General features: G+C 41.0%; 2 protein-coding genes across 5 annotated transcripts; both read right to left on the reverse strand.

Annotated features, from left to right (window-relative positions):
- Positions 1–27873: 27873 nt before the first annotated feature.
- CEP135 (centrosomal protein 135) lies at positions 27874–69271 on the reverse strand. The gene is given in 30 exon segments (XM_032223658.1): positions 27874–28783; positions 29167–29307; positions 31594–31698; positions 32621–32657; positions 32660–32822; positions 33049–33274; positions 33577–33640; positions 33643–33741; positions 33744–33762; positions 35166–35273; positions 37632–37800; positions 39521–39619; positions 42431–42584; positions 43969–43983; positions 43986–44083; positions 45643–45794; positions 46077–46154; positions 46718–46861; positions 48423–48566; positions 50823–51016; positions 52025–52175; positions 54407–54472; positions 57028–57243; positions 58625–58753; positions 59890–59974; positions 60872–61013; positions 63347–63514; positions 65976–66166; positions 66479–66603; positions 69006–69271. Coding segments are annotated over 29 exon segments (3492 nt in total). The 5' UTR covers positions 66592–66603; positions 69006–69271; the 3' UTR covers positions 27874–28761.
- A 6127-nt stretch (positions 69272–75398) lies between these two features.
- EXOC1 (exocyst complex component 1) lies at positions 75399–121517 on the reverse strand. 4 transcript variants are annotated; one of them, XM_032223872.1, is made up of 20 exons: positions 121414–121517; positions 119588–119721; positions 118576–118706; positions 116820–116979; positions 111149–111336; positions 110222–110449; positions 109385–109517; positions 105343–105452; positions 102421–102474; positions 99915–100064; positions 96617–96722; positions 92573–92617; positions 89335–89498; positions 88301–88411; positions 88134–88210; positions 86208–86436; positions 85188–85371; positions 83133–83332; positions 79016–79210; positions 75399–77627 (listed from the first exon to the last, which is right to left on the reverse strand). In XM_032223872.1, exons 2-20 carry the CDS (start codon positions 119709–119711, stop codon positions 77475–77477), a joined length of 2742 nt encoding a protein of 913 aa, XP_032079763.1. In that variant the 5' UTR covers positions 119712–119721; positions 121414–121517; the 3' UTR covers positions 75399–77474. The 4 variants fall into 4 exon arrangements, with proteins under 4 accessions (XP_032079763.1, XP_032079765.1, XP_032079764.1 ...); XM_032223874.1 differs by lacking the exon at positions 102421–102474; XM_032223873.1 differs by lacking the exon at positions 92573–92617.
- Positions 121518–121896: the final 379 nt, after the last annotated feature.

The following is a 121896-nucleotide window of genomic DNA, read 5'->3' on the forward strand; positions in this document are numbered from 1 at the left end:
CCGTCGCAGCCGAAAACGGTGTTCAGGAGGCCATTGTTACCGGCAGAGCACTTGGGCCACCACAGGCACCCCCAACACAAGTGACGTTGAGCTGGCCATGCCCCCTGGCCATCCCCCCACCCCCAAAGACAAACACAGTCCTGATTTCTGCCCTCAATAAAATCACGTTTGACACCCCTGTCGTGGAATAAAAAAATATTGAGTGGTATAAAAATCACATGTGGTATGGCGATGTTCCGCAACGCTAGAATCTGAGGAAAAATGACTGGAAATAAACTTAAGCCCAAGAAAGCATTTCTTCACCACACATATCATTAAATTGTGAAATTCGTTACCCCGAGAAGTGGCGACGGCTCCTTTACCTCGGGTTTAAAAGGAGAGTGAGTAAATTCACGGAGGACAGTTCTAACAGGAGCAGCCGATCTACAGGTAGTCCTCGACTTATAACTTTTGATTTAGCGAACGTTAGAAAGTTACAACGGCATTGGAAAAAGTGACTTATGACTGGTTTTCACACCGACAACCATTGCAACATGTGCTCAAAATGCTGATGCTTGGCAACTGACACATATATACGATGGTTGCGGGGTCCCGGGGTCATGTGCAGAGGTGGTATTCTACCAGTTTGGACCCGTTCACCTGAACCGGTAGTGGAAATCGCAGGAGGATCTGCCCACCCACCCCTAGCTCTATGGCATCCCATTTAGGACCTTTTTAAGCCAAAAACGCATGCGCGGAAGGCTTAGTGCATGCACGGAGATCACATTTGCGAACCAGTAAGGAAGATAAGTAAATACGATCACTTCCTTGTTACGTGACCATCTTTTGTGACATTCTGACGGTCATATGTCACTTTTCCAGTGCCGTTGTGACTTTGAAGTATCACTAAATGAACTCTGGGTATTTCACAACGCCTACTGTATTTTCCAGAGTATAAGACGCACCATTTTCCCTCAAAAAGAGGCTGAAAATCTGGGTGCATCTTATACACTGAATACATCATTTTTTGCCTCCTGCAACCCTGCCCCTTCACCAAAATGGCCGTGCGTAGCTTGTAGGAGGCTTTCAGAGAGGTCCTGAGGGGTGGGGAAGGCAGAAATGAGCAAAAAATGGACCGTTTTTTACTCAATTTTGCCCCCCCTCAGCCCCCAGGAGCATTCTATAAGCTTCCTAATGCCCCCCTTTTTTTGACAAAAAATGGGTCTGTTTTCTAAAAAAATGGGCCATTTTCTGCTCGTTTTTGCCCCACCCCACTCCCCCCAGGAACACTCTACAAGTCTCCAATGGGCTATTCATGCCCTTTTTGGGGGGGGGGAACCAGGCCCATTTTCATGAAAAACGGGCCATTTTTGGGAGGTTTGCAGAGTGCAAAAACTTTTTTTAAAATTTGCCTCTTCAAAACCTTGATGCGTCTTATACTTGGGTGCATCTTATACTCCAAAAAATACGGTAATTGCCAAATGTTAATGGCCAAATCAACTCCTGAAGAACAACTTGCAACTTTTTCCTTCTCTCCTTCATTTTCTCCCAGATTTTTTTCATGCACCACATCAGACCAAAACCCCATCCTTGCTGCCTCAACTCTTATTTTGATTGACATGCTAATGCGATTTTTAATTGTCCAAAAGAATTCAGGTTTTAGAGGAATTGATCCGACAGAGCAGAAGAAGAGCCTGTTAATCCACGATGAATCTTCTGAGCCAATATTGCTTCTAAAGAAAGTATTGTAGGACGTTAGCACTCACCCCTCTTGTAGGAAAATGAGATATTTTAGGAATTATTAAAAGGACAGAATATTTCCCCTAAAAGGGAGGCAGAAACCCAACCCCCAATCCCAACCTTTGAAAAGGGGCCATTAAGGCCTGGGCCAGTCTATTGTACATAACAAAGATCTACCTCCTTCAGGCAGAGCCATAATAGGAATGCCAAAGCCCCTTCATTACATCATCACCCAGTAAGGCTCAACCAAGCTTGGGACTCAGGACAGCCTACAGAGTTGTCCCTGCATGGCTCTATGGGAGTCTGACAACCAATCAGAATACAAGCTCAAATTCAAAAGCCCAGAGAGGGCATAAACCCAGGCATTCTCAGCATCTCTGCCCCTCAAACCATGTGGTCCTGTCCACCATTAAAAACCATTTTTCCAAGCAACTTCCATGAATCCCGTGTCTTTTTCCCCACTGAAACCAGATGGACATTTATTTATTCCACCAGTAACTAGAAACTAGAAATGTGAACTACAACTATCAACAAATGGGTAGCAATTGTATGTTTTCCATCTGGATTGATATTTCAAAAGCTGGAGCATAACAGGCATAGTAATTCTCTGATGTTACAGCCCTCTACAAATTGAGAAGCTGTTATTACTTCAAGACAATAGCCGCAGGATAGCAATATCATCATAGTTATCCCCCAAAGATGGGAGGTTCTACAAATGAAAAACAGAGATCACACACAGTAGTAATTGTTTCACTTCACCCATGTTAATTTAAAATTCCCAGCACTTGGCAAGCATTCCTTTCTAATCTTGTTTTACCAATGTGCAATCTTCTAGTGGCTAATGCTTGCAAAAAAAAAAGGTTAAAATATTTGACTTAACATTTGCCCCTTATGGGAAATCAAATTTCCACCACTGGAAAGGTACTTTTAAGGGGGTCAAAGTATTTTATGCTCAACTTCATTTGCTAGAGTTTGATTATTCTTATAAGCAGTTTTCCAAAGGTATGAACCGCAGGGGGTCACGGTGCTTCAGCCATAGAGTTTGCCATGTAAATTTCAATTAAAGGGAAAAAAATGGGTTAAGAAGAATTGATGTGAGCAGAATTAGCCAGACATTCCTCCACCTCACCCAAATAAAGTTCTGTTTTTACTCCAATCGTGGCATTAATGAAGCAGTGTGAATCTCCTATAAGTATATAAGGAGATTACATTGACGGAGATAGTACTTGTACTGGCAAAATTAAATGGTTTATTATAACAAGTAGTCCTCAACCTATGACTCAAGGTGTTGGTTATTACCTTTAAAGCCCTACATGGCTTAGGACCAGCCTATCTGCGAGACCGCCTACTGCCATACACCTCCCAACGGCCGATAAGATCCCACAGGGTGGGCCTCCTTCGGATATCGTCAGCCGGACAGTGTTGGCTGGCGGGCCCCCGGAGGAGAGCCTTCTCTGTGGCTGCTCCGACCCTGTGGAATCAGCTACCCCCAGAGGTCTGGACCTTACCCACTCTCATAGCCTTCAGGAAAGCCGTTAAAACCTAGCTGTTCCGGCAGGCCTGGGGCTGTTGACCTTAGTGTTAAGGTCCAGCCCCGATTAGAACGTATGTGTGTTGTGAATTTTAAACTATTTTTTTTTTTTACTTATTTTGCTTTTCTTTTTTTCTTCTTTCGTTATAAGCCGCCCGGAATCCTCCGGGATTGGGCAGCCTATAAATTTAATAAATGTTAACTTTCCCCATTTTAAGTCCCTGCTGTTCTCCTAGTCGCCCACATATACCATAGGTTCCAGCTAAGATAATGTTCTGTTTCTCCTTTGTCCCTCAGCCAACCCGTCATTCTGTCCATTTCTGCACATTCGTAGATCTTTTTAATTAAAGCATCTTCCGGCGGTATAGTGGTGGATTTCCAAAATTATGCATAGGTTATTCTTGCGGCCACAATTATATGCAGGCTCAAATGCCATATTGAACTGCTTATGTTATCTGGTTTGATGCTTAGTAACAGGTTCTCAGGTCTCCATTCAATGTTTGCCCCGGTAACCTCTTTTAACCATTTTTTAATCCTTTTCCAATATTTCGTGGCCTCAGTACAGGACCACCAAATATGGTAGAATGTGCCATCCTTTCTTCCACATTTCCAACACAATGGAGATAACCCAGGAAACATCTTAGCTAACCTCGTTGGGGGGAAGTGCCACCTATAAACCATCTTGTATATGTTTTCTTTGAATGCAGTAGATGTTGTAAGTTTAATGGTCTTACTCCATAAATCCCACCATTTACCCATTTCAATTTCATAACCTAGGTTTCTCTCCCATACTGTTAGAAGGCTTTTGTCCATCTCTTCATTAGTATCTTGGCAGGTCAAAAATTGGTAGATCTTCGATAACATTTTTTTGTCTCCACCAAACAAGATCTTATCTAGCCCCTGAGGGTTTGGGTAGATCCCGAAACGTGCCTTATCACTTTTAAACCTGTTTCTAACCTGTAAATATTCCCACCATTCCAAATTCCTGCCCTGTTGCTCTAATTCCATCTTTGTTTTTATGTTGCCCTCTTCTGTCATGATATCTTTATATGTTATGTTTCTTGTCCAATTAAATAAACTCGGATGCGTTAAGGCCTCTAATGGTGCCAACCAACACGGAACCCTAAGATAATATTTTTTCCTCATTTTTTCCCAGACCCCCATCAAAATCTTCCGAATATAATGTCCCATGAAGTACCTATGGGGGGTGTCTCTTTCTTGCCAGAGAGAGGCATGCCATCCCTGGGGGAGGTCATGTCCCTCTATAGCCAATAGGTGCCTTCTATTCAACATCACCCAATCTTTCACCCATGTCATGATTGCTGCGTTATAGTATGCTTCCCAGTTGGGTACTCCGAAGCCTCCCAGTTCTCTGCGTTTTTGCAAAGTTTGGGCTTTGATTCGTGCTTTCTTGCCTTGCCATATAAACTGTGTCACTATTGTCTCCAAGGATTTAAAAAAATTTTTGTCCAATTTAGTTGGTGCCGTTTGAAACAAAAACAAAAATTTTGGTAATACATATGTCTTGACTGTCGCGATCCTGCCCATCAGAGACAATTGTTTGCTACTCCAATTAGTCATATCTTTGGATACCTGTTGTAGCAATTTCATATAGTTATCTACCTTGATAGAGGAACATCTCTCCGTCAGCCAAATTCCCAAATATTGTACTTTATGGGCCATGTTGATCTAAAACGGCATTTGTATCTGTATGTTTTACTTTATATTGTTATGTATGATTCGTCTTGCTTATGTCGTTGTATTTATGTCGCTGTATTGTTTTTTCTGTTTTTTAAAGGTAATAATGTTTAATAAAAATAATATTTAAAAAAAAATTTAATAAATGAAATGAAATGACTGCAATTTTTGTTGCTAAGTGAAACAGTTGTTAAGTGAGTTTTCCCCGCTTTATGATCTTCCTTGCCACAGTTGCTAAGTAAATCACTTCAGTTGTTAAGTTAGTAGCATGCGTTGTTAAGTGAATCTGGATTCCCCATTGGCTTTGCTTGTTGGAAGGTCGCAAAAGGTGATCACAGGACCCCGGACACTGAAGCCATCATAAATATGGACCCGTTGCCAAGCATCTAAATTCTGAACATGTGAGCATAGAGATGCTGCAACTGTTGTAAGCAGAGGTGAGTGGCACATGAATTAACAACCGGTTCGCCCAGCACTGAAAATGTGACCACATGTGCCATCCGCGCACGCGCCCAGTCTCTTGCACATGCGCTTCACATACGGGACCCTTGTGCGCATAGTGCGGCATTAAAAAAAGGCTAAATAGGACAGCATAGCACTGAGGGGCATGGGGGGCAACCCACAAGTTGCAACTACCAGTTCGCCCAAACCAGTCCGAACCGGCAGTAGCCCACCACTGGTTGTAAGTATGGAAAATGGTCATAAGTCCCTTTTTTTCAGTGCTGTTGTAACTTCAAACAAATCTGTTGTAAATTGAGGATTACCTATACTGCGTAATGGAAATACAGAACATTGCCGAGAACGCTGACGAAATAGCCTTGAGAAATTGAGGGTTATTGGAAAGGGCTGAGCTATCTCCAAAACTGCCACCCACATGGTTGAGTTCCCAAAGCAGATGTCAAACACGCGGAGACAGAAGATGCTTCCTATCAGGGCTGGAGGTACCTGACTCCTCAACTCAAAAGGTTCTTCCATTGTTTTCGGCCAGCAAAACAACAAGAACATCAGTAGAACATGCTAATTACATGCTACTTCCTTGAGTTTTCAAACATATTTCCATGTTGGCCACTCAGAAGCAAACCAAGGAAGAGAGGGGTATTCTGTTTTCTTGTTCAGCTGCTTGGCATTTTCAAATAAAGTTTTGCATCCATGGGACGTGGGGAGTTCTCCGTTTGATTATTTGCTGTCTCAGACATTTCATTACCCAGCCTGGTAGTACCATCAGGGAAAAATCCACACTCAGATCAATGATGTTACCTAGTTAGGTAACGAAATATCTGCACGAAAAAAAAGCAAGCACAGAGAGCACCATGAATTCCACATTTCAACCCTGAGCTATGTGTATTCCACATCTCTTCGACGTGATTATACCTTACTGCCTCACTAAATCAAGCAAGCACCAGTGGTTACACTTTATTTTTATACTCTTACACAAAACGGATAACAATTCATGCAGTGCAGGCCTCTGCTTTCCAACAGTTACAGTCTAATCAGGTAATGGGAAATATGAGTAAACGCCACTACAATACAGCCAATACACTTGAAAAGGGTAAATCCAAAGGCATGACATCAAATCTTCAAGAAATACTTTACAGAAAATAGGAAGGGGTGTGTAAATCAGTGGTAGGATCCTCCCAGTTTAACAACCGGTTTGGTGATTGTGCAATTTGCGCTGAGCGTGCAAATTTGAAGAAATCTTCACTTCTGGGTTCCTTTGGAGGAATATCACAGCTGATTTGTGCAGCAATCCATTCTGCTACATAAATCAGCTGAGAAGATAAAAGTAGGAGAGTAGCACGGGGGGCGGCTGGGCCCAGCTGATCGATGGGCCGAACGGGTTCCCTCCCAGCTGATCATCAGAGCTACCAGTTTGCCCAAACCTGTCTGAACTGGTAGAATCTCACCCCTGGACTGTAAATATCCAGAAAACAGGCCAAAGAATACAATGCTCTTTTGAGTATTTTATATGTTAACAGCAACCATTAAATAGTAAAGAACATACATACGTTTGTGAGAGGATATAACTCATTGCAGCCAATGACAGTTACAATTTATAAATGTATACACCAAGTGTTAAGATCAGACAACTTGTGTCCCATTGAGTGTAGGAAGTTATCACCCAGCCCTCTCCCAGAAAAATGAAATATCCTACGAAATATTGAAAAGGCAGAATATTTCTCTGGATGTGGAAAAGGAAGAAACATGATTTAAAAGACAGAATAGCTGCCTGCAGCTTCCTGCCCATCCCCCTTTGTCAATGAGCCATTAAAGCCTGAGCTAGTCCACTTTACATAATAAAGAGTTCTCCCGTTCAGCTCCAGAGTGATGGGATTAAGGCATGATAACATTGGCCCTTTTACCCAACTCGCCTCATGGCATCTGAGAACTCAACTAAACCTGGATTCAAAACACAGCCTAGAGAGTTGCCCCTGCATGGCCTCATGGGAGTCTGACAACCAATCAGAATACAAGCTCAAGATCAAAGGCCAGAGAGGGCATAAAACCAGGGATTCAGCTTCTCTTCCTCCCTTCCCTTCTCTTCTCCATCAACATTGAAGCATGTGATCACTTTTTCTTTTCAGGACTCAAGCCACGTGGTCCTGTCCGCCATTAAAACCATCTTTCCAAGCAGCCTCCATGTCTCCAGTATTTCCCCACTTGGAGCCGAACCCAGAAGGACATTTCTTCCAACAGTTGTTTCAGAGATTCCGTACTTGCTTACCAAAACTGTGAAACAGAATGATGATGGGTGGGCAAAAAAGCAGTGGGATAGGAGTGACGTCTGACTTCCTGCCAGCTTCCCATTAAGTTCCACATGGGAATCTGGCAGGGATTATTAAAAATCCTTCCTTCCTTCCTTCCTTCCTTCCTTCCTTCCTTCCTTCCTTCCTTCCTTCCTTCCTTCCTTCCTTTCCTTCCTCTAACTGTCAGGAAATTTTGAGCAATTAATCAGTGGGATGACTTGCCTCCAGAAGTTGTGGGTGTTCCAACACTGGAAGCTTTTTAAGAAGAGATTGGATAGCGATCTGCCTGAAATGGTATAGGTTTCCTACCTGAGCCGGGGCTTGGACTAGAAGACTTCCAAAGTCCCTTCCAACTCTGTTATTCTATTATTCCTTCTTTTCTTCTTCCTTCCCTTCCTGAAACTCTGCTCCTTCCTTCCTCCCTCGCTCCTCCCTCCTTTTCTTCCTCCTTCCCTTCTTGTAACTCTGCTCCTTCCTTACTCCCTTTCTCCTTCCTTCACTTCCTGTAACTGTGCTCCTTCCTTCCTTCCTTCCTTCCTTCCTTCCTTCCTTCCTTCCTTCCTTCCTTCCTTCCTTCCTGGGTGTTTGGCGTGTACAAGGAAAACTATCCAGGTCAGAGAAGGCATGTGGAAGACTGACATAGGCTAAGGGGGATGCATGAATCAGGAAAGGCACACAGAGGGGTGGCACAGATCAGAAGAACTCATGGAGGATGGCGTGAGCCAGAGAGAGTGCATGACAGTTCCTTCCTTCCTTCCTTCCCTCCCTCCCTCCCTCCTTCCAGCCCTGCCCTGCCCTGCCCTGCCCTGCCCTGCCCTGCCCTGCCCTGCCCTGCCCTGCCCTGCCCTGCTGCAGGCAGGCAGAGGAAGGATTGCAAAACTGGCTGGGAAATTTTCACAGATTGCTGAGGATGCTGAAGATATTGTGAAAAGTATCATTGAAATAGTCAAAACCTTCCCAAATCTCATTTTCTTTGGAGTCATGGGTCCAGGATTTTGGACCCATCTGAAGTACCTTGATTCAAAAAATGTTGCTCTACGATGCGCCTTTTCACCCAGCGAAAGATCCCAACAAGGAAGCTTTAATGGTATATGGACTGCCAGGCTTCAGAGCCAGCCTCCATTAACAAGACATGCTGTAGATATCCCGCTCAGACCATGAAAGCTCTCTACAAATTTTATTCTCTTTAGCAAAACATTTTCATCTGTTTGTGGTTTGATATACAGGGCTCTAGATAGGAACATCAAAATGCAAATTGCTTGGAGCGGTGGAACTATTCTCCATACAATCTGCAATGAAATGATATATTCCTGAAGCTGCCATATAGCCCATCTAATCTCCATAAGAGAGAGCCCTGGGCCTTTATTAACAAACACACAGTTATCCTGACTGTAGTTATGATTAAGCAGTTTGTTAGAACCAAAATCTCAAGATACAAAGTCTGCAGTCATTAAACACCAAGTGTGTGTGTATGTTCTGGATAGTGATTATCTCCAAGCTGCTGGACTTCAGTTATACATGGATGAAACATTCTACAAAATGCAATCTTAAAAGCTTTGGAAGCCATCAGATTTGAGAAAGAAAGGCAGGGAAATAGATTTGCACCCAACGTATAAGAAATGCACGCAGAGCTTTGACAATCTTATTTCTCGGTAATGCTAGTCCTGTTCATTTGATCCCCTGCCAGCAGCTGCAGTATCATTATATTGCATTCCAAAAAGCATTTAAAATCACTGATAAGAAAGTTGTGACTTACGTGAAGAGCATCAAACAAACCAACTTTCCCACCCTTGTATGTTTCATTGTAACTATACATCCTAAGACACCACTTTGATTTGACTATTCTTCTTAGAGAGTGGGGGGGGGTTTAATAATTGTTAAAGGTAAAGGTTCCCCTCGCACATATGTGCTAGTCGTTCCCGACTCTAGGGGGTGGTGCTCATCTCTGTTTCAAAGCCCAAGAGCCAGCACTGTCCGAAGACGTCTCCGTGGTCATGTGGCCGGCATGACTAAACGCTGAAGGCGCACGGAACGCTGTTACCTTCCCACCAAAGGTGGTTCTTATTTTTCTACTTGCATACTTTTTTTTTCAAACAAAAAAAATCAACTGAATGCATCTTCAAAGCCAAAATGCAGCTGGGTAGGATTTGCATATACCTGCAGCTCCATGTTAAACTTCCTACGCAAAGGTCAAACAGATAATTAACCTGGATTATTAAACACAAATGGTGAGCATTTATAAAGGTATTCCTGGAGTGCCAATATTTTCTGCTCGCTTCTGCTGCAGCGGGTGCAGCTCTCCCTGGCTACAAATGAGGAACCATTGTAGAAAACTAAATATGGTTTTGCAAATTACTGGATCCCGGAGCTCATGTTTCCAGAAAAGAAACATGGGGAAAAAATCCAAGAGTTGCATTCTTAAAAATATTTGAGGCAAAACATACGATATATCGCACTTAAACTCATATCTATCGGTTAATGAGAATTTCATATTTACAAGTTCAGTGAAACATCTCAAGATACCATTCTGGTGGGTCAAGTAGAAAAAGAATGACCTGCAACATAAAGTTAACAAAATACTACTCCAAAAGTTGGTGTGCTCCATATTTCTCCTGCCCTGGTTTCCCTACCCACGAATGCGCTCATTTAAATATCTAAGATTCATAAGTTATACCATCCGGGCAGTAGTGGGATTCAGCCAGTTTGCACCTATTCGGGAGAACCGGTTGTTAACTTTCTAAGCAGTTCGGAGAACCGGTTGTTGGAAGAAATATCATTTTTTTTTCCCCACTTTACAGGGCTAATCCTATAAGGAAGGCAGGAAGGAAACATTCTGGTGTTGTTTCTAGCCTAATCTTTATTGCCCTGCTTACAGAAACTCCGGTTAACCCTTATTACATTGTAACAGCTAAAGCGAAGCGCCCATCGATGTGAGTGACATTGAGTTGTCCACACCCACCCAGTCACATGACCACCGAGCCACACCTACCCAGCTGGTCATTAGGTCAGAGAACCAGTTGTTAAATTATTTGAATCCCACCACTGCATCCGGGCAACTATCCCATAATAATCCTGCTATCATCTTCTCCTTTTAAAGACCCTCCCTAATCCCTTGCGGGGTGGATTCTGGGCAACTGAATGGAGCTGAATGTTTACTGGCCAGATGCCCTTCCTGTCACCAATGCAGAGTTATATCCAGCAGATATATTCTCAACGTGCCCTGAGACAGACATATCTGCCTCAACCTGGGATCGAACTCTCAGCACTCCTGATTGTGAGGCGAGAGACCTCCACCTAGAGACCATTGTAACCCTCCATAATAATCCTGCTATCATAGTAGCTTTTCCGTAATTGTTTTCCTCTTCCCAAGACATGTCCGACCTCAGCAAGCAGAGTCTCCTGAACCCTCCCCGTCTCCCTGCTCCCCATCAGGCTAGATCACCATCACTTCTTCCAACAGGTCCGGTGCAAAAGAGCAGAACAGGTGTAATGGCAGGCTGGTTGAACCCAGTCGGTCTTCATGCCGACTTGCCTGGGCCACTTCCTGTATAAGCATTCCTCACCTAGCCTGATTCCTTTCGTAATCTGCAACAATACATTCAAACCAGGTCACACGGACCTTCTGGCAGCTGGAAAACAAGTGGATGATTGTGCCTTTTCCTGAAGGAGCCAGCTAAACTTGGCTTCCAGCTAAAGAGACCTGCATGTACATCTGACTAAAAAATTTATGGCACTCAAAATACACAAAGGCAAAAGCTAAAAAAGAAAGAAAAACGTCGCAATCTGTCGTCAGTCATCACTGCTATCAAAACTCTTTTTTTTTTTTTAAGATGAACTTCAACCCCGGTGTCTCTTAAAGTTTTGACGGACTAATTCTTTTTGAACATCTTGTTGACAAAAATCCTCCTTTAGGAAATTTCAAAAGGTGGCACAGAATGGAACAGCCAGATGTAGTAAATACATTTTTTAAAAGCTTGGAGAGGCGGGGTGGGGGGGAATGTCCCAAATTCCAACCGAATGGGACAAGCCATAATAAACGTTACTTGTTACTGCTGAAATTCTTGGGTTTCTCCCCTCCCTCCCAAGATTAAAGGTAAAGATTCCCCTCGCACGTATGTGCTAGTCGTTCCCGACTCTAGAAGGCAGTGCTCATCTTCATTTCAAAGCTGAAGAGCCAGCGCTGTCCGAAGATGTCTCCATGGTCATGTGGCCAGCATGACTAAATGCCAAAGGTGCACGGAACACTGTTACCTTCCCACCAAAGGTGTTCCCTATTTTTCTACCTGCATTTTTACATGCTTTCGAACTGCTACGTTGGCAGAAGCTGGGACAAATAACGGGAGCTCACTCCGTTATGCGGCGCTAGGGATTCCAACCGCCAAACTGCCGACCTTTCTGATCGACAAGCTCAGCGTCTTTGCCACTGAGCCACCTTGTCCCTTCCCCTAAGATTACCATGATATAAAATACAAATGATAATAAAAATAATAGGGAAAGAGGGAAGGGAAAAGGGGTGAAAGAAACATTTAAGGCAAAAAGGGAAAGAAGAAAAAAGCATGCACTGCCAACTTTTTTCAGCGCAGTAAAGCACAAAATAGAAGTACATGCTCAACTTTTTACTCTATCAACAAGTACTGCCCATTTCTATGACACAAAACTAGATTAATCAGCAAAGCCCAAGTCAAAAGTTCATTTTTATTACCTTGAGCACAAAGTCCAGAAAGGATTCCCAAGTCGAAACAAAACTGAGATATATTCTTTTCTCTAATTAAAATAGTCGATTTTGCCATCTCTATTAGCAATATTGCTTTTTCAATCGATTATTCTGTTATGGGGCTTGATACATATTTCCATTTCTGTGCATATAGCATTCTTGCTGCAAGCAACATATACAATAACAACGTTCCAAATCCTTTTTCCCAATTCCTTATCCAAACGATCCTAAAAGAAAAACTTCAGGTTTCAATTTTATGTTAATTTTAAGAATCTTACAATAACATGGGTCTTGGCCTGAAATGCTTGGGATTTCTAACAGGTATTTGACTGATACATTATTATTATTATTATTATTATTATTATTATTATTATTATTATACCTAATTACCTAACTCTTGTATGATTACCATGCATTTTGGACAAATTCACGTACTAGCTGGAAGATAAACTTTCAAGTATAGGAACAAGTAAACACGTAAGACCTTTAAAAAGCAAATAAAGTCAAAAGGAAAAAGGAGGAATTTTGTTTGAGAACATCATCAAATCTCAAAGCTGAGATATCAGGAAACGAAGACATTGTTTTTAGAGAATAAATATGATGAAAGACTGGGAGAGGAATCAGAAAGATAAAAGTTATATGTTTCAGATGCATCTATTTTTAGAAGTTTGTTCTGGCATATTGTTCTTTGATGGTACCCCACAGCTGTGCTCATGCAATATATTGAACTACTGGGTTAACTCAAACCCTACTTGCCATATTCATACAGCATACTAAGCTTGGGTTCAGCCCAGTGGTGGGATTCAGCCAGTCTGCACCCACTCGGGAGAACCGGTTATTAACTTTCTAAATTGTTTAGAGAACCGATTGTTGGAAGAAATCCCATTTTGTTTTTTTCCGCTTTACAGGGCTAATCCTGTAAGGAAGGCAAGGAGGAAACATTCTGGTATTGTTTCTAGCCTAATCTTTATTGACCTGCTTACAGAAACTGCCTCTCCGGTTAACCCTTATTACATTGTAACAGCTAAGGCAAAGCGCCCATCGATGTGAGTGACATTGAGTTGGCCACACCCACCCAGGCACACCATGTGTGTGCATTGACATTATCACATAAATATCTGCATTATATTTTTATTATGTACTAACTGACAACCCAGCGCTGCCCAGGTATTTATTTATCCCAACCCTCCTTTCATGAATGTGCTGCAATTTCTAATGTTGGATTTTCCCCCTTACCAGAGGGAGCCCCCTTGTGGAGTATTGTGAAGCTGTTACCATGGCAACTCCACAGTGCTGTACAGTAGAATCCATTTTAAGGTGGTACAGTAGAAGCCGTTTAAGGCACAACAGGCTGTATCCTAACAGAACACATACACTACACCCGAGGGGTGTTAGGGGTGTCTTACCCCCACAGTATTTATTTCCAGAGAGTAAGTCATCTGTGTACCAAGTTTGGTTCTATTGCTATACTGCTATTGCTATTTTAAGGTGGTACAGTAGAAGCTGTTTAAGGCACAACAAGCTGTATCCTAACAAAACACACATACCCGAGGGGTGTTAGGGGTGTCTTACCCCCACAGTATTTGTTTCCAAAAAGTAAGTCATCTGTGTACCAAGTTTTTTTCAAATTGCTTGAGGCATTCCAGAGTTATGCTGGAACATACACACAGCCATTTTTTATTATATAAATTTAATATAACATAGGTATGTGGATTTTATGGATTAAAGGTATTACATTTGCCTGGTTATGCATGTTTGGTAATTTATCCCCCTATAAACACTTAACCCTCATGGACATCCATATACATTGACATGAGTAGAAAGGGGGGGGGGGGTAAGTGATGAAAAATTTGTCCTTTCATCACCATACTGATTTTGCCCTAACATACTTAAGTACAATGTAAGAACAAAATGGCAGTGCTTAAAGTGTGACTTTCCAATGCACCTTTAATTGTTTTAGCATCATAGTAGCTAATTAGATGCCCTTGGAGTTTCATTGTTATTTTCCATGTAACTTAGTTCATAATTATGTGATTTATTCACACATCTTAGGACGGTAGCCTTTATCAACACTAATTTCACGAATGATGATGATAGATTGAAAGCATGGCTGAGGTCGTTTTTTTAAATGAAAGGTGAGGTTTGTAGTTCACTACATCTTGCTGAATTACAACCTCTAGCACCTCAGACAACATGGCCCATTGTAAGTTTTGAGAGGCTCAGTTCAATAATATCTGGGAGGCCAAAAGGTAATATTTCTGTTAAAGGTCCCCTTGTACATACCCTAACCCTGAAAATAAGTCCTACCCGGATAATAAGCCCAATCGGGCTTTTGAGCGCATGCACTAAAATAAGCCCTCCCAAAAAATAAGCCCTCCCCAAAAATACTGCAACACAGCAGCAGCCATGAGGTGACCACGCTCACCACCTCCTGCACCTCAAAAATAATAAGATTTTCCCGAAAATAAGACCAAGTGCTTATTTCAGGAGTCATAAGACCCTGTCTTATTTTTGGGGAATAACACGGTATGTGTTAGTCGTTCCCGACTCTAGGGAGCAGTGCCCATCTCTGTTTTCAAAGCTGAAGAGCCAGCGCTGTCTGAAAACGTCTCCATGGTTGTGTGGCCGGCATGACTAAACGCCGAAGGCGCATGGAACGCTGTTACCTTCCCACCAAAGGTGGTCCTTCTACTTGCATTTTTGCATGCTTTCAAACTGCTAGGTTGGCAGAAGCTGAGACAAGTAACGGGAGCTCACTCCATTACGCGGTGCTAGGGATTCGAACTGCCAAACTGCCAACCTTTCTGATTGACAAGCTCAGCATTTTAGTCATTGAGCCACCGCATTCTTAATATTTCTGTTCCTACTGGTCAAAACAAATAAATTGCAGTATAAATAAGTTGAGCTTTTTTTGAATAAAAATGTTATAATCTTCCCACAGCCATTCTGATTTCTAGATTGTCTTCTAATTTTCTTTAGCTACTTGGCTTAGTTTTTGTTTTTTGAAATTAGAATCTCCATCCAACTTAGTTTAATGCTTGAACTAAGAGCTGAGGTGATGCAGTGGTTAGGGTGCAGTACTGCAGGCCACTTCAGCTGACTGTTATCTGCAGTTCAGCGGTTCAAATCTCACCGGCTCAAGGTTGACTCAGCCTTCCATCCTTCTGAGGTGGGTGAAATGAGGACCCAGACTGTGGGGGCGATATGCTGACTCTGTAAACCGCTTAGAGAGGGCTGAAAGCCCTATGAAGCGGTATATAAGTCTAACTGCTATTGCTATTGCTATTGACTTGTCTTATTACCTATCCAATCACAAATTTTGAAATTTGGCTCCCGAGAATACCATGAGAACAAACAAAGGAGTCATTGAACAAATCAATCAAGCTGATGCACACATGAGCAGCCTCAAATTATCCCATTTCAGAAACATTAAGCAAAGGTCTTCTTCTCTCTAGAGAAAAGCCTAGTGCTAGGAAAGGTGGAAGAAAATAGAAAAAGAGAATGACCAGCAAGTGATGATGGGTACATCATTGGAAGACCTAAAATGATCAGGTGAGATTCTCTTCTAACAATCCATTACTTCTTCCTTCTTTGCCTCTTTTACTTCTGGGCTGCAGATAGTAGATAGTATCTTATGAGATTGGCTCTTCTGAAAAAAAACAACTACCCAAATTAATGTCTAGTTAGTACTTGGATGAAAAATCTCAAGGCTGTGGTCTAGATAAGCACAACCATTTCCATATGCCATTGGCCAATGTCGACAGCCCTAATTAGCCACCAACTGTCCAACTCAGCTCAGGAGAGTTTTAATAAGGGTTTAGTAACACAACCCGGCTATTGAAATAATCCAACTTCTGGTTTACATTTTTATCTTGCCTTTATTACTCTATAAGTAACTGAATGCAGCAAACATAAATAATACTCTTTCCACTTCCTGTCCTTTCCCCCCCCCCCCCCCAAATAGCTCTGTGAGTTGGACTGAGAGGGACTGTTTTAAAGGCACCCAGGTGGCTTTCATGCCTAAGGCAGGACTAGAATTCACAGTCTCCTGGTTTCTATGCAGCACCCTAACCACTGCATCAAACTGGCTTATCAAGTGCTAAGTACACAATGCACTAATCCTTGTTTCCTAATGAGTTGTACCGTTGCAGCCCTATTCCCTTCTGTTGCTGCCACCAAAGTGAATACAAAGACTTAAAATGACATCTTTGACTAATAGTCCTCTTAGTTTCATAAATCAGCACAATAATTTCCTCAAATCTTCATTCATAGACATCATCATCTCTAGGTGAATCTATTTTTTCTCCCATTAAATACATTTCATGTTCCTCTCGAGGGTCTAAGTTAGATTTAATAGTAAGAATTCTTTACTATTAAAACAGGATTTTTTAACCATTGTTCATTAAACAAGGCTCAAAAGTCTAAACCAAATTTTATAAATCCTAGGGGCCGGCTTCCCAAATTATGCTAAACCAGAAACAAGCACCTTACGTTAATTTTTTACATTCATCTAAAACACTTATTTAAAGTATTCACCACTTTGAGCTCTAAAACATGTCTCTTTAATCATTTATTCTTCAAACTTGAAATGACTAGGCATTGCTAAGCAGTGCATGAGATTTAAGGGGCGCAAACCTAAAGGGATCTAAACCAACTGCTAGTAACTCAACAAGAATTTTTGAGCTTGTGGGACGACCATCACAAACTATCAGCTGATGGACATAATAACTGATGAGAAGAATTTTAGCGAGCAGGGACTTCTAAACTTTAAAAAATGTCCATACGCCATTTTTCAGAGTTGGAATGCAGAGATGTTCAATTCTTTGTACACAGGGCGTTATGTTTAACCAGCTGGCAAGCTGTTTAAACCAGGCTGTCGAACTGGTGGCCCGCAGGCCGGATGCATCACGCGCAGGCCACGCCCACCTCAACTCCGCAAAAGGAAAAAAAAAACCCGTCACAATACATCACATGATGCGGTCGGGTTTGACCCCTGTGGTTTAAACTAAAAACCACCAACCATTACAGGATGTCTCTGATCTATTTCCCCCCCGTTACCAATAATACAATAATACAATAGCAGAGTTGGAAGGGACCTTGGAGATCTTCTAGTCCACCCCCCCTGCCTAGGCAGGAAACCCTATACCGTTTGAGACCAGGTTTTGCAGAGGTCAAAAACAATTCCCAAGGCAAATTTGTGATCATAGGACAGGGGTGTCCAACTCAAGGCCCTGGGGCTGGATCCGACCCATGGGGTGTTTAGATGTGGCCTGGAGGACCACCCTGGAAACAGTGAAGGAGTGGCCTGCAGTGTCTCTGCCAGGGAAAACAGAGCTCGGGGAACCATTTTCTCTGGCAAAGCACTCAGGCGGCCATAGATGCCTCCCGACATGAGTGACATTGAGCTGATAACGCCCACCCTGGCCACGCCCACCCCAGTCCCCCCAAGGTCAAACACAACCATGATGCGGCCCTCAATGAAATCGAGTTTGACACCCCTGTCACAGGAGATTTAAAAATATCTTAAATACGCACAATTTGATACATGGCTAAAAGACCATTACATGCACAATTGCTAAGCTTGAAACTACTAAACTAAGTCCATGCAGAGCAAGATACTGAAGGTTACACCACTTCTAACACTCCCCGCCCCCTTTTTTTAGTCTAATCCTGAAACGAAATCATCTTTTAAAACGACTTCCTAGCTCTTCCTCTGCTTGGGAAGTACTTCCAGCTGCTTAGCACCTCATTTATATAGCAGTCTTTAATCCTGTATTGATTTTGGGTGATTTGATCGGCTGCTTTTAGTAGCTAAATATTGGGCAAAAACTGTTAACGTTTTCTGCTTTTAGCCACAGAATATAATTCTTACTATGTGAAAGGGGGAAAATACTTTTGACCACTAGCTTCTTTCCTTTCTAATTCCTTTTTAAAGGGGAAAGAGCAAAAGAGGGTCAAAAAAGTCAAGATGGCAGTTACAACTAACAGTGCCAAAGCTTCATCTATTTTGCGTGTATCGTGTACAAAATGAGTGAGGACAGAGAGATGGAGCTCTCACCTGGCAATCAAGAGTCTGTGAGTTTGATCCTAGGTAACAGCAACTATTCCTCTCTCTTGGTGCACAGAGATAATATCTGCTATGAATTCCACATAGGCATTCAGTTGCCCTGAGTCTATCTTGATGCAAGGAATTACAGCACAGGGTGTCAAACTCAATTGTATCATGTGACGGTTCACCAACAAATGCGCGCTCGACAAAAGCACGCCCGACGAAACCGCAGCGAAAAAACCGCGAGTTCTAAATCGCGCCGATGAATGAGCGCAGAAGTGCACCGACAACAGAGCGCCGACAGAAGCGTGCTCTAAACCTAACCCTAAACTTAAACCTAACCCTAAACCTAACCCTAACCCTGAGCCTAACCCTGAACCTAACCCTTACCTTAACTTAAATCGCGCTTCTGTCAGCGCACTGTTGTTGGCGCGCTGTTGTCGGCACGTTGATGATGTTGCAGTTTTCACGCTGCAGTTTCGTCGGCGCGCTTTTGTCGTGCGCGCATTTGTCGGGTCACGCCATGTGACATGGTGTGACTTTTTTTTGCTTTTGTGGAGCCGGTGTGGGCGTGGCCTACAAGTGAAGCACCCGGCCCGTGGGCCGCCAGTTTGACAGTCCTGGATTATAGGATTGTTAAAGGGAGAAAAAATGTAGAAAAATGAGTGGACTTGGATCACACCGTTGTAGCTGCCCTTTTGACCCTCTTCCCTGTGCACAGCATACATCCGGGGATGACAATCCAACTGTGACAGGAAGACAGCAGCAGATAAAAATCATTGCACAGCCAGTTTCTGCTGGGGAAAAAAAAATCAGCACGTGATTTCTGATAGGTTCCTGATGATTTCCCACAGAACCTACGCTGGATTTATTCAAACATGCACCTCTGCATTTCACACAACCTGTTTTTCAGTAGCTTCAGGTAGTCTCCTGTCATGGAAGGCTATGCCTCCTGAAAAGCAGGATATAAATAAGGGTAAAATATAAACAAAAGGTCACCGGAAAAAAAGACATATCACGTTTTCCCAAAAATAAGACAGGGTCTCATTTTTTTTGAGTGCTTGGCCTTATTTTCGGGGAGGTCTTATTATTTCTGAGGTGCAGGAGGCGAGGAGCGTGGTCACCTCATGGCTGCTGCTGTGTTGCAATATTTTTTGGGGAGGGCTTATTTTCAGGGGAGGGCGTATTTCCGTGCATGTGGTCTTATTATCCGGGGAGGTCTTATTTTCGGGGAAACGAGAGATTTGTTTATTGGTTCTACCAGAGAGGGTAATTACCTCCTGACTGCCTTCACTGAGCAAGTTGCTTCGGCTACAATTCGGCTATTTATTTTGTGGCCAGGTTGAAATGTCGCCTCGTCATCGCCCGGGTCTCTCCGTTTGGCGGAAGCCAACGCCACATCCCAATCCCAACCCCATGGGCAAGGGGCTTTTACTCCTCCTGAGTGGCAAAGGGCACTTCCTTCTCCCTGCTAACATCATCTCCTCCTCCTCCTCCTCCTCCCTTAAGCAGCTCAGGTTCAAGCAGCGCTATTGTGAACCCTATTAAAATTGCAAGAGGGACACTTGCGGTTTCCAATTTTCTTTCGACCCGCAAAGCAGAGGGGGGGGGAGGCGGGGTGCCAAGCGACACCTTCTCTCCCTTTCACCGGTTCTCCTGGTTCTCCTCTCCCCCCCCCCTTCTCGTTTTTGGAAACCTCCCCTCCTGCTTCAGGGTCCCTCCGGAGGCCAAAACAGCAGCAGCAGCAGCGAGATTCCTTGCAGGTGAGCCTTTCCAGGTTTGGGGGAGAGGGAGGGGGGCGCTCCTCTGACACACGCGTGTGGCAGTGCACAAGCTTTCGTTCCCGCTGTGCAAAGCGGGGCAGGGCGAGGTGGCAGAGAGAAAGGGAAGGGTCTCGACCGCCAGCAGATCCCCCAGCCCCCGCTTTTACACGAGGCACCCAGCCTCGGTGCCTTTCGGGGGAGGGAGGGGTGTTCAGACAAAGCAATGCAGCTCCAGAGGCGGGGAGGGGTTGGGAGACCAAGCGAGAAAAGTCGCCCCTTCTTTTTTTCTTTTTATCTCCCACCCGCCTCGACGCTGCTCGAGTCAGCCGGGGAAATGAACAAGGGGAAACGATGGAGGGGAAGCGGGGTGGGAATAGGGGAGACGTCAGCGGGTCTCTCCAAGGCATGACAGTACAGGCACAGAGAGGGGAAGGATCCCCCCACCCCACCCGCTCCGCCAGCCTCCGCAAGGCTGGCTCTCTTTAATCCTGTCGGGAGCAGCGCTGTCACTACTACTACAGTCTTACTACAGCCTTCCCCACCCCCGTCTCCATCACGGACGCCGACGCCTTTCTCCCGGGATGCAGAACGAGGGTCTTTCCCCCCCCCCCCAGCAGCCCCCATATCCATCCATCCCTTCTCAGCTTGGCTTCCCCGGGCAAAAGTCGGGCGGAAAAAACACCCCTTCCTCGGAAGGCGGAGGAGGTCGGGCGACGCGGAGCGCCCGGCTGGCAAACTTCTGCTTCCCCCCCCCCCGGCGGCGAAGGGGGCTTGGGGCAAAGCGAGGGCAGGCGGGGTGGATCCTTGGCCAAAGCTCGGGTCCCCCCGCGGTTAGCTTACCTGGTTGGAGAGCCTTGGCTTGGCGGACGGGAAATCGCTTGCCGGGCTTGCGATGGATCCAATGAGCAGCGGAGGAGGAGGAGCAGCCGCCCAGCCCGCTCTTCTCAAGCAGCCTCCATTGAGCTCCGCGCTGCTGCCACACCATGGCAAGGCGAGCGAATTCGAGACCCGCCAGCGATCACATGCTCCCTTCCTGCAACCGGGCAGCCTCGAGTCGGGGAGGGAGGGAGGAGGAGGAGGAGGGAGGGAGAAGGAAAACGGGAGAAGCCTCGCCAGGGGTCCAATCCAGCGGCCTGCGGGGTTTGAAAAAGGTCCTCCTCCTCCTCCTCTCCCCCCCCCCCCCCGTCCCATAACTTTCATTCAAGATTCACCTGGCACAGCCGATGGGAATAAAATAAGCCAATGTGGCATCCTCATTGACTTCCTTACATCCATTCATTCATTCATCCATCTATTCATTCATTCACATATTTTGTTTGTCAAACACCTGCGAGATAAGTATAAAGATGGACATGAACACAGGAAATGGGGACAGCAGGACAAGGACGGGGACAGCAGGACAAGGACGGTGGGTAGGCACGTTGGTGGGCTTATGCACACCCCCTTTACGGACCTCTTAGGAATGGGGTGAGGTCCACGCTAGAGAGTTTGAGGTTGAAGCCGTGGGGTCTTGAGGATGTAACAACGGAGGCTGGTAGAGCACGTTGGTGGGCTTATGCACACCCCCTTTACGGACCTCTTAGGAATGGGGTGAGGTCCATGCTAGAGAGTTTGAGGTTGAAGCCGTAGGGTCTTGAGGATGTAACAACGGAGCCTGGTAGAGCAGTCCAGGCGTTGACCACTCTGTTGCTGAAGCCATATTTTCCACAATCGAGTTTGGAGTGGCTTACCTTGAGTTTGTATCTATTGTTTGCCCGTCTATTATTGAGTTCGAAGCTGAAATAGTCGTTGACAGGTAGGACGTTGTAGCAGACAACTGTAGGCAGCGTAGTTGTCCAATGCCAAAATTTCAAGCCTGGTGGCATAAGGTATTGTGAGCAGAGCAATAGCAATAGCAATAGCAGTAGACTTATATACCGCTTCATAGGGCTTTCAGCCCTCTCTAAGCGGTTTACAGAGTCAGCATATTGCCCCCAACAATCTGGGTCCTCATTTTACCCACCTCGGAAGGATGGAAGGCTGAGTCAACCCTGAGCCGGTGAGATTTGAACCGCTGACCTGCTGATCTAGCAGTAGCCTGCAGTGCTGCATTTAACCACTGCGCCACCTTGGCTCAGAGGAGTGGAGGATTCTTCTCGTGAAATACCTCTGCACTCACTCAATTGTATTAATATCCGATATACAATTTGGGTGAAAGGGGGCTTCACTACTTAAGGCCCTATGAAGATCAGAGCCTGGTGGGAACAGGCGGTGTCTTCCCTCCCAAAGTGACCTGACTTTAATAGAAGTATTCCCTAGCATCCTAAATTAGGTTGCAGTATTCCCAAAGGGTTTTTCCCGCTGTGCCTTCTGCTCCCTCTGGAGTTTAAAGATGAGCATAGATCTGTCTATGGAGATTCTCCGTCATCCAGGTCGGGGTTGTCTCAAAGGTGTTGTTTATTTTTTTCAAAAGGCAACTGGATTTTGTTTTTCCTAGAAGACGTTTTTTGCGTCTCATCCAAGAAGCTTCTTCAGTTCTGGTGGTGGTCTGCAAAGAATATAAATCCTTCCATCCTCCACCATTCAGTCGGAACCGAAGAAGCTTCTTGGATGAGAAGCAAAAAAGTCTTCAAGGAAAATCAGTGAGGACCTGGATGCTGGCTAGAAGTTCAACAATCCTACTGCAACATCCACCAAGCCATGAAAGTAGTATGGAAAGTTAGGCAAAGGAGAGTCACGGATAGATCCAAGTTCCAATTCAAGAAAATGAAAGCAAAATCAAAGGAACAGAAAACAAAAGGATATACAAATCTAAAACGGCAGAATGCAAAACAGTAGATTATACAACCAGTGAGTAAACCTTGTTTGTGTCTGACAGAATAGATCACAAGTTAAAATAGGCAGTAAATATTTCAAACTAAATTGAGCAAAAGAGCTTCAAGATATAAGAATTTAGCAATAAAAACAAAAAATGTTCTTTGTACAGAAATCTTTATTGGGTAATACTGCCTTTTGAAAAAAAAGCACCTTTAGGATTATCCCATGAGCTGAATGACTGAGAATCTCCGTAGACACCTTTGGGATTAGCATAAACCCAGTCCTACAGTTTGGTATCAAACACAATTCTAAAGAGGCATTTGGGGGAGTCAATTCCACTTGATGTTCATCAGCTACTTTGCAGGTTTTGGAGGCTTAAATGAGCTTGCATGGCAATGCTGGGCAGCTTTACTAGCTTCTGAATCAAATGTAACTTGTGGGAATGGGCTCTCTGGTATTTTGGAAGTAGTGTCAGCGGGAAACGGTCTACAGGAAAAAGTACCACATTTTAAATGGGTTAAAACAACCTCATTAAAAATTATTTAGCAACTTAGGTAAAGCCATGGAGATCTGAGAAAATGAGATACAATATGGAGAGAAGTAAAATTTCTGCCTAGGCGAAATAGTTCCGAGAAAATGAATTCGCCATGAAAGAAAACAATAAATCAATTGGGAAAATATTTTCTGCACAACCTCTTATTTTCCAAAAAGCAAGCTTGTTATTTGTACTAATTCTAGAATATTATGGGTTTAAGGTGGGAGCTTTGCATAAGATAAGATTTTGACAAAATTACCTTTGAAGATATAAGACAGATGTGATGTTGGGTTCCACCACAAATGCGCGCACAACAAAAGCGCGCCTGACTAAACCGCGGTGTTTAAGCGCGGTGACAAAACCGTGCGACGAATGAGTGACTAATTAGCCCTAAAGCGCGCCGACAGAAGCGCGCTGTAACGTAACCCTCAACCTAACCCTCAACCTAACCCTAAACCTAACTGTAAATCTTACCTTAAATGAAATCGCACTTCTGTCGGCGCGCTTTTGAAATCGCGGTTTTAGCGCCGCGGTGTTGTCGGCGCGCTTATGACGTTCGCGCTTTTGACGGGTCACGGTGATGTTGATGCAAATGTACAAAACAAATTAAACTGAATGTATTCCAAATAGAACCACACGGCACAATTATGGATAGAATCATGGCACATATAAAACAGAGGAAGCTCAGTGGTCCAACGTAGCACATATTGTGAAAGTTAATTAAATATTTAAAACTAACTAGAGGTATAGTACCTCAATAGCTAACATATAAGATGTTCTTCTCGGGAAGAAGAAATGGCAAATTAAAGATGGCTCTGCCAGCAAAGCTGACAATCACCGCAAAGAAGGAAGAGCCAGTGGGAGGACAGGTTCTTTGAAGTTTGGAAAAGGTGGAGGAAAAGGTGGGAGGTCAACCACATATGCTCCAAACACATTTCTTCTTTACCAAGAAACTGCAAGGCAGCAGATCCTGGCAGGTTTTGAGAATTGGGAGACGATGGGAATAGTTGCCTTTGTCACAACTGTGGTTGGCATCTTTTAAAGGGTGCGGCGCTCTCAAACTTCCTTTTATAATGACATTCAGAAATATCACTCCACATGATTCATTAGGGCTCACACAACAGTTTTAATCCACATTAATAAAGTAATGGAAAAGTACAAAGATAATGAAAATGTAAAACTGATTTCATTGATGCCAGATGCCTTGCTTGTTGTCTTCTGTGTGAAGGCAAAGCCACATACCTAATCCGTTCTGTTGTCTAACTCTCCAAAACCTTCAAAAACATTTTTTTTTCTTCTTCAGCAACCAAGACACAATGAACAGTAGCATTTTGGTTATCTTTCATCAACCTCCACTCTACAGAGGAACTCCCAACATTAAACAGAAGTATTATATCTAGGCTATACAAAGCCCTGACACACCAATGCATGATATTTATGCATGATAGTCATATTTATCAATGACTATTAGTCATAATATATAAGAGTGTCTATACTGAACTTATATAAATTGCCAGGCCATTCTGTCTTTTATAAGGTCCTTTGAAGGGAAGCTTTTCCAAGGAAAGGATCCAGTCTTCCATACTCCTTTATCTTAGTGACAGCAATACTCAGGATTTTCACTGAGCTCCAGATAAATCAGCAATTTAGAACATGAAATTATTTTCTTTTCTTAAATACTTCCTCATCCGCTGGATTTGGTCAGACAGGAATATTCACAGCGTGGGAGTTCAATTTGTCCAAACTTCCAGAATACCATGGAAGCCCTTCTGTCAGACCTCACCTGGTATGTGACCTTGCCTTTGCACAGAACTTGCAATTTCTTTCAACAATCTTCCTTTCACACGACTTCTGAAACCACAGACCAGACTCGAGCAGAGTTTAAAGTGGCTCAGCAGTTGTGCCTGCCATTCAGGAATGGTACTTTAGAAGGAAATACCACCACAGATCTGAAATGGTATAGACCAGGGGTAGTCAACCTTTTTATACCTACCGCCCACTTTTGTAACTCTCTTAGTAGTAAAATTTTCTAACCGCCCCCCAGTTCCACAATAATGGTGATTTATAACGTAGGGAAGTCAATAAAATTCAAAAAAAGGAAAGTGCTTCAGAATCGGACAAAACCCCTACCACCCACCATGAAAGCTGGAACGCCCACAAGTGGGCAGTAGGGACCAGGTTGACTACCACTGGTATAGATAATCATTTATCTGAACTGGCATAAGGTTTCCTGCTCAAGGAGAGGGTTGGACTAGAAGACCTCCAAGGTCCCTTCCAACTTTATTATTCTATGTTCTGTGTTCTATCAAAGGAAGGAGTCTTCAAAGAATTGCTGGTAAACTCCCTCAGAGTCAATCCAATCAGTGGCTACTGCTAATGCGCTTAAACATGTCATTCCTTGAAAGATAAGAGGTGGCACAGAGTCAAAAGAGTATCAACAATTAAAAATTACCTAACCATCAAATTGTTTAACTCCAAGGACCTGAATCAGTGGTGGGATTCAAAAAATTTTACTACCGATTCTGTGGATGTGGCTTGGTGGGCGTGGCTTAGTGGGCATGGCAGGGGAAGGATACTGTAAAATCCCCATTCCCTCCCGATCAGCTGGGACTCAGGAGGCAGAGAATAGATGGGGACGGGCCCAGTCAGAGGTGGTATTTACTGGTTCTCCCAACTACTCAAAATTTCCGCTACCGGTTCTCCCGAACTGGTCAGAACCTGCTGAATAGCACCTCATTTTAAAGATTACATTAACAGAATCTTGCAAGGCTGAAAGTGTTTTTCTCTCTCTTCTCCCATCCCACTTGCAGAGCAAACCAGGGTCTCTTCTGAGCCTATTGCCCCACCCACATTCTTAGAATAGAATAACAAGAGTAGGAAGGGACATTGGAGGTCTTCTAGTCCAACCCCCTGCCTAGACAGGAAACCCACAGCACTTCAGACAAATGGTTATCCAACATCATCTTAGAAACTTCCAGTGTTGGGGCAGTCACAACTTCTGGAGGCAAGTTGTTCCACTGATTAATTGTTCTGTCAGGAAATTTCTTCTCAGTTCTAAGTTGCTTCTCTCCTTGATTAGTTTCCACCCATTGCTTCTTGTCCTGCCTTCAGGTGCTTTGGAGAATAGCTTGACTCCCTCTTCTTTGTGGCAACCCCTGAGATATTGGAAGACTGCTATCATATCTCCTCTAGTCCTTCTTTTCATTAAACTAGACATACCCAGTTCCTGTAACCGTTCTTCATGTTTTAGCCTCCAGTCCCCTAATCATCTTTGCTGCTCTTCTCTGCACTTTCTTTTTTACACCGTGGCAATCAAAGCTGGATGCAGCATTTCAAGTGTGGCCTTACCAAGGCATTATAAAGTGGTATTAACATTTGTCTTGGGCTAAGTTGTCTTTTATTTGACCTTGGTTTTATCTCATTGTCCTGTCTCCCAAAGTCATTCCCATATTATACAGTAGGCGGTAGGTAATCTTTTTTTAAAAGAGAGAGAGATAACGCTTAATTATTTTGATGAACAAGGCCAGAGGAAACTAGAAACATCTGGTTGGTGAGACCAATTTCAAGGGTTTTTTTCTTAATGGGAAAAAGTAGACGTAAAAAATTATGTTAGTTTTATATGGGATAGTTCCTCCTATTTTAACATTAGCAAAGATCACCGCTCTGCAATCATGACACAGAATGCTTTAATATGGGCCTGGATGTAGAGTTTGCCCTATAATTTGTATGGCATATTAAAAACAGTAATGATCCTTTTTTTTAAAGTTTTAAGAACAGGAGGGATGTCAAAATGATACCATGTGAATTATCAATCAGTACTCAAAACTGTATGTTTGAATTCTTCTACCAACACTGTTGTTCCAGTTTATGTATATACTTTATTATAATAAGCTTTCACTACATTTAGGAATTGAGTTGTCGTTCTCAGTTGAATGGCCTTTTCGTTCTTCTTGCCAGTGTCTATAAGGAGAACCGGAAAATATTTTTTTCTTCCAAGGATATAAATCAACCTGCAACTATTCCTTGAAAACGGAAATTGCTTTATTTAATCATAATATCATTAGTATCGTCTTCTTTAGTGATATCAAGTACATTAGTAACAACACAATCCAAAAGTAATGCTTTAAAGACAGCTATTATTATGGCATATACAGCCCAATCCAAAATTCCATGTACTTTTGGTTACAATTTATGCCCAAGAATGTTCCTCCTACTTTAATTCATGGATTTTCTTCAGTAATTAAAAATGTCTTCTTTTAATAAAATATCCAGAAACAGTCAAGTTATGCCCAAAATAGCTCTGGAGTTAAATGTTTTAGTGCTCGGTGCACATTGCTTGTTGAGGATAATATCAAGATGATACAAAGCTCTGTCAATTAAGGAATGTGCTGTATCTGGCAACTTGTTACTACATTGTGACAATAACTACAACATCATTAGTTTCCTTGCAATAAAGTTCATTCTTACCTAATTAGTTTTGTATTTTAAACTGCCTCATTTTGTCCTTAAAAGCTGGAACTCAGGTGTATCAATTCCTCAAACTTTACTTCAAAACTTTAAAGAAAGGAACAACATTGCTAAATGACTCTAAGACGACATGATATTAACATTATTTATACTATCATATTAATGTATATAAATTTGCTTTTTAATATAAAATCATTTTTAAAATTCAGAGATACTTCATTTTAGAGATACATTTAAAAGGCACCTTTTAACTAATGATGTAACATTTTACTCAGTTTAAAGGACATTATTAAATTAAACGTTTCATTATTATACATACATACACACATTTTATAAATTACTGGTATGAAAACAATCTGAATAATAGATATTAAGTCATGATTAAAGGACTTTTCTTCTTCTATATTTGTCTGCTTTGCAGTCAATAGCAACTATAGACTATAGCTGATCTAACTGAAACCAAATAATCTTGAAAGAAGAGATAACAAACCACACTATGACCACCAATTCAGATGTTTAGTCTTAATCTGCAGGGCAAACCTATCAGAATTATTAAAAACCATCCTAGCCTATGTGTGATAGCAAAATGTTGCAAAGTTTGATTTACACACTAAGTGCTCCCACACAGCTTGTTGTTGTTTCAAGTGTTAATGATTTAACATTTTAGAGGTAGAATTCATGTCAACGCTGACAGTGAGTCCAAACATGGAAACATCCCATTATTGTTCTGCTTTAAAGTAACTGATTAATCCTTGAAGCCCACATTTCTAAGAAGAAAGAAAATGGAATGATTATATTGAAAACATGCCGATTTAAGAATTAATAATCTTAGAATATTGTGTTTTTTAGAATGTATACTATGTGCCTCAAATTAGAACATGTCAGATTAGAAGTATCTTCAAAATAGCCCATACTCACATGATTTTAATTATACAAAAGCACCCGCTAGGTATTAATTATCTACCTGCCCTCATCTCTCCCACATTAAAAATGGTAACTATAAGATTCAGAGCTTAACTTTCTAAAAGTACATTGTCTCTGGGGAAAAACCCAAAATACAGATCGAAGGTCACATTTAATTTTGAAATATTATTGTAAATTAAGCATATGCCTAAAACCAAAGGACTAAGCTACTGATTTAATTACTTACTTTTCTGTTCGTTCTGTTGTTATTGAAAATGCCCCCTCTGGAGAAGGTGATGGGGATCGCAAAGTTGAGCTAAGTGGTGATGAAGCAGGAAAAGTAGTGGTGGTGTAGCCAAGCCTTCGCATCTCTTGAATGGCCCGTTCCCTACCAAGTAGAAAATTACAACTGAACTCAAGTTGCACTTCCAAATACACTATATTGCCAAAAGTATTCGCTCACCTGCCTTTACTCGCATATGAACTTACTGTGACCTCCAATTCCTAATCCATAGGGTTCAATATGATGTCGGTCCACCCTTTGCAGCTATAACAGCTTCAACTCTTCTGGGAAGGCTGTCCACAAAGTTCAGGAATGTGTTTATGGGAATTTTTGACCATTCTTCCAGAAGCGCATTTGTGAGGTCACACACTGATGTTGGACAAGTTTACGTGGCCTACCACTTCGTGGCTGAGTTGCTGTCGTTCCCAAACACTTCCACATTCTTATAATACAGCTGACAGTTGACTGTGGAATATTTAGGAGTGAGGAAATTTCAAGTCTGGATTTGTTGCACAGGTGGCATCCTATCACAGTTCCACGCTGGAAGTCACTGAGCTCCTGAGAGCGACCCATTCTTTCACAAATGTTTGTAAAAACAGTCTGCATGCCTAGGTACTTGATTTTATACACCTGTGGCCATGGAAGTGATTGGAACACCTGATTCTGATTATTTGGATGGATGAGCAAATACTTTTGTCAATATAGTGTATTTTCTCATGCAGAAAATGATTCACCATTTTTCTAGACAATAAATTGGAATCACTTTTTTAAAAAATTTTCTTTGCTAGCTGTTAAGAATTTTGTTTAGTCAGAATTTGCTTTCCAGTAACTCTAGATCACGGATGTCAAACTCGCGGTGTCACATTGCTGTCACATGACGCTTTGTGAGTTTTCCCCTTCACGGAGCTGGGGTGGGCATGGCCTGTTACGTAACGCATCTAGCCAGCGAGCCGCCTGTTCAGTGACAGTTTGAAGTTACAACTGCTCTGAAACAAATGACAACTTTTCACACTTACGACCATCTCAATGGTCACATGATCAAAATTCAGAAGCTTGGCAACTGGTTCATATTTATGATGACGCAGTGTTGCCGGGTCATGTGATCTCCTTATGCGACCTTCTGACCAGCAAAATCAAGCGGGAAGCCACAGTCATTGGTGTTGCTAACTTAACAAATGCAGTGATTCACTTAACAACTGTGTCAAGAAAGGTTGTAAAATGAGACAAAGTGCACTTAACAACTGTCTTGCTTAGCAATGGAAATTTTGGACTTAACTGTCATAACTTGAGAACTACCTGTTGATTTTAGGTGGTACAGATATTAGTTGAAGAGAGCTTAGTAAGGAAAATCTGGTTTCCAGTCAACATTTTTAATTGAATTATAAAATACAAAATGCAGAGTAAATAAAAAAGCAGGGGGGGGAGGAAAGGAGAAATGAGGAAAGATAAGAAAGAGAAGCATTGACTTCTGACTCTCTGTTACACTAAAATAAGGCATTAACATCAAATCACAACTTTTTGCTTTTTCATAATAATATGAACAAGCCATTTCTATAAAGGTCTATCAGTCTAATTGGTAAAACCCAAAGTCAAATTTTCATTCTTTTCCACATCAAGCACCAAGTTTCCATGTGGAAACAAAAGTACTTATGTTAATTTTTTAAATCAAAGTAGTCAATTTTGCCATTTCAGCCAACTCCATCAACTTCCAGGATAGATCTGATTTCAAAGTGAAGTGATTTTTTCCCCCTCCTGGCTACGACAACAGGATTGTTATAAAGGCGTTGTAAGCAGAAAGCTGGTAAACTTTAGCTCTCCTATATTCATTGCTTGGCTGGGGGATGTGCCTAAATGTCTTTTAAATGTCCCTGTCTTTCTCCTTCCTTGTGAACCTGAAAAATACTAAATGAAGGGAGGAGGAAGCAACAAGCATCATTCCTTGCAGTAAATCTAAAAACGATCCTCAGCAGATAGCCCTAAAAGTGCCCTCCTGCCAGCCTGTTAATCAGCTACGTGCAGAAAACCAGCAAATAGTTGGTTTTCGGATGCTATTTGCCCTGGCAAACTATTTGATTACTGTGAGGAAGCCTTGTTCAATCTAAGCAACAAATAATTGATCACAGGTTTTTTTTCCCATTTTAAGGGCTTTTTTTTAAAAAAAACATATCATTTCCACAGATGCTTAACTGAAAGGTCTTGTGGTATTTACTGATAGACATTAGTTTATTTTAATGGTAATATTTAATGTAACAATTTTGAAATGTGAAAATGAAAATGAATTATTAAACTAGTTTTAAAATTTCTGTGCAACACTATAAAGCATGCTTTTCTGATTTCCTCCTTAAATGGGAGTCAGAACAGTTGCCTTTTTAATAAAGCTAATTCACATACCGTTCAAATTGCTCTGTTGTCAGCTGTCTTCTCACAATATCATAATCAGTCTGCAGCTGTGCAAGTTTATTTCGCAGTACAGAAACTTCTCTAGTAAGACTTGTTCTAAAAATATTTTAAGACAAAGAGAAAAATATCTATTACACGTTCACAGATGGCATTGTACCAAAACTTTAAAAATAGCTGCAAACAGATAAACAGAGACCTAGAAATTAAGAAAATATACCTATATTTGTGCATACACATACAAAAAGTTCTTAAAATAAAGAAACCAACAATTTACCACAAAACAATCTACTTAAGATGTGTATATTTGGAAATGCATTCACCTAAAACTTAAAACAATGCATCCACTTGACATATGGCTGACAGAATTTCTTCGGTATTGCAATCTTTGAATTTCCAAGGGGCCATAATGAATGAGATACTTGCATATGAATAGGCAGGACTATATGTATTTGTAGTGACAATTGTAATAATCTAAAACAGTATTTTTCAAACTTGGCAACTTTAAGGTGTGTGGACTTCTGCTCCCAGAATTCACAAGTCATCCTGACTAAGGAATTCTGGGAGTTGAAGTTCACACATTGTCAAGTTGCTAAATTTCAAAAACACTGATTTAAATGGTTTTCCACCACTGCAGCCTGAAGAATACAGATTGACGTATGTTGCTTTTAGCATATTATACTTTATATCTTATAAAGGGCACATGCAAGATAAGACATTAACCATACTTTCATGAAAGAAACACATAAACCAGAAATGAGTAATTTCATCTTTCAATGCAAGTTAGGCAAATTGCAATTCCAGGGGAAATATTTGAAGCCCGTTGTTCTTACAAAACCCTTCACACATTGCTAATTAGAAAATCTGGATTTCATTATGTAAAAATATTATTATTATTATTATTATTATTATTATTATTATTTATTAATATTTTCAAGAATGGAGACATTTTTTGCGTTAAATTACAAACAGCTGAAAGAAAAATATTGTAAAACGGGTCATTTTATACTTTTCAACATACAATTTACTCTCCGAGAGCGATAACTTGTCTTTGAGCATTGTATCTCTGAATCTTTTTCATGGGTTATCAAATGGTTCTGAAAATCGTTGTCTCTGCTGGTAGACAAGAGGGTTTCCAGGTTTTGTATTGTAACTCGTTCACTTGACAGTTGCTTTTTCAACAGCTCCGTTTCTGACTTTGAATTTTCAAATTCGGACACAATCTAGAGCATAAAAAGAATTGATTTAATAAATAACCTCACAGTAGCTAAGTTAGCCCACAGTTTCTATCCTCCTCTCCATTAAGCCCCTTCCGTATTCCACCTGCTTCTTCTCCCATCTCTCCAGGGAAGCTTTTCAAGCCACAGTGGCTTGAAGATTTTTTTTTTTAACTTTAGAGTATATATCTATTTATTTTACTGTCAACATGTTACCATTTTTCTCTTTTACCCTCTCTAATTCCAGAGATTTGGATGTTAATTGACGTGAGAGCAGATCTTTGCCAGATTCCAGTTTGAGACATAAATCTCTAACGGCAGCCACATCGTGATTCATTGAAGATTTTTCTTCTTTTTCACGCCTGAGAATTTCTTCCAGCTTGGCCATATTTTTTGCCATTGAAGAAATTTGCGACTCATACGTTGATGTGCAATGATGTGCTGCGTGAAAGACAAAAGTAACTCTTTTACAAGCACGGACTTCTATTATATTTTCCTATTTGCACTCAGTTATTCCGAAACAAAACAAACAAAATCCATATCAACTTGAAGTATTTTTTTCCTTCCAAAATACATTTACAACTATTTGCAAGACTTAACAAGTAGTGGGAAAGAGCGGGCATAAATCTGGAATTAGTTTTCCCCTTGAGACCATACAGATGATTAATGCATCTGCTCCTTGTACAAATTTCTAATTAATGTCAAGGTATTTGATTAAGAAAAGCACAATAAAATGGTCTAGGAAGCTATAATTTATAATTACCTCTTGAATTTCTTTTCCAATAATTCTACTCTTTCTCTAAGGTGTCTTCGTTCAGTATCATTGAAAGGAGCTCTAATCGCACAGAGCTGTTTTGTCCCTCCGCTTGATGGGCCTTTACTTCCCATTCTTCGGCTTGGCTGTGAAGCATCTGGAACTTCTCCCTAATTCTTTATTTTCTCTTTCCTAGTTTAAGAGAAAATATATCCACTGAGCAATAAAGCACTGAAACAAAAGTCTCAGCTACTATTGGCCTCTCTTCTGTTTAGACATGGTCAGCAACTTGTTCCACTGAAGAAACCTGAATAGCATATTTTCAATATGAGATAACTTCAAGATTAAAGGATTATACTGTTACATGTAACACTTTAAAGATTTGAGGCAGATATGATATCAATTGATCATTACATGTAAAATGTAACACCTTGTATCAATTTTTCTATACTGATTTTACAATAAATAATTTGGATTTTTCAATGTTGTCTAGGTGTATGTATAAAAAGCAAGGAGATCAGCCTGGCAATCAAATGTAATTTAGTCAACTCTTTGTGTTTCCCTATGGTTGTGAAAGTTGGAGCTAAAAAAAGCAAGACAGGAAGAAAATTGACTTGTCTGAACTGTGGGTGCTAGAGAAGGATCTTGTCTATCCAGCAAAGATGACTAACAAGCAAGTCCTGGAGCACATAATACATGTCCTGGAAGGCACAAATCACAAACAGTGTCTCATTTATTTTGGCCATGTCTTGTGGGGAAATTCACTGACAAGCAATTATGTTGGAAGAGTTCATGGTAAAAGGAAACCAGGCCACCAAAGAACATGGTAACTGGACACCATCAAAGCTGACACCAGCCAGAGCAGAGAACAACTCAAAGAAGTGCAAGATCAGAAGATATGGAGAAACCTGGCTCATAGAATCACCAAGGATCGGACACAACTGAATGGATAACATCATCATCATCTGTATGTATGTACACTATTCACATACTGAAGGTTCTAAATACAACAAATCTCGACATCTACATATCTAGATATATCTACCTGTACGTGTGTATCAATGACTCAATAATAGTTGTGCATTTGTGACAAAGTCCCAATTGTTTTAAATCTAATGATAATTCTAATAATACCCCTCCTAACTTTCATAGTAATGTAGAACCCGGTGAAATGTAGCTTAAATGTTATAGGGCTAAGAAAGGACACTTCCCTCAATGTTACTCTTTTCTCTTAAGAATAGATTGAAGAATTTTTCTTGTGTACTAACTTGATTACTTTTCTTCAGCTTACTTATAACATTTAAATAAGATATATTTATGTGTTGAATTTATATAGTAGTTAAAGGCACTAGGCTAGAAACCAGAAGGCCATAATTCTAGTCCTACGTTCGACATGAAGCCATGGGTGACGTTGGGCCAGGTCAGCTCTCTCAGCCATATGAAGAAAGCAATGGTAAAACACTTCCAAAAATGTTGTCAAGAAACCTGCATGGACCTTTCCATGTAGTGGCCAGGAGTCTGCAGTGGCCAATAATGACTTGAAACTCAAAACCAAATTGATTTATTAAATAATAATATTTTCATTAATTGCTCACCTTTAAGGCCATTAAACTTTCTATATGGAGACTTCAGTAATATATATGAACTCTAACTTTCAGATCTTCTTTTTCATGCAAAGTTTCTTCCAATTCAGATGAGATTATCTGTTTATATTACATACTGTTAGACATATAATTCACAAAATAAATAACCACCTGATGAAAAGCAGTACAATTAAATATGATCCCTTCCATATCAAAACTGAACTACAGAGAGACAGCTTGTAACAGCGTATAACAGTGTTATTAGTTCCTCATATTCAGATTTAAAAAAAAAAAAAAAAAGCAGCGTTCTGTCTTGTGATTTCCAACCTATGGGTAAATAATTTTCCTATGGAAGATTTGGGACAATGCCTATTTTGGCATTGATACTTGGCACTGGCAATGCCCATATTGGTATTAGCACTTGGCACTTCAAAAAATGTAATTGATACCTAATTAAATATTTCAAATGATATAATTATTCAATGTTTGTAGTACTCAGATTAAACTAGAACAGTTACTACACCATTAAAAAAAACAACCCATAAATGGGATATACATACAAGCAGGCCATTAGAGAACTTTTTCTGGAAAATTGTGAAATATGTAGCCATAATGGATTTATCTTTACCAGTACATACAAAGAACAATAACTATGAGTCTCTGATGTTTTAACTATGATAGGATAAATATTGTCGTTTGGAATAACAGTTGAAAACAATTGGGGGGAAAAACTGGAAAGGAGAATTTCCAGTCTAGCTATCACGGTTAGCTACCAAGAATACATGTTCAAGCTGGAATGCTAGTAAAAGAATGGTCAGAAGCAAAAGGCGAGGAAGGAACATGAATTCACTACAGTCACTTGATATGAGTTGTTAAGGAGATAGTCCTTGATCTATGATGTAATTGAGCCCAGAATTATAGTCTTAAGTCAAGGTGATTGTTAAGTGGGTCATTATATGATTGTTCTTGCTTTTGCAAGCTTTTTGTGGTTGTTAATGATGGCTGTGATAGTGAACACTGCAGTCATTAACTGAATCCATTAAACTCAATGGGTGTTGTTGTTTTTTTTGCTGGAAAGCATAAGTAAACATTAGAAACTAGCAAAAAAATAATAATGCTGAAAACCTGCGGTCAAGTGACCACAAGATGCTGCAAATGATTGTAAATACAAGCCAGTTTCCAAGGGCCCAAAATGTGATCATGTGACCATGAGAATCGTCTATACTGGTCTCTATTCTTCTTTATTGTGAAAGAACTAAATATCTGATCAACACTAGATACACAGTCCATAACTGCTAGGTGAAAATATGAAGAATCTTTCATTTTTTTTAAAAAAAAAAATCATTTAATCTTCAAGTTTGCTATTAAATGTTAGGAAAACCTTTTTTTAAAAATGGACTATTATTACAAACACACACCATTCCCATTGGTGTAATTTATTTGATATTTCATAATCAAATCACAAGATTGTCTCTAAATGCACCCTTTAAATATCTGGCACTCAAGCTGTAAGTAGCTTATGTAGCGTGATGTCGAACCTATGGCACGCGTGCCAGTGGTGGCACGCAGAGCCCCTTCTGTGGGCACACGCAACATCGCCAGTGCTCTTCTGGTTTTCGGTGCGCGCATGGCAGTGGCCAGCTGATCTTTGTGCGTGTTGGAGTCCCGTAAACGGAACACCAGCTGGCTGGTGTGCATGCTGGTCTTTGAGTTTTGGGGTTCCGGTGAGCGCATGCGCATGTTCCAGTTTGGGCGCTTGGTGTCGAAAAGCTTCGCCATCACTGGATATAGGCTTTACAAACTCATAAATTTAGAAACCTACAAGCAAAATACGTTTTTTTAGGAAGGTAACTGGGATATTATGTATAGTTCTATTAAAGAGCATGATATGGAATCTATAACGAAAAAAACAGGACTACGAGCAAGTAAAATGCTTACAAAAACGCTTCCCGCTCCAAAATATGGTAACAGATAGTTGTAGCTGAACAACCATAGCAAGCATTCAGTTGTTACAAGGGTGCTGAACCCAAGGGACTTATGACAATCTTCCTAGTTATGGTGTGTTCCGACCTGATCTTGATTCGGACACGTGGCAACCAGCTTGCAATTATAACATAGCAGTGTATCACAGTCACGTGATCGCCATTTGCGACCTTCAACTGCTGGCTTCCACAAGCTGGTACAAAGTAACAAATGATGACATAATCACACAGGAATAGCCTAATCACAGCAACTGAGTCTGCCACAACTGCCCTCATAGGTTGGTGTGGTCACATGAGGTCACATTTTATGACATCACCTTAGCAATGGAATTGTAAATCTCAATGATCATTAAGTGAGGACTAACCTATATTTTATTTATTTAAAAACAATGTTGACCTTGTTTGATGTTCTGAAGAGGTACATCACATCTTTTGTACATATAGTTTTTACTGGTACAAAATCAATCACAATGTGCACTATTGAATTATTTCATACCTGGTTTTCTTTCGTCATTGTGGCTAGATCATCCTGTAATCTTCTGTTTTCCTTCAGAGCCATGTCTTTCACTCTGACGGTTTCTCCAAGCTCTGAGTGTACCGCATCAAACTGGCGGTGGAGACTGGCAAGTTCACGGTCTTTCCCATTTAAGGCATCCTTTAATTGGCTAAAAAATGCGGGATTTAGAAAATCTGAATTCATCTTTTTGCAATACATATATATATACATGATGGTCATAATTTAAAAATTATAGCAATTAACTAAAATTTATGTTTGTACTGAATAGTACTAAAGATAGTTTGCATATTACCAACAAGTACAGAGCCGTTTATACCTGAATTTCTTCCGCTATGGTACAATGGCAGCATTGATAGAAGACAGATATGATGCTAAGCCTTTATTAATTTTAACCGAGTTTGTAAAATAAGCTAGCTTTGGTTCATAGTCAAGAAAGCACGGGTACTTCCCAATTAAAATGAGTCATTGTTGCTTCTTGTGACCCGACAATTGTGCGATGGACATATCCGCGCTGATGAAAGAGCGCCAATTTAAACGCGACGTCATAATCGCGACGACAAAAAAGCGACGATAAAATCGCGACATAAACGCGATGATGACAACCACAAGAGAACCTCAGCCTGGAGCCTCCTTGCCCAGGGAGAAGGTCTCACCTTGAAGACACCTGAATGTTCCCTGTGCCACGCAAGCCCTCTTAGGCACAGCCAGGGGCTCTGCTGCCTCTCTCCCCAGTTGTCTGCCCGTCCTCCAGCTTCATCCCTGTCCCTTTCAATGCCCACTGAGTCCAGAGACACAACCTGGAGCCCTTTTGGCCCTCTCCGGTGGTCAGTCCGGAGCAAAGACCCCAAAAAGTTTCTCCCCCTCTGCTTCCAAGCTCACAGCAGCCCCCATCTCCCCTTCGTCTCCAGGAGAGGCAGCTAAATCTTAATTCAAATGTTCATTGAGCATTAAAACGGGAGGAGAATCAATTCCATCACCTGTCTCTGCAAACCCAGCTGGGGGGGAGGGGCATATACACGTTCCACTGTGTTAAAGGCACAGCACATTCACCTCGCGATTTTGTCATCACGCATTTGTCGTTGCACTATTGTCGAAATCAATTAGCGATTTTGATGGCGCTCATTTGTCCGTCACGGTTTTGTCAGCGTGCTTATGTCTATCACGCATTTGTTGGTGACCCGTTGCTTCTAGCTATGCTACCCATGAAACTATGAAGCACTTTCTGGAGCCTGAAGAGTGGTAGTGTATATTCCCTGCAACTAACCAGTAGTACAAGGGGCAAGTAACAAGGATATTTTCTTTTCAGATCTTTTGACAAGAGGAAAATTGACACTCTCAAGAATGCCTCCCATACCTTGCCCTTATTTTTAAAACTGTTAATTTTCATTGAAAAAGTCTGAAAGTGAATACTTTAATTAAAGTTTTCAGAAATCTAATTAGATACCATACTAAATTAACAGTGGTTTAGCAGAATTAGAAAACAATTCAGAAAAGCTAGGAATAGCTTTACAGTGAAATGTTATATCTTCAGTGAGATTAAAGTGAATGATTATTAAAGTGGTTTGAATAAAGAAAGTATAATTGTTTCAGAAGGTAACCAGACATTTTTTAAAAAGATATAGTATAAAGTATTTTGGGTTCCCATCATCTTATCTTAAATAAGCATTACATTTAATAACTTCCCTGATATATAACACAATTGTCTAAAATAAATTAGCTAAACTACACATTTCAATTTTTTCTTTCTTATATTTTACCTCACGAAGTATGCAGTAGCTCAGTTAATTCTATAATCTTATTAAATTACCCCTGACTTTGATTTTAAAATCAATTTCAGAATAACCAAAAGTTATAATTTTATTACTTACGCTAAAGACAACTCCAACTGAGCAACTGTTTTTTGTAAGCTGAAGATAGTTTTTTCCTGTTTAAGAGATGGAGTTATGCATGTTGTGTATTTTCTTTTCCTGTAATTTTAAATCTAACATAACATTAATGAAACAAAGTAATTTGACAAACCATCCTCTCTCTATCCTAATCAAATATTTATTTCAAACTCCTACAACAAGCACACGACACTTATACATAGCATTATATAGACATATTAATAGAACTTTAATATATATTTATAGTTCTCTGCCATCCACTTATAAGCAATTTAATTCATGATTTTACAGGCAATGTAAGTGGCAAAGTTGTTAATTGTAATACTCCTAAACATTTACTACATATAATTATTGTCTTTCAAATATTCTTTTGCTTGTTTAATTTTTAATTTTCACCAATTTTCTAACAAATTGCAGAAGCCAAATTATGTCTTCAAATCTTTTGAGTGTATAGAAGCATGTATTAATAATAATCATAATTACAATGATCCAAGAAAAATGAATAAAGTTCAAAGTAAAACATGAAAATATTTGTCAAGTAGCTAGGGGAGAATGGAAGAGGGGGGAGAATGCCCTTTTTATATTATTTTTAAATAAGTTCTTGTTACCAAAGGTAATTTACATCTAACCACTTGTTATATGCGTGACCCGTCAAAACCGCGCTCAACTAAGCCACGCCCGATTAAACCGCATCGCTGACGTCTTCAACAGGGCGACAACAGCCAGCGCGGAGAAAGAAGGGCGCTTTAAATAGCGCTTTGAAAACAAGCCGATTCAACTTAAGGTAAGGGTTAGCTTTAGGGTTAGCTTTAGGGTTAGCTTTAGGGTTAGGTTAAGGGTTAGGGTTAGGATTAGGTTTAGGGTTAGGTTAAGGGTTAGATTTAGGGTTAGGTTTAGGATTAGGTTTAGGGGGGTTAGGTTTGGGTTTAGGGGTTAATTTTAGGTTTAGGTTTACAGCGTGCTTCTGTCTCCGCGCTGTTGTCGCCCTGTTGATGACGTCAGCGGCGCGGTTTAGTCCGGGCGCGGTTTAGTCGGGCGCGGTTTTGTGGTGGAACCGTTATATGTTATTTCTCACTACCTTCAAGCTAGGAAGCAAGGCATAATATCAATTGGGCAAAATTACTATGTATCTGCATCTGGGAGGACATGATAATTCTTGGCTAACTTTTTCATGTTTTGTGTCCGTATTTTCCCATGAAAGTATGGAGGTTTCTCTGCTACTTAGAACCTCTACACAGAGCTTAAAATATCCTATATAACAGAGTTCCCCCAACCTTTCCAGGTTGATGGATTGGTGCAGCCTGCGGCGGCAACAGTGGGGTGGGGTTGAGAGAATGGTTTCGCACATGGCACCACGCTTTCACAAATGCAGTTGCATGCCAACCACACGCTCACTTGCCCACCATTTTCGTGGACCGGTTCCAAATGAGCTGCACCTTTGCTCCATGGGAAGAATGGAACAGAAAGAATTTCTATTAGCCTTCCGTAAAGACTATCCTTTTACTGAGAGCTGGGAACACCCATCTATCCTCAAAGTGGGTAATTGCTGAATTCTGCTTGATATTCTCATCAATTTTATTGCTACATCAGGTGGTTCCAGCACCAAAGCTGAGATCAGATGCCATCTACTAACCAGCACCTTATCTCTGCATCAGCCATTGTAGTCATATAAGGCTACAAAGCTAACTTATGTCGTGCATGCTTTTCTTTATCAGGCAAATACAACTACCGTATTTTTCAGAGTATAAGATGCACCTTTTTCCCTCAAAGAGGGTGAAAATCTGGGTGCATCTTATACACTGAATACAGCATTTTTGACCCCCCCAAAAACCTGCCCCCCCTTTGCAAAAATGGCCGTGCATAGCCTTTAGGAGGCTTCCAGAGTGCTGCTGGGGGCTGGGGAGGAAAAAAAATGAGTTGAAAAAACAGGCCTTTTTTGCTCATTTTTGCCCCCCAGCCCCCAGGAGCACTCTATAAGCCTCCTAAGGCTACGTATACCCTTTTTTTGACAAAACCATGCCCATTTTCATGAAAAACAGGCCATTTTAGGGAGGTCTGAGAGTGCAAAAACTTTTTTTTTAATTTGCCTCTTTAAAATTTTGATGCATCTTATACTCGGAAAAATACGGCAAGTTTTTAAGAGTCCCACATAACACCTTGGGGCTAGCTTTCTCAGATTAGATGGTTGTCTTGTTCCTCTTTTTCTGTAATCCTCCTTAATATTTTTTTTTTTTTAAAGGTTGTTAAAAGAAGAGGGAGAAATTAACAGAAAAAGAGCTATAGGAAAACAAAGCGAAAAAGGCCTGTAAGCCTTTTTGAGTTAAGCAAAATGCAACTGAGAACAAACTACTCCCATAGGACAAGGGTCCCCAACCCCCAGGCGGTGGCCCACTACCAGGCAGTGGCCCATTTAGAAGCAGGCCACACAAGGCAGGCAAGCGTGCATGTGTGCAGCTCCATTTGCGGGAGCTATGCATGCTCAAGCACATACCTGCCGCGTGCATGGAACCATCCCTCTCCCTCCCTCCCTCCACCAGGCTGCCAAGCCAGAAAGATTGAGGACTGCTGCCCTAGGAGAAAGGGCAGCTAAAGTCTAATTTGCAAAATGCCTGTCTTTTGGGAAGAAATGGCCCATTCAATAAGATGTTTCTACATTGCAATAAAACTGCCATATTTGAAGGGAATCATACACGAGGAACAGTTGTTTTCTATATAAACCGTGAATTTGCTGTAGAAACAATCCCTTTGCCATTCTAGTTATCAATCATTTTACCTTAAATATCCCAAATTCTTCCTTAGTTGCATATCTAGCAAATAACATTCTTCCCTTGATACAAAAAAATACTAAGATAAAATGGTTGGGATAATCCATTTCCTATTTTGCATAAATACCTGTTAGATAAATTGTCTTCTAGATATGCAATTTTTTCAGTTTTTTCATCTATACTCTCCTGAAGGCTGTCTTTTTCCTTATCCAAGGCATTAACGGTACTTCTGAGCAGAAGAAGAGACTCATTTTGTGATGTGCTCTTAGTTTGGAGTGTAACTGAAAAGAGCAAAAAATGTTAGTTAGTTCACCTGCTTTGACCATGCAAAACTCTAAGCCCTGTAAACACACCAATATTGGTGTTATTTGTTCTGGATTCCTCTGTTCTGGATTATGAGATTGTTGTTGGTAAATTCTTTTGTTACACTCAACAAATGATTGAGGGAAGAACGGTCATCCCAATTTAACTTAAAAGTGCATTGCTTTTTACAAAACCTGAAAGCCTGAAATCAGCTATGTGACCTTGTTAAGTTAAAATCCTGGTGAAGTTTGTAAATATCTGACAGAATGACTACCATTTTTAATTTTGACCCCCCCCCCAAAAAAGTTCTATTTATTTATTTTTTACATGTATAAATGTGCCAGCTCTATGATCACTCTGGGCAATGTAAAATAAAAATACCAAGAAAATATAGGTTGTTTTTTTTTATAATCTATATAGAAAGAATTATAAAAACATAAAAACATAGATTATACAAATGGGAAGCCTCAAAATCTAGAAAAGCAATAAACACACACACACACCCCATTATATTTCAGTAACTTGTAATCTACACTGTATAATTATTAATGGCATGCTCTCTCTTTGATTAAGTGTATTAGGAGGTAGTGAAACAAATGGAATTTTTTTTTTGCTTTTTCCTTAATTAAGCTTTGGAATCTGTAATGCACATAATTAAAATTTCTGAAAATGCTAATGGAAATAGAGCAGAGGGCAGAGCAAAACAATGTATGCAACGCAGATTATATTTTGTAGATAAAGGGCACATTTCTAATCCTGATTTTATTTCATTCATACATGAGTATGGTATTCTATACAATTATTGTATGAATTGGAGCAAACTAAGCTTGATGTCATCAGTCAAATCAATAATTTTGACATGTATGAGAAACAATATTTCATGTTGTATTCTAGCTTTTTGTTTGGTATAAGAACTCCCAGAACTTTTATCCCATCCTTTATTCAAAGATAAAAACACAATAGTGTCTATAATTCCTTTGAGTATTTTGGATGTCAGCATTTGAATATTTTTTCTGATAAAGGGGCAAAAATGACATTCAAGGACTATGTTCACACTTGTAGTTGTTATACAGAGGCTTTTATATTTTATTTTGAATCATTTTTCATAATGTTTGCATGTATATTTTTCACCGTTAATTAATTGAATAACATAAAGTTTAAAAATACCCGTAGAGAAAGAAAGGCCAGAAACTAGAATAAATTCATCTTGAATGCTTAAGTATTCAGCCTCAAGTTTGAACTGGACATTTATTATTTATCTTATGTTTACTCCTGTTAAAAACCTGACTGTGAATGATTTTGTATAGAACTGAACTAGATTTCTACTTTTTTTCCTTAATAATACAGTACAGTCTCATTCACCTATTTTGTCCTCTATATCTCAATCTCCTCTTGAGCTGATTGAAGTTCATTTCCTTTAAGAGTTAGTTGATGCTGTAGCTCATCTAAGGATTTCTGAATCTGTTCATTTAATAGTCTGTAAAATCAAGAAAGTTAAGTTAAATACAATATTGGGCACAGGATATGAATCCATTTTACTGTATCTTCAGTGGGTATTTATAATCTATAAAAATAGTGAGTTAGATTGAGTAAAAGACCAATGAGTGCTATAACTGTTGGTTCGGATTTTCAAGAATTAAAAATCCAGTTTTCTAATGAAGGTCCAAAATTGTCATTTTAATTTTTATAAGTATGGATATCACCAGACATAATTACACATTGAAACTGAATGGCATTCCTTTTAAGAAATACACCCACCCCCAACTTTCCAACAAAATGGAATTTTGCAGAGACCAAGGACTGTTACCAACTAGGAACATCATCAATGCGAGGAATGTGGGATTTGCTGCCTGTTTATATACACTAGCTTGCCCTGCCACTTAATATTAATCCCTGCATATCTGGGCATATAAACCCTAAAATTTCTGCTAATCACTATCTAGGAACTCACATATAATAAGAAATATCTGTGATATTAATCACTGGATTAATATTAATCTCTAGCATTGTCTCATTTCTCATCTTTCCCATTTTCTCATCTTTTCTACTTTCTTCTATGATACCTTATGATTATCAATTGTTTTTTAACTATGATTAATGATTGTAACTATGAGTATGACCTATTACTTATTATTATTATATGTACACTGTGAGTTATACACTGGAGACAAATTCTTTGCTGGTCCAATCACACTTGGCCAATAAAGAATTCAATTCAATTCAATTCCTTATTATTTCTATTCCTATTCTATATTCCATTCATTCCATGTGTGTAAATTAATATAAACTTTTTCTAAACAAATTCGGCATAGATTTTTCTTACTACTCTGTTCTGGCCCCCCTCCGTCCGGTAATGAATGCAGACACAGGCTTAGCTGTTTGCCATTCTTTATTCACAGCAATTACAATCCTGTTGGCTGAAAGCCCAAACACGACTCACTGGCAAGAAGTTGGCAGCAACCCAGACGCCAACAGACACAGGAACACAAGGCAGACCAGAAAAGGAGTTCTCCAGATTACTACGAACGGTTGTATTCTGCAAAAGAACTCCCTTCCAAAGTCTCTTCTATATACTCTCTTGGGAGGGGCCAAGCCACAACCACCTGAGCTTAATTATCTCTATGAGTCTGTCTCTGTAACTGCTGCCTCCGTTCTCTGTCCTATGTTGCCTGGCGTCAGGAACAAACTCCTTTTGATCTTCCCCACTGCTCCATGTCTCAGGCAGCTCCTGGTGGCCAACCAGCCTCTCTGGTCCCTGCTCTGAATCGGAACCCTGCCCAGGGTCCTCCACATCTTCCATAGCAGACTCATAGGTTTCCTCGCTATCGGAGTCCATCAGCAGGTCCAACGGCTCCTGCTGGGCCACAACATTACTCAATTATCAGATTAGCCATATTATTACTTCCAGTTTGATTATCAGGCAAATGCAAATCGGAGACTTCTTTTTAGGGCCGTGTCACTGAAGCCACAGCATCATAGAATGACACAAATTACAAATATGCCTTTACTAATTATAAAATGCACAGATGAGCTTACTTTAGTGAAGTCATTTCTGTCTTGCACTGTGCAGAATCTTCAGAAGTATTTAAGAGCTGATGAGTCTTCATGCTTAGCTCATCTTCCAAAGAGCTTATTTTGTCTTTTAACAATGACACTGAAGATACTTGATCAAGACGTTCTGTTTCCAACTGCAGAGCAAAAGAAATTCCAAACCTATGTGACATTTTTAAACCTAACGTATTTTAATAACCACAAGATAAAGCAGCCTTTCAAGATATCTTCCACTAAAATGATAGAAAGGATCAATGGCAGTGAAATTGCCTTGTAGTAACAAGAATTATTCCATTACATATTCCATTATATGTGGCCCCTATGATATTGTCCCTTTTTCTTTCCATATAATCATGAAATAGTGACTACATAAAAGTTATAGCTCCAAATCCGATCAGAATGTTTGGGCAAAATACTACTCTTTTAACAGTGTTTTCCAATCTTGATACGTCCTGTTCCAATTTTAATTTATCTAAAGCATATTCTTCCTTTAGGATCTAACCAAAGAAAGTAGACAGATCAGTAGTGAGCCTTTTCATTAATAATATTGAAATATCCCAAATTACCCTAAATTTTCTTTACAATGAAATTACCCAACAGTAAATGCATATCAGAAGGAAATGGCATCTATTTTGTTTAATAAATATATAAATATCTATAATAAATGTTTATTTGATTTATATGCCACTATCTCACTCTGCATAGCAACTCTCAACTCAATGTTGACAATGTACTGTATATCAACAATTACTGTAAATCAGCTGTAAATTTCTTATTCCAATGTTGCCTAATATTTAACAAAGCCCCAAACCAAAAATTACAACATATTTTTTGCCATTTTAATAATTTATGCTAAATTAACATTACTGTTCATTACTAGTTTAGCAATACTCTTAACAGAATGATTATGAAAGAAAATCCAAAATGCACTTTTTGAAATCCTTATGGTGTTATCAGTAATAGTCTGAAGTGTTACAGGCCCCGGAGATAGCCACTCTAAATAAAAAACTGGACAAAAATTAATTCATTACTGAAAACTACAGCAATATTAAAAACTGACCTTTAATTGCTCCCTTAGTCCTTCTTTCTCTGATGCTGCTCTTCTGAAATCAGCCAATGCATTATTTCTTTCTTCTTCTGCATGATTCTTTGTTAGAAAAGAGGTTTTTCTCTCTCTCCGTAGATGGTTCAATTCATTCTGTGACTAAAAATACAAAAACATTTTTTTTACCCTACCAGTATTAATTTAAATAAACAACTCAAGGTGTGAGCTTCTGCTGTTTTCCTCTTCCTATTTTCCCTACAACCATGTGAGGTGAGATAGGTTGTCTGTCCCAAAGTCACTTAGCCAATGTTGTGTGTGAAGCAGGATTAGAACTCAGTGTCCTGATTCCAACTCTGGTGCCTTAACCATTAGACCAAACTGGCTCTCTAATTTTGAAGCAGTTATTAAATACATTATAATTGTATTGCAATTTTTTAAAAGGAAGCACCAAAGGAAAGCATACAATGATAAATTAAAGAAAACAATACCCACTGCTACTACTTGTGAAATGTATAATACTAAACTGAACAAAAATAAAAAAAATTAACTAGAAAAACTAAAAATATTAAACATTGACATTTAATAATATAATTAAAACTTATAAAACTAAAATATATATTTATGTAAAATATTGCAAAGTGTCTCCAAAGTCAGATGTATTATTTTTTTTTCATTAGGAAATGTAACCTCTTCAAAAATGGGTTCAATCTTTGATAATTGAAGTAATAGTACTTTCCAATTTCTCAATATAAATTTCTTAAGTATTCCCCATATAAGATAGAACCAATACACTTGAAAAACTCTCCGTTTCCACAATTTTGGAATATTACTGAAAATAACTTTGACATTTCAACTTGAAAAATTTACAGACACATATATGCTACATATTTTTTAAAAAACTGGACGACCAAATTAGCTAAATATACCTTCAAATACATTGCAAACCAGGAAAATCTTATTCCTAAATGTAACATTACCAAATAATAATTTAAAGTAACTATTCCAGATTTTGTCTTATCTATGTTAAAGTATTTTTTTCCTTCATGGAAAAAATTAAAATGAAATATTAAATATTACACATTATAGTTTCATCTATGTATCTATCTATGTATCTACCTCTCTATCAATCATAATATTAATGAGTTGATATTAATATAAATATAGTAATTTTGATAAATATTAATGTGTATTAGCATTAATATTGAATATTATTAATAATATTAAATATCCATGAGACTTAGCATCAAAACTCAACAGGCTTCCAATAAACATCAAATGTCTAGTTGCACTAGCCCAGGAAATGAATAATTTATTAAACTTATATGCCACCTGACTCTCAATAGCTCTGGGCAGCTCACACAAATCAAAGTAATTACAATATGCTCTGCCGAGTAATTACTAGACTTTTAACAGAGATACATAATAAGTATATGTGTTTTTCATGCATATACTTATGCTCATGCATTCACAAACTGCAATACATGAAATTATGTTGGGTGGAATCTCAGGTTATAACTACTCCTTTCATAGATAGCAAAATATGTGTCATAGGATAAATCATTAGTCAATATCTATACAAGTATTTTGTTCTGCATTCACATTCTTCTTTTCTCATTCTAAACCAGAGTTTGCAATAGTTCAATACATCTAGCTTCTTCCTGATGAGACTGCGGATTTTCATTGTTATATATTGCTCTGGATCAAGGTTATATTTATTTACCTGTTCATAAAGGACACTCAATTTGTCTTTTTCTACAGTTAATAGTTTGACATTAGACTGAATTTCTATCATATGCTTTTCAAATCTGTCTAGCATAGACTGTAGCTCATCTCTCTCTCGTGTAACTAACCTAAGGTCTTCACTCTGCAAAACAAAGGGGAAAAAATAAAAAGTGAGAACATGCTTTATACATCTATATATGTATTCACCCATATTACTACACAGGTTAGTAAAATACACATTACTAATGACAGGATTACAGTCCAAAAACAATAACCATTCCATGCTTTAAAAATCTTGGTTTATGTAGCAACGAATCATACAAAATTGGCCCTGGATTATATTGTTAACATTGCCCAGAACTGGAGAATTTTGATTTTATGTCAGCTGTCTAGCCAAGACCTCAACATTCAAACACAACACAGAAACTCCGTTGAATATATTCTGAACCTTCAGCCCGCAGATCCGTCTCACCTGAACAAGTAGGACCATGAAATCCCCTATTAATATATTTATTATGGTTAGTCAAAACAAGTCAATTTCTAATCATTTGCTGCCCAGATTCAAATGCAAATTGCAATTAAGCTAAAAGAGTTTCCATCTTCTCCTGTGGCCATGTTAGAGAGGGAGGAGAAAAAATACAGACTTGGTGTTCATATATATTGGTTAACTATAGGGAAATTATTAGATGTCTTTACAAATGATAAATGTTTTTCTATAATAAAATCGCTTTGAGGAAATAGTAGCATTTTAAATCATGGCTTAGAGCCGGGATGGAGAACCTATGGCACACCTCCCACAGGTGCAATAGTTAGACTTATATACCGCTTCATAGGGCTTTCAGCCCTCTCTAAGCGGTTTACAGAGTCAGCATATTGCCCCCAACAACAATCCGGGTCCTCATTTTACCCACCTCGGAAGGATGGAAGGCTGAGTCAACCTTGAGCCTGGTGGGATTTGAACAGCCGAACTGCTGAACTGCAGTCAGCTGAAGTAGCCTGCAATGCTGCATTTAACCACTGTGCCACCTTGGCACGTAGATCCCTCTCTGCGAGCCCGCAAGCCATTGCCCCAGCTCAGTTCCGCTGCGCATGGGCACGTGCCTCCCACCAACCAGCTGCACGTGTATGCGGTGGGGTCATGGGGGGAAGCACGTGCATTGCATTACGGATGTGCACGTGTGCGCATGCACTTTCGACACACAGCGCCAAGAAGGTTAGTCATCCCTGGCTAACCTTAATACATCTACCTAATAAACAAGGAGCCTGGGTTCGAATCCCAGAAAGGTATGGCTACCTGATGACAGCTATAGTTTGAAATAAATCTATCTATACTAGTCTCCTTTTATTTGTCAGTAAAACATAAATTCAACACAGTAGCATTTTCTATTTTACTTTGACTGAAAACTTTTAGGAATTTCATTAAAAATGTCAAGAAAAATAAGTAAATACAGAGCTACAAATAATTTCTAACATATTTACAGGAAGTCCTTGACTTATGACCATAATTGAGCCCAAACTTTCTGTTGCTGACGAGGTATCTGTTAAGTGAGTTTTGCCCCATTTTATGACATGGTTACATGGTTAAGTGAATCTGGCTTCCCCATTGACTTTGCTTGTCCAGAAGGTCACAGGCAATGATGTAAATATGATTCAGTTGCAAAGGGCCTGAATTTTGATCACGTGACTATGGGGATGCTGCACGGTCGTAAGTGTGAAAAACATTTATCAGACACTTTCAGTGCCCTTGTAACTTCGAACGATAACTAAACAAACCGTTGTAAGTCAAGGACTACCTGTCGCTGAAATAGATTAATCATGCTTATTAAGAAGGAAATATCACTGAATCCAATAAAGTTGGGGATCAAAGCATGCTAATATTTTGATACTAACAATGCTACATTACCTCGTATTTAATGTTAACTGGAGAAAACTAATTTTTTCCCTTATTAAAGAGCGCATTATTATTATTATTATTATTATTATTATTATTATTTCATTATAAATGTAAATAGTTGAGGATGCTGTCTGACTACATCATTTCTACCATAATCTTTTCACTTTATTGGCTGTTGGCAGCTGTTCGTGAAGTAATAGGCAGCTGTGATCTGGATCTCCTATTTGACCTCTTAGTCAGGAATGACAAGAAGTTGAATGCAGGTGAGTGCAGAGGAGGAGACCTCTAAAAGAAATTAGCCAAGAAATGAAACCCAGCACACTCACTGCCAATTTATGAAAGCAGCCCTCCTCCTAGTAAATAAATCAGTCTGCTACAAACGGAATTATCTGACCCATATCTGATGGCTGAGACCACGCTTTATAAAGCTAAGAATTGAAAAGATAATTTGATGAGTAATTGGACTTTATTGAAGTATGATAGATTAAGCACAGTAAGCCTTACCTTTTCTGGAGATTTGAGTAACGGGCTAGATTTTCTTTTAAATATCTTTTGGAGGCACTCTAGTTCTCGCTTATAATAGTCCCTGTCTTCTTCTATGGTCTTTACAAATGCATCTAGGCGAGAAGGGGACTTGTCTCCAAGCACTATGCCACCTTCCAGCCTCATTCTCTCTAGCTCTATGACAAGTTCACGATCTGCAACAGACCACAATCAGCAAGGATGAAATTTCCATGAACAAGAAGTCTTCACCTAAAGCAAGGTGTCAAACTCAAGGCCGGGGGGCTGGATCAGGCTTGCAGGATGTTTAGATCTGGGCCACGGGGCTGCCTTGGAAGCAGCAAAGGGCTGGCCCGCGGTGCCTCTGCCAGTGAAAGCGGAGCTCAGGAGGGTCGCGCACAGCTGTCCCAGGCTCCACATTTGGTCACGATAGCCTCCTACAGCCCTCTGCCAGCATAAATAATGCTGGGAGGAGCGAGCTGCATTTTTACTGGCAGAGGGCTGCAGGAGGCTGTTTTAGCCTAAAACGGGGCCCAGGAGCCCATATTTGCTGGCAGAGTGCTCGGGCCAACTAAACTGCCCCTGTCAACGAGTGATGTCATGCTGGGCATGCCCATCCTGACCATACTCCCCGAGGTTAAACACAACCCTGATGCGGCCCTCAATGAAATCAAGTTTGACACTCCTGAGCTAAAGCATTTGTTATGAACATGAAAAAGAAAAACACTTTCAAAAGTTTTCTATTTCTAATGAAAGAGGGGAAGGGAAGGGAAAGTTTTTCTACAAGTAAACTCAATGGGAAAACTGGCAGGAAGTTTGAAATCACACACCCTGCATTTCTGTCTGTCCTGAATCATTCTGTTTCTCTATTTAGGGTTACGATTAGGACAAGGGGTAGGGTTAGAGTTTATTTCATATTTGTCAGTTGTAGAATACAATGATTATATTATTTTAATATACAGTAACCAAATATTTACATTTGCAAAATAACACCACACTTTACACAACACTAATACGTTGTATAAAGACCTCTGCTCTCCCCAGGAAAGGAACCCAAATCTGAAAGAATTAAATATTTAATAAACAATTCAGCAATGAATTATGTAAAGTTCCTGACTACCCTCCTTAGATTCCCCCCGCCCTCCAAGATTTCACTTGGGACTGAAAATCCATCTCTAACAGCCTGTGAGAATGTAAATACTTACTTATAATTTCAAGGTTTTCAACTTTTTTGGACAATCTGTGGTTTTCTGCTTGAGTCTGGCTTAACAGTATCTCAAGATTTTGTTTTTCCTCTGATTTTCCAAAGAGTTCTTCACTCAATTTTTCTTTTTCTCTGCGATAGGATGATAACTCCTAAGGTGACATAAATATTGCAAATCTTACAATTGTGGCTACAATAAAAATAATTTTTTTTAAAAAAAACTATTTTTTAATTGTATAACATTTCCATATACAGATAGTCCTTGAGTTATGATCATGATTGAGCCTAGAATTTTATGCTGTTATGTGAGACATTTGTTAAATAAGTTTTGCCCCGCTTTACGACTTTTCTTGCCACAGTTGCTAAGTGAATTAGTCCAGTTGTTAGTAATGCAGTTGTTAAATGAATCTGGCTTCCCCATTGACTTCCCTTATCAGATCGTCACAAAAAAGGACCACATGACCCCGGGACATTGCAACCATCATAAATATGAACTAGTTGTCAAGCATCCGAATGTAAATCACTTGGGGATGCGACAACTGTCATAAGGCTGAAAAATGGCCATAAGTCACTTTTTTCAGTGCTGTTGTAACTTTGAATGGTTACTAAATGAACTGCTGTAAGTTGAGGACTGCCTGTATTCAAGTTAGATGCACCAAGCATTCATTGTATTTCAGGGAATTTGACTTAGATACAATTTATTTTATGGATGTATTATTTATAAGTTGGCAATTAGTCAATTTATATTATTTATAGCCTATCAAATACCCAGAAGATCTCAATGGTGGAAAACCATCTATAAGAACAAGATAAAACAGTAAAGACAAACAAAATAAAAACTTAATAGTTAAAATATACCGTGTAAAATAAAGATTATTAATAGAAAAGTGATTAAGAGATCAAAGCAAGGCTGCGCTAAATCTCACGTAAGCAAAAAAAAAACCAATTTCTTAATCTTATGCAAAGGGAAATCTATAATTAGAATTTGCCTAGTCTCTGGGAAGAGGCATTCCTAAATGCTCTCCGACATTCCCAAAGAATGCATTCATCCCAGTCATGAAACAAGGAAGAGCTCCTGCACTGCAGATCATAGGCAGGTATAGACCTTAAGTATTGCAATCTTAAACATTAAAGCATTTAAATGGGGTAAGGAGATGCAGTTGGTAACAACTGCTCTCCCAGCGCAGTTCTTTGAGAATTGGTGCTATTTAGTAGAGCAAATATAACAATAACTTTGTCATAAAGCCCATATTCTGCACCAGAAGGCTTGAAGTGTGACCCGTCAAAACCGCGCTCAACTAAGCCGCACCCGATTAAACCGCGTCGCTGACGTCATCAACAGAGCGACAACAGCCAGCGCGGAGAAAGAAGGGCGCTTTAAATAGTGCTTTGAAAGCAAGCCGATTCAACTTAAGGTAAGGGTTAGGTTTAGGGTTAGGTTTAGGGTTAGGTTAAGGGTTAGGTTTAGGGTTAGGTTAAGGGTTAGGGTTAGGTTTAGGTTAAGGGTTAGGGTTAGGGTTAGGTTAAGGGTTAGGATTAGGTTTAGGGTTAGGTTAAGTGTTAGGTTTAGGGTTAGGTTAAGGGTTAGGATTAGGTTTAGGGTTAGGTTAAGGGTTAGGTTTAGGGTTAGGTTTAGGATTAGGTTTAGGGGGGTTAGGTTTAGGGGTTAATTTTAGGTTTAGGGTTTACAGCGTGCTTCTGTCTCCGCGCTGTTGTCACCCTGTTGATGACGTCAGCGGCGCGGTTTAGTCGGGCGCGGTTTTGTGGTGGAACCGGCTTGAAGGGCAGGCTCATTATGCAGTAGGACACAATGCAGCTAGCCAGATGACAATTCAAGTGACAAAATGGATCCAGGAGTCAAACAGGGTTGCCAAGGATTTTTCACAGAAAATGCAACCCCATCGAAATGGAGACTCATAACAGTATTTTTAATTCTAGGATTGAGAAAGAGTGAAGAATCTTACTCTAGCGCAGCATTATCATTTCTCTTTTGTTATCTCATCTGTTGCTACTTTAAAAAAATTCAAATAACAATAGGCCAATTTTTGTCCTCAGTGAAAAACCAGATACACAAATCCAATCAATACAATACTAAAAGTTTTCATTTAAATACTGCAACATATTCTAACCCTACCAGTTTTATTATAAGCAATCTTCAGGAGGATGGATATTTAAAATATTTCTATTGGACCTATAAAACTTACTAATAAAAATCTACTATAATATTGTCAATATAAAAAAGCAGAATTTTTATAAATATATTATTGATTTTCTTTCTTACGCTATTAATAATTGTCTTAATCAAACATGCATTAAATTCAAGCCTAAAGATATAAAGGTTTATTAAGTAAGTTAAATTCAGTTCAATAGGCATGTTACTTACTAACTTCAGTCTTGCTATGGTCTCTTCGCGATCTTGTATTTCACTGTGTTTTTTTTTAATTTCTTTCTGTTTACATAAAATATATGTAAATATTATTTTTTAAGTAAAACTTATTATAAAACCTGAGAAGTAAAAAAAAATTCTATATAAATTGTTGCATGGGTATTAAGGCAGTCACTGCAATTAATATCAGTCACCAAAATATTCTTGTTATCTCCTGCCCATGTATAGTTGCTATATTTTTAAAATAAGATTTGACTGTATTTTTTCTGGTTTTTCTGATTTTATTTTATTTTGCATTACTTCTGGGATAAAAAAACTAATATGGAAACTACTGTAAATAAACCGATTGGTTCCTACATAATTGTGAACAGTTTGAAATTGAAGGGAGGGAGGGAAAAATAACCAAACTATCTGGAATATATTATGGAGTTTTATATCTTGAGAAACCAGCTGTTGAAGTAAAATAGGAGAAATATTACAGCAATAAATCAGGAAATCAGCTTTAAATTGAATTCTATCTGCGTTCCCTAGCAGGTCTCAACTAATTTCAAAATTTCATCTGCAATATGGAATAATTAGACTACTTTACAGAACTGGTGAAGGATTGCAAATATATATTGGAATTGGGAGAGCCCTTCCTCTCTCTCTCTCTCTCTCTCTCTCTCTCTCTCTCTCTCTCTCTCTCTCACACACACACACACACACACACACACACACAATCAGGAAGGGCTCTCCCAATTCCAATATATATTTGCAATCCTTCACCAGTTCTGTAAAGTAGTCTAATTATTCCATATTGCAGATCAGGTGAATGTCAAAGTCATTTTCTGGGAAACAATCCAGAGCATCCTGAATTACATCAATAAGCTGGCACCCAAAAATGAGCTGCTGAGAGAACGCCTGAGGTGGCAGCGGACATAGAAGGAAGATCAAGCAGAGGAAGTGCCATGCAAGGCAAGACCCCGCATGAGATGTACAACAGATAGCTGAGGGGGCTGACATTGGAAAAGCTTATTAATGGCTAGAAAGAGCTGGGCAGCACTGAGGCACTGATCATAGATGCACAAGAATAGGAACTCAGCACCAGATCCATAGAAACAGGACAGGACCCAAAGTGCTGACTATGCAGAGAGGTCTGAGACCATCCAACACATAGTGGCAGAATGTAAGATGCAGGCAGGAAAAGGTTCAGGTTCAGGTTCAGGTTCATTTTATTTATATGCCGCCCTATTCCCAGTGGGACTCAGGGCGGCGCACAAACCCAAGGAAGGGAAGGGAAACACAAAAACTACAAGAAAAAGTACAGGGCATTTAAAACAACCAACAGCCACACGATTCGAGAGGGGAAGGGAACTCATCGACCCCAGGCCTGCTGACACAGCCAGGTTTTAATGGCTTTTCGGAAGGCCTGGAGAGAGGTGAGGGTCCGAATCTCTGCGGGGAGCTCGTTCCAAAGGGCCGGAGCCACCACAGAGAAGACCCTCCCCCGGGTAGTGGCCAGATGACATTGGCTAGTAGACGGAACCTGGAGGAGGCCTAATCTGTGTGATCTAATGGGTCTTTGGCATATACTTGGCACAACCAAATAGCTGGAATGGGCCCTATCCAAGAAGAGGCCGTTCAGTAGTAAGAAAAGCAAAGTCCTGCACTTAGTCTGGAAAAAACAAATGCACACAGGTATAGAATAGGCAGTACCTGGCTCAACAATAGATTGAATGCAATTTTCTGGGCAACATTTTGGAAGTGGCTTATCACTGCCTTCTCCCAGGATATATTTTTTTCCAATTTCCCAGTCTATCCTGACATCCCTGGTAATCTTCCCCATTCAAGTGCTGCTTCATGTTCAATATTATTTTAATAAAATGTTCCAAAAGAATTTTGATGGCTGTGTAGGTATTCCTTATTTAGCAACTGCCTTGGACAGCAAGATTTATAACCTGTGCCGCATCTTTGTCTCTTGTTCACATATTCATCATTACAGTCAGCTAATAGCTATCCCATATGCTCCTGCCACCCCAGAACAGAAAGATTGACTAAACCAGCTCTCTCTTCCTGTACTGCTTTTCTCCACTGCCCAATGCTTCCCTGAAAAGTCCTAACTGCAAATTAAAAACCTAAGCTCTATGACCTTAACTGAATGCTGGGCCACTGGCAGCTGCTGCCTGAAAGTGAAAAGCTCTTAATCAGTTGCATACGAAAGACTTGCTGCTTTCTTTTGGTTGAATATTCCCACAGTTCTATTAAGTAATCTGTATGTAGCTTTTATGAAATGCTAATGCTATTCCATATTTTAAGAAACTCTTAATTAGTTTTTTGGCTAACTTCAGAGCTTTTCCACTTATCAAATCTAGAAAGATGTTATATACATTCCAATCAACAGCAAAATATAAAAATTCTTATTCATGTATGCAGAACAACTGCACAAAACCATTAAAACTAACATTATTGATTTCATTTAATTAATTAAAATATAAGAAAACTTCTTCAGCATAAAACTTCATAGTATGTAAGATTTAAAACAAAAAAAATGAATTGTGATAGAAAATGAACCATGGAACATTTTCTCAAGGAATTGGAACATATTCTTGATGTTCTAGTAATTCCCGAAATTTTCCTACCTTAGCCTCTCCAATTTCTTTATCTGCAGTTTCAAGCACAATTTCTTTATGCCTCTCCAACTGTTGGGCCAAGTGATCAATTTCAGTCAATTCTTGACACAGTTCTTCATTTTTGTTGCTTAAATGAGCCACCTCACTGGTCATATTTTGTCTGCTATCCAAAAGATCTTCTATGCGCTTTTCAAGGTCTTTGTTTGTTTGCTGTAGAAATTCAACCTATAAATATTGACACCATGTATCCAGTTAAATTCACCTCAACAAAATTTAGACATACCTTCAAGGATCTTCCCTAATGAACAAACACAGTACTTTCTGCCCTTAGAATACAAATTAATACATTAAATCTGTGAATGATTTAAAAAAACTCTCCTAACTTATACATAATTGCATAAGTTATATATTAGACCCCAGACATTTCAAAAGAAAACTGGAAAGGCATAAAAAACCTAATTAAGATAACCTTAATTGCAATCTGCATACATTCATCAAGCCAAGATACCAAAAGTAGTTCTTCAGGAAATGACAATAATTAAAGTGAAATCTCATTTGAATGGACTAATTGTCTGATATTCATTTGTATGAAGATGCCATTATCAGGCAAAATTACATAAATTGACACCTGGCCTTTTGCATTGTTTATGTAATGCTATCATTATGCCAAATGGCACTTGAGCATTTTACCCATTTGGATGGGAAATCCATTTAATCAAGGTGTAGAAAACGGAAATTTCACTGTATTTTGGCTAACGTTAAGAGGATCCATATTTTAAAGTTTTAGATTATGTTTAGATCGGGGGTCACCAACCTTTTGGCCCTCAGGGACTACTAAATTCATAATTTTAAAGCTCATGGACCACTAATATGATCTGCCTAATGAGAGGCTGGGTGGGCATGACTAGGTGGTCATGTGATTGGGTGGGCGTGGCCAATTTGATGTCACTCACATCGAGGGGCACTTCGCCGGCCTCTACTCGCCCCTCCCCTCCCAGCCACTCCTTGCCTTCCCACCCTGTCTCCTTAGGGCCCCAACAGGAAGCAGTTGTTGGAGGTAAGCAGCCACCACAAGAAAGAGTTGGCAAAACTGCTCAGTTCAAATTGGATCTGACAAGTAGGAGGCTCAGCAGAAGCACCTCACTCTGAGAACTATGGGCATAGGCTTTCCAAGCAGAGGGAAGACCTGCGGGAGCGCAAAGCCAGGTACCGGTACCTGAAGGCTCAGCAGGCTAAGATGGTCAGCCAGTTCCAGGCCATAATGCAATCCCACTGGAACAAGGCCTTCTAGCTCTTCTCCACCAGGAGCATTTCCCTCCAGCCTTCGGCCAAAGCCCCGCACCAGGAGTTTGAAGCAGACCCCAAGTCAGAATTTCTTCCCCCCTGTGACCCACACAAAAAGACCACGAAGGGAGGGACTCTCTGCAACAATACAAACACTCATTGTACGTATCCAGCCCAGGGGCCGTAGTTTGAGGACCCCTAATTTAGTGCAATATAAAAAGTGCAAATAATTTTTCTGCAGACCACCAAAATTTTCTCGTGAACCACCAGTTGGTGACCGCTGCTTTAGATGTAGAAGCTGAAAGACAGTCAACAGTGTTACCTGCAAATTCAAGTGATCAATAATTTTTTCATTACTTCTGCTTTTGGCTTCCAGAGATATTACATCATGAGAACGGCCGCCATCTAGTGCGAGTCCTAAACGTTCAATCTCATTGTCTCGGAGCTCAACCTTCAAAGAAAAAAATAACTGCATTAATACAGTCAGTGCTGTAAGTCATTCCCTACGATATAACCACATACATGCACTGCTTGAGTAGCAATAGCACTTAGACTTATACACCACTTCATAGTGCTTTACATCCCTCTCTAAGTGGCTTACAGAGTCAGCATATCTCTCCCCCCCGGGCCAAAAAAAATCTGGGTCCTTGTTTTAACGACCTCAGAAGGATGGAAGGCTGAGTCAACCTTGAGCCTGGTGTGTATTGAAGTTGACAGTCACCAGGGTTAGCCTGCAATAATGTATTCTAACTATTGAGCCTGAAGCCAAGAACATTGGAAGTAGTAGCTATCCAACCAATTCACCCACACTCATTTCCCAGGGTTTTCCTTTCTCTCTGCCTCCCCTTTGCTGCTGTCAATGTCCTTGACCTCAAGTACAGCATTTTTTAAAATAAGGACTGTAGAAGGTCAGGAAAGAAGTTGAATATGGTGCACCTGAACCCAAGGATATTTGCCATCCCATCCCAGCCTTTCCAGCCCCAGCGACACAACTCTTTTCTTTCCATATCTCCCCCAATTGTAGCCAATATTTCATTTTCCTGCTGTCCCTTCAACTCTCTTGCCCTTTCTGTCCAGGAATTGTATATTTCAGTTCAGACATAGAAATTGGAATTATTTTAATCTGGACACAAACCATGAGCAACTGGGTGCTCTGTGCAAACAATGATTTGTGAATGGATTGCACATCTCTATTAAGAGATGAAATTCAGTGGCCTAGAAACTGGGAGACTGTGAATTTTGGCCTCTCTTAAGCACGAAAGCTAGCTGTGTGACTTAGGGCCAGTCAATCTCTTTCTACCCAAACCACCTCTTAGGGTTGTTGTGGAAAAATACTGTAGGAGGCAGGGGTATTAGATATGTTTGCCATCATGAGTTGATGGTGTATGCAATATGTGTAGATACAAATGTATGTATGTATGTATGTATGTATGTATGTATGTATGTATGTATGTATGTATATTATAGCGCTAGATATATGTATATATAGAGATGGGACAATAATAATAAAATACTCACTTCTTCAATATTACAGAAACTATAGATATTAGCAAATCAATAGGCAAAACTATAACAAGCTTAATATACCTGTTTGCTGTAATTTTTCATTTCACGTTCAGCTATCTCTAGTTTTTCCTGCAAGTCATCTACTTCAATCTGCAGCTCATGAATTCTGAAAGATTCAATATGTACATAAACCACCTTCATCTTGCCTCTGTCATACAGTCAAACTTCCAGTTTTAAATACATTTATGAAAAAAAAGGTTTCCTTAGAAATTTTGTAGACATCCTTCCCTGGTAAGGAGATTCACAATTAAGATATAGGCTTGCACTGTCATGTTTGTATATATTATAGTATGAGAAGTTTCCACAATTTATGGCCAAAGTTTACAATTTATGGTAGAAGATTGAGAAAAACATGGTTTCACAAAACCCAAAACCCCCTTTCTCTTAAACAAGACCTCCAAGTATGAAAGAAAATATATCACTTTTAGATCTCCTATATAAAAGGGGGGAAAACAAGCAGATGAGCTATTATAAGATCTCCACTATACTCTTCAAATCTAATCTACATAACTGATAACTAAATAAATATCACTGAGGAAATGTTCAGTTTCTCAGTCAAGGATCAGGTAATATAAATAAATGTATTAACTGTGCATTTCTTCTAAAACTGCACACACACACACCATCCAGGGGTGGGCTGCTACAGGTTCGCAAGAACCCATAGCAAATGTTATGGCCGATTTGGAGAACCTCCAAATCCCACCCCTGGCTGGCCCCTCCTAGGAGTCTCCACGTGGCCCGTTTTAGATGCGAGGTAAGTGCAGGGCCCGTGCCAGGGCTCAGGGAGGGGGAGAAACAGGCCTTCCAAAAGGCCTCCAGAGCCCGGGGGAGGTGAAAATCCCACCCACCCGCCGTGGTGTAAGAGGCCAACTAGGCCACACCCACCCAGCAACCGGGCAGAGAACTCATTGCTGAAATTGTTGAAGCCCACCCCTGACCCCAGCCACCCCTAATACTCCTAATGACTGAAATGACCCTTGAAATATTGCTAAAGTTTAATCACCTGTTGTCAGCCACTTGAAGAAGATCTGCAACGTATGGGTCATCTGGTTGAGGAACTGGATAGGCGCCAATCCCTGAAGGAGGAACTGGCTGATCTATTTGCATTCGCTGACGTCGAAATGGAATATTTCGTTTCTTACCACCTTCAAAGATAAATGCGTTTTACTAGAACTTTGGATTAATCATGTCTTTTCATACATAATTCATATATAAAGTGGAAATTATATTTTTGAAGTAAAACTATTTATCAGCAACACTTTAAATAAGATCTTTTTGTGATGATGTGAACAGTAAATAATACATTTATTCATGTGCTAATTAAAAATCTGTAACATAAATAATCTTTGCGTTGCAATAAAAAACTATGCATGATTTAAGAAACACCGAGGGCATACAAATACATAAAATAGTGACAAAGCAAACTGCCGTCTTGATGGGACTCCTAGGACCTGTTCTGAAGACATCAGAATTCTTTTCTGTACTTTTTCAGAGGGATGAAGCCCTGCTTTTGATTCATCCTGGGTGGTGGTGAAGGGTGATTTTAAAGAGTAAAGTGAGTATCTTAAACCTTGCTAGTGGTTAAGGCATCATTTCATCATTTAAACATCCCGATCTTGGGAGAATTTTAAGTACAAGACCTAAAGCACCACTTTACCCCGTAAATCACCCCCTCCCAAAGACTCAAATTTTGCCCCTACCTTTTCATGCTGCAATAGAGTTTTTGTGCATCGTGCAGACTGGAGGCCACAGGGCAGGGGTGAAATAAACTTATCTCCACTACCGGTTCACAAATGTGAACACATGCACCACCTCCACGCATGCGCAGAGTGTCAAAAACGGAACGTGATGATGTCTAGGCAGGTTGGCGGAGCCTCTCGCCGCCACCGCTACTGGTTTGCCCAAACCGGATAGAACCAGCTGAATTGCACCACTGCCACAGGGGGTGGGGCAGGCCCTGGAAGGCCCAGTGAAAATCAAGACCTAACTGCCAAAGTCTTCCCCATCCTCTGAAGCATCCTGGGTTCTGATTCCCTCCCCTAAGAGTCTGTGCATGCCTCGAACCTGTTTTTACACCACCACCCCTAGTCCCCATGGTCTTGGGCCTACTTCGTATTTCACCCGTATTTCTCCTCCTACTCAACTGCCAATTGTGCTCACTGCAGCCACTCCGGAAATGGCGCTTGCTTCCTGGATGGAGATACACGACCTAAAGACAACCGAAGGGCAGCCTGCTTTCCTTCCCACTGCAAGCTCCAGAGCTCTTCCAATGGTAAGTGTGTGATCGGTGATAAGAGTTGGGAAGAAGGATTTGAAATCCGGTGGGATAGGAAGCAAGTCCCAGGCGTGCAGGGGACCCAATTGGGGGAGCGGGAAGCAGATCCCAGGCCTGTGGACATCGGTGGGGCAGGATGGGGAAGATAAGTCGGAGTGCACTGAAGCATCCCTTTGGTCAGTTGTAAGGGCAAATAATCACAAATTTCATGTACCTGGCCAGGGGGATCCTGCAGCAGTTATAACTTTGAAACCAGGTTGTAAATAGCTTTTTTTTTTTTGGGGGGGGGGGTGTTTCCCATCGTAATCTCAAATGATTGCTAAACAACCAGTGATAAATCTATTACCCTAGGATTTCCTGATACCCTCATCCAAGTACTAATCAGTCCCAACCATGCTTAGTATTTTTGAGATCCACCAAAATAGGTTAGAGGTTATTCCCTGACATTTTCAAGCAAATTAGTAACTATGAGTCACTAAAATAGATTTAAACAGTAAAACTAAGAATTGAAGAAAGCATAAAAATAGGAAGACGGAATTTGTACCTCGTATTCCAAGAATAAAGAAACTTTACACCTTTTTTGAAGCCTACATTGGAAATCTACTGAAGTTTTTAGAAAAACAGTACAATAGTCCATTGAAATACTCATTTATTTGTTTTGCCCATGCTCTTTACCTCCCAGAGACCAATAAGATCTCACAGATTAGGCCTCCTCCGGATTCCATCTGCTGGTCAATGTCGGCTGGCGACTCCCTGGGGGAGGGTCTTCTCTGTAGCTGTTCCGGCCCTATGGAACGATCTCCCCATGGAGATCCGGACCCTCACTACTCTTCCGGGCTTCCGCAAAGTGATTAAGACATGGCTGTTCCGGCAGGCCTGGGGCTGTTGAGTTTATCCAGCCCCACCCTAAGCTGTATGTATGTTGTGAAATTTTAATGTTTGTTCTTTTAATTTTCATATGTCCCATCCCCCCCTCCCGTTTTATCTGTAAGCCGCCCAGAGTCTCTAGGGAGTGGGCGGCATACAAATCCTAATAAAACCTAAAACCTAAACCTCTTCAGGATTAAGTGCTTAAACTGACACCTTGTTTCTGGAGCTAAAGGATCCAGAAATAAGCTAAAGTTACTTCAATAGTAGTAAAAGTGCACAGAATTACAGTCCAATAAAAGAATCATCAGATGAGCACACAGGTTGTCACTGTACCTGGCGTCTGTACCACAGCTTGTAGATTTTTCTCTTGAAGCTGTTGAATTTTGTCAGTCTTGGCTTTGTTTTCTTTTTCTAATGACCTCATTTTATGTATATACTGATTATTCAAAAATTTCATATCCGAATTCTCATGTTCAAATTTCCTCAAAGTAGATTTCAAATCTGTAAGGAGGAAAACAATTGGATTCCATGCTTCTGTTTTAACTGCACAAGGCTAACCGTAAGAAACGCTTCCAAAACTATTTTCTTGTACCTAGAATTATTATAAAGCTGCCAAAAAACATGGCATCTGGACATGATAAAAGCCAACACCAGGAAGAGCATCGAACAACTGAAAAAAGTCATGCAAGATCAGAAAATGTTTAGGAGAGAAAGAGAGCAAGAGAGAGGTGGTTGACAGAATCACCAAGAATTGGACATAACAGAAAGCAGCATCAGCGGCCTCAAAATTATTACATTAATATATTTATGATTATTGATCATAATCATAGGCAACAGTATGCTGACAGAGTTCATGTATACACTCATCACCCTTTATAACCACCAAATTCTTTGTTCCATCTGAATTTTTTTAAAAAATAAAAAATGCCTAGGAAGGTAGCATATCGAACAACAAAATGTCTGTATGCATCTTTATTTCCAAGAACGGCAGTAGAGCAGCACTGTTAAGAAATAAGAATGTATTTGAAACAGTCCACTTGATGAGGAAGAAAGGAAGGAAAAGTAGAGAACATTCACAGAGCTGTAGACCAGGTCTGTGGACCAGCTTTGGGCCACAGCATGCGAGAAACTGGTTGGTTCATGCCAGTGGTGGGATTCAAATAATTTAACAACCGATTCTCTGTCCTAGTGACCAGGTAGGTAGGCGGGGCTTAGTGGTCATGTGACCGTGTGGGCGTGTCCAACTCAACATTACTCAGGTCGATGGGCACTTTGCCTTAGCTGTTACAATGTAATAAGGGTTAACCGGAGATGCAGTTTCTGTAAGTAGGGCAATAAAGATTAAGCTAGAAACAACACCAGAATGTTTCCTTCCCGCCTTTCTTACAGGATTAGCCCTGTAAAGTGGAAAAAAGCAAAAGGAGATTTCTTCCAACAACTGGTTCTCTGAACCTCTTAGAAAGTCAACATCCGGTTCTCCCGAATAGGTGCGAACCGGCTGAATCCCACCACTGGTTCATGCAAACAAGCGAAGCATCCATGGAATGCAGGCAGCACGCAAAACCACGCCCCCTCCTGTCCATTGAAAAAACTCTCTCCACAGGAACCTGGTGCCCAAAAGGTTGGGGGGCCACTGCTGTAGACAATATAGAAAAAAGCAAAGGAATATTGCACGACCTGCTGCCATCATTTTAGCAGACCAGACTACTATAGCAGTCATTCAATGAGCCTCTCATAGAATGACTGTGATTAAGTGTATCAGTGATTCAGTGTACATGCTCAGGACTCCAAAAATATTGCCTGCATTATGATGACAACATTGTTAAGCAAGAATTAAATCACTGGCATTATCAATGGTTTAACGGCAGGTATTCCTCAACTTAGTACCCATTAGAAGTTATGGCAGACCCCCTCAAAAGGGACTTATGACTTGGTTTCAAAGTTCTGACATCGCCTCCCCTTCCTCGTCTTCTGATTGCATTTTGGACACTAGGCAACCAGCTCACATTTATGGTTGTTTGCAATGCTCCACAGTCACATGAGTACAATTTATGACTTTCTTTTCTTTTTTTTTGCCAGAAAGCAACGTTTACTTCCGGCTTCCAGTCAAAACAGGGAATGCTATTAATAACCATAGCATTCGCTTAATGCCCAGGAGTTTGCTTTACAACCAACCGCAAAGAAGATCATAAAACCGGATCAAATCAAGTGAATGTCAACTTAAGACCTGGAATTGTTTCTATGGCTGTCTTGTTTAACTTCCATCCATTTAGCCACCATTTGAAGTTTCAACGGTCAGTTTGGTGACTGGCTTGCAATGACATTGCCGCATCCCATGGTCACATAATCACCACACGAAAACTTGACTGCCAGCTTTCAACAGGCAAAATCAATGAGGAAGCCAGCAAATGGAGGTGCGACTACCTGCAAGTTGCTTGCTTAACAGCAGCAACGTAAATGGCTAGAATGGCCATCATAATTCGCCACAGTCACATAACATCGTGACATATGACATCAGTCAGCAATGGAGTTTCTGGTCCAATTATTGTTGGTAAATGAGGACTACCTGTTATTCACAGATACCCAATTAATGTTTAGCTCAAAAGTAGTTTCTTAAAAACTTTTTCCAGATTCCTGGTCTGAATCTGCTTGCACCAAAAAATTTCAGTGGTTTCCTGCTCTTTTAAATAAAACTTAATTGTATCACCAGAATTTAGCCTCTACTTTCATATTCTTCCCAAATTAATTGAAAATTGAAAAAGTAAGTGTGGTTCTACTCTTTCCCCTTTGAGCTTGAAAATATAGAAGAGGGGAATAGAGATGTTATTTATCTTTAACAAAACCCTTAGGTATAGCATCGAGATAGAAAATTTGCAGATTTAGGGACAATACTCAGTTAAAAACAGATAGCAAAGACAAACTGCAAAATCTAAGGTAGATATTTTTTAAAAAATTGTATTACCTTTGACCTTTTCCTCCAATTGCTCTTTCAATTTCAGAACTTCTAAGTGCAATTCATTATTTTCACGTGTGAGCCTAGCATTTTCTTCTCGATAAGGTTCCAGAACAACATCAAAGTTACTGCATTCTTTTTCAATTTTTCCAGCAGATAACTTCGTACTCCGGAGGCTCTCAGTTGTATGAACAAGGTCACTAAAATTAATAAAACAAATAATCAAAATATGGAATATTGAAACTGTATAATTTCCTGTATTTTATTGAATCATCATAATAAACATAATAAATAATAACCATATATTTTGATTACTAATCAATTTTAACATTTTCTTTCTCAATATGCATGCAAAACAATAGATTCACATTAATTTAGCTCTAAAAAAGATACACAAGAAAAATCTTACATCCTTCCTGCAAAAGGGAATAATACATGTTGCTAAATTGGGTCCTTTTCCATAAAGAATTGCACTGATCCAAGTATTTTTTTTTCCATTCCCTTTTTAATACCTGAAAAGTTTTTCCACCAAAGGCAAACTTTCTACTCCCAGTGGTTGTCGATATCCCAACTGATCCAATCGTTTCCTTAAATTAACAAACTTCCGTTCTACCACTGCAGTCATTGTGAAGATTCTCTAAACAGAAAAATGGGTTCAAAAGGGGGACCAGTAAATAATTAAACCTATACAAATTACCATGCACTCACATAGGATCAAATTACATGCTTGCCAGCACTGAGTGAACTCATTGCACAGATGGGAATGGTATTCCGGTGATTCAAATAAGTAAATGAAGTCAACAGGGGAACATGTGGATCCAAACAGAACCCAGATATAATGAAACGACAGTCACACCTGGCTATAGTAATAGAATAGAATAGAATAGAATAGAATTCTTTATTGGCCAAGTGTGGTTGGACACACAAGGAATTTGTCTTTGGTGCATATGCTCTCAGTTTACATAAAAAGACAAGATACATTCGATAGATAATACTAATATCATACAGTATTATTAGCAACGATATCATCATTCTGTTATCGTTTATTATACATAACTCAAGGCATGAACATGCCTCTACCTCCTATTTTCCCACAACAACAATCCTGTGAGTTCAGTTGGGTTCAGAGAGCAACTGGCTGAAAGTCATCCAACAGCTTTCATGGCTAAAGGAGGTCTAGAACTTGCAGTCTTCTGGTTTCTAGGCCAGCACCTTAACCACTACAAATAAACCTTGATGTACAGAAGAAATTCATATTAGTTCATCCCAAAGTCTAAATGTCTATATGGAGATTCTCAATCATCACAGTCATAGTTGTCCCAAAGGTGCTTTTTCAAGAGGCAACTGGGCTTTCTGGTTTTCCTTTTTTTTTTAAAGATCTTTTGCTTCTCATCCAAGAAGTTTCTGAAGACATTTCACTTCTCATCCAAGAAACTTCTTTGAAGACCTTTCACTTCTCATCTAAGAAGTTTCTGAAGGTGTTTCGCTTCTCAATCAAGAAGTTTCTTTGAAGACGTTTCGCTTCTCATCCAAGAAGCTCCTGAAGACATTTCACTTCTCATCCAAGAAGCTTCTTTGAAGACCTTTCACTTCTCATCTAAGAAGTTTCTGAAGGTGTTTTGCTTCTCAATGAAGAAGTTTCTTTGAAGACGTTTCGCTTCTCATCCAAGAAGTTTCTGAAGACATTTCGCTTCTCATCCAAGAAGCTCCTGAAGACATTTCACTTCTCATCCAAGAAGCTTCTTTGAAGACCTTTCACTTCTCATCTAAGAAGTTTCTGAAGGTGTTTCACTTCTCAATCAAGAAGTTTCTTTGAAGACGTTTCACTTCCAATCTAAGAAGTTTCTGATGGCGTTTCGCTTCTCATCCAAGAAGCTTCTTTGAAGCCGTTTCGCTTCTCATCTATGAAGTTTCTGAAGCCGTTTCGCTTCTCATCCAAGAAGCTCCTGAAGACCTTTCACTTCTCATCCAAGAAGCTTCTTTGAAGACCTTTCACTTCTCATCTAAGAAGTTTCTGAAGGTGTTTCGCTTCTCAATGAAGAAGTTTCTTTGAAGACGTTTCGCTTCTCATCCAAGAAGTTTCTGAAGACATTTCGCTTCTCATCCAAGAAGCTCCTGAAGACCTTTCACTTCTCATCCAAGAAGCTTCTTTGAAGACCTTTCATTTCTCATCTAAGAAGTTTCTGAAGGTGTTTCGCTTCTCAATCAACAAGTTTCTTTGAAGACGTTTCGCTTCTCATCCAAGAGGTTTCTGAAGACGTTTCGCTTCTCAATCAAGAAGCTTCTTTGGAAGATGTTTCGCTTCTCATCCAACAAGTTTCTGAAGACATTTCGCTTCTCATCCAAGAAACTTCCTTGAAGATGTTTCGCTTCTCATCCAAGTTTCTGAAGGCGTTTCGCTTCTCAATGAAGACGTTTCTTTGAAGACGTTTCGCTTTTCATCCAAGAAGTTTCTGAAGGAGTTTCGCTTCTCAATCAAGAAGCTTTTTTGAAGGCGTTTCGCTTCTCATCCAAGAAACTTCTGAAGAAGCTTCTTGGATGAGATGTGAAAAAGTCTTCAAAGAAAAAGTAAAACCAGAAAGTCCAGTTGCTTCTTGAAAAAAGCACCTTTGGGACATTCATGCTAGTTACTAAAAAGAAAGAAAAGAAGCCATTTGGCAAAACCACACATTCAAATGCTATTCAGCTCTTGCAAGGGAAAATAGGAGGCAGGTCCTTTCCGGTTTGGATTAAGGACCAGAGCGAATAGATAACATTGCCCAAGCAAGGGACTTGCCATCCTGAGCAGCCCTGACTGCTTTTAGAAATTACATGCCCAAAGTTGTTGGAAAGCACATTATGCCATAAAGGGATTAATAGAGAAGAGAAGGGGGTTAGGGTAGAAAGGAAGAGGGGAGGTGAAAGGCATGAGGACTGGATAAGGAGGTTATAGGGACGTCCTGGAGGCGGGGGTTTACAAGGGTGGGTGGGTTTGAAACACCTGGCAGCCCATTTGGCTGGGGAGGGTCCCTGGGGACGCTGGGCCACAACCGCACGAACCTGCTGGCGTCTCCTCAGGCGCCCCGCTCTCAAGGCCTAACTAGCTTGGCTTGACGCCCCCCTTCGGGCGCTACTCCCAGCCGGGTGACGTCATCTTTCCGCCGTCATCTACGTCGTCATGGAAACGGGGGCCGCGCGGCCTCGTTCGGAAGCGGGAGGGCCTTGGCTGCTGTTTCCCGCGCCTCGCGCCTCATCAAGTCTCGGAGGTACGGCCGGCCTTGAGTCGAGCTTCTGCCCCTTTTCTTTCCTCCTCCTCCTCCTCCGCCTCCGCCAAACCAGCGGACGGACCCAAGGAACCGTTTGAAAATGGCGCGCGGAGGATGGGCGACTTCCTCTTCGGGTCGCCCCAGCAACCAGCGGAGCGCAAGCGTTGGAAAGCAACGGACTAAGGAAGAGGCCCGCGTCCGCACAGCGGCCCCTACTGGAGTTTGGTGGGAATGGCGCATGTCTACGGAGCTTCTCAGTCAGCCAAGGGGCTTTTTGCAAGAGGCGGATTTTCAAATTTCTTGGATGAGAAGCGAAATGTCTTCACAAAGAAAAAACCGAAAAAAGCCCAGTTGCCTCTTGGAAAAAGCACCTTTGGGAAAACCATGACCTCCATAAACATTTAGCTATGCACTTTAAAATGAACGCCCTTTGAATAGTGCGGGAGTAACAGAGGTGAAGAAGAAGCTTCTTGGACTAGAAGCAAAACGTCTTTGAACAAAAACCAGAAATCTCAGTTGCCTCTTGAAAAAGCACCTTTGTGTGGGAATTGGAACCTTTTTCATTGGAAGGAATACGAGACTTTTGGTCTTCAACTCTATTGGATTGCTGGCACAGCTGGATTTTTAAAAAAAATAATAATCATGCTTTATTTGAAGTGTTTGAATAGAATAGAATCAGGGGTGGGTTTCTCGCCCCGTTCCAACCGGTTCGGTTGGAACGGGGCCGGCGGCGTCCTCGTGCACAGGCGCGGTGCACGCATGCGTACTAGCGTCTGCGCGACGCTCCAGCTGCTCCTGGACGATCGTGCAGGCGCTGTATGCGTCCTGTGCATGTGTGGAAGCGCAGAACTCGTCAAAACCGGGTAAGGACCGCGGGCGTGGCGGGCGGGCCCTTCGCCGTTCCCGGAAGTTACTTACTTCCGGGTTCGGCGACCAACCGGTTCGCAGGGACCGCCGCGAACCGGTTGAAACCCACCCCTGAATAGAATGGTGGACCCACAAGGAATTTGTCTTTGGTGCATATGCTCTCAGTGTGCATGAAAAGACAAGATACGTTCGTCAAGTATCATAAGGTACAACACTTAATGATAGTCACAGCAGGGTACAAATAAGCAATCAGGAAACAATATGAAAATAAATCATAAGAATACAGGCAAAAAAGTTATTTCTTGCCTAGGAAATGTTACTTGCATCTAAATGTTATTTGCATATAAATCTACATATCCAGTAGTAGAGGATGCATTCCTTCATTTGTTAGCTTTTCTAATTGGTTCACTGTCTCCTGTTAAAACTTCATGCAGCTTTAAAGGGAAGCAGATGATATGACAAGTGGATTTTATCACCAAGGATATGAAAAGAACCATCAAAGGGGGGGGGTGTTGTTTGTTTTTGTTAGCCATTTCTCTTCATCTGATCATGGAATGACTAGACTTCTCATTACCTTTGAAAACATTAAGCAATTCAGTGCTGTTCTGTGGAGGAAGCATTGTGTCTGACCAGTATCATCCAGTCTTGCTCATTTGGGGCTCTCCTAGTTTTCACTTCCCCATTCTGCGCTCCTATGCTGAAAAGGGCTGGCTCCATGGCCTTCAGCAGTTCATGGGAAACCCAAGTGTTTTGTCCAGATTCTGCATGCACTGCAACCACCTTGGTGAACAGGTAGCTGGCCTTGGCTGATTTGGGAACCAGCTCATTGCCCGGAGATGTGTTGTCCTGGAGGGGGATAAAGGAAGAAGGGAGTGTTGTCATTTTTCATCAATGATGTGGATTCGGACAATCACTTCTGAGCTCAGGGAAGGCAAAAAACTCCATCAGATGCTCTCACAGTAACACTGCTCATAGTCCAGGGATCGGAGGGCATACATGTTTTCAGTTTCAGAGTTGAGATGAAAGTGGGCACGAGGCCATCACCTTTCCCAGGCAAAAAAAAAGTGTGAAAGTCACTTTACCTACCATTCAGTTTTGTGTCCAGATCCACATCATGGACCGAGCCAGTGAGCAAGCCTGGTGTTAAGGCAATGATGATTTAATAGCTGACCAGCTGCTGTAAGGCTGTAAACCGAGATGATGAAATGAGAATGAGTCAACAGGTTTTATGACACTTTAAGAAGCTGTCTATTATAAGGGAGGCCATGTGAAGGCGTCTGTCTCTCTGTGTGTGCTTCCGTGTTATAGTGAAGATTGATTGATTGCCTGGTTTTGCATAATACCTGTATGTATGTGTATATATATATGTATGTATGTGTATATATGTATGTGTGTATGTATGTATGTATTAGAAAAAATTCTAATAGGTATGTATGTATGTGTATATATTATGTCACAACCCCTGATATGCCCAAATATGGGAGGAAGCATACTGCTTCCTTTCTCTATCCGCTCACCCCAGGAGACCATCCAGACAGAAAGCCATTATTTTTAATGTTGCCTTTGTTACATTTGTATTGCATTTGTGCTGATAAATAAATAAAGGGAGACTAGTATAAATCTATTTCAAGCTATTTAGCTCTCATCAGCTAGCCATATCCTTACTGGGATTTGAACCTGTGCTGTATTACATATTAGGTAGTTGTATTAGCCACATTTATCAGCACAAATGCAACACATATATATATGTGTGTGTGTGTGTGTATGTGAGTGTATATAGTCTTATATATAAACCACTGCTTAAATGACAATGCTACCTGCTCCTGGGTTGTCTCAAAATAGTAGACACACTGCACACTCTGACACCTGGAATACTATTTGGCCTGAAATCTTGGCTTCAGTACATGTCCTAATAGAAAACATAGGCACCCAGAATTCCAAATGCACCTAAAATCAAAATTATTTTGTAAATATTTTGTAGATGATAGCAATATTTAATGCTGTCTTGACGGATTCTATTGCACCGAAATCATGGACCGAGGCTTATATAACCCTTTTGCCTAAAGTTGGAGCTGACCGTACCCAAATTAAAAACTATAGGCCCATTTCACTTTTGAATGTGGATTATAAAATCTTTGCAGCTATATTGGCAGATAGACTCAAATTTTTCCTTAACAAATTTATACACCCTGATCAGAACGGCTTCCTGCCGTCAAGGCATTTGAAAGACAATGTCAGAATTATTTTGGATGCCTTAGAATATTATGAAGCTCGGCCAGATAAACAAGTGGCCTTTATGTTTCTTGACGCACAAAAGGCTTTTGATCGGGTAAATTGGAATTTTATGTTGTCACAACTAGAAAACATGAAGTTTGGAGAAAGTTTTTGAAATGCAATTCGGGCAATTTATGTACGACAAACCGCGACAATATTGGTAAACGGAGAAGAGGCGGGTGACATTGTGATTGGTAAAGGCACAAGACAAGGATGCCCGCTATCCCCCCTACTGTTTATCCTCACATTAGAACCCCTTCTTAGAATAGTGAGAAGCGATACACAAATTAAAGGGTTACGAGTTAAAGCTCAGGAATTCAAGGTCCAGGCTTTCGCTGATGACCTTGTTTTTATCCTGGAGGACCCTATGGCATCTGGGATACAACTTTTATGTAAAATAGAGGAGTACGGTAGGATAGCGGGGCTACGTATAAACAAAGAGAAGACAAAACTGTTAATTAAAAATATGACTCTGAACCAGAAAAGGGAAGTACAAAGCCTGTTAGGGATCAACATGGCCCACAAAGTACAATATTTGGGAATTTGGCTGACGGAGAGATGTTCCTCTATCAAGGTAGATAACTATATGAAATTGCTACAACAGGTATCCAAAGATATGACTAATTGGAGTAGCAAACAATTGTCTCTGATGGGCAGGATCGCGACAGTCAAGACATATGTATTACCAAAATTTTTGTTTTTGTTTCAAACGGCACCAACTAAATTGGACAAAAAATTTTTTAAATCCTTGGAGACAATAGTGACACAGTTTATATGGCAAGGCAAGAAAGCACGAATTAAAGCCCAAACTTTACAAAAACGCAGAGAACTGGGAGGCTTCGGAGTACCCAACTGGGAAGCATACTATAACGCAGCAATCATGACATGGGTGAAAGATTGGGTGATGTTGAATAGAAGGCGCCTATTGGCTATAGAGGGACATGACCTCCCCCAGGGATGGCATGCCTCCCTCTGGCAAGAAAGAGACACCCCCCATAGGTACTTCATGGGACATTATATTCGGAAGATTTTGATGGGGGTCTGGGAAAAAATGAGGAAAAATTATTATCTTAGGGTTCCGTGTTGGTTGGCACCATTAGAGGCCTTAACGCATCCGAGTTTATTTAATTGGACAAGAAACATAACATATAAAGATATCATGACAGAAGAGGGCAACATGAAAACAAAGATGGAATTAGAGCAACAGGGCAGGAATTTGGAATGGTGGGAATATTTACAGGTTAGAAACAGGTTTAAAAGTGATGAGGCACGTTTCGGGATCTACCCAAACCCTCAGGGGCTAGATAAGATCTTGTTTGGTGGAGACAAAAAAATGTTATCGAAGATCTACCAATTTTTGACCTGCCAAGATACTAATGAAGAGATGGACAAAAGCCTTCTAACAGTATGGGAGAGAAACCTAGGTTATGAAATTGAAATGGGCAAATGGTGGGATCTATGGAGTAAGACCATTAAACTTACAACTTCTACTGCATTCAAAGAAAACATATACAAGATGGTTTATAGGTGGCACTTCCCCCCAACGAGATTAGCTAAGATGTTTCCTGGGTTATCTCCATTGTGTTGGAAATGTGGAAGAAAGGATGGCACATTCTACCATATTTGGTGGTCCTGTACTGAGGCCACGAAATATTGGAAAAGGATTAAAAAATGGTTAAAAGAGGTTACCGGGGCAAACATTGAATGGAGACCTGAGAACCTGTTACTAAGCATCAAACCAGATAACATAAGCAGTTCAATATGGCATTTGAGCCTGCATATAATTGTGGCCGCAAGAATAACCTATGCACAACTTTGGAAATCCACCACTATACCGCCGGAAGATGTTTTAATTAAAAAGATCTACGAATGTGCAGAAATGGACAGAATGACGGGTTGGCTGAGGGACAAAGGAGAAACAGAACATTATCTTAGCTGGAACCTATGGTATATGTGGGCGACTAGGAGAACAGCAGGGACTTAAAATGGGGAAAGTTAACATAGGTACCGTAATAGATCCCTGAATCTTGCAATGAGAAGTTGTGGCTTAGAGACCTAATAATGAGGAAAGAAAGAAAAACCGGGCTGTGAATGACTGTCACCGTGGGGGGGGGGAGGGGGGTTGTATGTTTAAAACGGCATTTGTATCTGTATGTTCTACTTTATATTGTTATGTATGATTTGTCTTGTTTATGTCGTTGTATCTATGTCGCTGTATTGTTTTTTCCGTTTTTTTAAAGGTAATAATGTTTAATAAAAATTATATTTTTAAAAAAAACAAAAAAAACACCCACCTCCCTTCTGTGCTGCCTTCTTGACCTTTCAGGTAGAGTTAGAAATTTGAGGGTATCTTTTTGACAACATGGCCAGTCTCGAGATTCCCATTGAATCAACCATCTATCCTTGCAATACAGCAGACCCAATTGTGATTGTTTCTAATTTCCTAAGAATGCTTCAGGGGTACCTATGCAGAATCCAGAACAGAAGCCATCTGGACTTTATTTGAGTCAGACTCTCCTCTGATATGTTGAAAATCAGGATCATTAGTGTTTGAAGACTGTGCCTACTCCTTTCCAGTAGGCTAACCTCTTTTTAAAAAGATATGTAAAAAGATATGTAAAAAGATATTTGACAAATGTGACACTTTAAAGTTTGGCAAGTGCCAAGATTCTGGATAGTTAGACATCACAGAATTTCCTGATGGGTATCAGGATCTTCCCAATCATGTAAGAAATTGTCTTGTTAAGCTGACTGACACACACTATTGCTTCTTTTGATTCCCAAGCTGAAATATCAAGGAAATGAAATTTCTTAAGATTCTCCTTTGTTTCTATTGATTACCAATATTGGATTGTATGTATTAAAAATAAATATGAGAAATCCCTTCATTCTACATCAGTTTAACACAAACTGGAGGGTTGTGGTTGGTTTTTTGGGGGGCAAATGCAATTGCTTTTTATTATACTTTAATGGCCTAAAAACATGTGCTAATTAGCATATTAAATATATCAACAATTTTGTAAAGGCAGGACAAATAGATACAGTGTCATCGGTATGGTAAACATTTATTCACATTTCATTCTCCAACACACTTTCTCCTTTTCACTTGAATCAGGAAAGGCTGTACAAGTATTTGACATTTGCCTGGATACAGAATGGTTTGAGGACCAACAAACTGAAGTTACACAACTAAAATAAAATATAAACAAATGGTTCTTAGGCCTAAGAATGAGAAAAGTACATATTGAGTTCCTCGGGGGGAGTGGGGGCAATGGCATATGGGCTCTTCGAAAGCAAAGTACACCTTATCATTTGTGTTTGTAGTGTGGTCAAATAGCATGACAACTGTTGCCATCACGATACACTCTATTGCCAAAAGTATTCGCTCACCTGCCTTTACTCGCATATGAACTTACATTGGCTCCCAATAGATGTTCAGGTGCAATTCAAGTTTCTGCTTATTGCCTTTAAAGCTTTAGATACCATAGAACCGAGCTATTTGCAGGAGTTACCTGCTCCCCTCAACCTCTGCCTGCCCCATGCATTCCCATCTGGACATGCCCCGTGCTCCAGATCTCTGCTGACTGATGTCTAATAGATATTGTTACAAATTCTCTACCCAATACTCATATTAATACAGAGCAGATAAATGAAAATCAGTCTGATAAAATCCAGACTAACTATAATTATCACAAAGAATAATGAAAAAAGTCATTAATTTGGAGAAGTCACGTTATAACTGATATGCATCTGTAGGATAATAAAAATGAATGAAGCATGGAGAAGACTAAGGAAATATCTAGCCACATTATGGACACTAATGCAGTGTCAGTGACTCAACAATGAATCCAAAGGGGGGGGAAAATACTAACAGCAATTCAGTCGGGAAGACATAATCACAGGTTAAATACTGTAAGTTCACATGCGAGTAAACGCAGGTGAGTGAATACTTTTGGCAATATAGCGTAGCGTAGGTTGCTTTTTTTATATGCTCATTGTAAAGTAGTGAAAAAACAGCTTTGTGGGAAGGAACAAGTCAAACATTTCTACAATTTCCTTTCTTGCTACTAAAATAGAAAGAAGTTCTGCAAAGAGGTAGTCCCGTTTCCAGACCATTTCCACCAGTAATAAATATAAAACCAGTAGGTGAGAAAACATAATTTCCACAGTGACTGGAATCCTCATCTACTATATATAAAGTAGCTTGAGCGAAAACAGTGCAGTGAGGAAGAAACTGAGCTAGATAAATACATTGGCAAGTGCGTTCTGTGTCACGTGAGTTAAAGATTGCAATACTACGTAGGACATAACCTAAAAAAAGACATGTTGAGTTTCAACAGTCCTTTCACAGAAGAGTAGTTATCTTGCATTTTTGTTTCTAATTACAGCCATTCAAACAGGTTTACAATTATGATGCTTAAAACTTAAAAAAATCAGAGTTGCCAAGGAAACCTCGATCAATGCACTGAACATTACTTCATGTACAATCACTGGCTGTTTCTTCTGGAGAAATAAAGCATTTTTTTTTTCCTTTGGGCCATTCTGAGGCACCACTAATAATCTCCCTCAGGAAATAAATATTTTCTTTGTAAAGAACTTTTTAATATACTTCAAATCAAAAGAACTGCCATTGCATAATCTTGTAAATTCTCAGAAACTCAGCCATTATTAATCTATATATATTAACATGCACTTTCAATGGAAAAGAATACACCGGATTTTGATATAATATCTATACTTATTAATTTCTAAAAGTAAAGGATTAGGAAAGCAGATGAACTTAGTATAATAAATATACATTTGGCATGCCACTTACATGTGAAAATGTATGTAGTTCAACACATTTTATCCAGCAATAAGGCAGTACTTCACCTAGGCCAACTTTCCAACTGAGTGGACTAGAATTCTCAGAATTCTTAGCCAGCAGGGCCAAGGAAAACCCAGCTGTGAATTCTCAGAGCTGTAATCCAATTTTATATAGGACAGCAGTTAAATTGAGGAAAGCTGGCCTGCTGCTATGTATGAAGGTAATTAAGAACATTTGTCCATTCCTCAAAATGATGACTTCCAATTATCAACGATGCTTTTCCAGCAACTTCACTTGCTTTGCGCTGGGCAAATTTCAATGTGACTGTGCAATACTGGAGAAGTAATCTAAAATATCCTGAATAGTAAATTCCATAGTAATTCCAGAACCAGGGTAACAACGTGCTATTAGGCCTTCAAAATGCTTGTACTGCCGTATGAATTCGTCTTGCATGGAATGCCACACCACCTACCAAAAGGGGGGGAAAAAGAGAATCTTTAATAAAAAGGAAGCTTTAATAAATAAATGAAAAGCTCCAGTCAAAAACTCCACAGGTGAAATCACATTAAATATTTTCAGTGTTATGTTCCAGAAGTACCTGGGGAACGTGAATTTAATTTCATGCACTAATGCCTGAAGCATCAATGAGTTTCCACTCAGGTGCTAACCTATATTTGAGTTGCGTGACTTAAATGACCTCACAGTCCTTCCTACAAACATCTCAGCATAAACTATTCATGTAGAAAGAAGAATAGTTCTCCTCCTCAGCATGCTAAAAATAGTGTTGTACTACTATTTATTCAAATTGTCAGGATTCCAAGTAACACCTCCAATGAAAGAAGACCGAGGCCTGAGTTTCCTCAAAGTTCCATTTAATGAGAGATGTCATATTGGCACATCTGGGAAAACCTGAATCTGAAAGCTTCCAGGTTTTCCCCAACCAAGTGAAAGTTCAAGTCCCTACTCAGCATCCACATGTCCATCACATGGCCCAATCAGGCCCCATCCCAACTGGAGATGCCTCCCAGTCCCCCCACTCCAGCTGCAGGGCAAGATGTCCTTGACTCTCTGAGAAAGGAATGTTATTTAGACTATATATACCTCCCATACTCCATACAATCCTCCCCCCTCCCATTTTCCCACAGCATTAAGTGTGGCAGGCCTGAAGGCCCAAGGCAAAAGATGGCTTCCAAGCCTGGCACAAGTCCTATCACTACATACTCCGTACTAATCCAAACTAGCATAATTCAAATTTCATTCTTGTGATACGTCATTCAGATTAAAAGATGAATTATGGAAAGTGTTGTGGCCCAACAGGAGCCTTGGAGCTGCAAACAGACTCCGGAAGATGTGGAGGATCCTGGATAGGGTTCAGACTCCGAGCAGGGACCAGAGAGACTGGTTGGCCACCAGGAGGTGCCTGAGGCATGGAGCAGCAGTGAAAGTCAAAGGGAATTGGTCCCTGACGTCAGGCCCTGGAGCAGTGGGGAGGAGCTAAGGGTGTTGGTCCCGGACACCAGGCAAAGACGGGCAGATAAGCGCCGACAGCAACTACGGAGATATAGAAGATAATTGGGGCCAGGTGGTTGTGATTAGGCTCCTCCCAAGAGAGTATACAAGAAGAGGCTTTGGGAGGAGGCTGTTTGCAGGACTCAACTATTATACTAAAACTGGAGAAGCTCTTGTGTGTATTTCTTATCTGTGGAAGTCTGGGCTGCTTGTCGGTGTGTTAATTTACTGTGAATAAATTGTCTAGCAATAATCTGGTGTCGCCGTGACTCACCGTACGGAGGGGGAGGGGTCAGAACAGGAAAGCATGATAGGTTTCCTTCTTTTAGCCTGCCTTCTTACATTACCTGAAGTAGGTTTTCCTCTTCACACAGATGTTTGTCCACCTTCCTGTAAAGATTGTCCAATCCCTTTTTGACTTCTTTGCCAGGATACTCCTTAATAACTTTCCTTAGCTCTTGTTTACTGAAGGCCAGCTGGTAGCTCACTTCCTCTTCTCGCACGCCCTGAGCCACACGGGCTTCAACACCCTCGAAGAAGTGCTGCAATGAGATGCAATCCAGATCACTCCCACGTTGACACCGCTTCCACGCCCCAACGCTTCCAAAACTATTGCAAGGCAATTCACCTCATCTTCCAACCTTGTACAGGTAGGCCTCAACTTACAACCTTAGTGACCTTTCACTTAGTGACCTTTCGAACTTAAAAGCAGCGCTAAAAAATGAGACTTGTCACCATTTTTCACCACTTAGGCCCACAGTAGGGTCCTCGTGGTCACATGATTCGAACACTTGGCAGCTGACTCAGATTTATGACGGTTGCAGTGTCACAGGGTCACGGGATCGCCTTTTGAGACCTTCACTTAACAACCGTGTTACTAATTTAACAACTTCAGTGATCCACTTAACAAACGGGGCAAGGATACCTGCGAGACCGTCTTCTGCCGCATACCTCCCTTAGACCAATAAGATCGCACAGGATGGGCCTTCTCCGGGTGCCTTCAGCGGGACAATGCCGGCTGGCGACGCCTCAGAGCAGGGCCTTCTCTGTTGCCGCTCCGGCCCTATGGAATGAGCTGCCCCCAGAGATCCGGGCCCTACCCACTCTCTTGGCCTTCTGTAAAGCTATTAAAACCTGGCTTTTCCGGCAGGCCTGGGGCTGTTGACCTCTTGATTGAGGTCCAGCCCCCCTTTGATTGGGTGTATGTTGTGCTTCTTTTTAACTTTGTTGTTTCTTATTGTTTTAATTCTTTTTAATATTTTTAATTTCTGTAAGCCGCCCGGAGTCCTTCGGGATTGGGCGGCCTAGAAATTCAATAAATGAAATGAAATGAAATGAAGAAAAGTCATAAAATGGGGCCAAACTCACTTAGGAAATTTCTCACAGCAAACATAAATTTGGGGTTCGATTGTGGTCATAAGTTGAGGACTACCTGTAGTATCCAGAGGAGTCTCCTGTGGATTTTACTCCTCTAATCATTGCCCACTCTAGGGGGCAGGGGCTCGTCTCTGTTTCAAGACCTTAGAGCAGTGTTTCTCAACCTTGGCAACTTGAAGATGTCTGGACTTCAACTCCCAGAATTCCCCAGCCAGCTGGCTGGGGAATTCTGGGAGTTGAAGTCCGGACATCTTCAAGTTGCCAAGGTTGAGAAACACTGCCCTAGAGCCAGTGTTGTCAGAAGACATTTCTGCAAATATGTGGCCAGCATGACATCACAGAGTGCTGTTACCTTTTCACAAAAGTGGTACCTATTTCTCTATTTGCACTTGCATGCTTTCAAAACTGCTAGGTTGGCAGAAGCTGGGGCGAGGATGGGAACTCACCCCGTCACATGACACTTGGATCTCGAACCTGGGCTGTTGGCTTTCCCAGCCAATAAGCCCAGCATCGTACCCACTGAGCCACCATGCCACCTCTAGTGTCCAGAACTAGGAGTAAAAATTCACTCCTCCGTCCTGAGCTTCCACAGATTCTCTAGTAACAAAAATTCCGTCATTACACTCCATGAAATAAAGTACATTTTATATTTCCTAAATGCCTAAAGTATATTTATTTAGATATTTCCAATACCTAAGTCCAATCCAATCAATTTCTATAAGGTGAAGCTGAACAGATGTCTAGCTGTACTTTCCCATGAAAGATCTGAAGCCTAAAAGATAAGCAAATTGGGAAGGAAGTTACGGTGCTCATAAATTTTATAGAGGTTTGATTTCTGTTTCTTTTTTAATAATAAAAAGCTAGATTTTCTGCAATTTCATCCAAGCAAGAAATATATTAGTTCTCAAAAAGAGCCAATATCATAGGACCACACATATGATGCAAATTTGTTCTTTAAAACTCACATTCACAAACGCAGAACAGTTCTTTCGTCTTCAGTATCCAAAAGGAAACCAATAACTGTCATAACATTAAAGTAAAGGTTTGCTTTCTGTTTCTGGCATAGCCTTTATTTTATCTTTGAATGGAGAGTGGGAGCCCTACTTCAGAAAGTAAATTTGATTGGCTTTAAATTACAGAGAAACTTAATTTAAAATTACATTTTTTTAAAAAACCAAATGTAGTTAATATGCCACAACTTAACAAATTTCCCTGTACTTCTTAAACATACAATTTGTGGCCTGTGCATTTTTGTGGCATGATACAAACCACTCAAGGTCACCAGAAGGTCATCAAGTATGAGGAAAACCCGGCAGTTTTTTGAACACTTAAAAGAAAATTTGAAAATATTCAATTTGTTATCAACATTCATTTAACAATCTAGAGCCGTGATGGCAAACCTATGGCACACGTGCCAGAGGTGGCACACAGCGCCCTCTCTCATGGCATGCGGGCCATCCCCTCAGTTCAGCTCTGCCGCGCATGCGCATCAGAGATGGGTTCCTCCCAGTCCTGTCCGGTACGCCAGAAGTGATAGTGAAAATCTGGCGTACCAGACTGGACCGATAGCAATGGTGGCTAGGCCATGCACCCGAACCTTCGACAGAAGCTTTTTTTTAAAGCCCTTTTTCCCTACCAGTTCAGGCAAGGGAAAAGTGGTTTCAAAAACTAAAAGACGGTGGGGGGAGAGGGAGGAAGGAAGGGAGAAAGAAAAAGAAAGAAGGAATCTCATTTTTTAACTGGGATTCACCAAAGTAGAAAAAAAAATGCTATTGCTTTAAATTGGAACTGAGCATGCCTGGCTGTGGAATTCTGGGAGTTGAAGTCCGCAAGTCTTAATGCTGCAAACTTTAAATTCCAACCTGCTTTAAATTGAAAAAGGAAGTTTGCAAAGTGACATTCAGGTTTGTTTCTGGGTCAACTGAACAACAAACTGGATAAAAGGTAGGATTCTTATACGGTTCTATGTTTTTGAACTTTTGGGGTTTGTGCAATATAGGCTTTGTGTTTCTAAAAAGGTTTGGATCATTCCCTGCTTGTGAATGGAGCCAAACTTTCTATAGGCTCATTATCTCATTATTTATCTGGCAGGCATGTGGAACGAGCATTTCTGAGAGCAATATTTTATTTTTGGGGGGAGGAGAGGTTGATTGCTTCCCACAGAGGGGAGGGAAAAAGAAAGACAGGGGGGAAGGAGGGAGGGAGGGAGGGAGGAAGGAAGGAGGAAGGAAGAAAGGAAGGAAGGAAGACAACACAGCAATTTAGGGCTAGGCGTCTACTTAGAGGTCATCTAGTCCAACCCCCTGCTACAGCAGGAAACCTTACATTGTCTGGATTATTTTGGTGTCTCTAACAGAGAGGAAAATTGCCAGAAAGGAGAGGGAGTTTACTAAGACAAGGCTGCCATGCAGAGGAAAGCAGAGGTAGTCCTTGATTTATGACTACAATTGAGCCCCAAATTTTGGTTGCTAAGCAAGAGTGTTGTTAAGTGAGCTTCACCACATTTTACCCAATCCGTGACATCTCCTGGTGAGTGACATCAAGTTGGCCATGCCCATCCAGTCACATGACCGCTAAGCCACACCCACAAAATAGGCCACGCCCACATAATAGGTAGTAAAAAAATTTGCAACCCACCACTGATGCACATGTGTCTCCCGCCAGCCAGCTGGTCTTTGGGTCTCTGCTGTGCATGTGCACTGGGTGGGACAAGTGCGAGGGGGGGGTGTCACATGCACATGTATGGGGGGTGCATGTAGGGGGATTGCACGCATGTGCGGGGACAGGGCATGTGCAGAGGCCATGCACCGGGGGAATGCACGCATTTAATTTTGGGGGTTTGAGCCTAAGCTTTGGGCATTCAGTCTGGAAAAGGTTAGCCATGCCTGATTTAGAGTTATTCAGAAGGAATATTTTATCATTTCTTCCCACTCTAAGAAACCTGCTCTTAGAAATTAGTTTCACATTATCAGAATGATTTGAAAATTGAATATTTAATGAAGGAGAGAAAACTATATCCGTATTTTATAAATGTATGTATTTTTGGTTTTAACCCAGAATTAAAGAATTAAAAAAAAAAAGTCTTACATTTAATTTCTCAAGTGGCTGTCCCAAAGAGTAAATCACGTATGACTGCAGGTAATCTGTGTACTGCTGTTTGCCTTCCTTTTTTTCAGCCTCCAGGCAGGAGATCTTCAAACGAGAGAGCGTTGCAAAGATATGGTGAAAGTTCTCCATCATAACAACATCCCGAGGAGTCTTTTGGCTTTCGTTTGCTACTTTCTCAACTACAGAAATAAAAAGAACACATCCCACGTAGTGAAATATCAAAGAGCAATGCTTACTTTCTAAAGTCAGAAGATTATTGTGATACATTTGAAAACACAAGCAAGGAGTTCGCTGTAAAGGTATAGTGGACAACAAATTAAAAAGGTCTTAACTAGTAGTTATAAAACAGAAAAAAAGATGACAGCGAAAGAAAACTAGTAAGAGAGAAAGTAACATTATAATATTATTTTAATGTACTAGGGTGTACTTAAAATCAGTTCTCTCATTGTTATCATCATTACATTATTTGAATCAGAAGAGACTATTCTGTCTCTTCACACTAACCCATGCTTTGTTTAACTATTATCGGCTTTTAATGACCCCATAATCTCTTGCAGTGGTGGATTCCGCCTCCTGCCAATTACCTCCCATAGACCGATCAGATCGCACAGACTAGGCCTCCTCCGGATCCCATCTGCCAGCCAATGTCGGCTGGCAACTCCCCAGGGGAGAGCCTTCTCTGTTGCAGCTCCAGCCCTCGGAACAAGCTCCCCGTCGAGATCCAGACCCTTACTACTCTCCCGGCCTTCCGCAAAGCCACGAAGATCTGGCTGCTCCGGCAGGCAGGGGGGGCTGTTGAAATAGCCAGCCCCACGGGAACTATGAATGTTGTGTATTTTAAATTGTTGTTTGTCTATTTGTCTATTTATCCCCTTCCTTTGTTTATTGTAAGCCGCCCGGAGTCCTTCGGGAGTGGGCGGCATACAAGACCAATAAATTCAATTCAATTCAATTCAATTCTGGGCAGCTGAATGGAGTGGAGTGTTTACTGGCCGGATGCCCTTCCCTGTCACCAATGCGGAGTTACATTCAGCAGATATATTCTCATCATGCCCAGAGAGAGAAATATCTGTCTCTACCTAGGATCGAACTAACAACCTCCTGATTGTGAAGCGAGAGTTCCACCTGTAGGCCACCACTCATGCTTTGTTAAACTATAATTGGTGAGAATCAACTAATTTACTAAGCGATAGGTCAGGATTTGGCCTGAACAGCATATAAAGTCAAAATCAAGCAAACTGCATTTATAACTTAAAGAGTTCCACACAGCCATAGCATTTGGTGGGCATGCCCAAATCATAATCCCTTGAAATTCCCCAGATTCAGCTAGATTATGTCTTAGTTTTGCTTACTGACTGTACCTATGTTTTGTTAATATTAATTGGGTTTGTTTTGGGATACTCTAACTAATTTCCTTTTTAACTTTTGTAATATGTATTTTTTTTTAATGTTGTACGCCGCCCTGAATCCTTTGGGAGAAGGGCGGCATATAAATCCAATAAACAACAACAATTACCTCTAAATCAGAATCTGGGAATTGACAACAGAGTTGCAAAGAAATGGGATGAAATAGTAAAACACTTCATGCATGATTGATAGATACAAACCAAAAGTGGCATTCAGCAGATTCGGACCAGTTCTGGAGAACTGGTAGCAGAAATTTTGAGTAGTTCGGACAACCGGTAAATACCACCTCTGGCTGGCCACGCCCCATCTATTCTCTGCCTCCCAAGTCCCAGCTGATCGGAGGAAATGGGGATTTTGCAGTAACCTTCCCCTGGAGTGGGGTGGGAATGAAGATTTTACAGTATCCTTCCCCTGCCCTGCCTACCAAGCCATGCCCACCAAGCAACGCCGACAGAACCGGTAGTAAAAAACTTTGAATCCCACCAGTGATACAAACTCTCAAGTGACAAAAATGATTTGGAAGTGACTTGTAGTGCAATAATGCCGAACACGATTCGGCAATATCAGTTCAATTCTTCAACAAAATGAGATAACTGTTTATGACATAGCAGATCAAAGAGAATTTACCATTAGCAAAAACCCCGTGAATAAGTTTCAGGTAAGCTTTATCTAGATCTCCTCTGCGTTCAGCATTTCTGAAGATAGATTCAGCCAAGGCTGCAAACTCTTCAAATTCAGCAACAAAAGGAAGAATTCCAACTTTGCTCTTCTTGGATATCTTTACATCTTCCATCTGCTTTATCTGATTACTCTAAAATATTAAAAAGAAAAGATTAGCCATGTTTTTAAACTTAAAACTTTTATTTCCATGCAGGTAACTGATTCCTGATAAATAAGGGTATCTCCGATCTAACGATAAAACAAAGGGAATCTAGTTACATTCGGGGGAAATAAGATTGTCAAGGCATGTTAGTATTCCTCTGCATTTGCTACACAGAAATATGAATGCACAAGATCAGTGTGGGCCCATGTGTGGGTGTGTATTCATTCTACAGGTTTCATCTTTCTTCAACTTCTAGTCCACATGAAATGGAGGGGAAGGGGCTCCATTTAAAGGGCTAAATATTTATACAATACTGTTACACACTATGCTAATTGAGGCCCTTGAACTACGGTGCTGAAGAAGACTCTTGAGAGTCCCTTGGACTGCAAGGCGATCCAACTGGTCAGTCCTAGAGGAGATCAACCCTGACTGCTCTTTAGAAGGCCAGATCCTGAAGAGGAAACTCAAGTACTTTGGCCACCTAATGAGAAGGAAGGACTCACTGGAGAAGAACCTGGGAAAGACGGAGGGCAAAAGAAGAAGGGGACAACAGAGAATGAGGTGGCTGGATGGAGTCACTGAAGCAGTCGGCGTGAGCTTAAATGGACTCCAGAGGATGGTAGAGGACAGGAAGGCTGGAGGAACGTTGTCCATGGGGTCGCGATGGGGCAGACACCACTTTGCAACTAACAACAACAAATGGCAATACCAAAGCACAACACAGGCCATCCCGTTTTATGATCTCACTTTGACTCTTGAATTTTATCCTGAATCCAAACTGCATTCAACCCACTACTAATCATCAAAAGTGCTCAAAAACTTACAATGCATTTATCAAAGTTTCGTTTGACGGTTACTAAAACATTTCCGAGAGTTGTGCTAAGGAAGGAGGTTGGATCCACATTCTGCGCTGTCCAGACGTGGTGACTCATCTTCACTAGCATATAGAGGGAATTGAAGCTGTCAATCTTGTCCCCCAGAGCAATGAGGTTATTCAGTTCTGGTTCAACACAGCGAAATATTTTTATCATCATTTGCCGGATCATGTGAGTCCTGCAACAGACGGCACGGAGTATTACAAATATTAATAACACATAAGTATTAGGCAAAGACTGAGATTTAACATATATTTTAAGGACATTGCTTGATTATTTTTAATTTTCTAAGTCATCGTCCATTCACAGAGCCTCACGAGGAACTCAATACTGATCGATTTCAGTATTTTTCCAACTGAGCAGTTTTAATATGTGTGGACTTCAATTATCGGAGTTCCCCAGTCAGTGCCAAGTTGGAAAAACACTAATGAAACACTGCTATCATCTTAGTGGGGCGACAAGCAGATATATGACTAGCTTCATGTTGCTCCCAGCTTATTTTTTTTTTAATACTCTGGAGATGATTGAGACTACAGGAGCTGTTATTTGTTCCTTTCCTGCAGCCCAGCACCTTGGGAGATAAAGTAGGCCAGAAGCAGAATATGGCTCTATTTCAACACATTTGTGAGTTTAAAAGCTTCATCTAATTCACAAAAAGCTAAAGATACCAATTTATCTATCCAACTGAGTTGTTTTCGATTTTACAGCAATGCCTTTTACCCACCAGGATTAGGAGCTTTTGCATAACTTATCATTTCCTGTGTGCAAAACTCGACCCTCTCTTTTAGCAGATTTAACAGATTCACAGAATTGGAAGGGACCTCAGAGAGGGCCCGCAATCTGGGAGTCCTCCTGGATACATGGCTTAGTTTAGAAGAACACCTGACGGCCGTGACCAGGGGGGCCTTTTACCAGGTTCGCCTGGTACGTCAGTTGCGCCCCTTCCTGGATCGGGATCCTCTGTGCACAGTCACTCATGCCCTCGTCCTTTCTCGCCTGGACTACTGTAACGCTCTCTACATGGGGCTGCCCTTGAAGAGCACCCGGAGGCTTCAACTGGTCCAGAATGCGGCTGCGCGGGTTATCATGGGGGCACCTAGGTACTCCCATGTTGCACCCCTTTTAGGCGGCCTGCACTGGTTGCCGGTTGTCTTCCGGGTGCGATTCAAGGTACTAATTATGACCTTTAAAGCGCTCCATGGCTTAGGCCCAGGATACCTGCGAGACCACCTACTGCCACCGGTAGCCTCCCACCGTCCAGTGCGATCCCACAGAGTTGGCCTCCTCAGGGTGCCGTTGGCCAGGCAGTGTCAGCTAGCAACCCCCAGGGGGAGAACCTTCTCTGTGGGAGCACCTTCCCTCTGGAATGAGCTACCCCCGGAGCTTCGTATTATCTCCGACCTCCGGTCCTTCCGACGCGCCCTAAAAAGTTGGCTTTTCCAGCAAGCCGCCCTGGCCTGAACAAAATAAAATAAATGATATATTATTGTTAATTTTAATTGAATTTTTTAAAAAATGTTATTGTTAATCTCAATTGGGTTTGTTTTTTGGATACTCTATCTAATTTTTTAAAAAACTTTTGTAATATGTGGGTTTTTTTAATGTTGTATGCCGCTCTGAGTCCTTGGGAGAAGGGCGGCATATAAATCCAATAAACCAAACCAAACCAAATAAAATACGTTATGCTTAAGGCCACACTAAACACAATTTTCTGTGATTTTCGTTTGGAATTGTTCATTGCCCCAGGAGCAAGCATGTTTATTTATGTGATTTATACGCAGCTAACTTCTTCAGCAACAACAAAGATTCACAATGTATTCAAGACACAAAGAGTGTTTCATGTTCAAAAGATCCCTCTGCTAATTGGAAACATACTCTGAATATGCTGATTGCAGCCCACCAATATTGTGTGGTTTTGTTAAAGTTCCTCCGTCAGTCTCCTCGGTATCGCTCTGGAAAATAAATGAAAATTTGGATGGAAATCAGGCTAAGGTTACAGCCATTTAGTTCTGAGTCAATAATTTCCAAATTGAGAGTCCTACCACCGGTGTTCCAGGAATGCTGAGATGCTGTTGAAGTTTGAAGAATTTACTAATGAAGTCTTGCTCTGCCAGACAGAGAGGCTCTAATTCACTTAAGACCTGTTCAAAAATCTATGAGGATCAAAACAGATATTTAGCACACACAAACACACATATACAAATCTCTTATTGCCATTATGTTCCATTTAAGAGCAATGGAAGTGTTTTCAATTGACTGTACCTGTGGTCATAAGACGCTATTAGAGGAAGAAGGAAAAAGCAGAAATAGCTCAAGACAATAGCTCTGCCAGATTTGGAAAAGGTGCTTAAAATATTAAAAGCTAATATTAGGAGTTTTTGTCATTAAAAAACAAAACAAAATTAGAAGATCAACTTCTAGCCTACTCATAGCCTCTTTTTCTATCTTGATAAGGCAGAAACTGCTGCCATGTGGATCCTCCATGTGTTGAAAAGGCAGCAGAGGAATTTATGCCAACTATTGTGGGCCCATCGGATATCCTTTTCCCTTTGACGTCAAATTCTGAGAAACAATATGAAGAATTACAGCCTGAAGATCTTTGGTCCCAGGTATGGGAAAGAGCTTGGAATACTTGATTCATATGAAACAAGAAGGTTGCAGTGGAATTTATATTTGTTAACTAGCCGATAACCTGGCATTGCCCGGGTATTTATTTATTTATAGGGAGAAAATGTCCGGACCAAACGTAATTTCTAATGTTGGATTTTCCCACTTAGCAGAGGGAGCCCCGTTTTGGAGTAATGTGAAGCCGTTACCATGGCAATTCCCACTGCACTGTATAGCCATTTTACGGCAGTACAGTAGAAGCCATTTAAAGGCACAACAGGCTGCATCTTAACAGAACACCACCACCACCCCGCAAGGGGTGTTAGGGGTGTCTTATGCCCCCACAGTATTTGTCTTCAGAGAGTAAGTCACCTGTGTACCGAGTTTGGTTGAAATTGCTCGAAATATTTTTAGTATTTTGGGAGGCGCAATAGCTGGCATGCAATTATACCCAGAATCATTGCATTACCTTATCAAACTTAGTCCTATCTGCTACATCAAGGTCAGAAGCGGACATGTTTCCCATATCTAGCAAGGAGGATGATTGAGATCTACGGCTTCCTGAACTCTGAACGGAGAGTTTGTTCAAGCTAGAGGTTGAGCCGGTCAACTTTCCAGAGCTTCCATGAAGGCCTATGACGTAATACAAACCAGATGAGTCGTTGCAACATCGTAGGCATCACCCGTTAAAAACAACCTCCTCATCTACCTGCATATTATGAGGGCATTCCCTATAGAATAAACCCAACTGTTCCGGTGTTGCCCCATTGATTCACCGAAGATAAATAGTAAACTGGTTCAGAAATGCACACTTAACAACAGACATTTACGATCAGCCAATACAGGAATTAGCACCTAAGGCCACTAGTAATCCAGGAAAGAGCACAAGTAAGGGCAAGACAGAAAAGGGCCAGGAACAATTCACGAAGGGGCATCTTCTAGAAGCAAAGCGGAACAAAAGCAACACATTACTATTTTCTTTGGAAGAAAGTAGAAGCAACCAACTCCTGAAAAAAATTAGGGACAGTCTCCTTATTCTTGGGAGCGGGGGGGGGGGGGGGCTTTAAGTAGAAACCTCTCCCATGCCACCTATTCTTCCAGCTTTTAGCTGTTTGCTGCGGTTTGATTATACAGTATTTCATTTCAACTGGAAAGGAATTTGAATTCTGAAATTCTTACAGATGAATCAAAATATCTTGACTCCCAATTTTGTGTTGCTCCCTTGCTTTAAAAGAAAAAAAGTTCCAGGAGTGTGTGGTGTGTGTGTGTGTGTGTGTGTGTGTGTGTGTGTGCTTCCAACCCTGACATCATCCCTCTAAAATGGGCAAATGAAATTCTAAATTAGGAGGAGATGTCTCACTCCATCCACCACCACCACCCCAGCAGTTTTGAGCAGAATGCAATCCTCTGCTTTAATTTTAGACAAATCATTGTTTGGAACAGTGTAAGGCATTTTTAGAGGTCTTATTTCTCTTTAATTGTTTTTGGGCATCAATCACATCAGCCCAGGCTGGCAGTGGCAAATGGGAAGGGATTTGGAGTCACAACCAAAACATTTGACGTGACTCAAGTGTTATTCTTCATTCACCCTGCACTGTTGTTAATCATAACTACAATCGGGGCAAAGAAGCTAGCCTCCAAACATCCTTTATGAAACTGGCTTGTTTCTGGTCATTATGATTAATCACTACCTGAACAGTGGTTAATTTAAAGTCTTCTAAATACCTCTTTGCAAGTGTGCTGGAGAAAGAAAGCTTATTGCAGGAACCAAGCTGTGTCGGTCACTGGGACCAGAGGTTTTGTCTTTCGAACTTTTGGACTCATGCTGGAGCCCATCTTCAGGGAACTTCCCTCTAGTTAGAGAACTTCTGAACTCAAAAGCTCTGGTCCCGGTGACCGACCCAGATTGGATCCTGGGACACGTATATTCGTCTTCATTTGAGAAGGCTCATTCTTAAACTGAGAAACTGTAATTGAGTAGCCCAACATTTGAAAAGGGGTAGTAGGAAGTGCAATAGGACATTGGGTGGGAAATCTCAAGCCCTTGGAGATCATCCTTTGTACAGTCAAAAGTGCTTTAAAAGTAAAGGTTCCCCTCGCACATATGTGCTAGTCGTTCCCGACTCTAGGGGGCGGTACTCATCTCCATTTCAAAGCCAAAGAGCCAGCGCTGTCTGAAAACATCTCGGTGGTCATGTAGCCGGCATGACTAAACACCGAAAGCGCATGGAACGCTGTTACCTTCCCACCAAAGGTGGTTCCTATTTTTCTACTTGCATTTTTACGTGCTTTCGAACTGCTAGGTTGGCAGAAGCTGGGACAAGTAACGGGAGCTCACTCCGTTATGTGGCGCTAGGGATTCGAACCGCTGAACTTCCCACCTTCTGATCGACAAGCTCAGCATCTTAGCCACTGAGTCACCCTAGAAAAGTGCTCAACCCGGGTCTCATGAAATGCTGGTCCACAATAGCCCCAAGCCATGAAACCTGATGTGTGTTGTCACAACAACCCACATTCGAAGAGCAGCACAATAGTTCTCAGCATACAACGCATGGGGGGAGACTACAGATGACTTGATGCCCATGCAGATGGCAATGCCACTGAATACCAATCGTGCCATAGATCTTGGGCTAACCAAGTGTTAACGTCTGAAATAATTTACTTGGCGCCACAAGAATGTAAGCGGGAAGAGTCAGGTAGCACACTCTGGGGACTATGTTTCTCAAAATTAACGGCCGACAGCTAATTGAAAATGCAAATATGGAGGCCTACACATCAGTATACGAGCTCACATTGGCTGCAAGTTAAAACTGAAGTGAAGGGGGACGAGGCGTGGGAGAAAGTTCTCCACCAGTCAGACTCTGTATGCACAAAATGGTATTCCCATAATGAATAAGGATGATGGGATGCAGAAGAATTCCATGCTAGCATTATTTAACCATTTTCAGTTCCTTGCACTGGGCTTGCAGCTGTCCTTACGTGCCCCTGCCAATCCTCGTGGATTCCTTCACAGGGTCAGCATCCTGCACTTTGGAAAGACTTTTCTCCTATTCCATGAAATACGAGGAAGAGACGATCTTCCAGATTTTAACATAAATCGTAAAACACGTTTTATTTGGACCATGACTCAAATCCCACTGCAGCATTCAAGTTTTCTTTGTCCCCGATTCCCCAATCGAACGCTTGCTTTTCCTGTACCTCAGATCAGTGCAAAAGCACCGCATCTGACAGGTTTTGCCATGATAATTTGCTGTTGTTTTTTGTTTTGTTAATTTAGGTAAAGATAAAAGGTCCCCCTCGCATATATGTGCTAGTCGTTCCCAACTCTAGGGGGCGGTGCCCATCTCCGTTTCAAAGCCGAAGAGCCAGCGCTGTCCGAAGACATCTCCGTGGTCATGTGGCCGGCATGACTAAACGCCGAAGGCGCACGGAACGCTGTTACCTTCCCACCAAAGGTGGTTCCTGTTTTTCTACTTGCATTTTTTTTTTTTATGTGCTTTCGAACTGCTAGGTTGGCAGAAGCTGGGACAAGTAACGGGAGCTCACTCCGTTATGCGGCGCTGGGGATTCGACCCGCCGAACTGCTGACCCTTCTGATCAACAAGCTCAGCGTCCTAGACACTGAGCCTCCGTGTTCCCTTTTTTTTTTTTAACCAAAACATAAAATGCACTGGCAATAACCACTTAAAAGTTCTGGTGATACTCACTCTCTGTTTCCTGTTTGACAGCACTTTCTTTTCGAGGCAGGGTGGCTGGGATGAATTAGGTTGCAAGCATCAAAGACAAAGACAAGTTAAAAATGCATTTGGCACAAATCATGCACGAGATGCAAGTTAAGCACTAGCTGGAAAGAAACATGCAGAGAACTATAAGAAGCAAGTAACTACAAGTGGCAAACATACATAGCTGGGAAGGCACTAAGGTGGGATCTAATTTAAATAGGCGGGAAACATGTGTTAAGTAGTCTCTCCATTATTTTTCCCATTTTTTTCATCCAGAAATGGTGGTGAATCCTGAATGCAAGATGGTGCACATCAAGTGTGCATGAGTTATAAAAGAAAGCAGATCTTGCTCAAAGAATCTGGCAGCCCAAAGGAACCACGAGATCTGAACTGGACAAAGTGTGGGATAGGATTTTTTTGCAACTTTAAGCCTGGCGGACTTAAACTCATCTTTGTTGGCTGGGGAATTCTGGGAGTTAAAGTCATCGGGGCTTAGAGTTGCCAAGATTGGAGACTCCTGTTTTACAATGTTCACATTAGATCCTGGGCTAAAGAGGTGGTCCTTGACTTACAACCACAGGTTGGGATGAAGATTACAGCTTCTAAGCAAGGCAGTTGTTAATGTCCAGTTCCATAACCTTTTTGGCCCGAGTTGCTATGTAAGCCGTGTGGTCTTGAAGGCAAATCGGGTCTCCTCGTATGAGTTGCTTCTCCGAAGCCAGCTGAAAAGGCCGCAAACGGCACTCAGGTGAGCTTGGAAGGCTGCGGATGCTGCGGTGGTTGTAAGGGCGAGGACCAGTCATAAATACACTTTTTGTCAATGTCATGGCAACTTTGAATCACTGCTAAAGAAATGGCTGCACGTCAAGGACAATCTGTACACCTCTTTCCACACTGCTGGAAACCAAAGTACTTGGATGTGCCTTCTATAGTCACCAGGAGTCAAATTTGATTGACAGCCAATTGTAGCTTTATTTTTTTTTCCCCACCCTGATCCAGAAGTTGACCCCAACTTTCTCTGCAGCATGGCAAGAGGTGTGGATGTAGTTTCCTTGGACTGTATGAAGAAACCCACTTTCATTGGACATCTTCTAGACAAGTGTTTCTCAACCTTGGTGACTTTAAGTCCTGTGGACTTCAACTCCCAGAATCCCCCAGCCAGCGGAAGTTGACGTCCAAAGGACTTAAAGTTGCCAAGGTTGAGAAACACCACTCTAGACTCTAGCGCCATGATGGCGAACCTATGGCACGAGTGGCCGAAGTGGGACGCAGAGCCGTTGCTCGTTGCTCTTCCAGGTTCCGGCGCATGCATGAGCACTGGACACCTGATCTTCTGGTTTCTGGCGCACATGTGAATATGAAGATCAGCTGGCATGCACATGATGGAAACCAAAGGATCATCCTCCCAGTGCGCGCATGCGTTGCGGGGCGGCTGCTCCTCCGGTTTCTGGCATGCGCACATTCCCGTTTCGGCACTTGGTGCCAAAAAGGTTCGCCAACACTGCCCTAGTGCCTAACGGGCCCCACCTTCATGTTTGCATTGTTGGACTCATCCCAACGATAATGGGACGATCCCAAATTATGAGCCAAGAGAGAAATGCTACTTTACATAGCAATGCCAAATCGTCATTTTCCCGGGAAACGGTCCTCAAAGGTCCCTGAGGCCCACCAAGAAAAGCTGTGAAAGGCTTAGCAAATCTTTAAAGTGTGAGTTATCGATCAGGAGGCTAAGGTGTGTCTTTGTACCAAACCGTACAAATAGCCTCATTTTTACAACTTAAGACAGGCAGTAATAAGTTTTGTGTGTGTAACACAGGATTGTTTTTCTATCCGTTTTGCTGTAATGTTAAGTGTGGCTGGGTTTGAGCACAGATGGAGGGGACAAACATTGCGACTGCAAATACAAAATCAAGAGACGTGACCTAAAATACTGTAAAAGAAATCTGGAAATCGCACTCTCAACTACCACCGGCTGATAAAATGATCGATGGTATAGCTCAGAAAGTGCCCGCAAGAAATAAAATTCAGTGGAATCCTGTCCAGGAAGGCTCATGAATTCACTTGGATTTATTTCCAAGTAAGCATGCACGCCACACAAATATAAAATTTGTGTCATGTTTGCGCAAGACACAGCTTGACCCATTGCTATGGGTATCCTATTTTGATCTATCACAGGAAGGAAAAAGTTTGTTAAAACCAGCTAATATAAGAACATAATGAACTTAATATTTAGAGATTTATTTTTTTTAGAGTAGACAGCCAAATAAGGTATCTTCAGCACATTGTATAATGCTAAACTTGGAAATAGAATAGACTAGAGCTGGAAGGGACCTTGGAGGTCTTCTAGTCCAGCCCCTTGCTCAAACAAGAGAAACTATACAGTGTCTTATAATCTGCCAATTTCCATTTCCATTTCCATTTCCATTTATTAGACTTGTATGCCGCCCTATTCCCCGGAGGGACTCAGGGCGGCGAACAGACATATGGGGAAGGGGGGGATACAAAAACAACGGAACAAGACAGGATACAAAGACAAGTTAAAACCATACAACAATCAGCAATTCGAGTGGGGCTGGGAACTCATCAGCCCCAGGCCTGCCGGAACAGCCAGGTCTTAACGGCTTTGCGGAAAGCCTGAAGGGTGGTGAGGGTCCGAATCTCCACGGGGAGATCGTTCCAAAGGGCCGGAGCAGCCACAGAAAAGGCCCTCCCCCAGGGGGTCGACAATCAACATTGGCTGGCTGATGGTATCCGGAGGAGGCCTAATCTGTGGGATCTAATTGCTGGATTTTTCCAGCAAAAGCAAGCAAAACAAATTAAAAAACATATTTCAGCTAATTCCACATTTGTAAATATAAAGTTTAAAACAATGTAATCAAATCCTGACTTTTTAAACAAAAACATCAAGGGTGAGGACATTCAAGCATTTAAAAATGGAGCAAATGCGTTCTAAGAATTCAGCTGCACATAGTAATATTTATATTTTTCTTAATTGGAGACAGGCTCTGGGTGGCTACATCAATTTTCTATTCTTGAAGGAAGGCATGATTTTGGATCCAACCTAACTCAAACTGCATATCTAGAAAAGATTTGTTTACCTGCAGAAACTAGATTATATGTATTTTTTATTGCTTCTCCCTATACCGCTACTTGCTTTTCATTAAAAACAAAAAACAGTCTTGCTGATTAAAAAAAACAAAAAACACAAGCTGCTAGAAGTATATATTTTCTTCCCTCCAGAAAAGTAGTGGTATATGGGTAGTCCTCAACTTACGACCACAATTGAATCCCCAAACCTCTGTTGCTAAGGTGAGATGTTTGTTAACAGCATTTTGCCCCATTTTACGATTTTCTTGCCACTGTTGTTAAGCGAATTGTTGCAGTTGTTAAGTTAGTAACATAGTCGTTAAGTGAATCTGGTTTCCCCATTGACTTTGCTGGTCAGAAGGTCGCAAGAGGGGACCTTCTGGGACTCATACGTATGAGTCAGTGGCCAACTGCCTGAATTTTGATCAGGTGATCAGGGGAATGCTACAATGGTTGTAAAGTGTGAAAAAGTTCCCAGAATCTCATCTACAATAAATCAGGTAGCACCAACAACAGCTTAAAAGAGAGCTCCCCGTTTACTCTGCCTGTCAAACAAGGAACAGGGTTTATAGTGTAATAAATCTTTCCAGCCCAGGGCTTATTATCTAATTTACAGGACAACACTGAACCTTCTCTTGAGCTCTAACAAAATTTTACAAAAGCCTTGCAAGATGTCAACAATTCTATTTCATTTCTGTTGAACGTGTTGCAGAAAATTACTTTAGAGTGTGTGTTTTTTTTAATTAGCCTCCCTTTTTAATGCACAAGGCTGAGGCTTATCTGAAGCATAATTGCATCATGATATTTAGTTACATCTAGGAAAGAGATATATATTTTTAAGGTGTTTGAAATAATTTTGTATTTCTGCTACATTCTGAGTGATTAACTACAAACAAACAAAAAAAGATTCTTTGGTGTTTGTTTGTTTTTTTAAAAACTTACCAAACTTCTTTCCTTCCTTAGTTGCGCCTGTCATTTTAATCTTGGCCACTTCAAAGAAATCCTTTATTTCTCTATCATACAAACGTGATAAATAATCCATGTAGTTCTTAAAAAAAAAAAAAGCAGAGACAGTTGGCTCCAAGAGAGAATACAAACAATTTCATCTGTTTTGATGTCCAGGCATTTAAGATCATTTTGTGCAAATTAGCACGTGAATGGCGGTAAAGTTATTAGAACAAGACAGAATGAAGAAAAGAGCTTATTTCATTCATTTCAGTCTATAAATCAATAAGTCTGGGGGATATTTTTTTTTAATTAATTTTATCCAATTTTTACTAATTGCTTAGCGTGACCCGACAAATCCGCACCCAACAAATGCACGCCAACAAAACGGCGAAGTCGAAAGCGCACCCACTAAAGCGCGCTGACAAAACTGCACCCACAAAAGCGCGATTAGGGTTTTTAGGTTAGGATTAGGGTTAGGGTTAGGGTTAGGGTTAGGGTTAAGGTTAGGTTTAGGGTTAGGGTAAGGGTTGTTAACGCTGTTACCGTTGTTTTCGCGTTGTTTTTGATGGCGCGCTTTTGTCAGCGCGCATTTGTCGACGCGCTTTTGTCAGCGCACTTTCAACTTTGCCGTTTTGTCGCAGCGGTTTTGTCGGCGCGTATTTGTCGATGAACCATTGCTTAGGTAGTCTAGCCAATAGTCACCATTTTACCAATGTCAAATTCTTGCAGTGCCATATTGCAAAACCTTCACTTATGTTTAATTTTACAACAATATTGGTCGCGTACCAAAAAGCAAAAGATCGTTAATGTGAAATCCCTGTAGTCTCTTTTGCACAAAGCCCATTTTTTTTGCTTCTTTCTGAACTTACCATCTCTAATTTCTTGCAGATATGCAAAAAGAAACGTTAAGCATACTTAAAAACAAGTATGCCTCTAGAGAGAAGCATTTGGTGCCTAGCAAAGACAAGCCACCAGCCAAAGCAACTGAAATGCAACTTGAAAAATAGTCAAACGGCCGGGAAAAGATAAAAAGAGGGTTGATATCGGAAGATGCTTATGTCCTCCATGTAATTGTATGTGATGGATATATGTAATTTCATAGGTTAGGGGGAAAATATTAACTTGAGTGTACTGCTGCTTCTTAAATCAAATCAATCTTTATTCAGTTACAGATCACAATTAACTAAGATAAAAGGAAAAATATAGTTATTCTAAAGCGGGGGTGGGTTCCCAAACCCCAGGGTCCGTGGCCTGTTACGAACCGGGTGGCATAGCTGTAAGTGAGCAGTAGGCAAGTGAGATAAATCGAAAGCATTGCCCCACCCACTTCACGGTCTGTGGAAAAATTATCTTCCATGAAACTGATCCCTGGTGCCAAAAAAGTTGGGGACCACTGTTTTAAAGCGTGACCCGTCAAAACCGCGCTCGACTAAACCGCGCCCGACTAAACTGCATCGCTGACGTCATCAACAGGGCGACAACAGCCAGCGCGGAGAAAGAAGGGCGCTTTAAATAGCGCTTTGAAAGCAAGCCGATTCAACTTAAGGTAAGGGTTAGCTTTAGGGTTAGGGTTAGGTTTAGCGTTAGGGTTAGGTTAAGGGTTAGGGTTAGGTTTAGGGTTAGGTTAAGGGTTAGGATTAGGTTTAAGGTTAGGTTAAGGGTTAGGTTTAGGGTTAGGTTAAGGGTTAGGGTTAGGGTTAGGTTTAGGGGGGTTAGGTTTAGGTTTAGGGGTTAATTTTAGGTTTAGGGTTTACAGCGTGCTTCTGTCGCCCTGTTGATGACGTCAGCGACGCGGTTTAGTCGGGCGCGGTTTTGTCAGTGAACCGTTTTAAAGTATCTAAAAAGGGCTGGAATCAATACCATTGCACAGTATTAGAACTAATACTACAGAGTTCTTATACTGTGCAGACTATAGAACAGTACTTGGCTTTGGGCAGGGAAATAAAATCAGATTGATCAAATAATACATCTTGAGATAAAGCAAATCAGAACAACCGGGCTATTTAGTGAAGGCAGGAACTAATAATTCCTGGCATTCACCTGAATTGATTGGCTCTGCTTCTTTAAGTATTCTCCGCCCCCTCCTCCCCTCCATTTCTTTTCTCTCTTTTTTTCTACTTTTTCTTCTTTTTGCATTTGGAGTTTCTATTTCTCCCCCCCCCACCCCCAATTTCTTTTCTCTCTTTTTTTCTACTTTTTCTTCTTTTTGCATTTGGAGCTTCTATTTTTCATCTCATTTTGGTTTTTATTATTACTGTGTTTCTCTTTAATAAAAAGCACTTTTATGCAAAAGAAAAACAAGAATAGCCAAGAAAAACTGCAAGCACCAAAAGGGGGGGAAATGTTTTCTCTTAATATACAAGCTTAAAAAGACCTTGTAAAGGAGAAGTAGCTTTCCCCAAATTCAAGCGCTGGCACATTCTGGGAAATAATCGAACATTCTGATCTAGAGCAGGGGGTTCCCCAACCTCTGGGCTGCAGCCCGCTACTACTGGGTGTTGGCTTATTTGCAACGGGGCTGTGTGAATGGCGGATCAGTGTACAACAGCTTGACTCTTGCAAGAGACAAGCCAGCCCACATGTGACTACACACGTGTATGCACGTACAGCCTGAGTTGCGCAAGTCGAGCTGCACATGCATGCATGAAGCCGCCCACCGCTCACGTGGCCTGGTTCCCCTCTTCCCCTCCCCAGCCAGTGATCTGGACCGCTGATTTAGAGGTTGCAGATGTGAAAGATGTGTTTTGCAAGACTGCCTTATTCCGTATCTTGATTTCGCCCTTTTGAGCTGTTAGGAATGTAATTCTAACAGTTGGGTTGGCAATATATAAATCATGTAACAATGTTGTACCTGTTGCTTTAAACATACTGTAAAATGTGATTGGTTGCTGTTTTCCTCAATCGGCCAGAATGACTGTTAGCTCTCTGTTTGTTAGATGCTGGGCTGATCTGATCTGAGTGTTTTGGAAGCTGGCTGTTAGAAAGGGCCGTGAGCTATTGTAAGTTTTGCAACTGCTAGCAAACTTAGAGTACCGGACTGTTTGTATGTTTATGGACTATGTTATTTGGATTATCCTTTAACTGAAAGACATTGATGACTGACTGTCTTATCCGTGTATGACTTGGACTGTTTGATGGACTCTGATACCTCTATTTCCACGAAAGTAAAAGCCTACTTAAACTGCAGTGTCTCTGTATGCTGGTTGGTGTGTTCTCCAACACAACTCTCACAACGCTTCGCTAAACGTACTCGCTCTCCCAACAGGGAGCTTACCTAACATGAGCGACTTACCTTCGTCAGCCCTTCGTATTTGCCATAATCTGTGTTTTTTAACCATTCCATAAGTTTGGCATACCGGAGCAGGTCTCGGTGAAAAGGGTGATGATTTGGCAAAGTCAGCTCAGCGGAGTGCTGAGCAAGAGTGGAGCTCTGGTCGTGGCCCTTTATGGAAGGAAGCAACAGAAGGAAGATGCTTGAACGAATTCTAGCGGTAAATCTGCCAAGCCAGACAGACGGCAATTTAATCATAGAGAAAAAGAGGCTGTGCTTGTCATTGGTTAGTTAAGCCTGCCGGCTGTTCTGTGAAAAACAATGACGACTGTAACATTCAGAAACAACATAAAAGACAAAATAAACACTGGATTGCAGATTAACCGCAACGCATCCTTCTTATCAGGAGTTGCTCCTTCTACTGAAAAGTTCAACTTGAAACTTATGATTGATTTGATTAATATCAATATATACAAACATACAAAGGTTTCAAATATATGCGAGGCAAAAATTTGCCTTTATGTGCAATCTTTGCCTGGACTCATACTCTTCAATCTTGTCAAAGACAATTTTTAAGTAAAATTCATTACAGGTAGTCCTCGATTTACGACAACAGCCGAGCCCAAAATGGATGTCGCTGAGTGAGACATTTGTCAAAGGAGTTTTGCCCCATTTCTTGACCTTTCTTGCCACGATTAAATAAACCACTTAACGTGGTTGTTAAGGGAAGCTGGTTTCCCCACTGACTTTGCTTGTCAGAAGGCCACTAAAGGGGGAATCACATGACCCCCGGGATGCTGCAACCGTCATAAATATGAACCAGTTGCCGAGCAGCTGAATTTGGGTCATGGGACTATAGGGATGCTGCAATGGTCGTAAGGGTGAAAAACGGCCACGGGTCCTTTTTTCCAGCAGCGTTGTAACGTTGAAACGGTCACCAAATGAACTGTTGTAAGTTGAGGACTATCCGTGTAAGCGTTTGGCAGGCAACTCCAGACAAGATGTTAATACAAAGGCAGCGCTAGTTAACGGACACCATTCACGTACATGTAAGCCTACACTATTGACCAAATATTTTTCTACAGGAGAAAAAAATAAGACCTTATCAATGTGATCCAACTTCTTCACTTTTGTTCGATAAAATTTTTTTAAAAAATCATTATCACTGTATCCTTGCCTTGATAAACGTGAATAAATTGCAAAATTTGATTGACCCAACACTGGATATGTAGAATTTATGGTTCACCGACAAAAGGCCGAACGACAAAACTGCGCCCGACTAAACCGCAGTGACAAAACCGCAAGTTCTAAACCCCGCCGACGAATGAGCGCTGAATCATGCCGACAACAGCGCGGCGACAGAAGCGCGCTGTAAACCTAAACCTAACCCTAAACCTAATGCTAACCCTAACGCTAACCCTAAACATAACCCTAATGCTAACGCTAACCCTAACCTAAACGTAACGCTAATCCTAATCCTAATCCTAAACGTAACGCTAACCCTAACCCTAACGCTAACCCTAAACCTAACCCTAAACTAAACCTAAACCTAACCCTTACCTTAACTTAAATCGCCCTTAAATCGCCCTTCTGTCGACTCACTGTTGTCAGCGCGCTGTTGTCGGCGAGTTGATGACATCGCGGTTTTAGCAACGCAGTTTTGTCGGCGCGCTTTTGTCGGGTCACGAGAATTTATATTGACTAGGATATTCAGTTAATCTACATATTTACCTATAGATTGGCAGATTTCCTGTTTCTCGCCTAGTGATTTTGCCACCAGACCAAACTGGGTCTCCATGGAGTCACTAGTTACTACCAGTATTATCACAACAATCATTTTAATGGGAGCCTCAGCAACAGGCTTTCAAAATTTCCATATTCCTTTTTGCCAAAATATCTGTCCACGTTTGCTCCAGCAAACCTATTTTCCCAGAGTGGTTTCTTATGCAGTCAAGACTGAATAATCTATTCACAACATGGAAGGCTTTGGGGGAAACCCATGTTTTGCAAGAAAACAAATGAAATTAATTTTAAAAAATCCTCAACTGGACAAAAGGCTCAAATGAGTCAATGAGAACCAAGCACAAACCAGCTTCTAGAGTTGGGATAAGAAGGACCCTATATATAATTTAGTAATTGCGAAGAATTATCTAACGGGAGAAAATGCGCCTTTGGAAATGATCCATTATGATAGAGTTAATAGACCAGTGCATCCATGTGTAATTCTCAAACAACACACTTCGATGCACTTTAAATACATTTCATATTAACCATATATATATATATTAATCATCATCCATCTAAATTCAATATCTTCTCACCTAAGATATACTTCTTTACCAGGTGCTCAAAGTGTGAAAGATTTTAAAAAGACATAGCGGTCACAAAGACTTATTCTTCAACTCATAAGCCAAATTTTTTTCTATTTTAGAGAAGCAACACTGCAAGAAATAGTTAGGTTTAGCAAGCTTGTTTTAAAAAGAGGCCAAGTAGAATTCAAGCAGCTTGATTCAAACTCTATACTCACAGAAACTGAAAGATAGTAGGCCCTGTTACTGAGACCCTTCTCCAGTTCAATAAACTATTTGGAGATAAAATACAGGGATAAAAAAAACTGAATAGATTTGCCCAAACAACCCATCACAAAGTTTGAATGGTGAATATAACACTTTAGGAGGAATTGCTTTGGAATAAATTGTACAATTGCAGGGCTATCTGGAGACTACTATAAACCCACTTGTATATCTATACTAGCTGAATGCCCGTGAAACTATGTGATCGGGCTTGATAAATCAACACAACAACTGAGTAGTTACGATCGGCCTCTCCTCTCCCCTTCTCTCCCTCAGGCTTGCCCCATTGATCCTCTCCTATCCCCTTCTCTCCCTCAGGCTGACCCCATTGATCCTCTCCTATCCCCCTTCTCTCCCTCAGGCTGACCCCATTGATCCTCTCCTATCCCCCTTCTCTCCCTCAGGCTTGCCCCACAGAATCCTCTCTCCTCTTCCTCAGTCTAACTCCTTAACATCAGAGTGTTTTTCAGGTGGGGAGGGAGAGTAGAATATCTAAATTCCCAGCCAGATGAGTCACGTGCTGGCCATGCCCACGCCCAAGTGGCAGTTGGAAGGGATTTCTTTTCAGGTGGGGAGGAGGAGTAGAACTTCTAACTCCTTAGCATCAGAGCGTGTTAATAATACTGTAAGAAATACTAATGATCTGATGGTCGTTTCGAAAAATCCTTTCTTAGTGAGCACCTAGAAGCCAAGAGGAACATACGAGCCAAATTTCAAGTTTGTAGGCTTTATGGTTCTGGAGATTTCGTGATGATGCATGAGTGGTATTTCACTTTTATATATATAGATATGTGTTGTGGCCCAGCAGGAGCCGTTGGCCACCAGGTGGAGGCAGAGCATTGGATCAGAGGGAGTGTTCAGGGAAACACTTGGGAGTTGTTGCAGGATGCACCCCGTCGAAGGGTTACTCGACGGAAGGAACAACTGAGTACGTACAGGAGATGATTGCGAGCAGCTGTTGCTCATTGGGATCCTCTCCTGAGTATATAGAGGCTGCTGGTGCCACGCCCTGGTTGCAGAAGTCAACGTTACGTTCCGTTCCTGTTCTAGTGATTGTTCTTGTTCGCGTTCACACATCGAGAGAAGCTAACTTGGATAAGTGGCTTGCAGTGTTTTGAGTTATAGGACTTTTGCCAGAGCTATTATCTTTGTTTATTTGGGCTTGCAGCCAACAAGAGCTTGGACTGATTAAAAGAAACCTTTTTAGTTACGTGGCTTTTGGCTTTCATTCCTGGATGGAGAAGGGGGGTCAGAACAGATACGTATATGTATTTGTAATGGCACACATTTCTGTTAACAAACAGAAGCATCTCTTTAACCATCAGAATTATGTATATAAATAATCCAGAAAAGTAGTTTCTCTTTAAAAACTAGGATATTGCTTTACATTTTTGCATCATCACAATATGATTTCCATCCGTTTCCTTTACTAAGTATTCTAAATGCCAAACTGAGGACAAATCTAGAAAGTCAAATGGAAAAGACAAATTTGGAACTGAGTTGCTAGTAGAACTATGTGTTGTGCCCTACAACAGTGGCTCCCAACATTTTGGTCACCAGCGGCCAGCTCCTTGGAGAGTGGTTTTCCGTGGACCAGAGGAGGCGTGGCTTCGTGTGCTGCCTTACATCTCGTGGATGGGGCTTTTCTTGTTTGCCGGCCCTATTTCTGGCATGCCGCGGACTGGTGCCAGTATTGGGCCCGGGGTGGTTTGGTCCAGTTCTTGGAAGTGTTTTTCTCAACTTTCACATGCTGGCTGGAGAATTTGGGAAATCAAGGTCCACACATCTTAAAACAATCACGATTGAAGAACACTGGCTCAGATATTTGGGCCATGGATATAGCCTTTTAATGCAATGAAATTTCATGTTCATGTATGCCAATTAGTGTACATTCAAAGTGACAATGAAGTTATTCTATTCTATTCTGTTCATTCTGTGGATTGTTTATTTTCTCATTTATTCTAGAATGCTAGACATACCTCCAAAGTAAATCTCTTTTAGATGGCAATATATCATTCCATGTAACTATACTAATCACTACCTTTACAGAACATTTTACTATTGTGGACCAAAATGCATAAGATAAACGCTATTCCAGTCAACCTTAATGCTATTGTACAATAAAGTGTCTTCTTGGGTTTGAGTCAACACCCACCTTGATTCTATCAAAGCCTCACAATTAATACATTTTTTTCCATATGATATAATTATAAAACATTTTTGCTGCAAAAGAAATTCCATTATTTTCTGTTATGTTAACCGTGCCAAATCTGCAGTATGTTTATAAAGCTGCCTGAGTTAATGCCAATTTCTGCATGTTTTTTTTTTTTAAGAATGGATGCTGGATTTCCCGCATTAAAAAAACAAAAAACAGGCAGTGTCTGTTCATTTAGATCAGGGGTCGGCAACCTTAAACACTCAAAGAGCCACAAAGGTCCGAACTGGAAGCCCCCACCCCACCCCAACCCCCGTTCAATTCTGAAGCCGACCGGAAGTCCGGTTCCCCCACCATAGAGTCTCCTCCTAGCACGACATCCTTTTTCCTCTACCTGTCCTAACTGAAATCTCTATCAATTGTGGACCCGACTGGTGACAGGGAGCCACAGCAGAGGGATGAAACAGCCACATGCGGCTCCAGAGCCACAGGTTGCTGACCCCTGATTTAGATGCACCCTGCAAATCAATTGATTTTACATAAAGGGTACCGGCAACTGGAATAATTAATTCCATTTTGTTTTCTATTTCAAATTTCGTTATGGAGAAGCGTGCAAGAAGATGGTTAAAAAAACCAGCTTTTACCAGGACAGGCTTTCTTGAAAACTCTGAAAACCGAAGTGAGAAACCAACTCCAAAGTGAGAAAAGAGAAAAGCAGCACCTGTTGAACGAAGACATTGTTGAGGTGGCTGGCTAGTCTTCGGGCAAACACCTCACGCAGGTCACTAAATCGTTGCTGCTGTTGATTAACCGCATGAAGCAATTCATGTCCTAAAATCAGAAGATGGAAAGAGGTTTTGAATCGTTACAGGTGTGTCATTCTGCGAGGGAGACGGGCAATTTCAAAAGGTGATAAATAAAATAGTTCAGGACAAGTAGAATCTATCGTGGCACGCCCGATTAAAGCGCGTACCTGACGTCATCAGCAGCGCGACAAATACAACCGCGGAGAAAAAAGGGTGCTTTAAAAAGTGCTTTTAAAGCAAGCCGATTCACGTTAAGGTAAGGGTTAGGGTTAGGGTTAGGGTTAGGTTAAGGGTTAAGGTTAGGTTAAGCGTTAGGGTTAGGTTTAGGGTTAGGTTAAGGGTTAGCGTTAGGTTTAGCGTTAGGTTAAGGGTTAGGTTTAGGGTTAGGTTTAGGGTTAGGTTAAGGGTTAGGTTTAGGGTTAGGTTTCGGGGGGTTAGGTTTAGGTTTACGCGTTAATTTCAGCTTTACCGCTCACAGCGTGCTTTTTTCGTCTCGCTGTGATGACGTCAGGTACGCGGTTTCGTCGAGCGCGCTTTAGTCGACCGCGGTTTTGTGGTGGAACTGAATCTATTGGTCTCCTCTGTTGGCAAGTCTACAGGGAACCTGCAGACCTTTAATTACTCCTCCTTCTGAATATTATTATTGGTTTTACCATCCAATTTCCTTGATTTATATATGGCCACTCATATAATATACAATCCTAGGTGGCTAGCAATATATTAAAAATCACAAAAACATCCAAAGGTCACTGAGAACGAACTGTTCTGACCTAGGCTACCCAAAAGCATGAAGCAAACTCCTTGTCCTGACAAAAATCCCCTTTTATTAATTGACTGTGAATTCTGCTCGTTCACATCCAGCAAAGTCTTTCAAGGGAGGATTTACAGTCACAGACCTCATCTGGCTTGGAGAGCTGACAGGCCAATATCTGCAAAACTTGGCAGGGAGTCTCAAAGAGTCACGAATCAATTAAGGGAACTAATTGTCTCCTGCAAACTCCACTCCCCTTTTATTCCCTCTGGGAGGGGCCATTCACCATCCACCTGTGGCCCTACTCCCAAGTCGTCCCCTGTTCTTTAGCTGTTCCCTTCGTCTGGCCACTCTGCGCACGTGCACACTGGGAACAGGCTCCAGCTGTTCGTCTGCCTCACTGATGTCTGACTCTGAAGGCAGCTGATAACTGGCCCCATCTCTGCCTCTGACACAGAGTCCTCGTCAGAGCCTTCCCCAGACTCCAGGACTGGCCCATCTTCCTCCCCAACCTCTTCACTGTCCGAATCTGCTGCCAGCTCTGCTGGCCGCTGGCAGCCCACAACACAAACACAATAAGCATTTGACTATGGTAACATCTCACATGGCCCTTTAATCTCCCATCCCCATGTTCCGGAGGACATCCAAGTCTTCAGTACTTGGTGAAAGACCAGCAGAGTCAGGTCCAAATCTCGTGTTGGAGCAATGGTGTTTTACAGGACCAGCGCTAAGACAGGAAAGGCCCACTGGTCTTCAAGGGCCAAACCATATACCGTATTTTTCAGAGTATAAAACGCACTGGAGTATAAGATGCACCAAGGTTTTTAAGAGGCGAATTTTTTTAAAAAAAGTTTTTGCACTCTGCAAACCTCCCCAAAACAGTCCATTTTTTGTGAAAACGGGCCCTTTTCTTTTCCCCAAAAAAGACATGAATAGTCTTTAGGTGTCTTGCAGAGTGCTTCTGGGGGGTGCCCCCCTCCAAAACGAGCAAAAAACGGCCCGTTTTTTGTCCAAAAAATTGTATGCATAGCCTTTAGGAGGCTTATAGAGTCCTCCTGTGGGCTGGGCGGGGGGCAAAATTGAGCAAAATACGACCCATTTTTCACTCATTTCTGGCTTCCCCAGCCCCCAAGAACTCTTTGGAAGCCTTCTACAGGCTCTGTAGAAGGGGTTTCAGGAGGCAAAAAATGCTGTATTCAGTGTATAAGACGCGCCCAGTTTTTCAGCCTCTTTTTTTGGGGGGGGAAAAGGTGCGTTTTATCCTCCGAAAAATATCAGCCTTTCTAGTAGACCAGACAGGACCAGGAAACCAATTCCACAGAAAGGCTGACAGTGAGAACAACTAATCAGTGGAATGGCTTTCCTCCAGAAGTCAAGGGTGCTCCATCCCTGCGTGACCCGTCAAAACCGCGGTCGACAAAACCACGCTCGACGAAAGCGCGTACCTGACGTCATCAGCAGCGCGACGAAAAAAATTAAAAAATAAATAAAATTAAAATTAAAATTAAATTAAAGCAAGCCGATTCACATAAAGGTAAGGGTTAGGTTTAGGTTTAGGTTTAGGTTTAGGGTTAGGTTAAGGGTTAGGGTTAGGTTTAGGGTTACGTTAAGCGTTAGGGTTAGGTTTAGCGTTAGGTTAAGGGTTACCGTTAGGTTTAGCGTTAGGTTAAGGGTTAGGTTTAGGGTTAGGTTTAAGGTTAGGTTAAGGGTTAGGTTTAGGGTTAGGTTTAGGGTTAGGTTTGGGGGGGTTAGGGTAAGGTTTTTGCTTTAATTTTAAATTTACCGCTCACAGCGCGATGTTTTTGTCGCACTGTGATGACATCACGTACGCGCTTTTGTCGAGCGTGCAATTGTCTACCGCAGTTTTGTGGTGGAACCCCATCCCTGGAGGTTTTTAAGAACAGACTCGGCAGCCATGTGTCCAGAATTATATAGGGTCTCCTGCTTCAGCAGAGGTTTGGAGAAGAAGAACTTCCAAGAACCCTATTATTCTATGTTCTAAGAATACTTGCCAATACTTGCAAGATTGGCAATAGTAGCAGAATCTTGCAAATCTGATTGTGCTGCCCCACCTCATGAATTAAGCAAATACCTCCCCGGGTCACTTACAAATGTTATCTTGTTCTGGATTTTAAAAATGCTTCAACTCCTTCCACCTAGGTCAGAGTCGGGGAACTATGGCCCCTTGATGAGCTGTGGACTTCAACTCCCAGAATTCCTGAGCGATGCTGGCTCAGGAATTCTGGGAGTTGAAGTCCACAGGTCATCAAAGGGGCCATAGTTCCCCACCCTTAGCCTAGGCAATGGATCCTACATATTGTGGTCGAGATTATCTTCCTTTCTCTCTAAAATATGCAGAGCTCCTGCTATCAGACACTAATCCAGAGGCCACATATAACATAGTTAGCTACTTGAGAGACCGCCTGCTGCCAATTACGTCCCACAGACCCATTAGATCTCACAGGGTTGGCCTCCTCCGGGTGCCATCTACCAGCCAATGCCACCTGGCTATTACCCGTGGGAGAGCCTTCTCTGTGGCAGCTCCGGCCCTCTGGAATGAACTCCCCGCAGGGATTCGGACCCTCACCTATCTCCAGGCCTTCCGGAAAGCCGTCAAAACCTGGCTTTGCCGGCAGGCCTGGGGGTGATGAGTTCCCTCCCCTCTCGACATGTATGGTTGTGCGACTGTTGTTTACTTTTATTATTTGTATTTTGTCTTTTTATGTTCCCCCTTTTCCCCCTTGAATTGTTCGCCGCCCTGAGTCCTCCCGGAGAAGGGCGGCATACAAATAATACAATACAATACAATACAATACAATAGTTAGGTTCTGCCTGATTCCACATAAAATAAGACACAAAAGCAACTGAACCTGCCTGATTAAAATAGGCCAAATATGGCTTATTCCTAAAATAATAAATTGAGGACAAACTTACCTTTTTCTAGCCCAAATCACTCATATTTAAGTGAAACCTTTTATCTTTAACATTTATTGCAGTTAAGACAAAAATTAAACTGACTGTCACTTATAATTCCATCCTTAAGACTTTTTTTCTCTATAGTTTTATTTGGTATAACTATAACAAAGATTGATCTGATTTTCATTTGTTGTTTTTTTTTGAGAACTTAAAAGAAAGCAGGACATTTCAATCAGAGGAATCCAGTCACAATATACACAGCTGTTGTTGTTGTCTTTTTTAATGCCTACCTGGCTGAAGAGCTACATTCATGCATTGCAAAAGTGCATCTGCTGCATTTGTGCAGGCCTCAATGCCGCGGGAAGAGGAGAGGTCTCCTTCCTGGAGGGCCTTGATGTGACCTTTGGCCAAGTCCATGTGGTTCTGCAAAAAGAGGGGAGCCCAACTCTCAAGCCCAAACTTTATAACTTTTCTCAGTTATAAAAACAAGACCAATTATTCTTTTTTCCCACGTTTTAGTAAGACCATTTCAATCGTGGTTCCTCAAACCAGTGGTGGGTTGCGGGTGGTATGCCCCAGTACGAGCGTAGCGGTGCCTGCCGGAAGCAGCAGCCACCATACCGGAACGGTGCTGTGGAGGACCCGGCCACCCAAAACAGGCCACATGGAGTCTTCTGGGAAGGGAGGGGTCGGATGGGAGGAGTGGGGCAGGAAGACTGGGGAGGGGCCAGCCAGGGATGGGATTTGGAGGTTCTCCGAACCGGCCTAAGGTTAGCTACTGGGTCTCCCGAACTCGGGCGAACCCGTAGCAGCCCTGATCACATGACTCCAGGGCACTGTAACTATTAAAAATCAGTTGAATCGGTTGTCAAGCATCTGGATGTAAATCATGTGACCATGAGGATGCTGCAACAACCATAAGTGGGAAGAAGGGTCCTAAGTCACTTTTTTTAGTGCCACTGTAACTTGGAATGGTTCACTAAGTGAACTGTGATAAGTCAAGGATTACCTGTAGTAGCGTTATGTTTTGATTCTGATAAACAAGCAAGCCCATAATCCTTAAAACTGCATCACTCCAAAGATTTTGTATGGATGACACATGGAATTAAGAATATTTAAATGCTTACAACAAGGAACTCTATCTCTGACAGCAGCTTCAGGTTGTTTGTGTTGCTAAGATGAATTAGGTGGTTGCTTTCTGAAATCTGATCCATTTGTTCTTTTACGCTCCGGAGCATGTCTTCGTAACTGCTCAGCTTCAATTCAATTTGATCCACCTCTTTTAGGGCCTCATCCAGCAATTTCATCAAAATGTTCACCTGTTTCTCAGAGGCCATAATTGACTGGATGTTTGCCTATAAAGCAAGCAGCAAAAATTAACCATATCGTCAAACTGGAAGTAAACACAAAAAGTGTGTTGCAACAGCAACTATTGGCAGCTGGACTTCAATTTTATTTCTTTATTTGGAATTTTTGATATCTGCCGCCTACTCGCTCACCGTGACTCAAGGCAGCTTAAACCAGGGGTCTCCAACCGTGGCAACTTTAAGACTTGTGGACTTCAACTCCCAGAATTCCTTAGCCAGCTTAGTAAAATTTAGCCAGGAATTCTGGGAGTTGAAGTTCACAAGTCTTAAAGTTGCCAAGGTTTAAGCCTCTGGCTTAAAACACAATGTAAAAGAATAGAATAGAATTCTTTCTTGGCCAAGTGTGATTGGACACACAAGGAATTTGTCTTTGGTGCAGATGCTCTCAGTGTATGTAAGAGAATAAAATACATTCATCAAGAATAAAAAGGTACAACACTTAGTAATAGTCAAGGTTACTAATAAGCTATCAAGTCATACTAGGAAACAAAAATAATATAAATTGAAAGATACAAACAACATGGTTATAGTCATAAGTGGGGAGAGCTAGATACTATGAAGGAAGAGAAGAAGAATAGTAAAACATCCTTAGTAAATTATTGACAGTGTTGTGGGAATTAATTGTTAAGCAGAGTGAAATACTAAAGGAATAACCCCGATATCATTGGTATAAAAGAAGAGCCTTACCCCATCAAGAACTTGTAGCTCTCTAGACAACTTGTCTGCAAAAGCTTCTGCATTAGAGATAGCATATTCACAACCTTCCATCATTATTTCAATATCTTGCTCTTCTCTAGCGTTTAATTCTTGATATTCATCCACCGCCTCTTCGTCTGTTCCTGCCACATTCTGATTTTCACCACTGGGAACAGATTCTAAAGAGGAGGGTAAAAGAAGTGATCATAATTTATGAAAAATGGATACGGCTGCACTGGCCATCAAAAGCATTCTGGGTAATTCTAATTCTCTTTTAAACAAAATGAAATACTCATGTAATATTGGCTGCACTGTGTCAAACACATTAAACAGGTTCTTTAATCTAACATCATGTAGCATAAAGATATTCTGCTTAAATTTCACCTATGTTCTTAATCTGTTAGAGCTATTAATAAATTGAAATTTTACAATGCTCTACGATTTTTAACCAAATGGCAAAAATATATATATTCCAAGAGAAAGATAAATATTTACAATGATTGAAAAATCTGTGATATTTCCTTCAGTTGACAACAGTATCAATATTTAGAGTGGTAATGTTGGAAACCATTTACACTAAAAACAATAACAAAGTGACAATAATAAAAGGACATTTCTCTGCAGCGCCTTCTTTCAGAAAATTTATTTTAATCTGCACATTATTAAAATATAGCTCATAAATTCATACTTCTCAGAATTAAGGAAGCATAATACCTAATTTTTGAACCTATCCTGTTTTTTGTTTAAATTTAATATTGAGGAAAAATTAGGCCAATAATAATCATGCCATATTATTCCTGCTTCTTCTTGATATATCCCTGTGATGGTGAACCTTGGGCACGCATGCCAGAGGTGGCATGCAGAGCCCTCTCTGTGGGCATGGGTGCTGTTACCAGTTGCCGTTCTGGTTTTCCAGCTAGTGGTCTTTGCGGGTGCTGGAGCACCGAAAAACAGCGTGAAAAAACGGCCTGAAAAAGGCCAAAAGACAGGCATACATCCGCCAGCCAGCCAGTCTTCGGGTTTCTGATGCTCTGGCGCATGTGAAGGACAGCTGGCCCGCATGCATTTCCGGCACTCCAGCGCACGGACATGCGCAAGAATACACAGGCATTCCAGTTTGGGCACTCAGTATCAAAAAGATTCTCCATCACTGATATATCCTGATTTAGCAACAATCTTTCAGACACAAGGTCAAATCTAGCTTCATAATTACTTATAGTTATGTGTTGTGGCCCAGCAGGAGCTGTTGGAGCTGCCACCAGACTCCGACAGCGAGGGGCCTTATGAGCCAGCTCTGGAAGATGTGGAGGACCCTGGACAGGGTTCCAACTCTGAGCAGGGCGCAGAGAGGCTGGTTGGCCACCAGGAGGCGCTTGAGGCCTGGAGCAGCGGTGATAGCCAAAGGGAGCGTGCTCCCGAAGTCAAGCCTTGGAGCAGTGGGGAGGAGACAAGGGAGTGTGATCCTGACGTCATGCATTGGAGCAGTGGGGAGGAGACAAAGGAGTTGGTCCTGGATGCCCGGCAACGGAGGGCTAATAGGCGTAAAGAACAGTTACGCAGTTACAGGAGATAATTGAACTCAGCTGGTGGTAATTAGGCTCCTCTCAGGACTATAAAAGGAATGGCTTTCCACACGCTTGTCGCAGGAATCAACATATTTACTAGAGCTGGAGAAGCTATCGTGGCTCTCTTGGCAGGTGGATTGCTGCCAAAGTCAGTCTGTGCTGGATTGCTGCCAACGTCTAGTCTTTGTGTTAATAAATCTTTGAAGTACCTTTGTCTCGGCGTGCTTTGGTGTATGAAGAGGCGGGTCAGAACAGTTATGAGTCATTTTTAAGGTGCATGGATTAATTACCCATTTAAAGTGTACTTTTTAATCCCGCGCTCTGAAACATAGTGTATACATCAGTCTCTTTAGGGGAAAATCTTTCAGCTTGACCCTCATTAGTTCTCCCAAAAATAAAGGGGTGGAAAAGAGTTGCACGCAGATCTGCTCCTGTTTGTGTAACATCACTGTGAGGACTAGGGTGGGGCTATGCCTGAGAATGCCTCCTGGGGGAAATGCTGACTGGGGAATTCTGGGAGTTGAAGTCCACACTTCCTAAAGTTTGAAAAGCCCTGTTCCAGATTTACTGCTCCTCCAAGTTTGCATTTGTTGTTCCACTTTTCACGCTGCCCCTTTTAGGAAAGACTCGGAAGCGTTCAAATGTAACTTTTCTAGCTTTCATTTACTAAAGGTATTTCTCATGTATCACTGTTGCTTTCCTATCTCATTTGTCCCCTTGCCCTAGTGGTGGATTCTGGATCCTGGTGCAACCGAGATACGGTGATGGGCCCAGCGTCCATCACATGAATGCGTGCAGCGTGCGCATGCATCCTACCCTCCAGCGATGCCTCCACGATGCTCCAGCTGCTCGGCGGAGAGTCGCGCAGGCGCCGTATGTGCCGTGCACGGAAATGCTGAAGAGTTCAAATGCAGGTAAGGACGACGGGCGGGTGGGTGGGCCCTCTGGATCACTGTACCGGAACAGTACCTGGTGCTCCGATCAGGCACCGGTACACCCATACTGGGGCGTACTGCCTGCAACCCACCATTGCCTTGCCCCTAGCCCTTGACTTACAACCGATCGCTCAGAGACCATCCAAAGATAAGACTCTGAAACAGGAACGTATGAGCCAGATTCAAAGTTCCAACATCTGTCTAAACCCCACTTGCCACCCCGTGGTCGCCTGACCACATTTTGACAACCAGCTCGTGTTTACGGCTGTTTGCAGTGCCCCATGGTTACAATTTATGACAGTGTTGCTGGAAACTGATGTTTACTTCCAGTTTACAGTAAAAACCAACCCATAGTGAACAATGGGATCGTTTAACAAGCACTACAAAAATGGCTGTCACAAGTGATGAATGGCATTTCAGGCTTAATTACTCGCAAATCGAGGCCTTTCTATCAGTGTTGTCCTTAGAATTTTAACATATATGCAAATGAGACTTCCACGAGACTTGTTATTTTAGCAAGCAATCACACTATTCTGCAATTATATCTTGCTCAATTTTAAAGAGGTGAGTTAGACTAAGCCTAGTTGAACCTGTATATTAGAACTTGTAGGATGGCTTTCAGCTCATTTATTTAAGTAAATGGCTGAGAAACCTGTGACACTCTGGATATTACTAAACCACAATTTCTAATATTTCTCTTGTTTCCCAGAGTGAAAAAAACACTGCTGGGAAATATGTCAGGGACATTTTAAGTTCATTACACCACAGCTGATTGTAGAATATATGTTAGCTAATTTCTGAGCTTATCTATGGAAAGAGCTATTTATAATAACTTTTATTTAAGGGATTGTGAAAAAACACTGGAGACCACTACAAAACAAATAACTACTCCATTTGGAGTATGTATTCCATAAAGCTGGAAAGTTTGGGGAACGTTGATATACTACATGCAAATACTAGATTGGCAACAAGTCAACAAATTGAGTATGTATTTGGATGATTCCATGATTAGCTTCACCAGGAACACACTTCGGTATAAAGCTTTCTTCCTAACATTAGAAGCATAATTGCATAAATACATGTGGAATATGACATGATCTCAAGATCCAATTAAAGTGTTCCTCATTTCTGTGGCCATTTCCGAAGGCAAAACAGATAAAAGTAATCCAGAAACAGACAGTAAATTAAAACAGAGTTCCATATTCAATAAAGAATGCCAAGAATACATCAGTTTCTTCAGCAAAATTAACAAAAATGTGCATAATGTTGAATTTGCAAACTGACTAGCTGCTGTGACTCTATAAAAATAGCGCAGAAGACGACCATCTGAATCTCAAAATGCTCCTAAAATACTCTACTCTACTCATAGCTAAATGTTATGGATCACAATCTACCATGCTGGTTTTTTTATTACATCTAGGCTTGGATGTCTAGCCCCCAAAAATCACCCAGTGGCTTCCATGTCTAAGGAAAAACGAGAACCAGGGTCTCTATGTTTTTAAACTTTAATCAATAATATACCATACTAGTTCTCATCCCGCCCTCCCCCTGTGTGTGTTCCATTCTAGACAATTCTAGTCAAAATAAATTCAAGTGAGTTCAATAAAATTTATTCCCAATTTTGTGTGCTCTGGTTTAATATAGTAACTTAAGTGTAGGATGTGTGGGTAGAATATATTTAAGACACGCAAACAAATCATTTACGATGCTTTTAGCACCAATAATGATTAAAGTGGTCTGATGAGAGATTGTGAGCAAAATATTGAGTTTCAAGCAACTTTGGATGAACAAAGAATCAAATACTTATTTACTTGCTAACCAAACTTTCCACCAAAAACTTAGTCTTAACTTACTCAAAAAGTCAATTCAATGTTGAATTGAATTGTACTGAAAAGGCAGATTCTGAAAACTCTCATTAAAAAGCATTTAAGCTATTGAGTTTTGCACTCTTGTCTTCATATTCAAATTCCGTTCAGCTGCTCGTTGTTTAAAAACATCTGAGTAGTATTTTTATCTGTATTTGCAAAGCGTTTCTGTCCAAAACCTGAATGAAATATCTGCTTAATGAAGCGTTACGCACAATTTCGGAGCCAAAGCAACTGAATTAAGTTACACAGAAAAAGAAATACAGAAGGAAAAAGGTGTTACGCACCTTCAGCGACTTTAGGTAGCTCTGGAGAAGTGAAAGTGTGAGAAAAGCAGAGGAGAAGAAGCAAAGAATATTAGCTAAGCAGTCAACGGACACAATTTTTTTCTTTCATAAAAATGGCAACAATTTGTCTCTTGTTACAAACTTTTTGAAAACTTAGGAAAACTTTAAAACAAACTACAAAGCACATTCCTTTGCAGCTATGTTGTGACTCCTGCATGATCATATGAATTATTATGAAGTTTAAGATTACACCAGCTTAGAAGTTTAGTAATTAAAACTACCCTCACGACAACAAAATTGTGTTCAGCTATTGTGAGAGAAAACAGGTTAAGCCTGACAACCTGGGTGTATTACAAAGCAGATCTGATAAGTTGTTATAAGTGCGGTATTTAATTTGCCAAAAATCTCCCAAACTTACTAGCCAAGCAGGTCTACACCATGGCGTTTGGTTTAGATCTTACATAAGTGGCATCATAACCAAATTCCCAAGACATAAATGATACAACTCATACTGCATATAGGTAGGATTTCCCTACAATAGGGTACACAAGAAAAAAAAGGTTTCATATATAATTTTATGGCCTAAAGTTATACGCATAGATTCACATTAAAGTCATAATTAAGGGGAAGATGTGTTATGTAAAAGTCGTAAAGGTTCATTCCCTGATATAAGTGAACTGGGATAGCAAAGATTTGGTTAAGATTGAAGTTGGGTCAGGCTGAGACTAGGTAGTTTGGGGGAATTAACTTTCATAGATTCTAATTCAGAGATCCATTCATTATACCAAATGAATGAAGTTTGAATATTGTGAAAGGGACAAAGAATGTAAACCTCCATTGAAATTATTTCATGTTCTGAATACAGGATCAGAGTCAAGTTGAACGACACTTGAAAGCCAAAAAAGCTACTTATATCAGAGATAAGGAAAAATAAGAGCGACAATATGAATTTTCTAATTGCAATGCTAAATTTAGAAACAGCATAGCAAGGATTCAGCTGAAATCTTTACCTTCCAGAAGCTGAGAACTAACATTGATGAAGTCAATCTTCTTCCTAATATACCGCTGGTTGAGTTTCCAAATACACGAAATGAAAATATTCTTTTCTGCTATGCTGCTAGCAACCCATTTGTATACTTTGTCAAAGTGCAGATCAAACTCAGAACTTTCCTGAAAAACAGACATGACACAAATGACAACTATCATACACTCTTCTTAAGCAACACATTTGCAGACAAATTTAAAGATAACATAGGCCAGACTATAGGGTTCCACCACAAAACTGCGGAGGACAAAATCGCGGTCGACGAAAGCGCGCATTTGACGTCATCACAGCGCGACGAAAACATTGCACTGTGATCGAAAAATGTAAAAATAAAGCGAAAACCTTACCCTAACCCCCCCAAACCTAACCCTAAACCTAACCCTAAACCTAACCCTTAACCTAACCCTAAATCTAACCCTAAACCTAACCCTTAACCTAACGCTAAACCTAACGCTAACCCTTAACCTAACGCTAAACGTAACCCTAACGCTCTAAACCTAACCCTAACCCTTAACCTAACCCTAACCCTAACCCTAACCCTAACCCTTACCTTTATGTGAATCGGCTTGCTTTAATTTTATTTTTATTTCAATTTTTAATTTTTTTCATCGCGCTGTGATGACGTCAAATGCGCGCTTTCGTCAATCGCGCTTTTGTGGACCGCGGTTTTGACGGGTCACAGACTATAGAGCAAAAGTGCACCTGGAGTAGTGATGTGGCTAACCTTTCTGTCCTCATGTGCCAAAAGCTTGCGTGCACACACTTCAGCATGCATGTGTGCACACCCATAATACAATGAGCACATGATCCCCCGCCCTCCGCGCATGTGATCCCCCTGCGCCCCATTTTGGGCCCAGCGTGGGGGGGCACTACCCCTCTGCCCCCATTCATGCCTACGCTGTTACAGGTTTTATGTCTGCCTTGTATGCAGCTTTATTCCTTTCTAACATTCATCTCCATTGTTCAGTGATGCATTTCCTGCCTCTCTAGGATTTACCTCTATCTGTTCCTGTGAGGCATTTCCTGTTCCTGTTGGATGTATATAGTTATATTCCCGATGCCTTGTATTGTGTTTTAACTGCATTTTGATTAAACAACCCGTGCTGCAGACACCAGATAATCAGCTAGCTGGTGGGAGGCACGCAAGCATGCTCGGTGGAGCACAGCTGGGGCGATGGCTTGCATGCCGGCAGAGAGGCCTCCGTGTGCCACCTGTGGCACGTGTGTCATAGGTTCACCATCACTGACCTAGCGCATAGATTTATCTAGAAATTAAGGATGCAGCCTGGTCTATATAAGTAAATATTACCGAGTTCACTTGGACACATTCCCAGGTAAGTATGCAAAACAACAGTAACCCTGATTTCTAATGATCATCAAATAGCAACATACCGCTTCATAGTGCTTTACAGCCCTCTCTAAGCATATTGCCCCCAGGAATCTGGGTCATTTTATCAACCTTTTCACAGATTAACAGAGTTGGAAGGGACCTTGTAGGTTATCTAGTCCAATCCAACTTTGGAAAGATGGAAGGCTGAGTCAACCTTGAGCTGGTCAGGATCGAACTCCTGGCTGTGGGCAGAGCTTGCCTCCAATATACATTCTAACCACTGTGCCACCAGGGCTCTATGATGAAATGATGAAAGCATAACAATATATTCAGGTGAAAAGTCTACTTATGCTTTGTACAGTGAAGATGGATGGTTGTATTTTAGACATACTTTGATGGCATCCTTGGCGTCAACAACAGTAAGATCCCGAAGCTCCCACGCAATCTGCCTCTTGTAGAAATCACCTTTATCGGATTTTTTCACCTTGATCACCTTCACCTGCACTGGGCGTTCAGTTGTCACTGTTTAAGGATAATAAATAAATGATTACGCTCTTAAGAAAATACACATTTCCCCACAAATACATTGAGGGGAGGGAAATCAGCATTTAAACACGTACTTTCCCCAAGTTGCTTGAAAGGAAAAGTAAAGCTTCCAGAATGTGTACAAAGTCATTCATAATGGAAAAGGCAGAAAAAAATACTCTTGAGGATTAAATCAAGCAAGAGGCTCTCCGCAATATCCTCAGGTTAACAAATATTTCATAATCATCCATTCAAAAGTAAGAATGAGAACAAACTAGATGACCAATGTGAGCCACCAGAGTGTTTTAACCCCAAAACGTGCAGAAATAATGTAAAACCTCTAACTACAAAATAGTTGAGAGTTTTCTCTGGAATGGGAGCAAACTAAGAGTCGATACATTGGTGGCAGATAATCAGTAAATTGCCTCCATGCAAGTAAAACTGGGAATGAGGATTCACACCATATAATTGGCCTCTAAACATTATTTTTCTTGCATGTTTGTGAATTCAGCTATGAATTGCTCGATTCAGTTTTTTATATACGAGATGCTTTCTATCATTAATAGAGACAAATATCCCAGCTTTTGGAAATTTCCCCTTAGATATCTTTCAGTCATTGATCTTAAGATTTAAAGCTTTATAGCAAAACCTTTTTGGGTAACATGCAGCAATGTACAATGGCTTCTTCTAAAAGAAAATTCAAGCTGTTTTGTTTTATTTAGTGTCACCAATGAACATGGTATGCAATCATCTTTACATCACACATGGGGTGTAGCTGGTAACAAACAAAACATTATTCCTAAATTAAGTTATCCTAGCATACATCAAAATCCAATGAACTAAAGACAAATTGTATCTATTATTTAAAATCTACATACCTGTAGCACATAAGAAACAGTTTCTCTTTTTTTTCCCCGCTTTGCAAACGTTAACAATGCTCAGTAAACGCTCATCATTTGGAGTGAAAATATCCCTCTGTAAGGCATGCTTGATGGCCGTCATTTTCTCCAAACTGTAAGAAAGAGGGTAAAGTTATTGCATGCCTCATCAGAATCATTCCTAGTTCCTCTAGCTTTATACCAAGTGTAGCCCGTAAACCATTATATAATAAATGTGGTGGGCCTACAAAAATAAATCACAAATTTGCATTGTGCTATTCAGATATATAAAAGATCTCTCCTACTAAATGGATAACACATTTTTTTTCATATTTATTCTTTGAGATAAAATGCATTTTAAACAAACGCATTTAAAAATGTTGTCTATTTTCACACCAGCTCATAATGGTATTTTGATAGTATTTAGGCAATGATGCATTTATCAATGAATCAAAACATGTTTAATATAATTGCAGAAGTAAATGTGACATTAATTTATTCAAATGTACATGAAATGCTCTATGTTATCTACGTAGCTATCATCTACATTATTCTACTGGGAATTTTCTGGAGTCCAAAACACCCTTGCAAATAAATAAGGCATTACAGACTGAGGCTTTACATCACATTCACATTACAGGCTTTATGTAGTATCTGCCAACTTCCAATTTTGTTTTGAAATTAAAAATCTTTTTAAAAGCCAGCTAGGACAGAAAAAGAGACAAGTTTCACGCAAGGGGAACACACAAATACCTCCTGACATTGTATGAGCTACTTTGGGCATAAAATCTTGAAATAAGGAATAATTTTGCAAGGAATTATTCATAGAGACTGAGACAGCATATAGATTTAATGCAAGAGGAGGAGGAGATAAACCTTTGATACCAATGTATATTTAGGAAACAATGCAGTTAAAGTGCTCCACTTGGTCAATAAAAGATGTAGCAGAATGACCTTGTAGGGGAGATGTGTGACATACAAATTTCATAAAAATAAATGAAATAAAAAAATAAATTAAAATCGCAGAAGCATTTGCATAATATGGGAAGCCTGATTGGGTCCACCCTGGAGAAGGCTTTTATTGTGTGGATTCAATTCATCTGGTCAGTTTATATTTGGATACATGGTCAGAATCCCAAAATGGGGCAATTAATCATCATCATCATCATCATCCATTAAATTTATATGCTGCCCAGCTCCCACAGCCACTCTGGACAATCCATCAATCCGAGTTTAATCACATTCACGCTGTGAATGTTGTCAATCTATTTCTCACTACCGCTTCCCCCCGGAAACTGAGTCACGATTTACATTCCACTTTTTTGGGGGGGGGACAACAACAAGGACCCCTTTTCTTTCTCGTCCCTTTCAATGAAGAATTACAAGCAAGGAAAGGAGTGTTTCTCAACCTTGTCAACTTGAAGATGTCTGGACTTCAACTCCCAGAATTCCCCAGCCAGCGAATGCTGGCTGGGGAATTCTGGGAGTTGAAGTCCAGATATCTTCAAGTTGACAAGGTTGGGAAACAGTGGTCTAGGCGAAAGACGGAGAAAGCCAGCAAGCCGTTGACAGCGGCCCAGGGAAAAGAGGACCCTGCAAAGCGAAGCCCAGGGACGCAAGACCCGGGGTGCAAAACTCCGGACAACCACCAGGGGGATGGAAAACAGCAAGCGGTTTTTTTCCCATTGATAAGAGGATTCGTGCTCCATCCAGCGGCCGGCCGGAGTTTTAAAGATCCGGCCGTCCTTACAGGAAGAAGAGAGAGAGAAACGCCGGCGGAAGCAGCGCGTTACCGAGCGACCTTCCCCGCCGTCTCCCTTTCTTACCCGGCGCCCGGACGGGTCTCCCTTGCAGTCTTCGCCGCTCCCGGGAAGCTCGGTCCCTCCCCAGGCTCTAAAGTCCCGCCTTCTCCATACCGGCCGAACTTCCGGCTTCGGTCACGTGACAGACGCGGAAGTGTTCCGGAAGAGGCATTGACAGCGAGAGGGGGAAGGCTAGAGAGGCGCGTTACTAGGCGTCAGCGTCGAGTCCTCCTCTCTCCACCCCCTCTTCACACTCAGACATACACACACACCTACTTCATTGCTCTCTTGCTATCTATCCTATGTGCTCTTTTCTGATTCCTTTGGAGTGGCGAACCACAGCCCTTTTATGACTTGTGCACTTCAGTAAGGGATAAAAAGGAGCATAAATACACATAATGCACCAAAGACAAATTCCTTGTGTGCCCAATAACACTTGGCCAATAAAGAATTATATTATATTATATTATATTATATTATATTAATTATATTATATTATATTATATT

The sequence above is a fragment of the Thamnophis elegans genome, chromosome 9, assembly GCF_009769535.1.
Source record: "Thamnophis elegans isolate rThaEle1 chromosome 9, rThaEle1.pri, whole genome shotgun sequence".
Lineage (NCBI taxonomy): Eukaryota > Metazoa > Chordata > Lepidosauria > Squamata > Colubridae > Thamnophis > Thamnophis elegans.

What these genes read in the sequence shown, in the direction of transcription:
- EXOC1 (XM_032223872.1), bottom strand. Translation starts at nt 119,711, where the DNA reads ATGACGGCCATCAAGCATGCCTTACAGAGGGATATTTTCACTCCAAAT. An exon ending in ACGCCAAGGATGCCATCAAA is followed by an intron (nt 116,980 to 118,575) that starts GTATGTCTAAAA and finishes TCTGTTTTTCAG; the next exon opens with GAAAGTTCTGAGTTTGATCT. An exon ending in TCACGGGGTTTTTGCTAATG is followed by an intron (nt 83,333 to 85,187) that starts GTAAATTCTCTT and finishes TTATTTCTGTAG; the next exon opens with TTGAGAAAGTAGCAAACGAA.